Here is a 144,179-nt window from a genome sequence, read left to right as displayed (position 1 = left end):
TAGAATCATTTATTTAGCTGGCAGTATTCGCGCTAGCTGTGTTGCAGTAGTTCGAGTAACGAAGATTTTTGTGAGGTAAGTGATTCATGAAAGGTATAGGTTATTGTTAGTCATGGCCATTCTTCTGTAGGGATTTTTGAAAGTCAGATCGCGTTGCGCTAAAAATATTGTGTGTCTGGTAAGTGTTGATCAGAATAAGTAAAGAGAGTAATGTCTGAGTACGTTCACTTCTGCTCAACTGTTTGAAAGTGAAATAATGTAAGAGGTTTATCAGCACAGTCATTCATAAATTTTTCCAAGGGGACGTTTCACTATGTATGATGCTCGGTATCCTGGACGACATCTTCCAAGTGTCGGGACCGTTCGCCGGAAAGTTACGTTATTTAAGGAAACAGGAAGTGTTCAGCCACATGTGAAACGTCAAACACGACCTGCAACAAATGATGATGCCCATGTAGGTGTTTTAGCTGCTGTCGCGGCTAATTCGCACATAAGTAGCAGACAAATTGCGCGAGCATCGAGAATTTCAAAAACGTCGGCGTTGAGAATGCTACATCAACATCGATTGCACCCGTACCATATTTCTATGCACCAGGAATTGCATGGCGATGACTTTGAACCTCGTGTACATTTCTGCCACTGGGCACAAGAGAAATTACGGGACGATGACAGATTTTTTGCCTGCGTTCTGTTTAGCGACGAAGCGTCATTCAGCAACAGCGGTAACATAAACCGGCATAATATGCACTATTGTGCAACGGAAAATCCACGATGGCTGCGACAAGTGGAACATCAGCGACCTTGATGGGTTAAAGTATGGTGTGGCATTATGGGAGGAAGGATAATTGGCCCCCATTTTATCGATGGCAATAGAAATAGTGCAGTGTATGCTGATTTCCTACGTAATGTTCTACCGATGTTACTACAAGATGTTTCACTGCATGACAAAATGGTGATGTACTTTCAACATGATGGATGTCCAGAACATAGCTCGCGTGCGGTTGAAGCGGTACTGAGTAGCATATTTCACGACAGGTGGATTGGTCGTCGAAGCACCATACCATGGCCCGCACGTTCACCGGATCTGATGTCCCCGATTTCTTTTTGTGGGGAAAGTTGAAGGATATTTTCTATCGTGGTACACCGACAACGCCTGACAACATGCGTCAGCTCACTGTCAATGCATGTGAGAACATTACGGAAGGCGAACTACTCGCTGTTGAGAGGAATGTATTGCCAAATGCAGTGAGGTTGACAGACATAATTTTGAGTATTTATTGCATTAATGTGACATTTACAGGCAATCACACCCGAAATAAAATATTCAAACGTATCTACGTTCAGTACTTTAATTTAAAAAACCTACCTCTTACCAACTGTTCGTCAAAAATTGTGAGCCATATGTTTGTATTACAGCGCCCTCTATCACAAAGCGAAAAAAGTGGTCCAACTAAAACATTCATATTTATTTACGAACTACACGAATATTTAATAAAAGATGGGGGTTCCTATTTAAAAAACGCAGTTCATATCCGTTTGACCTACGTCAGCGCCATAGCGTGCCAGCCATAGCGCCATCTGGTTTGCCCCTTCAAGCTAGACAAGTTTCGTCCTTTGTAGTTTTTTCGTGAGATATTTGGCCCGGTCACGATCAATGGACCACCCTGTAGAAGCGAGTCGGCCATATTTATCTTGTGAGGATTGATCGGGTGATCTGTTTACCGTTGACTGTGATGTATCATGTTGATCGGACGTATGTATACAGTGTAACTGCACCTTTCATCTACCACACCACCTTACAACTAACATGCGTGATCTTGGCATCCAAGGCGTTTAATGGACGCCTCTGTTGTAGAAAGCACTATATTTCCCGCGCTGTCACCTGTTTCGTCGGTGGTACTGCGGTACGGAAATAACTGTGTTCAATGTGAAAGTGACTGAAGTAGTAGAAAGATGTGGGTATGTCTTACGTCGTCAGTTGGGTCGTAAGATATGGCGGAGGCAATGACTCCAGCCGTAAACCCGTCAAACTTCACGGGCGGTGGCGCCACAGCTTGATGTGCGATCTGTCGAACAGGGCCACCGCTCTATCGTTGACGTGGACTAGGCCAACACCTTCCCTATCTGGGTGAAGGGCCAGCGATTCTTAACTGTCTCCGAATGCCACTAATATACGTCGCAGTACACGCGCTACGTGTGTTAACATTGAGGAAGTGAGTCATTTGAAGAATGTCGAGGGTCCTCAGACGAACGTTGGAGTTCTGGACCCGAGTTTGTGGTAATGAACTACGGCAGTAAAGCAGTGTGCCGTATGCCGTGTTAAACTCTGCTCCGAGACATGTGATAGTACCACTAAGCTGTAGGAGCTCGACAGACGCTGGGTTATACCCGTCCCCTCTGTTCTTGGCGACCCATTTGGTGACACTGGGACAGCTGCCAGAAGCCACACCGTACGTGGCAATTCATTCTAGTGCGCTGGTTACATCGTCACAGTTGCGGAGCTCGAGAACCCGTGTTCTGCATATATTGTACAGCGAGATGTGACTCCACGTAAGATGAGTCCGGTGAGGTATTGACGGAGGCCACAGAAGAGCGGTGCCAGTGCCAGAGCGTACAGTAAGAACGGCAGGGGGCTGCCTTGACGCACCGGTCTGGAAATCTGGAAGGACTAAGTGACACAGCCATTAACGAGCACCTTGGCAGTTGCCCCTCGGAGGAGGTGCATCACGACATCTATGAATTGCTTTGGGTACTGCATGTTTTGAACGGACGTCAGGTACAAATGATCGACTCAATCGAAAGCTTGGCTGAAATCTAGTGATACCAGCGCTTCCGGGATGCGGCACATCGACATAGGGCTGTGCGGATGTTATCGATACCCCCTAGGGAAGCCTAATCTGGTGAGATGACTTAAGGCAGGGTCGCCGGCATGCGGTTTGCTAATAGTCTGGTGAATATCGTGATGTCGCATCTGACAAGTGTCAGTCGCTGGTAATCATGTATTCGAGCTCCTGCTGTCGGTTTGTGAAACGGTATAATCATTCCTTCTACAAAGGCTGCGGGGAGCGGCACCGCGGGGAACATAAGCTCCCGACAGATGTGCCTTTGCATGCTGTACTGTCATCTGTCGTTACAGTGTGGGTGGCAAGGAGGCTCATTACCGGCTTGGTGCAGTTTAAGCACTAACTCATCGATGTAGGATACAATGAGAGGCGGCCGACGCACAAACACCACCAACAATCCGGAGAAGCGAGTTGAGCGAGATTTATCTTCTACGGAGGCCGGTTGAGCAACACCCGTTGGCGATGAAGGGTGACGGGACATATAAAGGCCTCGTGATCAGAAGAGACTACTGGCCACACCTGCTCGTTGCTCACTGTTGCCGCGAGAGAACGGGAGACGTAAATTCTATGAGAGCGACTCCCGTGAAATGAGTGTATCCCGGTCGATTTCCTTGGATACGTTCCCTTGTACCCGCAAGGTGTAGATCGTGGTTGAGTGTCCCAAGTTCGGGGCACAATGAATGGCGTGGCTGCTGATCTTTAGTTGACTGGGTGCTACTGAAATCGCCCCCTAGCACCAAGTCGTCGTGCCTGCACTGAAAAAGTGGTGCTACTCCTTCCGCGAAGAAGAGCGACGGCTGCGACAGCTATTCGTTCCGGAAGCGGCGTACATGTGATGAACTGGACGCCTAGCATCGTAATGGCCATTCCTCTACCGTCGGGGAGATAGAGAACTTCGTCCGCTTCGAGACCCTCTTTGAGGACACCACTGTTAGTTGGCGAGGCGTGGGACACATGAGCCGTATAACCATACATACCCGGGAGATCGTGGACGAAGACCTCTTGGAGCAGCAAAAACTTTGTACGAGTCCGAATGGTGTTAACATTGATGGTAGCTAAGCGATAGATCTTTAGATCCTCTCTTGTAATGGGGTCCACCATCAGCGACGCCGTAATTATTGTGGCCTGTCATTTGCAAGCTGCGTCCGCACCATTATTCGCTCCTACTCGGGAAGGGCCGTGGTGTGGCCCCTCTCCTGGTCCACTACAGCGGGCGTAAAATCGTCTTCAATGTCATCTGCCCAAGGTCCGTAAGTTAACAGTGGCTACAGTAGGACACTTATGATATGAGTGACCAAGAATGAATGCACACTTGTTTCTGGCCGTGTACCGGCAGCCAGCGCTATGCTTGCGATCTGTTTGCCCAAAAGAGCGGAAACTTGTCTGCCGAAGTCAGGGAAAGCAAAAGGTGAGTGGGACCCTGCGTCATTCATGTTTTCCGTCTCGTCGGCCGTTCTGTGGAAGTAGTCCGCAGGAGGCAATCGTCTGAGAGTGTACGACGTCGCATCTTATGCCATGACGGTTGACCGTGTCACCCCTGCGCAGTTGAGGGGCAGGTCAGTTACCACAGGGGGTGGCGCCGTGTCACCTAATGGGATTTGTGTAACCCGATGTAGAATACACACCGAAGGTACATGACCCCCTTGGCCGCAACCAGAGGCTGTCCACTGTACATCACGAGTTCTGGACACTCACCTATGACTAGATAGGACGGCACGTTGTTTGTTAATTCAATTTTAACTCGTCGCACGCCTCTGAGGACCGGGTACGCCCGTGACGAAGGTATTCCATTTTTTGGTAGGAAAGCTGCGGTGACTACGTCCGGCGGCACTTCGAACGTCTGTTCCAAGACTCGTACCGTGCATAATCCTAGACCGGCATGGTCAAGGGTAAGAGCCCCGATATGACCAACGGACTGGTTGAACTTGAGTGCAGCCGGCCGAAGTGGCCGCGCGGTTCTGGCGCTGCAGTCTGGAACCGCGAGACCGCTACGGTCGCAGGTTCGAATCCTGCCTCGGGCATGGATGTGTGTGATATCCTTAGGTTAGTTAGGTTTAACTAGTTCTAAGTTCTAGAGGACTAATGACCTCAGCAGTTGAGTCCCATAGTGCTCAGAGCCATTTGAACTTGAGTGTGTTCGCACATTTGCTAACAACAGCGTGACGTAACTTGTCATCGACTATCTTGACATAGACGACGCTACTTGTGATGGGTAGGTGCATGCCGACGTTGTGCGATCGTGGTATTTGAACTTCCTCACGGATGAAATTTTTGATTGAAAATCCTCGTGGTCTTGCGTGGTCGGCTGGAAGCTTTCCTGTAGGAATGAGCCATAGCGACACAGTGTTAACGGACACGATTACTATCTGTAGCGTGGAAGTAAACCAACTACGTGCGCTCGCGATTCTGCGACGGGACGCAAACAAGATGCCCTCGCCGCTCTTACCCACACATTACTGATTTAGTGCCATTGGCCATTGTTCTCATTACTCGCGGCACTTCGCCGATTCAGCTAAGACTTCGAGCGTGGTGGGCATTCGCACTGAAGAGATCATTGGCCGTGCCGGCACGGTAGCTTAGCGTATTCTGTCAGAGGGTTAGCTTTCCTCTGTAATAAAAAAACTGAGTTCGTAGATCGACGACGAGTTAAAATGGATGTCTTACGACGTCCGCCCCGAGCAGATGCCACGAACTAAAACTAAGAAAAATTGAGATTTAAAAAAAAGTTGTCAGGTCTTCTGCTTAGTAAGCCCGGTACAAATTTTTAACTTTCCCCATTGATTTCAATCAATGTCCTATTGCAGACATTGTCTATAATTCCTTTGCCTCATAATGAATAGTGACTGCTGGTTGTCCAACTGCGAATACATTTAAAGGATTCCCCTAAGAGTCTGAGCTTGGAGTGCATCCGCACTGAAGATATCACTGGCCGTCCTCGCCTTAATTTCGTATGTGTGGTGTGTATCTGACATTTACGTATGTGTGAATTGAATTGGTCCAGACGTGTCTGGAACAACAGACAACATTTTGATCCATCGGCCATTATGAAATAAGATAGAAAGGAATTACAGACATCCGACAACAAGTAATGTTTTGTCCAGTCTTATGATGTATTTCTAAACAGTTCCGATGTTGGGAAAACTATCCTATACGTAAATCGATAACGTACTTAATTCGTTAGGCAATAAATTACAGGCTACTGGTATATTTTGTGATCAAGACATTTGATTGTGTAAATCCCAATATCCTTGTAAGTAAATTAGAATATTGCTGTGTGACCGAAAGTGGTGCAAATTGGTTCAGTTACGATATCTGTGACAGGAAGCGAAGGGCGTTATCAGGAAAGACACTTGAATGAATCTGTCAGGCATCATCCAACTGGGAACTCATCACATGTGGCACCCAACAAGATTTCATCTTAGGGCCCTTACTTTCTGGTGCGTATATCAGTGATCTTTTATCAGTAACATTACCAGATGCTAACTTTGTTTTGTTTGTAGTTTACAAACATCCCTATAAATAGCATATGAAGTGTAGTCTTAAATAGATCGGGTAGTGAAATTTTCATGGACAATAGTAAATGATTCCTGGTTACTTATTTGTCAATAAAATTAAAAAAAAAAAACACATTACATCGAATATAGAACTTGTAAGAGGTTTCCCAGCAGTGTATGCCTAAAATAGGATGACAAACAGATAAAAGAAGTGGACGCTGTTAAATTCTTGTGATTAAAGTTTGATAATAAATCCAGCTGGGAGGAGCACACCACAGAACTGTTGAAGCGCCTGAACAAATCTCTATTTGAACGTAAATGTTGTCAGACGTAGAGTATATAATATTTAAAAGCTGACATACTGTGCTTACTATCATGGTATTATTTTTTGGGTAAGTCATCAAACCACGCTGAAGTTTTCCGGATACAAAAACACATAAGAACAATTATTTGTGGTGGGAACTTAATAGCATCCTTCAGAGGACTGTCTAGGAAAAAGGGATATTTCCTACTGCTTTCCAATATACTTATTTCTTAATGTAATTTGTCGTTAAAATGTATATATTTTTGAAAACAGTAGTCCAGTTCATATAATCAACGCTAGAAGTAAGAATAATCTTTAAAAAGGTTTAAAGTTACTTACTTTAGGCCAAAACGGTGTCCATTACTTCGGAACACTCATGTTCGATATCTTGCAGGCAGCTTTAAAATGACTGACTATCAATAAAGTTCAGTTTAAGAGGAACCTAAGAGATTTATGGGTGGCCAACTTCTTCTATTCCAATGATGAACTTATTACTGGAAACAACTGATGTATATTTGTGTGTGTGTGTGTGTGTGTGTGTGTTACTAATAATATAAAATAGTGCGAATACTGATGCAATCTGACTTTTGTACAAATTCAGTGCATAATTGTAATCACTGTAAATAAGTGTTGCAAAATGATTCTTCTATTCTGCGTATATTACTTTATAAATGAAAATCTGTTTAGGAATTTTATGATACATTCCGCATCCATGACGATCATTCAACTTGTGATCTGTGGAAGGTACATTAGCATACTCCTTTTTCATCGTAGCTATTTATTGCGTATTCTTGTTCTTCCGACACGTTCTACACCCTGTAGAATCTCCTCACTATGGAACAATTGGGATATAATCTAATGTCATCAGAGAAAATTTTCTTCCGTTAGTCTTTTTGTTCCTGAGACAGGTATTTCGGAACAAATTTTGCACAAACGTCTGTCATATGTAATTCATCAAGCAAATTTTGTCACGCTGTCCCGTTCCTTATATTCAGCATGTCTAGGACGATCCTAATGTTTTTACGTCAGTTGATCCGCACAATTTCATTAATGTTTCGGACATCTGCTTTAGTTCTTGCACTCACTGGTCGACTGGGAAGTTCATCACCTTCAACCTCTTCTCAACCTTCTGAAAACCGTTTGTGCCATTCAAAAATCCGCACACCTGATGTATCATTACCTCTTTTAACATATAAAAACAATCCACTGGCGACTTTTTTAATTACATGAGGAATTTGGGGTTAATGTGCTGCTAGATTTTTAAGTTCACCATGTTGGCAGCATCGCTGTAGAACAAAATCCTCCACAAGTTCAGTCCAAAAGCAAACTAAGACAGAAAGACGAAACCAACGGTGGCTGCTCTTAAGCGTTAAGGTCAACTGCATTCCAATTTCAGCTTCTCACCAAGCGGTGGCACGATAGGGGGTGTGCAGTCTCCTTATTTAATTGCCACAACTCGTATGTCGGTGGCTAGAGCATCTCTTCAAGTTTTTAATTCACATTACAGGTGCACAACATGGCGAATGTAACTGTTGTGGTCAGATTCAATACGAGAGGAAGACGGCATGAGAACAAATTATTGAAGATTCTGCTACGTCAGCCGCCCTCCTTGGAAATTTTTTCATTGCGTCTCTCCTCTACTTGCGAGAAACAATTCGATGAGATAATACGCAGTAGATGATTTGTCTACGTATTCTGACACTCATGCAAATACGCAAAAGAGTGTATTACGTATCGAAACTTCGAGTGATGTTCTATCCAGTGATACGTGTCTATCTACATCTACATCTACATCTATACTCCGCGAGCCACCTTACGGTGTGTGGCGGAGGGTACTTATTGTACCACTATCTGATCCCCCCTTCCCTGTTCCATTCACGAATTGTGCGTGGGAAGAACGACTGCTTGTAAGTCTCCGTATTTGCTCTAATTTCTCGGATCTTTTCGTTGTGATCATTACGCGAGATATATGTGGGCGGTAGTAATATGTTGCCCATCTCTTCCCGGAATGTGCTCTCTCGTAATTTCGATAATAAACCTCTCCGCATTGCGCAACGCCTTTCTTGAAGTGTCCGCCACTGGAGCTTGTTCAGCATCTCCGTAACGCTCTCGCGCTGACTAAATGTCCCCATGACGAATCGCGCTGCTTTTCGCTGGATCATGTCTATCTCTTCTATTAATCCAACCTGGTAAGGGTCCCATACTGATGAGCAATACTCAAGAATCGGACGAACAAGCGTTTTGTAAGCTACTTCTTTCGTCGATGAGTCACATTTTCTTAGAATTCTTCCTATGAATCTCAACCTGGCGCCTGCTTTTCCCACTAATTGTTTTATGTGATCATTCCACTTCAGATCGCTCCGGATAGTAACTCCTAAGTATTTTACGGTCGTTACCGCTTCCAATTATTTACCACCTATGGCATAATCGTACTGGAATGGATTTCTGCCCCTATGTATGCGCATTATATTACATTTATCTACGTTTAGGGAAAGCTGCCAGCTGTCGCACCATGCATTAATCCTCTGCAGGTCCTCCTGGAGTACGTACGAGTCTTCTGATGTTGCTACTTTCTTGTAGACAACCGTGTCATCTGCAAATAGCCTCACGGAGCTACCGATGTTATCAACTAAGTCATTTATGTATATTGTAAACAATAAAGGTCCTATCACGCTTCCCTGCGGTACTCCCGAAATTACCTCTACATCTGCAGATTTGAACCGTTAAGAATGACATGTTGTGTTCTTTCTTCTAGGAAATCCTGAATCCAATCACAAACCTGGTCCGATATTCCGTAAGCTCGTATTTTTTTCACTAAACGTAAGTGCGGAACCGTATCAAATGCCTTCCTGAAGTCCAGTAATACGGCATCAATCTGCTCGCCAGTGTCTACGGCACTGTGAATTTCTTGGGCAAATAGGGCGAGCTGAGTTTCACATGATCTCTGTTTGCGGAATCCATGTTGGTTATGATGAAGGAGATTTGTATTATCTAAGAACGTCATAATACGAGAACACAGAACATGTTCCATTATTCTACAACAGATTGACGTAAGCGAAATAGGCCTATAATTATAGGCCTATCTGATTTATGACCCTTCTTGAAAATGGGAACGACCTGCGCTTTCTTCCAGTCGCTAGGTACTTTACGTTCTTCCAGCGATCTACGATAAATTGCTGATAGAAAGGGGGCAAGTTCTTTAGCATAATCACTGTAGAATCTTAAGGGTATCTCGTCTGGTCCGGATGCTTTTCCGCTACTAAGTGATAGCAGTTGTTTTTCAATTCCGATATCGTTTATTTCAATATTTTCCATTTTGGCGTCCGTGCGACGGCTGAAGTCAGGGACCGTGTTACGATTTTCCGCAGTGAAACAGTTTCGAAACACTGAATTCAGTATTTCTGCCTTTCTTCGGTCGTCCTCTGTTTCGGTGCCATCGTGGTCAACGAGTGACTGAATAGGGGATTTAGATCCGCTTACCGATTTTACATATGACCAAATCTTTTTAGGGTTCTTGTTTAGATTGTTTGCCAATGTTTTATGTTCGAATTCGTTGAATGCTTCTCTCATTGCTCTCTTTACGCTCTTTTTCGCTTAGTTCAGCTTTTCCTTATCAGCTATGATTCGACTACTCTTAAACCTATGATGAAGCTTTCTTTGTTTCCGTAGTACCTTTCGTACATGATTGTTATACCACGGTGGATCTTTCCCCTCGCTTTGGACCTTAGTCGGTACGAACTTATCTAAGGCGTACTGGACGATGTTTCTGAATTTTTTCCATTTTTGTTCCACATCCTCTTCCTCAGAAATGAACGTTTGATGGTGGTCACTCAGATATTCTGCGATTTGTGCCCTATCACTCTTGTTAAGCAAATATATTTTCCTTCCTTTCTTGGCATTTCTTATTACACTTGTAGTCATTGATGCAACCACTGACTTATGATCACTGATACCCTCTTCTACATTCACGGAGTCGAAAAGTTCCGGTCTATTTGTTGCTATGAGGTCTAAAACGTTAGCTTCACGAGTTGGTTCTCTAACTATCTGCTCGAAGTAATTCTCGGACAAGGCAGTCAGGATAATGTCACAAGAGTCTCTGTCCCTGGCTCCAGTTCTGATTGTGTGACTATCCCATTCTATACCTGGTAGATTGAAGTCTCCCCCTATTACAATAGTATGATCACGAAACTTCTTCACGACGTTCTGCAGGTTCTCTCTGAGGCGCTCAACTACTACGGTTGCTGATGCAGGTGGTCTATAGAAGCATCCGACTATCATATCTGACCCACCTTTGATACTTAACTTAACCCAGATTATTTCACATTCGCATTCGCTAATAACTTCACTGGATATTATTGAATTCTTTACTGCTATAAATACTCCTCCACCATTGGCGTTTATCCTATCCTTGCGGTATATATTCCATTCTGTGTCTAGGATTTCGTTACTGTTCACTTCCGGTTTTAACCAACTTTCCGTTCCTAATACTATATGCGCACTATTTCCTTCAATAAGAGATACTAATTCAGGAACCTTGCCCTGGATACTCCTGCAGTTTACCAATATTACGTTAACTTTTCCTGTTTTTGGTCTCTGAGGACGGACGTTCTTTATCAACGATGATAATGTCCTCTCTGGTAAGCCGTCAGGTATTTTATCGTTTCGCCCAAGGGGGGGTCCCTCTAACCTAAAAAACCCCCGTGTGCACGCCACACGTACTCTGCTACCCTAGTAGCTGCTTCCGGTGTGTAGTGCACGCCTGACCCGTCTAGGGGGGCCCTACAGTTCTCCACCCAATAACGGAGGTCTATGAATTTGCAACCATTATAGTCGCAGAGTCGTCTGAGCCTCTGGTTTAGACCCTCCACACGGCTCCAAACCAGAGGACCGCGATCGACTCTGGGCACTATGCTGCAGATATTAAGCTCAGCTTGCACTCCGCGTGCGATGCTGGTTGTCTTCACCAAATCAGCCAGCCGCCGGAAGGAACCAAGGATGGCCTCAGAACCCAAGCGGCAGGCGTCATTCGTTCCGACATGTGCTACTATCTGCAGCCGGTCACACCCAGTGCGTTCAATAGCTGCCGGAAGGGCCTCCTCCACATTACGGACGAGACCCCCCGGCAAGCACACCGAGTGCACACTGGCATTCTTCCCCGACCTACCCGCTATTTTCCTGAGGGGCTCCATAACCCGCCTATATGTCTGGTACTGTTGGCTAGCTCATGTTCTAAAAGTCGACGGTACCCGCGAACGACCCTAAAATGTTGAGAAATTATAATTTTAAACGGTGTTGGGGACACTAAAATATGTCACAACCTACTTTAAGGCGCCACAAGCAATAATGAAGCAAAGGGATGTATTTCCTAACTATGAAGAGTGACTAGAATTACAGAAACCCACCAACAAAAGTTCTTTTGTTAAACTGAATGTTTGCTGAGTTGGTCACACGTATGATAGTAAACACGACTCTAATTTTAGTCGCGCTGCTACTACTGGGCTCATCGTTATAAAAAGAGCTGTACCCAAAAGGACCTAAATTGTCCACTGCAAAGTGCTTAGGTATGTTGCGCTCCTTCAGGTATGCGGTTGTCCAGATTTGGCTGCGCACTCGGGGCGTGTGTCAGACCCTCATGTCGGGCTCGAAAAGGCTGTTCTGACCATTATGTCAGGGGGTAGCACCGCTAGAGCATCACCTTTCACTATGCCAGGCGAGACGTTCGACAGCAGTTTCCCGAGCTAGATAGGTTAGAGAGGGGCCATATGGTGGGGCTGCGAGAGGCTGGGTGCTTCTATCGTCATACTGCGCGACGCACCTTTCGTATGGACACAGGCAGTGCCCGTTGTTGCCGACAATAGATACACGAACGCATGCATGGACGACACATAGGATCTGGACCTCCGACATGCACCACAAGGAGGGAGACCAACAAATTGTCCGCCACGAGCGGGTGGATGCAACGCCATTCAGCCGGCTATCCTGCCTCGTTAGCAAGATTCAGTAAGTGCTAGTGTCACTGGCTGGCGGTTGCACTGCGAGGGCTCGCCGCACGCTGATAGTTAACGAAGCGTGCCGCTCACACCCTCGCAGCGACGAACATGCGGCCCTGCAGACTGGTAACGCCTTGGAGGCGGCAGCCACCGGGTCTGCGTCTGGAGGCGCAGTGGAGAGCGCTGCTAAGAGCCTTCTGTCTTCTCCCATCACACATCCCCCCGATCTGCGGCCTCTTGTTGCCTGTTCACCTTTAGTGTTTCTGTGACTCTGCATGGATGAGGACCTGCAACAGGTACCCCAGCTATTCGTCAACACCCATGGTCTTGCCCAGTTTCAACAGGACAGCTATCGTCCTAGTACCGCAGTCACCTACCGAGCGTGACTTGCGGATGTGGATAGTCTACTATGGCCAGCTGCATCGATTGATCTTTCACCGATCGAGAATGTGTGTCCCCCCCTCCCTCATGATGGATATGCGTGCTCAGGTGCAAGCGGTATAGGATGAAGTATCACAGGACTGCACAGAAACATGTATAGCTCCATGGCGTGAAGTCTGGACGCTTGCATTCACAACCAGGGGGCCCCACGCTATATTAACAAGGTAAATTTTGTGGCCGTGTTGCGAAATACACGTTCGTCCTTCGTAGTTGAAACTGTAATCGTTTCATACGTGTGGTACCCTATACGTGCCTGCCAACAATGATCGCAATGCGCCTTGTACTTCTGGGAGCAGCTCTTTGTATGACGGCGAGTGTTCTTCAGCCTTCAGCAGACGAAGTTTTCGTAAATTCAAAGACACCTTGACACTGTCGACATACTTGACGTAAGAAAATCTTTGGGACGTAGGTGAGGTGTGGATTACTATTGTCAAAGACCTTCTAAAACCAACTAGATTCGCCGAGCGAGCTGCATGCGGGATATACTGCACCTTCGGCTGGACGCCGTCGTGCTGGTAAGTGCCTGGCAAGCTGAAGTGTATTGTCGCTTGTAAGGACACAGATCGAACATTATACATTTATTGGTGCATACATCCAGCATCTGCTAGTTGTCAGTTTATTGTCTACGCATTGCAATGCACTTGAAGAAAAATAGTGAAGAGATGTGCAACGCATAATTAAGCGAATAAATTCGGGAAAGGAACTAGTATTTCCTTTCACAGTTACGTCGATATATTTAGATGGTACACATCAAGGAGTTTCAGCCCGAGCATTTTAAACTTCGGAAGGGGTACATAACTGACTTCATATTTTTTAAAGAGTAGCTGCTATTTTTGACAGTACTGGTGGACATGAGGCTCAGGAGGTTTCATTTTGTGATGCTGTAAACTAGTATAGACGTCGGTGAGAACAATACACACTCAGAAATCAGGATTCATATTATTATTATGTAAGCCACGAAACGTTAATAAAGTTGCGTATTAGATACCTGAAAAATCACGAGACGCAAAGTGATCAGTGGCGCCATTGAGTTAGTAGACTGTTCTGTCTGTCGCCACTGGCTCAGGTCCAGTATCGACTGTCCCTCTTGCGGCCCCATTGATAATATCTATGAGGAAGAACTGATATCTGTGGGTTGTGTCCTTAGAAGGTCCTTGCTTGCCGATGTATAAACGGCCCGAGGAGGAGGCGAGAAGTTTGGTGATTGGCGGTAGCGTCACGAAAAGAGGTGGTCACGAGGTCCGAGCAGCGTAAGCTTCGAGCTGCGCAAGGAGGGCCTGCGCAGAGCGAAGATACCGGAGTACTTCACCGGGGCCAGCGTGGATTATAAACAGCACTCCGACATCCCTTTGGTTGGTTGGCAACATTCGTGTGGGACGACCGCGCGTGGCCTGGCTGCCTCTGGCTTTGATCGGCGCCAATCAGCAACCGCAGTCACGCACCGTGGATCCATGGAACTGCTTGCTGATAAAGGGGAGTATCATTCTGTAATCCTCGTGGTGATTTGTGTCGTTGTCTACATGCCCTCCTTATTATTTTATGGTTTGTCCCCCACCCCTATAACTTTACTCGGTCGGCTCTTTGGTCGTAAATATAGGCCGTAGTATTGTACTAAGACGCTAGTTGTCGTTTGAAAATTTGTCCCGCTATTATATTGTATTTCCTTTCTAGTTTGTACCCGAACATTAATGTTCTAATGAAACAGCTGCTGATCGCACATACAGTCGGAACAATTGCACTAAGGCACAGGTTGCCATTAAACAAAAGCGGGACCTTGTGGTTAGATTTAGATGTTAACCGGTTCAGTTCTTTGATGTAAATGCAATTCTCAGTCATTAGTTATAATCTGAACAACCTGTTGTACTAAGCTTTTCGTTGTTGTGTTTGAAAGACCGACTCATTATTAGTGTATTTTAGCTGGATTTTGTGGTTCCGTCGAGTGAGTTCTCTTGTAATAGGTGTTCACAAATAATGTTTTAAGACGTTCCTTCAGAGCGGTCTTACTAACTGACAATCAGTTTATCTTTGAAAATATTGACAGCCAACTGTCATCAGGGCGTTAGTCAAAATAAAATTGTCAGAAGGGACTGGTAGGGATCCAGTCGCACTTTGGTAGCCGATTGATATTAAGATGTTGGTACCTTTGAATAAGTGTTATCATTGTCATATTCTTTCCTAACCCGTTTAACCGTCCAAGCACAGGTGCCCGTCTTAACACCGAACCTTTCGACATACAGCTTTCAAATTAAAAGTTACGTCATCTATTTTGAGTAATTGAATCATTCTCGTCATCAACGGCGCTTATATAGTTTCAAGTGCTACAGAAGGGAATTTAATGGGAGAAACTGTATCCAGCGCCGTCGTGCACACCGCTATTTCACCCGATAAATGGTGGGCCGCAGGTCTGGCTGTCTTGTGATCATTGTCATATTGTTTGCTGTTTTGCAATACGCCACTTCAGATTTCATTTGCAGAAGCCTATTCAACTTAAGGTTTAAGGTCAAAAGAATTTTGCAAATGTGTTCATTTTGTTAAAGAAAACTTTATGGCTAAATGCTTCGATTATCTGTGAAACATAGTTTACATATTGTTAAATAAACAGGTTGTGCGTAAAGAAAGTTATATTGGTGGGTCCTCCCTTCCACGTTTTCCTTAATTCCGTGAGTACCACGTATCTCAAAGTACATTTCACTTAAAAAGTTTCTATCACTAAACAACGACATGCTACAATTCGTGCTAATGCTAATACACTGAACCGCCAAGAAATTGGTAGAGGAATGCGTATTCAAATATACAGATATGTAAAAGGCAGAATACGGTCGGCAACAACTACATAAACAGCTAGTGTGTGGCACAGTTGTTAGATCGGTTACTGCTGCTAATATGGCAGGTTATCGAGATTTAAGTGAGTTTGAACGTGGTTTTATAATCGGCGCCCGAGCGGTGGAAAACAGCATCTCCGAGGTAGCTATGAAGTGGGCATATTCCTGTATGACCATTTCACGAGTGTACCGTGAATATCAGGAATCCGCTAAAACACCAAACCTCCAGCATCGCTGCGGCCGGAAAAAGATCCTGCAAGAACAGGGCCCACGACGACTGAAGAGTATTGTTCAACATGACAGAAGTGCAACCCTTCCACAAATTTCTGTAGATTTCAGTGCTGGGTCATAAAAAAGTGTCAGCGTGCAAACCATTTAACGAAACATCATCGATATGGGTTTTCGGAGTTGAAGGCTCACTCGCGCACCCTTGATGACTCCAGTACACAAAGCTTTACGCCTCGCCTGGGACCGTCAAGACCGAAATTGGACTGTTGATGACTGGAAACATGTTGCCTGGCTGGACGAGTCTCTTTTTCAAATTGTATCGAGCGGATGGATGTATACGGGTATGAATCCATGAACCCTGTGTGGTGTCACCGCCAGACATCACACTTGCTAGGTGGTAGCCTTTAAATCGGCCGCGGTCCGTTAGTATACGTCGGACCCGCGTGTCGCCACTATCAGTGATTGCAGACCGAGCGCCGCCACACGGCAGGTCTAGTCTAGAGAGACTCCGTAGCACTCGTCCCAGTTGTACAGCCGACTTTGCTATCGATGGTTCACTGACTACAGACGCTCTCATTTGCAGAGACGACAGTTTAGCATAGCCTTCAGCTACTTCATTTGCTACGACCTAGCAAGGCGCCATATTCAGTTACTATGTCTTTTGAACAGATAATATTGTGACTCATGTACCGTCAAGAGCGACGTTCATCATTAATGGATTAAAGTCAAGTATCAAACTACTTACGTCCTCTTTCTGAATTCTAATTCCTTGTCATGTTCGTCAAGTCAGTATAGTTCTTCCCTCCTCACGCCAGCCTGCGTGAGCTAAGACGCGTGCATTTCGGCCTCCTCTAGTAACACGGTGTCGGCTCTTCTGCCAACACTACACCCTGCATATGAGTAGGGGACTGTTCAAGCTAGTGGAGGCTCTGTAATGGTATGGGACGTTTGCAGCTGGACTGAAATAGGACCCATGATACATCTACATACGACTCTGTCAGGTGACACACCGAGCGAGGTGGCGCAGTGGTTAGCACACTGGACTCGCATTCGGGAGGACGACGGTTCAATCCCGTCTCCGGCCATCCTGATTTAGATTTTCCGTGATTTCCCTAAATCGCTTCTGGCAAATGCCGGGATGGTTCCTTTGAAAGGGCACGGCCGATTTCCTTCCCCATCCTTCCCACAGCCGAGCTTGCGCTCCGTCTCTAATGACCTCGTTGTCGACGGGACGTTAAACACTAATCTCCTCCTCCTCAGGTGACATGTACGTAAGCATTCTATCTGATCACCTGCATCCGTTCGTGTCCATTGTGCATTACGACAGACTTTGGCAATTCCACCAGGGCGATGCGGCACCCCACGCGTCCAGAATTGCTACAAAGTAGCTCCAGGAATACTATTCTGAATTTAAACACTGAGTTACACTTCCGCTGGCCGCAAAACTCCCCATACATGAACATTGAGCATATCTGGGATGCTTTGCAACGTGATGTCCAGAAGAGATCTCCTCACCCTCGTACTCATACGAATTTATGGACAGCCCTGCAGGTTTCATGGTGTCAGTTCCCCCCAGCACTACGTCATACATTAATTGAGTCCATGCTACGTCGCGTTATGGCACTTCTGCGTGTTTGCGGGGCCCCTACACGATATTAGACAGGTGTACCAGTTTCTTTGGCTATTCAATGTGTATCGATTGTGGTGAACTCTTTGGTTACGACCAGAGGATATGGTGGGGGGAAGTGGATGCTCTGTAGTGCGCGCTTGGTGAGTGACCGCTAGAGAAGAGAATGTTGGATGGAGTTCGTTGAGAGGGCGTAAGCTCTAGTGCGCTCCTAGTGGCAGTTGTGCACCTCCTACGGACTTCAGTGGTGAACGGATGGAACACGCCTGTATTCCCGTTGTATTTTGAAGCGCGTCGCGGTGAGCGGGTTCGCTGGCCTGGAACATGGCGGATGGAAATTTCTTCTGCACGCCTTAGAAGGAACCATGGCTGTTGTGCTCCGGCAGTACGATTGTGACTGCTCACCTGGATCGTGAACACTCTCTGGATCCGGCTTAATCCATCCACTTCTTGCGGAGTCTTCCATTGTCTATGGTGAGCTCTGATAAATTTCTTTGTGTGAACGAATTGAGTATAGCTGTCCGTGCTGTAATGAAATGGGTCCTGATACTTGTGAAGTAGTTAAAGTGTGCTGAGCACGGGCAAGTTTGGTGACTGAGATCGTCGCAGTAGTTAAATGATTACCAAATTTTGTGAGACACTGGTCGGAGCCGTCGATACATTTCAGTGGATAGTTTGAGTCTTACTTCATTGGCAAGACAGTTGAAAGTCCCAGTTGTTAAATTTTGTTCATTTATTGAAATCTGAACGGATTCCTATTAATCTGTGTGTGTTCATTTGTTCTGAGACTGGGCTAATTTGTTTTTCATGTATTCCAGTAATTTAATAATCGTGCTTATAAATATTAGAGCTTGAACTGACGGCTGATGACCAATACGTATGTCGTGGATTAATGGACCCTTGCTGCCGCAACATGTAATTATTCCCTCGCCTGATGTCAGTAGCTCCGCCCACTGATTCTGGGAGTGATGCCTGAGTCTGTTATTAATGAAATTCTTGAGACAACGTGCAGCCTTACTGATGTGTGAGTTTTAATTCTTTAAGTGGCTCAGACAGCACTTCATTTAATAGAATACTGTGTAAGCTTTTAAATAAAAAAAATCTTTGTTAGCATGTTGCTGTTTTACTTTGGTTGCAAGTAAACTGCCGCTCTACAATCTCTTTGGCTTGTTGTTATTGTTGATGTGGTTTTCAGTCCGAAGACTGGTTTGATGCAGCTCTCCATGCTACCCTATCCCCTGCAAGCCTCTTCCTCTCCGAGTCACTACCACAACCCAAATCCTTCTGAATCTGCTTGCTGTATTTACTGTATTCATCTCCTGGTCTTCGTCTATGATTTTTACCCCCCCCCCCCCCCCCGTTTCCCTCCATTACTAAACTGGTGAACTGGTGATCCCTTGATGCCTCAGAATGGCTCCTACCAACTGATCCCTTCTTCTAGTCAGGTTGTACCACAAGTTTCTCTTCTCCCCAATTGGCTTGTAGGTCAGTAATTTTCTGGGGTTTAAGGTTAACTGGGCTTTTCAAGATTTTAATGAGAAGTTACGACTGAGTTTTCTTCTGTAATGGCTTGTTGTTTAAATCCACTGTGGAAATGATAAATTAAAGATAGAATTAAAATTCTATTTACACTTGGGAAATTTTATCTGTGATAAATGTGTTTTAAGGTATTCTGTTTTTATTAGCTATTCTAGCTCCTCACCACTCTACCAACTAGCTCCTGGCTATCGCACCGTAACAAAAACATTACTTTCCATCCGAGTGAATGGTTTTCTTTTGCCTCTAATGGCACGTAACGTTCTCAAACCTAGGAAGTCCCTGGGTTCCTTGTATGCAATTGCAAGGGTTATTGCAGCTGTCGCAGTAGCTCATGCATAAAGTAACAAGTAAGTTTCACAAGCATTGGTCGATAAATGAATTCTATGGTCACTCCCAACCTCTAGGACATGTTGGATGGAGCTGTGGAAGTGAATGAAGTCATGCATACGTTGATAAGGTTGATCATGCATTAATGGTACCAACAGACTTTAGGGACTCTAGAAGGAAAGAAATACAAGCTATGTGCTCTCACAGATGTAATATTTGAACCGTGGATTCAATATGACTAAATTACATTTGTAAGGCGCATTCTAATGCTCCCTCTCGACAGGAACTTAGATCTTACGCTTTAGAACGGCTCAGAGACATGCATAATTGTAAGTCGAATGTGGATAATGGGAAAGCAGATATGACTGCAAATCTTTTGAAGTGTTATGAATTAGATAATCTCTGAAAATCAAGTGCACGGTAAAAGTAGGAAATGAAGATATACTTAACAAGAAGTGAAGTATATGTAAAACCTTTACAGAAAGAAGAGTGGCGGTTGAATAGGATGCCTGCTGTGTCATCGAGTAACAGATTACTTTGTGGTGGAGAGACCGGTAGGATAGATAATAAACTGTTGAGCCAGCAAAGACTAGAGTATTCATAACGGTATATAAAGAGAGTTGTGAGTAGCACCAGCGGAGAGATGAATAGAATAGCAAAAATGAGAAGTAGGATATGCGATTAGACCATTGCAGTGCTGGACCAAAAACAGGAGTTCATAAAACGATACATCCGATTAGTCAGTACCTTCAACTCCACGAAATCGGTGTTTGAGTCTATCCTGTTTTCTTGGGGTCACCAAATTGTTAACACCGGCATTTCATTGCTACACTGTACGTCTAATTCTCACCGTACTATAGGCGAAAGAGGAATCCACACTGTTTTGCGGAGATTCATCATGCAAAGCCCGTGGAACTGCTTTTGAAACTAAGTTTCTCGTGTCATGTGTTCTTACAGCACGACCTTCCTCCAAGTCCTCGTCTTGTACTGTCACACATCCACATTTTCAAGGATTGCTCTCACTCTCCACTCCTTTGTCGTGTTCCTTTATCTAATGATAGCTACTAACCAGATTGTATGAAGGTCGTAAGAGTCGTCTTTATTTATTTTCATGTAGCCTGAGGTGCTGTGAAGGAATTTTTGTAGTAGATACTTCAACTAATACAAGTACGTAGAGGAAGTTGGTTTCATGCAGACAGTAAGGTTAATGAAAAAGTAAGAACCACCATCACATATAGATTATTCAAGAGATCAGCGATATACATATGAGAAATCAGGTTTTTACTGGACAATTCACTCACTAACCAGACCGTTGAATCCATCTATCTGTTTCTGGCAGCAAAAGTCAAGAAGTAAGCTCGTGTGTTTACTGTGGTAAAATAGAAATGTTTCCGTAAGGACTCATTTTTATAATCAACATGTGAATAGCTAATCATGTCATTTTGTGCTAATGAAGGGTATTTCGAGGCGCGTTTGTGATAGTAGTAGTGTTCCAGCAATGGCGCAAATTACGGCGCCGTTAGCAAAGCACACAAATAGCATGAAATTCAGTGGATATTCGGTGCAGCGTATGTAATGTAAATGTTTCCAGTTGTGAAGCGATAGCGCATTCGTAGAGTGCTGAGCGTTTCCTGATGAGCATGTGATATATGTACACAGAGGAGCGCTTGGTCTTGTTTATCATTGTATGTCAATGGGCTAGTGGTCGGAATTCGCGAGTTGTATTTGTTATATTGCGAAACAACGGCAAGTATTACATTAATACTACTACAGCAGTTTTCACTTTTCAAAATTCAAGCCTAGGAAGCCATATTTGCCTCGGTGTTACGCGATCAGCGCTACAGATTACTGACCGAAGGGGCCCGGGTTTCATTTCCAGCCAGGCCGGAGGTTTTCTCCACTAGGGGACTGTGGGTTGTAGTGTCCTTACGTTCGTGTCGTCATAATTGACATTCCACTATTGAGATGAATGTCTGAGAACGAACCGAAAGCCTATAAATTATTTTAAAAAAATTCCTGAAGACGATGGTGCATGAGGTACAGACAAAGGTAAAGTTGACTTACTTTTCTTACAAAAAAGATCCAAATAACTCAGAGAAGCTGTAAAAGTGAGATACAAAGGAAAAGGGTAAAAGAAAAGAAACTAGAGCATTGGAGCAGTTGTGTGTTGTTACCACTGGGTACCATATAACTATGGCATCGACATGCTTTGTTTTGAAAGTTGAAAAGAAGTATTTACAATTGACCCATTTCCAAGAAACGCTGTGTAGAGCTCTAGAAACGTCCCTTGTGATGACTGAGGGGATTATTTCGTCTCCTCAGTGTATCACAGAATTACATTTGTAGAATTCATATGCGAAGACCTCTGTGGCCGGTCCACATTAAGGATATTATCAACTACGAGAAATTAATCCCCTACCGCGAATTACTTTGTGGTATGGTCCTGGAATAAGAGTAAACTAACTTTACGGCTAACAGTGCGCGTAGGTGGTTTCAGTATCTATCGTCCGTACCTGTGGGCCATTTAAGTACTATACCAGATAGTGACGAAGGCATGACGCTCCATACTCCTATACAGTATGGTGACTCACTACACCCTGACACCATCACCACCAGTTATAGCTCTTTTGATGGAGGTCTTGTCATTTTATAGACTCGACTTTCCTTCCACACGAATGTGAGACAAGAATCGCTGAGGGAACTGGTTCCACAATAGGCACATGTTTATTCTCTGGGATGCTTGGTATTGTCATCCGTCTACTGACAAGTATGATGCGGTCGCCGCGATATCCTCTCCAGTGCCAACCTCTTCATCTCACAAGGGGAAGGCCTCAGACACGGCCATCCAATTCGGTTCAAATTTAGCAGGTCGCTTGTGTACAACCTAAAACGAAGGAATCTAAGATATTTTTGGTCAACACTCCCACGTTTTTGAGAAAATCACCCCTAAAGGTTATGACGAGCAACCGACTCAAAATTGGTGGGATCGATAGATAATTGTAAATAGAACATTTTTCATCATCAGGTATGGGGTCCGAAAAACGCATGGTTTTCCAGAAATTGAGGTAAAACTTTTACAACTGCCGCTTCTGTACCCACATGGTTAATGATTTTCGCTGACAGCACAAAAAAAAACAAAAGAAAAATAGCGCAACGGCCAAGGTAACTGGCTGGGAATCGGAGAACTCGGGTTCGAATCTCTAAGAAATCTTGCGTATGTTCTTTTCGTTTGTATTTTTTCATATCTCAGTTGATAGGGATAGGAGGGTTAATAAGATAGGTAAATCAATAAGGAGTGATAAGGTAGGCGGCCGGCCAGAGTGGCCGAGCGGTTCTAGGCACTACAGTCCGGAACCGCGCGACCGCTACGGTCGCAGATTCGAATCCTGCCTCGGGCATGGATATGTGTGATGTCCTTAGGTTAGTTAGGTTAAAGTAGTTCTAAGTTCCAGGGGATTGATGACCTCAGCAGTTAAGTCCCATAGTGCTCAGAGCCATTTGAACCATTTTTTTTGATAAGGTAGGCAAGTAAATTTTTCAAACCTCTTGGGATAGTAAACAACTAAAGTGTTACTCCAGGTCACTTTACAATGGCTCTTCCAGTCACTGTTACGTATCCTCACTTTTCTTCGAACAACTAGATGGATGGTACTTGTCATTAACTTTCGAAACAAATATACTCACGGAACCAAGAACATCTAATGAATGCAGTCTTTCGACAGTTACACTGTTCTTTCCGAGGAGTCGCCGGAAAACAAACTTGGTTTACATTTAAAAATATGTAATTTTCGGGAATTAATTTTGACGCGTACCACGCATACGATATCATTGCCTGAAAAATCGGTGCTGAAAGTTGGTTATGAATTATTCTGTGAATAGTTATTGCATCCGTGCGGTTGTGCAACTCCCGCTAGGTTTCCAGAAGCACACTGCAATTCTTAAGCCTGGAAATAAAGTTTTTAACCTGGCGACAGAAATAAACATCACACGCCAAGAACACAGGTGTGCAGTTTGGCGGTATTACTTTTACTGTGCACGTCGGCTGACCCTCGCCATCTATAAACATTGTGTCATATTGTAGTATTAATTTGTCCACTCCAGGAATCCAATAGTAGACAAAACTTGTTACTTAAAAGTATGGTTTTAAAACAATCTCAAGAATTGTTCTGTAAATCGTATTCGTCAGTTTCCCGGATTTGGAGCAGGTAATGTAAACATTTTTCAACGAGTCGGTTAAACGATTGACCTCTTCTGTAACGCGAGGACCAAATTTAACGTCCGCAGCTCGTGGTCGTGCGGTAGCGTTCTCGCTTCCCACGCCCGGGTTCCCGGGTTCGATTCCCGGCGTGGTCAGGGATTTTCTCTGCCTCGTGATGACTGGGTGTTGTGTGCTGTCCTTAGGTTAGTTAGGTTTAAGTAGTTCTAAGTTCTAGGAGACTGATGACCATAGATGTTAAGTCCCATAGTGCTCAGAGCTATTTGAACCAATTGAACCAAATTTAACATTCGTTTCTTGTAAACACAGGAAAACCTTAGGCAACACTTTTCCAGAGGCTGTGATGGCATATTGCGCCGTGTACGAATGTGTTAGTTTGTTTTTACTACCAACTGCGACAAGGGTTCGTTTTTCTCCCTTACGCGATATCGTGCGTCGAATGTATACCCGATACTCGCATCCTGTTTGATCGGTGTTGATCACGTAATCACGATTAAAACCTGTCATAAGTGACGCCGTTTCCGTGCTGAAAAGAGCCACCACTTGCTGTATATCTTCTATATTTTGTACCTCCTTATGAGAGACGTATTTAGTGACGTGCCGTTGACGAGTTTTATACTCCGATTTGAAATTTCTTGCCCAAGGTAATGATGCAGCAAACATAAAATCCTTGTTGGCCGTATATTGAAGCGCTGCACCTGCAGCCCACTCTTCAAGTATTCTCGTTGTTACATGCTCGTTACAACAACGAGATTCGACAAATCGGTCATATGGTTCAAATGGCTGTGAGCACTATGGGACTTAACTTCTGAGGTTATCAGTCCCCTAGAACTTAGAACTACTTAAACCCAACTAACGTAAGGACATCACACACATCCATGCCCGAGGCAGGATTCAAAGCTGCGACCGCAGCGGTCGCGCAGTTCCAGACTGTAGCGCCTAGAACCGCTCGGCCACCATGGCCGTCCAAATCGGTCGTATGTCCACTTATTTATCGCCTGGCGTTTGGTATCTTGTCCCTCCTTTAATGACATCACTTTCTCACTATTTCAAGTCCTTCTTCCTTTCCAGGGCTGCTGTTAATCCATTCTTTTGCAGTGTTTGTAAGTTCCAATTTGGACGATTCCTGGCTAGCGCTACCACCTTCACTTTTGCTTCAAGGGATACAGCGCCGTAGTTCCATCGTTTAGTAACGGCTCGGAATACTCATCGGGAACAGATGAAGCACATATTACGAGTGACGTGGAGATTTCCAAAGTGTTATGATCATTTTGCGATTCACTAGTCGGGATGTCTTCTACTAAATCACCTTCTGCTTCGTCTTCATGGTATAGTATTTCAGTATCAACGAAAGTCATTTCGTTCGTCAGCTTCAAAAACAGCTCGACGACAGCCGCTCCTGTCAATCTGGAACGCCGAGAAACAGAATTGCCAGCTTCCGGTAGTGAATTGATAATGCATATGTCTTGAAACACTTTTACAAACCAAAACAAGGCGTCGGTAACTTCCCGCTTGCCATCGTCTGTGACAGGCTCCCAGATATGTATTACAGCGCTAGTCGAAGGGTGTACATCCTCCATTATTCAGTTTATGCACCTGAAAGATATGACATAACAAACAATAACTAGTTACCACAGCACAAACAGACGAGCTAATTACTACAAACTACATACAGTACTCGTCATATGTTACTTACGGAAGAACGCTGTGTTCATTCACAAAACGTATATCATTCGGCGCATTAACGATGGAATAGTCACTACCTGTATCCGCGAGGTTCGCGGCAGCCTAATGATGGAAAACAACTCTTTCCGATTGACTTATATAAGGATCGTGCTGGACATCTTCACTCTTCCAGGTTCACAACTATGATATGACGAAGAGGCAACCGGGACAACATAACTCTCCCCGCGTGCATTCTGTCACGTGCCTTGCTGTAAACAAGCGTCGCGCGGTTAGCTATCTGTGATCCCTCGTGAGGAATTCGCAGCACTCTTACTCGGAGTTGTTTTCATGTGACAAGGCTTAAAAGTTTAATACTTTACTAACTCATGGCGTTTGGGAAATTAGTTTGCATAACTTATTATTATCATTCGTTATTGATTTACTTACCTTATGAACCCTCCTATCCCTACCAATTGAGATATGGAAAAAACGAAAAGAATAACACCCTCTAGGTTCCTTAGAGATTCGAACCCTGGTATTCCGATTCCGAGCCAGTTACCTTGGCCGTTGCGCTACCGGCGCTGTCGGCGAAAAGCGTTTACCATGTGGGTACAGAAGCAGCAGTTGTAAAAGTTTCTTCCCTCGAGTTCTGGAAAAGTTCGCGTTTTTCGGACCCCCATACCTGATGATGAAATATGCTGTATTTACAATTATCTATCAATCCCTCCAATTTCGAGGCGATTGCTCGTCATAACATTTAGGGGTGATTTTCTCAAAATCGCGGGGGTGTTGACCCAAAATATCTTAGAGTCCTTCGTTTTAGGTTGTACACAAGCGACCTGCCAAATCTGAGCCGAATCGGTTGGCCGTGTCTGAGGCCTTCCCCTTGTCAGAGTAACACATGCAACATATCTCCTCAATCGTTTGCTGGATGTATTACAATCTCTGACATCCTCTACAGTTTTTTCGCCTCTACAACTCCCTCCAATGCAATGGAAGTCGTTCCCTGATGTTGTAACAGATGTCCCATCATCCTGTCCTTTCTCCGTGTCAGTGTTTTCCACATATTCCTTTCCTCTCCGATTCTGCGCAGAACCTTCTCATTCCGTACCTTATCAGTCCACCCAATTTTCGACATTTGCCTGTAGCGCCACATCTAAAATGATTATATTGTCTTCTGTTCCGGTTTTTCCACAGTCTATGTTTCACTACCGTACAATGCTGTTCTCTAGACGCGTATTCTTAGAACTGTTTCCTCAAATTAAGGCCTATGTTTGATACTAATAGACTTTTCTTGGCCAGGAATGCCTTTTTTGCCTGTGCTAATCTGCTTTTGATGTCTTCATTGCTTCGTCTGTTATTGGTTATTTTACTGCCTAGGTAGCAGAATTGCTTAACTTCATCTACTTCGTGACCATCAATCATGATGTTAAGTTTCTCGCTGTTTTCATTTCTGCTACTTCTCATTACTTTCCTCTTTCTTCGATTTACTCTCAATTCATATTCTGTGCTTATTAGTTTGTCATTCCATACAGCATATCATGTAATTCTTCTTCACTTTCACTCAGGAAAGCAACGTCGACAGGGACTCGTATCATTGGTATCATTTGAAGTAGAATTTCAAATCCAATCCTGATCCTTTCTTTTATTTCCATCATTGCTTCTTCGATGTACAGAGTGAACAGCAGGGGGGAAATTCTACATCTCTGTCTTACAAGCTTTTTAATCCAAGGGCGTCATTCCTGGTCGTCCATCTCATTTCTGCATGTTGGCTCTTGTACATTTTGTATATTACCCGTCTCTGCCTATAGCTTACCTATATTTTCCTCAGAATTTCGAAACTCTTGCACCAATTTACATTGTCGAACACTTTTTTCAGGACGACAAATCCTGTGAACGTGTCTTGATTTTTCTTTAGTCTTGACTCCATTGGCAGCCGCAAAGGCAGAATCACCTCTTTGTTGCCTTTATTGTTCGTAAAGCCAAATTGATCGTTATCTAGCACATCCTCATTTTCTTTGCCATTCATCTGTGTATTATTCTTGTCAGCTACTTGGATGCATGAGCTTCCAAGCTGACTTTGCGATCATTCACGCACTTTTCAGCTCTTGCAGTCTTCCGAATTGAATGGATGATATTTCTCCGAAAGTCAGACGGTGTGTCGCCAGACCCACACATTCTACATACCAACGTGAATAATTGCTTTGTTGCCATTTCCTCCAATCATTTTACAAATTCTGATGGAATGTTATCGATCCCTTCTGACTTATTTGATCTTAAGTCCTCCTAAGCTCTCTGAAATTCTGATTCTGGTAATGGATCCCCTACTTCTTCTAAATTCGCATTGTGTTTCTTCTTCTATCGCATCAGACATATCTTCCCCATCATAGAGGTCTTCAATGTATTCTTTTCGCCCATATTCTCTCTCCTCAGTATTTAACAGTGAAACTCCGGTTGCACTCTTTGTGTTATCACTGTTGTGTTCTGCCGACTCGTTTAATATAGGGTGTCTAGGAAACCTGCTTTTTCGGATCACTAGACAACAATTCAAGCAAATCGTATTAACGAAGTTTATCACACTAAGAAATGACAATACTTAATTTTACGTATTCAAAAAGCTGTCTCGCCAGCAAATGGCGACAAGCAAATAATGAATGTCGTTCAGTATATGTAATTCCAATACAAGCAAAACAATACAGTTCATAAGTCATTGCTTTAGAGTGCGTAGGACGGCTCGTCTTCAACTCGGGCTGCGGCCAGACGGCGCGGCGCTCAAGTCCTCTTCTCGTCAATGCTGCTGCTGTCTCAGTATCGTCCTAGAGAGGGGTCCGTCGCCGCATACTATTGGCTCACGTCGTCTCACAGCCCTCTCTGCTTAACCGTTGCTGGCCGACATGCCGGCGTTTGACGTTTCGCGGGAACAACCACCCTTTCTTTTAATGTCACCCAAGGTTCATTCGACAATGCTGTATGCTGAATCAGTCCTTCCTACAATCTTTTCTTTTTAGGTTTCTTCACATTTTTCATGCAGCCATTTGGCCTCATCATTCCTGCACTTCCTATTTGTTTCATTTATCAGAGACTTGTATTTCTGTATTCATGAATTTCCTTGAACGTTTTTGTATTTCCTTCTTCCATCGATCAACTAAAGCATTTGTTCTGTTACCCAAAGTTTCTAGGCAGTTACATTCTCTACAGCTATGTTTTTCTTTCCAACTGCTGTGATTACGATTTTTAGAGATGCCCATTCGTCTTCAATTGTACTGCCTACTTAATTATTCCTTATTTCTGTATTTGTAGAATTAGAGAACTTCCAGCGTGTCTCGTTATCCCTTAGTACTTTCGCGTCCCACTTCTTCGTGTATTGATTCTTGCTGACTAATCTCTTGAACTTAAGCCTACTCTTCATCATGAAATGATAATTAAATCAAGACCCGAAGCTGTCGACAGGCTCCCCGTGAGACCCACATTCCCAACTTAATGTCCACACACTCATTACTCTGGCGGTAGCCGATCTTACCGAGTCCCGTAAGAGTTCGGGCAATGCGTGTGCATCCAGCACAGAAGGAGGTCAATGGCTGGTTAGCCTTAACTATATGAAGATAGTATCTGTTCTTTTGGACATGTCCGAATGAACAGATACCATCTTATATATTCTTCATCACTACTATAGTTTGATTGAGTCTGTATCTGCTGTTGGATACACGTGCAAGGGATAAATCCGTTCAGTCGCACTATCCTCTGTGCCCTCGGTGGCTCAGATGGATAGAGCGTCTGCGCGGTAAGCAGGAGGTCCCGGGTTCGAGTCCCGGTCGGGGCACACGCTTTCAACTGTCCCCGCTGATGCATATCAACGCCTGTCGATAGCTTAGTGTCTTCATTCAATTATCATTTCATTCTAAGAGAGGTGCATCGTCAGCGATGGTATCTGTTCTTTAAATCATGTCTGAAAGAACAGATACCATCTTCATATACTCTTCATCATTACTAAATATTGATCTGAGTCTATATCCGCTGTTGGATACGCCGTACAATCCAGTATCTGATTTCGGAAAATCTGTCTGACCACGATGTAATGTAACTGACATCCTCCCTCATCGCCCTTTCTCTTCCAGGTACACTTCCTGCTCCTGTGATTCTTGAAAGGAGTATTCGCTATTTCTATTTGAAATTTATTGGAGGGCTCAATTAATCTTTCTCCTCTCTCATTCCTTGTCCCAAGCCCATATTCTCCTGTACCCATTCCCTACAACTGCATTCCAATCCTCCTTGACTAAAAGTTGTTCATCTGACTTGATGTGCTGTATTACCCTTTCAGTACCCTCATATAATTTCTTTATCTCTTCATCTTCAGCTTGCGACGTCGGAATGTGTAACTGAACTATCGTTGTCTGTGCTGATTCGCCGTCTATTCTGACAAGAACACCCCTATCACTGAACTGTTTACAGTAACACTCTCTCTGCCTTACCTTCCTATTCATGACGAATCTTACTCCCGTTATACCATTTTCTGCTGCTGTTGGTATTACCCTATACTCATCTTACCAGAAAACTTCGTCTTCTTTCCATTTCGCTTCACTGATTCCTACTATATCTAGATTCAGCCTTTGCATTTCCCTTTTCAGATTTTCTAGCTTACCTTTCAAGCTTCTGACATTCCGCGCCCCGACTCGTACAACATTATTCTTTCGTTGGTTACTCAATCTTTTTCTCCCTTTTGGCAATTCCCTTCCGGGGTTCCGAATGGGGGACTATTCTGAAATCTTTTACCAATGGAGAGATCATCATGACACTTTTCCAAATACAGGCAACATGTCCTGTTCATACACGTTACGTGTCTTTAATACAGTGGTTTCCATTGCCTTCTGCATCCTCATGCCTGTTGATGATTGCTAGTTCTTCCACCTTTAGTGCCCTGAATCTCTGTCCGCTCTTCCATCCTCTTTGACAAAGCCGTTGTCTCCCATATACAACAGGATTTCGTCATGACTAAGACCAGCTCTATACTACGTGGTTGTAGAACTCTGAGATGTAGCAGCCGGCCGCTGTGGCCGAGCTGTTCTAGGCTCTTCAGTTCGAAAACGAGCTGCTGCTACGGGCGCAGGTTCGAATCCTGCCTCGGGCATGGATGTGTGTGATGTCCTTAGGTTAGTTAGGTTTAAGTAGTTCTAAGTTCCAGGGGATTGATGACTTCAGCAGTTAAATCCCATAGTGCTCAGAGCCATTTGAAGCATTTATTTGATAAGGTAGGCAAGTAAATTTCTCAAACCTCTTGGGATAGTAAACAACTAAAATGTTACTCCAGGTCAGGTTATGTTTGCTAGATTTAAGATGTTCTCAGTCTAGGGGACTGATTACCTCAGATGTTAAGTCCCATAGTGCTTAGAGCCATTTTGAGATGGAGCATATGCGCATATTCCTGTCGTCCGCATTCTCCGTCATGATGTAGCCAGGAACATGGTGTAATTGTTCTAATCTGATTTACCGTTATTTACTTATGTCATTGATTGTAACAGTGTATGAATCAGGGAACGATCGTATCAGGCCAAGATTTCAGTCCTTCAGAAGACGACAGCCACACAAACTAGATAATTCATTAATACGAATTTTACAATCGCTCTTGTTATTTTCTTCCTGCAGAAAGTAAAGGGATAAGTTAGTATTCCAGAAATATTTAGTCTGCTTTTTATCTCTACTGTTTAACACTATTCTTGATAGTCACTAATTCTCACCTTGTGCAGAATTATTCACAAGTACCTCCAGGGTTTCAGAAGACGATTGTACGAAAACACGTATCAGGGTACACAGCTTCTCTCCAAGTTTCGATTCGTAATGTACACCATGGCGTTGTTGCAGAGCGTATCACTAGGGGCAGAAGTGACAGAACATGTAGACGAATTGTGTGATCTGTGTGGCCACATCGAATTATTTTGGGCATGCGTACAGGCATCCCGGAAAGCAGATTTCCGAAGTTGGATGTTGTGCCTTCCTGGGCAGCAGCAGCAGTGACTCCAGCGACACTGCGCGTGGTCTTCACACATATTCACGTCTGCCGCATCGCAAATATGGAAAGTTGCCCTATCCACGTATCTATGTCAATTTTTGTATTCTTATAGTTCTTACTGTTAGATGATCTGTTGACAGTCACCTGTGAAGAGTGAAAATAGATATTAGGATGACAGTAAATTTGTTTAACTCACTATTTCTCGGCCGTAGTACATCATAACAGCTTGGTGGAGGTATCCACTTTGCTCTCATGCGAAACAATACACATTTGGCATTGCTGACAGTGCAGAGAGTGGGGCCGAACGTGGCGTCAATCGAATGCTGCTGTCAGCAACCTCTAACGACCACGACCGTGATGACAGCGCAGAAGCACAGTTGCCAATACTGTGGAGGTAGCCGTGAACTCCTTCCAAGGAGCAGGTGATTTCATGTTCTGGGGGCGACTGTTTTTGTGATTCGGGGCTTCTCTGTCCCGTGGTCGAATGGCCTACCTCGTACTGCATTCCAGGATGTTGTTCAGGGTGTCACAGGCTCGTAGTGCACGCTGTCATACTGGCACGAGGCTGTTTTAGCACACAAATGGCAGAGTACTTACAAGCTCTGGACTACGTTCATTTAGGGCTTAAGGCACATACCGTAAACACTTCTGTAATGGCAAGTGTGGAAAGGCTTCTGTCTTTCCGCTAGAGCATTGCAGCGTTAGCCGTTGCTATATCGCGCCCGTATGGCTTTGCTTCGCAACGCCTGTCGGCCATGTTTTGCTTCACAATGCATAACACTGTTATCTGCCTGGAACTGGCTCTGTTGCAGCTCACTTCCACTCTGGCGTTCTCTCTGTGCCCTCCTGTTTACCAAGACCCGGTCTCTCAGGTCGACCGACTAGATTACCTTTTACTCAAGAGCTCCTGGAGACTGGCCCTTCTGGCCTTTTCTTAACAGTTCGTTTCCTTAACCTTATCACTTAATCTTACATATTTTGCAGTCTGGAACCGCGCGACCGCTACGGTCGCAGGTTCGAATCCTGCCTCGGGCTTGGATATGTGTGATGTCCTTTGGTTAGTTAAAGTAGTTCTAAGTTCTAGGGGACTGATGACCTTAGAAGTTAAGTCCCATAGTGCTCAGAGCCTTTTGAACCATATTTTACAGGGTGCTTTGTCCTGCTTCTTAACTCAAATATCATGGAACTTATATCATTACTAGGTTTCTTGCACAATAGCTTCTCTCTATTCGGAACTTACAAGCTAAAATGAGTCGAGCAAACTTAATACTACCCTCTTGTGCATTCATCTTCCTTTTGCTGCTTTCATCCACCAGAATCAACCGGAATCTGAATGACGACTGGGTCCGACCACAGTCTTGTGCTTCGTCTTCTACATACCAAAACGAGGACTGTACTCAGCAGAACATGTGCCACTGCTTCGGTTGGTATGACAAGTCAATGTTGTCTCTTTCCGGTACTGATTTCCCCGATGTATTTACATGCCATAATGTTTCCAGGGAGACTCGCCCCTCCTGCTGGTTCACAAACGTGTTTATAGACTGCATTAATTCTGGCCCTAGAGTTAGATTTAAGCTGGGTAGATTTGTGGCGGGTAGCACTTCCAACGGCTCCTCTGTTCGATACAGACAAGGCTGCAAAATTCTCAGGTGAGTTATCTTTGAAATCACGGTGGGTAGATGTAAAGTAGGCGCCATTATCTCACAAGCTTTTCCATTTAATAACAAACCTCTTCCATTTAATTCTAACCTCTCTGATGGGGTAAGCTACTTCTGCTCGTAAAATCTAGGTCCGCAGCTCGTGGTCTCGCGGTGGCGTTCTCATTTCCCGAGCACGGTGGGGTTCAGGGATTTTCACCTGCCTCGAGGTGACTGGGTGTTGTGTTGTCCTCGTCATATCATCATCACTCATGAAAGTTGCGAGATTGGACTGAGCAAAGGTTGGGACTTTGTACGGGCGCTGATAACCGCGCAGTTGAGCGCCCCAAAAACCATACATCATTATCATCATCGTCGTAACAACTAGCCACTGGTATCGCCTTGACAAAGGTAAGAGTACAATCAATGCACCTAAACTTCTTGATAGTACAATTCTGGCACCATCACTTCTTTATTGCATTGTCTTACCTACTTTTGCCACATTCGCAGTTTCACAGTGCACGTATCCAGCCCCTCTCTTATTACCATATTTGGACAGAATGTGATTTCTCCTCAGTAACAGGTTTGTAACATTGCTTTATTTCTGCATAACTTCCCATGTCTTTTGCAATTAATTATATTCGCTGCGATTTTAGCCTCACAAATTTCTTCAGTATCCCCCACTTGACGGGATATGCATGAACTGTGCAGCACATATAATGTTTTTTCCCTGCTACTGGTTTACAGACAGAAATGTAAATTTCCGCTCTATCATTTCTCGTCGATGCTGTGACTACCTTGAAATAAAAAAGCTTTTGTGATCGGGTTCTAAAACTAATTCCAGCTCCGACTGTAGGCCCTTCTGTACTTTCCTCATACCCTGTAAACATTGCGTTTCAGGCAACAAGCTTACAGCTAGCTGACTTCTTACAAACTGCCGAATAGCCTCCTGTAGTTCTGTTACCTTCAATCATGCTTCCCAACCACTATCTCCCAAGGACGGCAACCATTTTGTCGTTACTGCTTCCATATCTAAGAGTCATACTTCGGTTTTTAATTCCCTGATCTTCTTATTAACTGCTTCTTTTGTAACTCTGGCATATTACATTACTTCTTCAGTCAGCTGTCGAAGTAGTCGTGTGTTATTCAACACGTCCTTCTCTAAACTTGCAGTCTGCATAGTATGACAATCATTCACGGCTATGTTGTCCTTTACCCACTGCTTAACCTCTTCTACTGTGTCGTTCACCCTTTGAATGTCTTCCTGATCGGCAGTGCAACATATTGTTTTCATAAGCCGACCTCCAGTGTCAATCCAACTCCTCTTCCTTCACGTAGTAGAATAACGCTCAGTACCTGGGTCAACTCACTCCTTAATTTCTCATATGCTCCATGTATTCTAGCACATACCCCGGCACTCCTTTCAGTATCCGTTCCCTGACGCAATTTTCGAATGTTTCTCCCAATATTCTCTCATAGTTCCACATATCCCAAGCGCTGAATACCACCTGTATGACTGGCGAACGGCACCCCCCCCCCCCTTCCAGGTGCTGGTTCCGTACCATTTCCACCTGGACAAAGATCAGTAGTCCTATTATGAACCACATCATCTCTCCTTCTTTGTGCTCGCCTACGGGCAGGAATGCCTATTACTTTCCTTCGCCTTAAATTCATTGACGCTCTACGGCTCCTTATAATAATTACGTTAAATCTGTACCTTGGAAAATAAAAATGAAGTCCCATGCTTCTTTACCGTGCGTAGGGGAAAGATGCGAGAGACCCGCACCGCTTTACTAGGCAAGATCCTAGTGGAGGTGGTTTGCCATTGCCTTCCTCCGACCGTGATGGGGATGAATGATGATGATGACACAACAACACCCAGTCATCTCGAGGCAGGAAAAATCCCTGACCCCGCCGGGAATCGAACCCGAGACCCCGTGCTCCAGAAGCGTGAACGCTATCGCGAGACCACGAGCAGTGGACTAAATCTGTACCTTACCTAAAAACAATTTTAACTATCTCCTACAATTTAATCTATATGAGTTCCTTGTTACCGTTTCAGTCACATATTTTATTTTCTGATACGTTTCTCCACACTCGCCCTTTCTAGTCTGCATCTCCTATTCCTGGAATAACTTCTGGATTCACCTGAAAATGTTTCAACTGCCCTACAAGTGCAATTACAGTTCTGTTCGCAGTTGCATCTTGACATTTATTGATGACGTAGTCTCTGCCACTTGGTATATCCTCTAATATGTTGCAGATAACTTCTTTGTCTTTCCCATCGGCATAAACGAAGCTGATAGCATCACCCACTGACCAGCGTTATACTGTGGCATTCTTGCCATATGGTCCACTGTTCTTTCCTGCTTCTCCAGTGCTCGTGTATTTGCCCTCTGTACTCTATTCCAAATTTCCCTAATCATTCTGGCAAATTCCTTAACAGACTCTCCTGTCTTCCCTTTCTTCGTTTGGAACATATCGAACAGTGATGGCATTTTATTACATGTGCTGTTTTGAGTTACGGGCGGAGACAACATACTTCAGACAGACATCCCACTTACTGTGATGTGAGTCAACGTAATATCTAAGTATCTTCCCAGATGTCCTATGTGCTCTTTCAGTTCTTCCAGTGGATGGAGGGAACTCGTCCTTAATTTCTTCACATTCAATAACTTACATAGTTCCTTGAGTAGATCCGATATGAAGCTCGTTCTCTAGTCTGTTACCGTTGTTTCAGGCACTCCAAACTTCAGTTATCAATTATACACAAGTTCTTGTGCCACCGTTTGTGCCTGCTGTTTTGGCATCGAGACAATTTCATCTCGAAAAATGATCTGTTATAGTCTTTACGTACTTAGTCCCTGTAGTTGTTTTATTCAATGGACCTAAAACATCAATCCTCAGAAATTTGAATGGTACTAACGCTTCAGGTAACGTCTGCAGTTGTACTCTTGTTCGACACAAATCCGCTCTCTGTGGGCATTGTATGCAGTTCCGAACAAATTGGTTTACATCCGTCTGATTATTCCTGCACAATACCTTTCTGCTACTTTTCTGTTGATAGATCTGCAACCTCCGTGACCCGCTGATATGTGATCATGGGCTTCTTTTAGCACCCTATTCCTTAGCTTCGCTGGTACCACTGCCCACTATCGCAGCTTCATTTCTCTGCATGGGAACCTATTATGCGTACGAAACTGTCACTGTTTAAAATGCTGTTTATAATTGTCATACGTTCTCTGTGCAGTTTGCCATTTCTTATCCTCATTACCCCCTATATGTAATACTGCTATTTTTCTTCTTAAGCCATCCGCATATCTGTGCTTCTTCCCGGGTGATAATCTGTCCAACCCCTGTCAACACACATCTTGACATTTTCGCTTACTTCCCTCTTTAAAAAGCATCGAACGCCCTCTACTCAGCTTCTTGCAAAATAATTTCACTGACTGCAGCAATCTAATTCAGAGGTACATCCATTAATTTTCCTTAGTCTACCCTCTCATTGTTTCACGGTTTCCGTATTTCTCTTTATTAATTGCCTTAGTAGTTCTCTTACTGTCTGGCACTATTTCGTTTCGCATATCTTTGAATTAATGCTAACGCGCTGCTTCCTGGACTCGGGTAGGCGCGCCAGCCCTATATCGAATCCGACCGGCGGATTAATGACGAGGGGTGGAGCGCTGGCCAGCGTGGATGTGGTTTTTAGGCGGTTTTCCACATCCCACTATGTGAATACTGGACTGGACCCCACGTCCAGCCTCAGTTCCACGACTCGCCGACATTTGAGCACATTCGCTCTATTTCATGATTTACACTAGATCCAGACAGCTGGGGTACACTGATTCCATCCTGGGAGGTAAGGGGTGGCGGCAGGAAGGGCATCCAATTCAATTGGCTCTGAGCACTATGGGACTTAACTTCTGAGGTCATCAGTCCCGTAGAACTTAGAACTACTTAAACCTAACTAACCTAAGGACGTCACACACATCCATGCCCGAGGCAGGACTCGAACCTGCGACCGTAGCGGTCGCGCGGTTCCGGACTGTAGCGCCTAGAACCGCTCTGCCACCCCGGCCGGTGAAGGGCATCCGGTCATCCCTTCATATTAACCATATCATATCCGATTATCATCCTGCCGACCCAGCGAAAAGTGCAGGACAAAGGCAAAAGCAAAAGAAGAAGATGAAGAAGATCTCTGAATTAACCCTTCTTCAAATTCTCCAAATGTCATGGCTCCCTTAAGAGCTTCTCTATAACCTGCATAAGTTCTAGCTCCCCCTTTCAGTCTCAATTTTGCGACACTTAATAATGATTTATCAGACTAACCTTCCATCTCAACCAGGTTTGCAAGGTGTCACACTAAGACCTACCTTAACAGAAAAAGGAGAAATTAAATATGCAGCTGACAAATCTACAACCTCTTGTGGAGATCGCATTTCTACCAACGCACACAGTTCTGTATTATTCGCTGATAACTGTGCTACCTTTTCTAACAATATGCATACTGCTTCCAGCCCTGTCACAACTTGCATTTCTGGTTCTGTCGAAGCTTTGTCCTTGACAATACTCATTTCGAGAAGTAACATTCACAGGACAAGAAAACAAAATACATTATGAATCAGGAGCAACCTCGACTCACGGCATTGCCTAGCCATATGCCCCTAACGATTACATGCATAACATTTTACTTGAATTGATTCTGTACATGGTGCTGACTGGGCCTCATCGTTACACTGTGTACATCTAACAGGCACTAACCAATCGTTTCTTCCATTACCTCTAAGAGTAGACAACTTCGTTGGATCTCTTCTCGCAATGATATCTACTATACAAAATGTTCTCTCCTTGACCGGACTACCGTCAAAATTTCAGGACCCACCGTTCCATAAGCTGTAGGTTCAGATGCTACTCTAAAAATGTGACGTCAGTGATCTGACACATGTGTTAGATGACCCATGCATTGTCACCCATGGAGAGAGACAGTCAGGGTGACAGTGGATTTGTTTAATAAACTTTTTTTACTCCGGCTCTCAACCGTAGTGCATCAGGAACAGCTCGGTGGAGGCGTCGAGTTGCGAAAGTGTAGACGTCCGTCATTGCTGACAGCGCAAATTGGGGCCGAAGGAGGTGTTACTCGAATGTCGCTGTCAGTGACGTCTCTGAGTGCGACCGTGATGATAGCATGGCAGTGCAACTGGCGATACTGCGGTGGCAGCCAAGACCTGCCTCCAGCCGGTGGGCGGCTCCCTGCTCTGGCGACGGCTGCTTTCATGATTCAGGGCAGGCTGCCCTTTCCCGTGGTCGAACAGTGCATCACTTACTGCATTGTAGAGTGATGCTCCGGGTGTCACAGGCTCGTGGTGTATGCTGTGATACTGAAAAGGGTATATTTTAGTACACGAATGACTGAGTACTTACATACTCCAGGTTATGTTCGTTTAGGGCTTCAGGTCCATATTCTGAACACCTCCGTAATATTAAGAGAGGAGCTAGCGGATTGCTGTACAAGTACGCTTAACAGCTGTTAACATGTTTCTTACATCTCATTGACCTTCACTGAACACTCATTCATTAGACGAAATATTGACTCATCTGAAAAGGTGACGTGATATCGGTGAGACACTAAATTCGATTCAGCGAAGGCAAGCCTGTTTAGCTTGTTGTTATCAGAGAAGTCCTCTGTTAGCTCTACGGTCTCTAAGGCGAGCGTCTGTTAGCGGTTGCGAACAGTTTGCAGGGATCCAGGGAAAATTGTCTCATACTTGATGCCCTTTTGAATCAGACGTTTCCTGTAGGGGTCAACTGAGACGTTGCCTCCCTGAAGCGTCAAAATTTTTCCCAAGCCCAACCCTCTAAAGTGGCCTCTCACCCATGTTTTGTATGACCACTTTATTCACGTCTGACACAGCAAGGGTGAACGGCACTCCTGGCTGTCGCGACACTCGCACTGAAATCATCATGCGAGTGTCAAGATGCTATCTCTTGTGGCTTACGTATTCTCAGACATCCTGGGAGTAAATCGCTGATTCTTATGTGACTATCGGTGGCACAGTGTACTACATGTACAGCGTACCATGGCTATATTAGTGTTATGCTAGCGACACATCAAGAAACAATACACTGAGGTGAGAAAATTGATGGGATAGCGATATGCACATATACAGATGGCATGGCGGTAGTATCGCGTACACAAGGTATGAAAGAGCAGTGGATTGGTGGAGATGTTATTTGTAATCAGGTAATTCGTGTGAAAAAGAGTCCACCGCGATTATGGCCGTAAGGCTGGAAACAGATATTGAACGCGGAATGGTTGTTGGAGCTAGGTGCATGGGACAATCCATTTTGGAAACAGTGAATTCAATACTCCGAGATCCACAGTGTCAAGAGCTTGCCGAGAATACCACGTTTTAGGCATTACCTCTCACCACAGACAATGTAATGGCCGACGACCTTCACTTCACGGCCGAGAGCAGTTACGTTTGCTTAGAGTTGTCAGTGCCAACAGAAAAATAACAATGCGACAAATAACAGCAGAAATCAATATGAGACGTACGCCGGACGAAGCCTTAGCCCAGCGCGGCGAAATCTGGCGTTATTAGGCTATGGTAGCAGACGACCGACGCCAGTGTCTTTGATAACTGCATATCTCCTCCATTGCTTCGCCTGGGTTCAGCAGAATAACTATTGAATCCTAGACAATCGGAAAACCGCGGCCCAGTCTCCTTACAACAGATCCCCAGACCCCATGCAGCTACTTTCTGTATGTGTATATGAATTACACGTCATGGGTGTAGCGCATGTCATACAAATGGGTTTGGATTCTGTTTCCTAAATTGCTATGTAGTAGATGGAAAAGATCTGAGCCACCACGATAGCAGAACGTTCTCTTCAAGTCTCCATCTCCGGAAACGAGTGTCTTGTGATTCCATAGCCACACGAACTTCTCTATACAGCTGAAACTCTCATTTAAATAAAAATCTCATTAGTGCTGAAGACATTTTACTCCCTCTCGGCACTGAATGTAGTTAATGCGAATGTAGTATGATAGAGAAGTTCGTTCTTAAATGACTCGTTTAGAAATTTGAATAAAGATTAGATGGATGAAAAATGAGATAAAAATCCCAAATTACATGAACAACTAATATATTGTTCGGAAATTGAATACAACACCTCACGTTACATATACATATCTGACCTACCTTCACATAACCATCCGTATACAAAAGACAAAGAAAATCACCGTATGTTCGTGTTAACACACAGTCTTATTTGCTGAGTGGAAGAGCAACGAAATACATAACTTGAATGAGCGGATGACAGAATAAACGTGTTCTAACCAGGTTTTGAACCTCAATACTGTACATTTCCAGCTGTTAAACAGAACTGTAAAGTGTCTCGTGACAAGGAACCCAACATTCCGTAATAGGAAAACTCACTACAGTCACGTAAATTAAGCGCAAACAAGCAAGCAAACAGTAACAATCTCACCATGATCCAGAACGAAATCACATCATTGCACCCATTTCAAGTTTTTATTTATATGTTTATTTATATATTTTTTAAGTCATCTGTCTTCTGAATGGGTTGATGCGGCAAGCAACGAATTCCTCTCTTGCGCCAACCTCTTCATTCCAGAGGAGCAGTTGCACCATAAATCCTCAATTTTTTACTGGATTTATTCAAATCTCTGTCCTCTATAGTTTTTACCCTCTACAGTTCTCTCTACTATCATTATTCCCTGATTCTTTGACACATTTCCTATCACTCTGTCCGTTAATCTTGTCGGCGTTTTTCATGTGTGCCATTCTTCGTCGATACTGCGGAAATACCCTCATCCTTCATCAGTCCGGCTGATTTTCAACATTGTTGTGTAGCACGACATCACAAACGCATCAACCCTCTTCTGTTCCGGTTTTCCCAGTGTCCATGATACACTACAAGACAATGCTGTGTCCAAAGGTACAGCCTCAGAAATTTCTTTCCAAATAACTCATATGTTTCGTATCAGTTGACTTCTCTTGGCCAGGAACACCCTCCTAGCCTGTGCTTTCTATTTTTGATGTCCTCCTTGATTCCAAGGTAGCAGAATTCCTTAACTTCTCTACTTCGTTACCCACTAAAGCTGATGTTAAGATTCTCTCTGTTTTCATACCTGCTACTCCTCATTACTTCCACATTTTCTTCGTTTTACTCTCAGTCCGTATTCTGTACTCATTACACTGTTCATTCAGTTCAACAGATCCTGTAACTCTGCTTGACATTCGCTGAGGATAGCAATGTCTTCAGCGATTCCTTGTCACCCTTAATTTTCATCCCACTCTTGAGCCTCTCATTTACTTCCGTAATTGCTTCTTCGATGTATAATCTGAACAGTAAGGCTCAGAGGCCACATTCTGGTCTTACACCCTTTGTTGTCTGAGCACTTCGTTCTTGGTCGTCCGATCTTACTATTCTTTCTTGGTTCTTGTATATATTACATATAGCCCTTCAATCCCTGCAGCTTGCTCCAACTTTTCTCAGAAGTTTAACATATTGCACCATTTTACTCGTTGAATGTGGAACAGTTTTTCCAGGTCAACAAATGCTATGAACGTCTGTTGACGAAGAATCAGGCTTGCTTCCAGTATCAACCGCAGCTTCAGAGCTGCTCTCTTGTGCCATAACCTTTCGTAAAGCATAACTCATCGTCGTTTAACGGATACTCAGGTTTCTTTTACACTCTTTTGGATACCTTTCTTGTCAACACCTCAGATGCATGAGCTTTTGTGGTGATTAGCGATCGTTGTCGCACTTGCCTGACCTTACTATTCTCACTATTATCTGTATGACAGTTTTCCGAAAGTCTGATGGTACTTCGACATTGTCACAAATTCCATAAACCCGTCTCAATAGTCCTTTGGTTGCTATTTCTCCCAATTATGTTAGAAATTCCTATGTCATGCTATCCATTCGTTCTGATTTATTTGATCCAAATTCTTCGTCAGCCCTTTTAATTTCAGACTCTAATACCGGATCCCCTAGATCTTTCTAATCGACTCCATTTTCTTCTATCACCAGTGGCGCGCCGGCCAGAATGGCCGAGCGGTTCTAGGCGTTACAGTCTGGAACCGCGCGACCGCTACGGTCTCAGGTTCGAATCCTGCCTCGGGCATGGATGTGTGTGATGTCCTTAGGTTAGTTAGGTTTAAGTAGTTCTAAGTTCTAGGGGACTGATGACCTGAGATGTTAAGTCCTATAGTGCTCAGAGCCATTTGAGCCATTTTGAACCAGTGGCGCAGTGGTTAGCACACTGGACTTGTATTTGGGAGGACAATGGTTCACATCAGTGCCCTTCCATCCTGATTAAGGATTCCTGTGATATCTAGAAATTGCCGGGATGGTACCTCTGAAAGCGGACGGCAAATTTCGTTTCCCGTCCTTGAAGCATTTCGGGTTTGTGACCACGATGTGAACGGGACTTTAAATGCTAATTTTCCTTCCCCTTTGCTTCTGTTCTGTCATCAGACAAGTTGTCCCCTTCATAGAGGTCTTTATTGTACTCTTTCCAACTATCCGGTTTTTGCTCTACATTTAACAATGGAATTCCCGTTCCACTCTTAATGCTACCACCTACGCTTGTTTTGACTTTTCTAGGAAGATCATTTGTTTTCCGATTTCATCACATTTTTCCTGCAGCCATTTCGCCTTGGCTGCACTGGAAATCCAATTTATTTCATTTCTAAGTTATATATTTATAATATCACATTCCTGCCTTTTCCTTAACATTTTTCTGCTTCCTCCCTTCGTCGATTAATTGAAGCTTTTTTTTTTTTTTTTTTTGCTACCCATGGTCTCTTCCGAGTAACTTCCGTTGTACCATGGCTGTTTGCCCTACGCCTGTAATGCCTGTTCTAAAGACTTCTCTTCAACTAATCTGCCTACTGTGGTAATGCTTATCGCAGCACCCACATTCTTAGCGAATTTCAAACGCGTCTCACCTTTCCTCAGTATTTCATATCCCAACTTCCTTCCACACTGTCTCTTTCGCACGGTTCTTCGAAACTCCAGTCTATTCATCATCATTAGGAACTTACGATCTGAATCTGCATCTCCTTCTCGGTACGTCTATGACTTGCAGTCTAATACCAGATTCGAAATCTTTGTCTGATCATGACATAATCCATTTATAATCTTCCCGTGTCTCTGGGTCTTATCCTAGACTCTCCTCTTCTTGTGATTATTAAAGAGAGTATAAGCTATTAGCGTCTGAAATTTACTACAGAGTTAGTTTTTCTCCTCTCTCATTCCTACTGTCCATTCCTACTGTCTAGCACTTATTCCGTCGTAACCCCTTGTTCTATTCCTTCCCTTACAACCGTGTTCAGAGCTCCCAAAATTACGCTCTATACATTTTCTCTATATCTGCATATTCTTCTTGCGACATTAGTTTGTATACATGGAATATCGTTGTTGGTGTTTATTTTCTATCGAATCTAATGAGAACAACGCTGTCACTGAACTGCTCACGGTTATTCACTCCTTGCCCTACTTTTCTAATCATAAAAAGTACTACTACAGTTATATTATTTCCTGCTCCAGTTGGTATCAGCCTTTATTCGTTTGAGCGGAAGTCCTTGTGTTCTATCTATTTAACTTCATAACATCGACTATATCCAGAAAAAGCCTTTCTATTTCCTTTTTCAGATTTTCTTGTCTTACTACTGTGTTCCAACTTCTGGCATTCAACACCCAGTGCGTAGAATGTTACCCTTTCGTTGGTTGCTCAATATTTTTCTCAGTCACCTCCTCCTTGGCAGTCCACGCTCGGAGATCCGAATAGAGGGCTAGTCCGGAATCTTTTGCCAATGGTGAGGTCATCACAACACTTTTTAAAGGTCACTCGGCTGTGGAGACTCGTTATGTGCTTTAATTCAGTCATTTGCATTTCCTTCTGCATCCTCATGCCGTTGATCAGTGGTGATTCTTCCGCCTTTAAAGGCAATCTCCCTAAGTGCCTGCACTGTATCTGGCAAGATCGTTGGCAGAACGAGCGTGACTTTTTACGCTGGAAACCTTCTGCCGCCATAGCTGAAGATTTTTCTGCAAAATTTAAGGAGTGGCTGGGTTCGAAACTGGAAGCCTTGACTTTCTGAATATTTGTCAAAGATGATACCACGGTTTCAGACGGTTTTCTGTACTGAACGTAACTATACTTTGATTATACTTAACTGTACTTTACTTAATAGATCGACTGTCAGCACAGGACCAGGCGGCAGTAAATGTTTCGGTCCCAGGCCACGCTAACCAATTATGCCTGCAAAAGTTTCCTATTGGGTGACACATCCCAAAGTTCGGACGACTTGCTACGACCAGCCTCATCCCAAGATAAGCTATCCAGCAGACGGCAGGATGTCTACTGATTCTTTGAGACAGACAAGTACCAATTGATGGCCTTATGAATACAGGGCATAAAATGTGCCTGACATCAGATGAGTTTCATCAGTCACAAAGAAAATCAAAAACAAAAGTCTGAAACCGCACTTTGCTGTACATTGTGGTTTCCCGCAGAGTTAAAAAAAAGGTTCAAATGGCTCTGAACACTATGGGACTTAACTTCTGAGGTCATCAGTCCCCTACAACTTAGAACTACTTAAACCTAACAAACCTAAGGACATCACACACATCCATGCCCGAGACAGGATTCGAAACTGCGACCGGGGCGGTCGCGCGGTTTCAGACTGTAGCGCCTAGAAGCGCTCGGCCACTTCGGCCCACAGAGTTTAAAAGTGAATAAAAATAATAACACAGGCGGGGGTGTTGGTATATACTTAGCTTTTCCTAGTCATGATTGATGTAGATTGATTCTTATGTTTTGACATTAAACCTTGTCTTTTACATTATATGTGTTTGTAAGTTTGTAACAGTAATGTTGGTTTTTATTTTTCTGTGCCGGTTTGAACTTGGGCAAGAAAATGAGAATTCACAGTAAAAGAGAGTCGTGCTGTGGTTAAATATTCGCTGTTTAAAAAGAGAAGGCTGCCAAATAAATATATGACGATATGTGCTGTAACTGCCCTTCCTATTCCATTATCAAGAATTGGGTCCCTGCATTAAAAGCATTGCATTTCAACACTGAAGATGAATCGCGCCCTGGGAGGCTAACTCAAGCCACAATTACGGAGATCATGAATGCTATTCATTCCTTGATCCTATACTATCGATGAATAACTGTTAAAAATACAGTAGAGAGCATAGGCATGCCCCGAGAACGTGTGGGTCATATTATTCAAGAGATCTTGGACATGAGCAATCTCTCACCCAAATGGGTTCCCGAATTTGTCAGTGCGAAAGCGTGAATGAGTGGTTGCTTGACAGTCCGTTTTGGTCCAATTTCACTGTAATTCTGTGAGGTTTCTGGTTCGTCTTGTCACCACGTATGGGACGTGGATAAACACTAATAATCCAGAGGCAAAGGTCTAAAGAATGGAGACAAAGTAGTCTCTACGTCCAAAGAAGTCCAAAACAACAGAAGACAAGTTGTTCGCATCCGTCTTTTCGTATAAATAAGGAATCCCACTTATTGATTACTTACAACACGGCAAAATCTTCATGAAATATACCATATTGAATTTCTCGACAAACTGAAGCAACAATTGATCACCCAGCGTAAAGGCAAGCTGAGAATAGGAATCTTACTTCTACAATATAGTGCCCCTCCTCACAAGACTGCTATCATGCAGGAAAAGTTGCAAATCTTCACTATCAAATACACTGTTCCCATACCTCAACAAAGAGCTGAAGGAGAGACGTTTTATGAACACTGAGGAAGCCAGAAAGACTGCGAGTGCGTGGTTTTCAGCAAAATAGTATTTTAGACGGATTAAAGTAACTGGAACATAGATGCTATAAGTATGTTGAGCTCAAGGGGAATACAGTACTGGACCTTAAAATTTCTACACCACGAAGATGCCGTGCTACAGACGCGAAATTTAACAGACAGGAAGAAGATGCTGTGATATGAAAATGATTAGCTTTCCAGAGAATTCACACAAGGTTGGCGCCGGTGGCGACACCTTCAACGTGCTGACATAAGGAAAGCTTCCAACCAATTTCTCATACACAGACAGCAGTTGACCGGCGTTGCCTGGTGAAACGTTGTTGTGATGCCTCGTGTAAGGAGGAGAAATGCGTACCATTACGTTTCCGACTTTGATAAAGGTCGGATTGTAGCCTATCGCGATTGCGGTTTATCGAATCGCCACATTGTTGCTCGCGTTGGTCGAGATCCAATGATTGTTAGCAGAATATGGAATCGGTGGGTTCAGGAGGGTAATACGGAACGCCGTGCTGGATCCCAACGGCCTCTTATCACTAGCACTCGAGATGACAGGCATCTTATCCGCAAGGCTGTAACGGATCGTGCAGCCACGTCTCGATCTCTCAATCAACAGATGGGGACGTTTGCAAGGTAACAACCATCTACACGAACAGTTAGACGACGTTTGCAGCAGCATGGACTATTAGCTCGGAGACCATGGCTGCGGTTACCCTTGACGCTGCATCACAGACAGAAGCGCCTGCGATGGTGTACCTAACGACGAACCTGGGTGCACGAATAGCAAAACGCATTTTTTCGGATGAATCCAGGTTCTGTTTACAGCATCATAATGGTCGCATCCGTGTTTGGCGACATCGCGGTGAACGCACATTGGAGCGTGCATTCGTCATCACCATACTGGCGTATGACCCGGCGTGATGGTATGGGGTGCCTTTGGTTACATGTCTCGGTCATCTCTTGTTCGCATTGACGGCACTTTGAACAGTGGACGTTACTTTTCAGATGTGTTACGACCCGTGGCTCTAGCCTTCATTCGATCCCTGCGAAACCCTACATTTCAGCAGGATAATGCACGACCGCATGTTGCAGGTCCTGTACGGGCCTTTCTGGATACAGAAAATGTTCGACTGCTGCCCCGGCCACCAACTGAAAAGGCCTGGTCAATGGTGGCGGAGCAACTGGCTCGTCACAATACGCCAGTCACTACTCTTGATGAACTGTGGTATCGTGTTGAAGCTGCATTGGCAGCTGTACCTGTACACGCCATCCAATCTCTGTATGACTCAATGCCCAGGTGTATCAAAGGCGTTATTACGGGCAGAGGTGGTTGTTCTGGGTACTGATTTCTCAGGATCTATGCACGCAAATTGCCTGAAAATGTAATCACATGTCAGTTCTAGTATTATATATTTGGCCAATAAATAGCCGTTTGTCATCTGCATTTCTTCTTGGTGTAGCAATTTTAATGGCCAGTAGTGTATGTTGTGTAAATAAATATTTTCAAACCCAAAAGGTATTTTTTCTTTATAAAGCTAAGGACAAATCAGGACCTCCTCATAATTACTCTTTCATATCAGTATACACCTAAATATTATTTGGTATAAATCGAAAGTGGACAAAAGATCGAATCTCTTGCTATTCCTCAGTGGTGATGGTGCAGCTTTTAGGGACCGGAGTGTCCCCACGTCCGCGCAGGAGGCGACGTTACAGATCGCCGGCAGCTGTGACGGGCGCCCAGCGCCGCGGCGGGAATTCAATTTGGCGGCAGTGCAAACACAGGCGAGACGTGACCGGCAGGTGACCGGCGCCGCCCACGCCGCTCGCTGCCGCCGCCCCAGCCGCAGCCGCAGCCACCGCAGCCGCCGCTATCTCTGCCCTGCCGGGTCGTTAGGCTGCAAGATGGCCGCCTCCAGGCCAACGGGCGCCACTCGGCAGTCGAGAGAGCCCTCCCGCCGCTCACAGCAAAGTTAGCTGGGACCGTGTTTGCTTGTCTACACTTTGAGCGAATTTCCCAATCAAACGACACCTGAAACTGAATGTAGTCCAAGTATTGTCCCTGCTGTGGTCTTCAGTCCAAAGACTTCTTTTCTGCAGCTCTCCACGCTAGACTAACCGGTGAAAGCCTCTTCGTTTCCGAATAACTACTGCAACCTACATCCATTTGTACCTGCTTACTGTTTTCTAGATACGTATCGTCAACTGATCCTACTTTTACTCAAGCTGTGCCAAAAATATCTCTTTTTCCCAATTTCCATTGAGCCCCTCTAGTTAGTTATTCAATCAAAACACCTAATCTCCAACATTCTTCCGTAGAACCACAATTCAACTGCTTCTATGCTATTCTTATCTATCTACTAAACATCTATGATTCACTTTCGTAAGATGCTCCACTCCAAGCAAATAGCTTCAGAAAACACTTCCTAGCATTAAATTTATATTGATATCACAATATTTCTCTTTTCCAGGAACACTTTTCTAGTCATTGCCAGGTTGCATTTCATATACTCTTCAGCCATCGTCAGTTCTTTTGCTGCCCAAAAACCAAAACTCACCTACTACTTTGGGTGTATCATTTGTTATTCTAATATCTTCTGCAAGCACTTATTTAATTCGTCTACATTCCATTACCCTCTGGTGCACAGTAGTTTCTTTCAAAACTTTCCTGTAACTTATTTTTTTACTTTAAAATGCAGCTCCCAATAATCATTCAAGCCAAATAATTTATCATTGCATGATAACAAAGAGCTGTATTCATTACTCCCAATGAGTTCATTGCTATCTATCTCTGTTTCTACTTTTCTCTCAGTGCAGTGAGTCTTGTTTCTTCGGCAGAATTGGAGGCTTGTTGCTAGCTCATGAACGGGAGTTTAGCCTATGGGAACAGAAAAGCCATAAAGTTGTTTGGTGTTGAAAACCATTCTTTGAATACGGAAAGAGCAGGGGAAGGCAGTTGGCCATTTCCCCTCAGATAAACCACCAAAGACGATGTGTAGTGGTCAATTAAAGTACATAGTGCAGGAAGTGAAAATAATCCTTTTTAGACAAGAATGTGAAGGCCAGGTGAAAACACTGTCATTGTGTAAAGCTATAAAGCCCTGGTGCAACTTGAAGAAAAGTAGGTTCAAATAGTAAGGGGCTCCCTGGTTGGCTCATAGCAAATATTTAGATAGAAGGGTCAAGTTCCTGCAGATATGTGCATACAGGGTCTTTGGATGGCCATGTCTGAATATCCGTCAAGCAGTGTGAGAGATTTTCTGTCTTCTTCTGCACGCCACACATTATTTGTTAACCAAGACAAAATATGCATCAGTAGGAAATTGTTAAACTTGTTTATTAAACTATCGTTGGTCAGAACTCACAAGGTCTGCTGCAGTTGGCCAGCGAGGTTCCGACACTGGCTGAAACAGCTACGTTTCGGAGAGAATAGTTGAAATACACTTGCATCAGGCAGAACGAGGGGAGCTCTTTCCTTTGACACCATAGAATATACTTGCAGAGGGAGATGTCTCCAACTTCGAGCAGACTACGTAGGGCGAGCTGAACTTGGTGTTCTCAGCCACTGCTGCAGCCATCTTCAACCTTTGTACAGCTTATGAGTGGTAGGCAGGCCCCACCATTGCACCCACCAAGACGAGGGAAATGTGAAGATATTTAATTTGCATCGTGGTTTCATCTTGCAGTTCTATTTTTCGTATCCAGTTCGTTGCGTCCATCATTTAGTTAGGTAAGAGTGCTGGTGCCCATGTTTTCCTGGGAACTTTATTTAAATAGCCAACCTTTTCGTAGTAATTGTCCATATGCACGACATTGTTTCATATTGTGGCTTTACGTATCCACCCGCTGTTGCCAAGCTTATACTGCAGTTCGTATTTGCAGTCTCTTGTCCACCTCTGAAATGTTTATAGTCTTGATTCACAGGGTAAATAATTTTTATGTCTTACGCCAATAAACAAGATTGTTATACTGTCCACTTGTTTCCTTTCGTAATTTGATGGTTCCCTTTAGTAATATGGGCCGTATGAAGTGTGGTATCCATATTTTCAAACTTAAACTGGGTCACCCCTAGTAAATTTCACTTAATAAATGTTATTCGGTGCGCAACTTTGTTTCTTTCAAATTTGCATGGTTTTATGAGAAAGTTCCCCTTCCTGTGGGTCACTGGGAATTGGGTCTGTAGCATCATAGGTGTATGCTAAACAGCTCAGTTCCCACTTCACACCTTGTGTTACTTCTGTTGATGTTCATCTTACTGTCCCTTTTCAAAATGTTATTCATCCCGTTCAGTTGCATTCTCAGTTCTTTGAGCGTCTCTGACAGAGTTAACAGAATTACATTGTCATCAGCAAACCTCAAAGTTTTTATTTCTTCTCTCTGAAATTTAATTTCTTACCAAAATTTCTCCTTGTTTTTCTTCACAGCTCTAGACTGAAGTCAGGGATAGGTCAAAGCACTGGCTTACAACTTTTCCTAGTACTGCTTCTTTTTCGTGTCATTTGACTCTTATAATTGCAGTCTGGTTCATGTACTTGTATATACATCTTCGCTCCCAGTATTTTAGCTCTGCTACCTCTGGGATTTTAAAGCGTCTCGTCCAGCCAATACTGTCAAAAGCTTTCTCTAAATCTAAGAATGCTATAGGAGTAAAAGCCGTAGGTCATTATTGCTTAACATGTCTACATTTCACTGAAGCCCAAACTGATCGCCGGCCCTTGTGGCCGAGTGGTTCTAGGCGCTTCAGTGTGGAACCGCGTGACCGCTACGGTCACGGGTTCGAATCCTGCTTCGGGCATGGATGTGTGTGATGTCCTTAGGTTAGTTAGGTGTAAGTAGTTCTAAGTTCCACGGGACTGATGACCTCAGCAGTTAAGTCCCATTGTGCTTAGTGCCATTTGAAACATCTACTGTTGACAACAGTAAGAGCCACTTTACTCTTGTTTTTTACTGTCGATTTTTAAGAGTGACACACAGAACGGATAAACTTACTGATAAAGATTGCACCGATATTCTTTTCGGGTATGTGTCCCTCTACCCAATGAAAGAGCTCCACAGTGGCTCTGTGGCAAGCTGTTGCCGCAGTCATATCAAAGTACCTAAAGTACCTGGACATTGTAGATGATTGAAATTCTTTGCGCTTTGTTTTGATAAGTTGTGGTGACCTAATGTAAAGGTGTTTTATTGTCCTGGGGGTAGTTCCATAGAACACAGTGGTAACTGGAGCAACAAATCTAATGGTTCAAATGGCTCTGAGCACTATGTGACTTAACTTCTGAGGTCATCAGTCCCCTAGAACTTACAACCACTTAAACCTAACTAACCTAAGGACATCACACACATCCATGCCCGAGGCAGGATTCGAACCTGCGACTGTAGCGATCGCGCGGCTCCAGACTGTAGCGCCTAGAACCGCTCGGCCACCGCGGCCGGCCAACAAATCTAATAAATCACCCTTAAATTATTACTCTGTGACGAGCCGTTATATGACAATACTCAGAGAATATCCGTGAACAAACTCCGAAATTTTATCGGTAGGGCCGAGGGCTAACTCATGTGTTAAGCGATGCGGTAAATTTACGTTAGTGTGTTGGTTGGCTCGACTCTGTAATACGCGCCCCATGTTACCTGACCAAGGCATTACCGCACTGGGTATTCCTTGGTCGTTATCGGACACACGCGGTGACGTTGCAGTAAACAAGTGCAGCGGTAACTAAGGAAAACACATCACACAATAAGTGCTTTTAGGACTGTTGTGCATATAATATCAAGTAGTTCACCACGTTCTCGTGAAATATCAAGATAAAAACTCAAGATCAACGCCCGCACTCCCTCGTGAAATAATGTTTCGGTATCTTTGCTAACATAAATAAACATCACATAATCTCTCTCTCTCTTTCTTCCTTTATTTCTTTTTTTAAGTAACTTTAACGCGAATTCATATGAAACTACAGTAAACGTTATCGTATGACAAAAAGTTCTCAATGCAGAATAATAAATGTTACAAAATGTCTGAAGATAGCGTATAAAGTTTTCAAACTAGTATGCGTGAAAGAAAAAGAAATTAATTATTTGGCGCCTGAGGCGGAAATTCTCTACAGTTGTTCACAAACAAGTCCTTGCACACAATGCATATACATTATAAATAAACTGTTTCATAGTACAATACCGATCACGTTCCAGTTTTAGAACAATTGAGAAACATAGGTGCAGCGGTATCTAACTGCTAACGTTAGACAGGGTGCGCTGTGGTCAAACTGCACGCAACTAGAATGCAAATTACTCAGTGCTGATAAAAGGGGACACGAGAAAATGCAGAAAGCTATAGCTACTATCAGCTCAGTACGAGCTACGGAATGAAATATTTAGCACGAAATAGCTAAATATCCTTTCGACGGAACATCACACAAGGACTTACAAATAATATAACTAGTAACAGAGTTAACGATGTAATTTAGAAAATGATCTTGATCTTCACATAAAGACAAATATAAGTAGTTTAATACCAGAATTAACTATAAATAGGAAGTAATTAAGAAATTGAATTTTATCCTGGTGCTGTTGTAGTTTTCAGTACGAAGATTGGTTTTATTCACCTCTCCACGCTAGTCCAATTCGTGTTAGGCTGTTCATCTCTGCAAATTACTGCTACCTATGTCTATTTTAAATTGCTAACTGTAATCAGTTCTTGGTCTCCGCCTATAATTTCTACCTCCCTCGCTTCCCTTCGTTGCTAAAAGAACGTTTCCTTAATATCTTAGGTTGTACCTTATCAACCTATTCTCTCTTTTCTCTTCTCCCCAATTCAGATCAGTACCAAATCACTATCGAATGTTCAGCATTCTTCCGTAGCAACAGATTCAAAAAATATTCACTTTTTAGTCAGGGTTTGATTTCATAGAAACTGTTGTGCCCATCGACTGTGTTCATTTTATGTAGTAAAGGCTACGGAAATCAGTCACAAATGATCTTTATTGCATATCCAGATTTCGGTCATTGTGTGGCCATCTTCAGTGCAGTAAATGTAAGTTAAAATATTAAAAACACTTGTGTGTGCACATAGTCGATTCACTACACTGAAGATAGCTTCACAGAGACCGAAATACAGATATGAAAGAAACCTCGTTTGAGACTGACTGCTGTACTTGAGCTTCTCTTTTTGTCTGTACTGTTTATCGTCTTCTTCTCACTTCTGCACGAGGCTAAACGCCATAGTAATACCTTCAGAAGAGTCTACCTAACGGTTAAACGTATTCGATGTTAACAAATTTCTATTTTTAAGATACGTTTTTCTTGATAACTCCAGTCTACATTTTAAAATTCCGCCGGCCGGAGTGGCCGAGTGGTTCTAGGTGCTATAGTCTGGAACCGCGCGACCGCTACGGTCGCAGGTTCGAATCCTGTCTCGGTCATGGATGTGTGTGATGTCCTTAGGTTAGTTAGGTTTAAGTAGTTCTACTTTCTAGGGGACTGATGACATCAAAAGTTAAGTCCCATAGTGCTCAGAGCCATTTCAACCATTTTTTAAAATTACTGTACTTCCGCCATAGAAATCACTTTGCAGCCACGTAGCTTTATGCTTCTTTTAGTGGATCATTTTCTTATATGATTACCTCTGCATCGCCTGATTTTATTCGACTTCATTCTATGATAACACTCCAATAAAACGTATCGAAATGTTATTTGGCTTTCTTCTGCTCTTTCTGAAGTCAACAGTCTTTCGACAGGTTTAACTTTGTTCTTCATTTTTTCCTGTCATGTGCATATCTTTTCATCTTTACGTAACTGTGACATCCAGCGTCCTCTGCTCTATCCTTTAACATACTTTACTCCTTGCCCGCCACTAGTATTTTATTTTGTGCAGATCCTTCCAGCGAAAACTGAGCCATTGCCGGGTGCTGTACCGCATGCCAAACCAACCTATCCCTTCTTTTGGTAAGACCCTTCCACAGACCACTTTCCTCATCTGGTGTCTTTAGCACTTTCTCACCTCGCAATGTATCTGTCAACTTATTTTTTAATATCCTTCGACGTCGCCACATTTCCCATCCTTCCACTGTCTTCTTTTCCCGATTGCTGGTTGATCCACAAGTCACCTCCACACAATGCTTATCTTCAGATGTACATTTTGCAGAACATATTCCTGTTTCATTATTTGACCTCGGTAGCGCTGTTTTATTGAAGAAAGCTTTTATCACCTGCTCCCATCGACTTCTCTTACCTTCCTCGGTTAGACAATAGTACATAATCTTGCTTTGTATGTCTACGGCTACATCCACACCCGTACTAGTGCAGAATAAACGATTCATCGACGTGGTGCGCCGTCCTTCTTTGTATTAATACATTCAGGTGAGATTCCCAGAAAGAAGACTAATAGTCAAGAATCGGTTTTCCACACCACGTCTTCCGTGGTTGTACTAATTTCCTTAATGTTCTTCCAGTGAATTTCAGCCCGGCATTTGTTTCTTTTACGCTCTGATTTTTGAGGTCGTTTCAACTTCAGGTCGCTCTGTAGAATTACGGTGGTGTTGTCTGCACTAGTTTGTCTCCAGTAGGGTAATCGTACAATAGTGGAGTTCTTCGCATATCTACTCTCTCCGATGAAAGATACCCGAAGACACATTAATGGTTTTTAATAATGTATGTGTCCACTTCTAGCCTTTGTAACGGCCTGAACTCTGCTGGGGACGTTTTCAATGAGATGTCTGAATCTCTCTGGAGGAATGGCAGCCCATTCTTCACCAAGAAGAACTTTGGACGCTGGGGTTTGGAGTGTGGCCGCTGAGCCACATCATCCCAACATCCGTTGGGCTCAGGTGGGACTGTGGGCAGGCTAGTACATTTCAGGGATCTTATTGTCCACAAAGCATCTCTTCAGATTTTGCTCTATGACAGAGTGCATTGTTCTGCTGATAGAAACGACCATCGTCTCCGAAATGTTCTTCCACTGAACAAAGTACTCAGTGGTGTAAAATGCGTCCATATGTCTTCGCATTTAGAATTTTCTGTAGTGCCACACCCCGGCCATGCAGACCACCACCCCAAACAATAACACCACCTACTCTGCACATCATTGTTGGCACTACACTTGATGGCAGGTTACGTTCTTCAGGCATTCACCAAATGAAAACTCTACCCTCGTGCTACCACAGGCTGTAGCGTGATTCGTCTCTCCAAATAACTCGTTTCCAGTCATCCAGTGGCGTCGCTTCTTACACCACGTCCAACGTGGCTTAGGGTTGACTACAGGAATGTGGCTTATGAGGGGCCCCTCGTCTATTGTACGCAATTATTTTTAACCTCCTACGGATAGTCACTGTACTTGCTGGACTACTGGTAGCCCAATGGACCCCACGAATTGTTACCTCTGACTACGCCATGCCCTCTGCAGCGATCGACAGTTCCTGTCCGTCAGTACAAGAGGTCTGTCTAGTGTTGGTTAAACTGAGGTTGTTCTTTCGCGTTTCCACTCCGCAATCACATCACCAACAGTCGACTTGGGTGGGACTGAAATTTCCCTAAAGGATTTGCTACTCAGGTGACATCCAATGACCAGTCCATGTTCGAAGCCACTGAGCTTTCCTCAGCGACAGTCTATTGTTCCTGCTTTTATACTGACAGTCCGCTTTTTGTATTGGTGCATCCACCTCTCGTGACCTGTAGTGGTCAGTTCGGCAATACTTAAGGGTATCTGGTACTTTTAATGAAATACTGTCGGTGCAATACGTTACATTTAATTACGGTCAGAGTTAATTGCCAGCCCCTGAAACAATCGTTTATCCTCTGCAAGTCTACCTGAAAATCGCTACAGTCTTCTGGCTGAGCTGTGCTCACTCCGAACTATGCATTTCCTTGAACTAGGCTGTCTATCTGTGTTTGGTTTCCCGCCATTGTTGCGGTTATGCCGTCGTTCTTCCTCCTTCTACGTGTGGCAGCAGCGATGTGTATCGATATTTGCACCGTGTACCATATTTGGTCTTGTTCATATAGTTTCTGGCTATGTGCGGGCAGTCGGTCGGTTGGTGTGGAACAGGGAGGATATCCCCGTGCGCGCAGTCGGCTGGGTCCGCTGGCGGTCCCTGCGCAGTGTCGGAGCGTGTGTGGAGCTGTCCGATCACAACTGTCTTCGTGTCTCACCGACCCAGGACGCCAAATTTGAGTGGAGTCTTAAGTGCCCAAGCCACGTCCGTTCATGTTGTGTAGTTCGTTTGAGTGGTTCGCTGTTGGGGAGCTTTACCTGTGAGCAACACCGTGCAGTGGAATTAACTATATTGGTTCACTACAATTCAAGTGCACCAGCGAAATTTTCTGCCCTGTGGCCGTTAGTGTTCTGGTTATCTGCCCTGGCCACTGACGTAAATTCAGGCAGTGTTCTCTTTTGGTGGAGTTAACTATATGACCTTATTTCAAATTCAAGTGTACCAGCGGAATTTTCTGCCTTGTGGCCCTTAGTGTTCCGATTACCTGCCCTGGTCACTAACGTAATTTCAGGCAGTGTCTTTTCCTCACCTGTTCTCGCTGTCCAACACGGCGTGTAGTTTTGGCAGCTTTATTCATATTTCATTGTGGCTAATGACGTCCGTAACACTTTGGTGCCGGCCGGTGTGGTCGAGTGGTTCTAGGCGCTTCAGTCTGGAAGCGCGCGACCGCTACGGTCACAGGTTAGAATCCTTCCTCGGGCATGTATGTGTGTGATGTCTTTACGTTAGTTAGGTTTAAGTAGTTCTAAGTTCTAGGGGACTGGTGACCTCAGATATTAAGCCCCATAGTGCTCAGAGTCATTTGAACAGTTTGCTCTTTGAATTTTCATGTACCGAATGGTGGCTAGCAAGTCGTTTGTTCGGTCGGTCCGTGACTGTCTTTTGGTTGGGCTGCCGACGGATCAAGTGTAGTTGGGCCCACCACCTGTCTCACTTAAGTGAACGCTAATGTTTCGAGAGCAGGTCCCCCCGCCCCTCCCCTCTCCCCGTGGAGGCGTCTGAATGCCGTTGTCTACACTGTACTTTTCATGGGTGTTTAATGGTCTGTTGGTTATATCTTATAGCCAACGCTTTAAAGTAACAAAAAAATTGTGTTTTATGTAAATCAATGGCCTTAAGACCGTATAAGTAAGTTTAAATTCTGGCAAGTGGATATTTTGCTGAAAGTTACTGTTGTGCTATCTTTTGATTTAGTGCGCTGTCAGCCACTTAAAACTTAAAGGTTTAAGATTTTGAATTTTTGGAAAATCAATTATGGGCCTTCAGCTGCTTAAAACCTTATTCTTAAATTTAGTTATTGTTGTTGCGTTGCCTTTTCATTTAGTGTGCTTTCGGCCACTTAAATCTTAAAGGTTTAAGCTATTTTTTGAATTTTTGGAAAATCAGTTGTGGGCCTTCGGCCGCTTAAAGCATTATTCTTAATTTCCCCTTAAGCGAAAACATTGTGCCCTTCTGCCTTAAAGGAGTATGGTAATATATTTTAAAATTTTGAAATTTAATTGTGGCCTTCAGCCATTGGTATTGCACCTTGTTTATGTTTGTTCTATCCACTTTTGCCTTGAGGCTTTCAGCCTAGCTGTGATGTATACATATATATTTTAATTATTTTATTTGCAGTTTTAACTGTGTGTCTTCAGTCGCTTGAAGTTTATCTTGTTGATTTTTTTAAGGATTTCTGGTTTGGAGGCCTTCAGCCGTGAAAGAATTGGATTCTGAAACTCGTAGTTGTAAAGGTTCGGCTATGTGCCGTTTTGGTTTAAATGTGTTATTAAATTACAATAATTACAATTTTGAAGTGAAACTGACCACCATCTAATTTGGCCCTTTCCAAAACCCTAATCACCTATTCTGCCCTGCTGGTTTAGCGGGCGTACCACTGGCGTCGCTACTTTCTTATAGACAACTGCATTGTTTGCAAAAAGCCTAATAGAACTTCCGTCTTTTTCCTGTAGGACATATTTACATATAGTAAATAATGACGGCTCTGTCACACTTCCGACTTTGCTCATGAGACTACATTTGCATCTGTCCATTCTGTTTAATTGCTATCCTAAGTACGTTCTCCATTCCTTTCAATATATATTTATCTTCCTTAACGTCCGGCCAGAAAGGAAATGCCGTCTGTGAACTTTAACTTGCTTTTACTACTTTCGTTTCTTGAAACTGCAAATTGGACAACTTGTGATAAGCTGCAAATCACCATTACAATATTCTTAACACGATCTGGTCCCTCCACATTTATTACTCCCCTTAGTTTAGTAGATGTTTTAGATTATAAGGCGTAGTCAAATTAAAGAGAGACAGATAAAAAAAAAGTAAACTTTTAATTATTTCATAAGAAATCCCCATAACTATTAACATATTTATCCTACTGTTAGGCAAGACGCTCACTGCCTTCTTCGAAAAACGTTTGCTGTTGCCTACGGAACCACGGCCGTTCCCTACACCTCTTCGTGCTGAGGAAATCGATCGATATGAACGTCTTTCTTGTGGGTTCCAAAAACATGGAAACTGCGTGCAAGAGATCGTTATTGTATGGAGGTTTGCTTACTTTTTTTTCCACCTGTCATGTTTTCATATGACTGCCCATTGTACATCATAACATCACTAAAAGTTTTCTCACTTGATCTTCTGTCATTTCAGATTTTACAAACTACCATTGGGGGAAAACTTTCGTCGCATGCCTATTAGGGGCATGCAGGACGACAGTTGAGATGTTACAAGGGATTTGTCGAGCTTCTGTCTTCACGCATAAGCAAAATATGTAGGAAACGAGGAGCTATTACTAAATCTATTGCAAACCAAATGAATGTGGAGATCCTTCAGACACTTCTGTGATTGTGTGGAACTTGTCATTCTAATGGGAACAAGTGACATAATCCAACCATTCTGTATAGCTGGACATATTCACCTGTGAAGGACAGCAGTGGAAAGGTGTAATCAAGTTATCTGTTCTTCTAACACTGAAACACATTAAAGGGTCTGCAATGTCGTACTGATTTTTTGCAGGTCTAATACCCACACTGATAGCAAAGGTATATAGTAGGAACCATGGTGTGTATCCACCAATATTATAAAAATGGATGTATGTGTGTGTGTGTGTGTGTGTGTGTGTGTGTGTGTGTGTGTGTGTGTACGCTAATCAGCCAGAACATTTTGGCCACCGACCTACTATCCGTGTCCAGACGATAGCAGCGTCACCTGGCGAGGAATAACTGCTAGTCAGACACACGGACGGTGCACGAAGCATCAGTGATCGCGCTGTCCGTGAACAGAATGAGGATTCGCGCGATGTATCTGAGTTCGACCGAGGGCAGATTTTGATGGCCCAGAGGCTCGCCACAAACATTTCGGAAATTGAATGACTTGTCGGGTGTTCGAGGGGTGCTGTGACAAGTGTCTATAACACGAGGCGAGACCACGGTGATGACGTCACAGATTACAGATGTCAGACGCCGTAGGCTGGGCAGACTGGTAAAACGGGAAAGGTACCGAACTGTGTTGGAACTAATATCAGACTTTAATGATAGGCAGAGTAAATGTGTGTCTGAGCACAAGTGCACCGATCGATAGCTTCTAACGATGGACCTTCGCAGCCGACGACCCTTGCATGTTCCAATGTTAACACCACGACATCGGCAACGATGACTGAAATGAACACTTGTCCATCGCCATTGGACGTTGGTGCAGTGGCAAAGCGTTGCATGTTCTGATAAATACCGATACCTTTTTCATTATGCCGATGGGAGGGCGTGAATCCGTCATCTTCCAGGAAACAGCTCCTAGACACCTGTACCGCAGGACAGAGACAATCTGCCAGCGGCTCCATTATGCTCTGGGAACATTCACGTGGGCATCTATGGGTCCAGTGGAGCTCGAACAAGAAACCATGCCGACCAGCAGTAACGCACACTGGTTGCAGAACACGAATACTGTTTCCTGAGAATCATGTTTCTCAATAGCAGTGGCATTTTGAACAAGATAATGCGGTATGTCACAAGGTCATGAATGCGATGCAGTGGTTCGAGGGAAAGAGTGGCGAATTTCAGTTTATGTGCTAGCCCCCACAAATCGCCAGATCTAAACCTGTTCGAACACATCTGGGATGTGAACGTGGCGTCAGAGCTCATCACCCCCTCCCTCAGGAATTAGGTGACTTGTGTGTGCGGGTGAAGTGCCAACTCCCTCCACTGACCTACAAAAGCCTCGTTGCTTCCATGCCACTAAGTGTCGCCTCTGTTATTCATGCCGAAGGTGGAAATACCGGCTATTAGGCAGTTGGTCGTAACGTTGTGGCTCATCAGTGTATGTATGTTTCACATTTCGTCTTAAATCACTGGACAAAATTTCAAAGAACCTATTACACATATCTCTTACTGTCTGGCAACAATTGCTGTCGGGATAAGAACCACCTACCTATCACAGTTCAGGGACTATGGAGCCATAAACAATGAGATACGTGAGAAACTGGAAGATCATGCACGACGTTTAAATTTAACACTTCGGTGCTAATAATTCAAAAATGGTTCAAAAGGCTCTGAGCACTGTGGGACTTAACATCTGAGGTCGTCAGTCCCCTACAACTTAGCACTGCTTAAACCTAACCAACCTAAGGATATCACACACATGCATGCCCGAGACAGGATTCCAACCTACGACCGTAGCGGTCGCGCAGTTCCAGACTGTAGCGCCTAGAACCACTCGGCAACACCGGACGGTGCTAATAATTCAGTTCACAGTAAATTTTGCCAACAGAATCAACATATGGCGTTAAATGCATCTACGAAATTATATCATGGTGCCACACATAGTTCAATAGATATGACTCCATCAACACTGAGCTGCATGATAAAATGCCTCACAATGCACTAAGTTTTAGTATATTTATTCTTTACTTCCATGACAGTTCAACAGTCGAGTCAACTTAAGGGTATCCCTAACACCTCGCAGCACTTTTGACAGCTTTCAACTGCGAAGTGCATACTGCTGTAGGCGAAAAAAACAGCCGCCTATAGAGCTATGAGGTGGCGTTCCCATTCGGTAGAGACATTTACAAAATTGTGTTGTAAACTTGCGAAATAGCTCTACTTATATATTTATACGTAATGGATATTTCTCTGCACAGATGTTTCACGATTGCAGACGTGTTTTCACGAATACACGAAAATGTAATTTTTTCGATATTAAACTGCAAACACAGTTAATTTTATGTTTCTGTTTCTAATAAAAAATTGGCTAAATGAATACATTTTTCCATGCCGGACTTGTCAGGTAAACTGTTGTTAAAGGAAACGTGTTTCAAAAATGAGTCAATGACCTTATTGCACTTCAATAAATGTTTTCTATATCGATTGTATACATAGTTTTTATTAATTAATAAACATTATAGACACCCAACCGTTAGGAAAGTTCATTGAAGTACATGCCAGTATTTTACTTTCCCTACATTTATGCTTGTTATATACTAGATGTTGTGCAGTAATTCGCTGTAGCCTGCTTGTTTTTTGTTTTTTTTTTGTTTTTTTGTCATCAGTCTACTGACTGGTTTGATGTGGCCCGCCCGAATTCCGTTTCTGTGCTAACCTCTTCATCTCAGAGTAGCACTTGCAACCTACGTCCTCTGTTATTTGCTTGATGTATTCCAATCTGTCTTCCTCTACAGTTTTTGCCCTCTACAGCTGCCTCTAGTACCATGGAAATCATTCCCTCATGTCTTAGCAGATGTCCTATCATCCTGTCCCTTCTCCTTATCAGTGTTTTCCACATATTCGTTTCCTCTCCGATTCTGCATAGAACCTCCTCATTCCTTGCTTTATCAGTCCACCTAATTTTCAACATTCGTCTATAGCACCACAGCTCAAATGCTTCCATTCTCTTCTGTTCCGGTTTTCACTACCATACATTGCTGTACTCCAGACGTACATCCTCAGAAATTTATTCCTCAAATTAAGGCCGGTATTTGATATTAGAGGACTTCTCTTGGCCAGAAATGCCTTCTTTGCCATAGCGAGTCTGCTTTTGATGTCCACCTTGCTCCGTCCGTCATTGGTTATTTTACTGCCTAGGTATCAGAATTCCTTAACTTCGTTGACTTCGTGACCATCAATCCTGATGTTAAGTTTCTCGCTGTTCTCATTCCTACTACTTCTCATTACCTTCGTCTTAGCCGCCCGCGGTGGTCTCGCGGTTCTAGGCGCTCATCCCAGAACCGCGCGACTGCTACGGTCGCAGGTTCGAATCCTGCCTTGGGCATGGATGTGTGTGATGTCCTTAGGTTAGTTAGGTTTAAGTAGTTCTAAGTTCTAGGGGACTGATGACCTCGGATGTTAAGTCCCATAGTGCTCAGAGCCATTTGAACCATTTTGAACCTTCGTCTCTCTCCGATTCACTCTCAAACCATACTGTGTACTCATTAGACTGTTCATTCCGTTCAGCAGATCATTTAATTCTTCTTCAGTTTCACTCAGGATAGCAATGTCATCAGCGAATCGTATCATTGATATCCTTTCACCTTGTATTTCAATTCAACTCCTGAACCTTTCTTTTATTTCCATCATTGCTTCCTCGATGTACAGATTGAATAGTAGGGGCGAAAGGCTACAGCCTTGTCTTACACCCTTCTCAATACGAGCACTTCGTTCTTGATCGTCCACTCTTATTATTCCCTCTTGGTTGTTGCACATATTGTATATGACCCGTCTCTCCCTATAGCTTACGCCTACTTTTTTCAGAATCTCGAACAGCTTGCACTATTTTATACTGTCGAACGCTTTTTCCAGGTCGACAAATCCTATGAAAGTGTCTTGATTTTTCTTTAGCCTTGCTTCCATTATTAGCCGTAACGTCAGAATTGCCTCTCGCGTCCCTTTACTTTTCCTAAAGCCAAACTGATCATCACCTAGCGCATTCTCAATTTCCTTTTCCATTCTTCTGTATATTATTCTTGTAAGCAGCTTCGATGCATGAGCTGTTAAGCTGATTGTGCGATAATTCTAGCACTTGTCAGCTCTTGCTGTCTTCGGAATTGTGTGGATGATGCTTTTCCGAAAGTCAGATGGTATGTCGCCAGACTCATATATTCTACACACTAACGTGAATAGTCGTTTTGTTGCCACTTCCCCAATGATTTTAAATATTCTGATAGAATGTTATCTATCCCTTCTGCCTTATTTGACCGTAAGTCCTCCAAAGCTCTTTTAAATTCCGATTCTAATACTGGATCCCCTATCTCTTCTAAATCGACTCCTGTTTCTTCTTCTATCACATCAGACAAATCTTCACCCTCATAGAGGCTTTCAATGTATTCTTTCCACCTATCTGCTCTCTCCTCTGCATTTAACAGTGGAATTCCCGTTGCACTCTTAATGTTACCACCGTTGCTTTTAATGTCACCAAAGGTTGTTTTGACTTTCCTGAATGCTGAGTCTGTCCTTCCGACAATCATATCTTTTTCGATGTCTTCACATTTTTCCTGCAGCCATTTCGTCTTAGCTTCCCTGCACTTCCTATTTATGTCATTCCTCAGCGACTTGTACTTCTGTATTCCTGATTTTCCCGGAACATGTTTGTACTTCCTCCTTTCATCAATCAACTGAAGTATTTCTTCTGTTACCCATGGTTTCTTCGCAGCTACCTTCTTTGTATCTATGTTTTCCTTCCCAACTTCTGAGATGGCCCTTTTTAGAGATGTCCATTCCTCTTCAACGGTACTGCCTACTGCGCTATTTCTTATTGCTGTATCTATAGCGTCAGAGAACTTCAAACGTATCTCGTCATTCCTTAGTACTTCCGTATCCCACTTCGTTGCGTATTAACCCCCCCCTTGGCAGTCCCCTCCCGGAGATCCGAATGGGGGACTATTCTGGAATCTTTTGCCAATGGAGAGATCGTCATGACACTTCTTCAGTTACACGCCACATGTCCTGTGGATACACGTTACGTGTCTTTAATGCAGTGGTTTCCATTGCCTTCTGCATCCTCATGTCGTTAATCATTGCTGATTCTTCCGCCTTTAGGGGAAAGAGAGTGCCCTGAACGTCTATCCGCTCCTCCGCCCTCTTTGACAAGGCCGTTGGCAGAATGAGGCTGACTTCTTATGCCGGAAGTCTTCGGGCGCCAATGCTGATTATTTATCAAAATTTAGGCAGTGGCGGGGATCGAACCCGGGACCGAAGACGTTTTGATTATGAATCAAAGACGCTACCCCTAGACCACGGTGATTTTGTTACATGAGTACAACTCTTCGCTGCCTGTCTCATCGCTTACACAGCTGGAGTCACCTTCCTCAGGTCGATCAAGGGAGCACTGTTTGTGGATCACTCCATCTTATTTGGACAAGTTGTCATAACTGTTTAAAAATTTCTCTACTGTTTTAACATGTTATTGCATTCCCCACTTGTAATTCCGGCCTTCAGCCGTTAATTGTTTGTAACATTGCTTTTGGCTTTCAGCCGACATATAGTTTAAGTTCTGTATTGTGTCTTGATTAGGCCTTCAGGCGTCACTATAACTTGTTGCAGTTATTAAGATTGTTAAAAGGGTTTTTTGTATTTTTAACATGCAATTGCCCACCATATTGGTAATTCAGGCCTTCAGCCTTGTGTGTTTTTGAAATTGTTTCTGACCTTCAACTGACGAATAATTTTGAACTTTCTTTATCAGGCCTTCAGCCGTTGATTGTGTGTAACGTTGCTTGTGGCCTTCAGCCGACAATAACTTGCAATTCTTCTAATAAGGCTTTCAGCCGCCAGTATAGTAAAATATTTAAAAATGATTGTTGGGAGTTTTGTTTTTTAAAAATAAAGTGTATGTGCTTTCTGCGCAACCAACGGTAACTGATTAGGCACCGTCCACACCTTTCCCGCTTCCCCTAAGTACCACGTCTCAGTGGTATCAGAGCGTTGTTGCGATTGTAATATTCCCCATACAGTTACTGTTTGTTTGAATTGTAACATGATATTTGTCTTGATATCTTGGTATTTTAGGTGACTAATTCTAATGGTGGCTAGGCAGAGCCCCGGGATCGGCTTGTTGAGGAGGTACCATCTCATTTATGAGCTGGCGATAAGGCACCAGCCAATTGAGCGTTGTGTTCCGGGCTTAGGGGCCCGTTTGCGTGCTACCGTTCTTCAACCCAGCTGACGTCACGCCGGATGTTGTGGGTGAGACAGAAGAAGCTATAGGGTTTTGTTTAAAGCCATTAGGGACCTTGAGAAAACGATAGTCCATAGCTTCGAATAGTTCTTCAAGTTGGCCGTCTTGTTAGACTTAGCTCGGTACATTCTTCAGAGCAGGGATGTCGGGTTGGCTATGGGCATGTGTTCCATCTGCATGGTTGGGTCCGAACGAGTGTTTCGCTTAGGGGTTTCTCATGGCCATTGTTTTTCGCCTTCGTTAAGGAGCTGCCGGTCGATTTCATTTTGATATCTGATTGTCTGGAAATTGCTTGTGTTTAGGTTTATTCGGTTAACGAAAGGTGACAGCACTTTCTGGCCTGTCCACTATCGTTGGAAGACCCCTTAGATCCTTTCCCATTCATTTCTTTTTTCTTTCATAATTCAACATGCAAGTAGGTCATAATCTACATATTATCATTTTGTTTCTGTTATGGAATGACAGGCACGAATCAGTAATAGAGCTCACAGTACCTGCACGTTTGGGGAATTTCGTCAGTGAGGGGATGGATTTCTTTTCTTAGCTACGTTTCGATTGTCGTAAGTGGTGGCTGCATTCGGCCCAGACAGAGTAGCTAGGGGTCGCTTGAGTGAGGAGAATCAGGGACCTTCCCGGGAGGAAGCGAGGACAATATGTGAAAGCAACGAAGGACCGCACAGTCACACTCCGTCTTTGAAGATGCCGCCACGTTGTCCCAGCTCGGTATCTGCCAAACCGCTTTACAGTTCCCTTTCTGTGTTACCGGAAGTTTCCGTACGGCAGAGTGCTGAGCTTCGGAGCCCACTGTGCTTGGTACGTTGGAATTCGCAGAAACTGTCCTCTGGCTCCGCGGGATGCCCGCTGCCGTAGCGCCGCACATGGACCAGCAAATTTACATGTTCCGTCATCGTATCCCAAGCTTGAGTTGTCGAGCGTGCGGACTTGGACGGCCTGTGATTGATGGGCGGAATGTGACGACTGCCCACGTTCGGAGTTAGCTTTTGGTTTTGGCGGGATGCCTTCATATAGGCGCAGGGCGTTTTTTTCCTGTTTTTGTAGTGGGAGCAGAGAGGGTTTGTTTAGGGGTCATGATTCGTTACGGGTTTCTTTGCTACGTCAGGATTGGCAATTTTCGAGAACAGTCAGATGGGTGGGTGTCCTTGTTATGATGCGAAGGATAGAATATCAAGCCTCGCTTCTCGATGGTTGTAAAGGTCGTTTTATCTCTTAATTAACTTCCATTCTGATATTCTGTGTCAAGATCCGAGTTTTAATTTTGTTCCTACAGAAATAAATCTATTCGTTATAGCTTAGCAAATTGTCTTCTTAGTTCATGACCATAAGTTAATTTCCCTTCTCAGCTCACTTATTTTGGACGGGTTAACACATAATTTCTGTAGCAATTGTATTTATGAGAAATCAGCTCGGCTCCACAGTATGAGCGTGAATCCTCTTGAGGGTGATGGATATCAAAATTCTCCCCTTTTTAATATTCACAAATGTAAATCAATCTGCCCTAAATAGGACCCACCAAAGGCTAACTTCCACCCTAGTTTACCAGAAACGATAACACGAGTGAAAAAAGGCAGTCAAAGGCTGCACTTTTTGTACAGTACTCCCCTCTTAGGTAAAAGAAATATGTCAAACATTTTTACAGTCAATTCCATCCCGGAAGAACAATTCTGAAATATGTGCATAATCTTTGACTTCTGTAGTTTCGTCATTGGACTCGAAAACTCTATCTGATGAATCAGTGGAGGTTAATGGAATTCACATGGCGCTCGACGAGCTGACTGAGATGTATATGTTAACAGTTCGTAATTCCAGTCAAAAATGTTGTCTGTTACCAAAGCACCTTTGTCGGCAAGTCCACCGTCCCAGTGATAGGTGGTTTCCTTTCTATTTTGGCAATCAATTCATCTTCTCACGTACTTTCACCTGGGAGACCCACAAGACATGACTAGTATTTACCAGTAGTTTTTTTTATCCTTTTCGAGACGTCGGTCGGTGCCAGGTCGTCCTCTCACGTTTCTATTCCTATTTAAATAATTATTTTCATACGTTATCACTTTCGTCCTCTCTTTCGATCCAGACGATATTTGCCTTGATTAAATTGTCCTCACGATTAACTACATGAGGTATCAGGGTTAACAATAGATTTTATTTGAACTCAATTCTGATAGTGAGGAAACCTGTCATTATTTATATTTACAAAACCTTCTGCATCTTGTTGCTTCCTGCTCAAGGGCACCTCGAACTTCGTGAAGAAATGAAAAATTCCTACTGGGTAGGCGTGCTAGCGGCGATTCAGAAACAGAGCTGGCTGTTCCAGCGGGAGTAACACGAGTATAAGTTGGCCAGCCTAATCCGGGGCTCTGGAAGGACAATAGGGTTCTGCTGGACTGTCCGCCTCATGTTCACACAATAGAAAGCGGAAAGCTTCCGAATACGGAAAAGCGGAAACCTCTAAGTTCCTAACACGTCACAGGGGGTCTGGACGACTACGTGCTGAAATTTCCGTTTCACCTTGTTGCTGGATAGCACTCCGAAATTTTGATATATTACAATAGCTGCACCTGAGAAAATTTCCACTTAATTTTACCTGAGAAGAACGGCCTTAAAATCTCAGGAATCCATGTTACTTGCGGAGTACAGCCCGAAAATGGCTAGCAATATTATATAGAAACCCCAGAATATTTACATTGCCTTGAAAGCATGCATCCAGGACTGTCCCAGGTGCGAAAGCACGTTTACGATTGTCTTTCTATCATTTATATTGTAGGGGTGGGGGGGGGGGGGGAGTAGCGAACTCTATTTCAGTTTCCTCATTCGAGGGACAGTTAGGTTTCTTCGGTGTTCGGCCAAACAAAGTGCGACGAGAGCATCAGTGCTGGAGAGCAGCGAGAGGTGTTTCTGGAGAGACCCAAGGAGACTCTGCACTGGGCATTACTCTCACTACCGCCGCCACTTTGATAAGCAGATTTCGACTTCGACCTGATGCCAAGTCACCTGAGTTTGATCTGGAAGTCCTCGGAATTTGGATAAGTTTCTCGCGATCGCTTATGAGAATATGACTGCATTCCGCGGTCGCAGACGCAACAGCCTTACCTACGCTAGACAGCACTAGAACTTGCGGCAGCACAACGTTTGGCGACATCGCGCAGACTCGTTGCAGACAAAGTAATCGCGCATTGCAGTCTGTTAGACCGACGACAGGAATTTCACCTGTTTCAGGAGAGAGGGTAACATTTCTTTGTTAAGCTTCACGCCAGTGTTTGAATTCTTCTTTCTTCTCTGTCATTTTAAATTCGGGGGAAACTTTAGTTAAGGGCCACTCATGTATGACCTGTGGAACGATGAATAATTTATTTTGAGTTCTTGCAGATAATGTTGTTTCCTTCTCGTTTTCATAGTGACGTTATGTTCTCAGAACAAGTTCTTTTAATTTATTTATTTTTGAATGTTTTGAAGAAACTACGGTTGAGTTAGTTTACGAGCTCTGACGATAACTGATCATTAATTTCGCCAGTACTGTACAACAACATGCTGGTGGCGATCCTACTTTTTCCTTATAAATAATTTGATCTTTTGTTTCTTTTACAATGTTAAAGTTCAAGAAATATATTGTCTAAGTGTTATTCATGAAATAATAAATGCGTACCATTAATTTGGGAAAGTCCTCCAACCATAGACAATTAAGTGAGGCCGCCTGATGCAATTAGTGGTTAAATTAACATTTCCTGCAAGTGCCACAGTTATATTGATAGTCACTCTCAATGTTTCATGGGGACAGGCTATCGCTTTCTGATCTACGGCGGTAGTACTGGCAACTTATTTTGTCTGCCTGTACACTAATGTGTGCAGTGGGGATGTTCTCCGTAGATACGGCGAGGAAAGGAATATATGGAAAATACTGTCAAGATGAAGGAACCAGACGGTGCGACATACGTTAAGACATCACGGAATAGTTTCCACGACACTAGAGGAAGCTGTACAGCGCAAAACCTGTAGAGGAAGACTAAGGTTGTAACACATCCAACTAATAACTGAGGACATAGGTTGCAATTCTTACTCTGAGATGAAGGGGTTGGCAAAGGAGAGGAATTGGTGGTGGGCTGCGTCAAACCAGTGAAAGACTGACAACTACAATACGACGGTTGTCCCGAAAGTAAGTTCCAATCGGTCGCGAAATGGACACCACAGTGAAAACCTGATGAAGCTTCGCATAGATGTGATGGGTAGTGTCTGTAGTATGATTGTCGGTCGCATGAAGACGCTCTTTTCAGCTGTAAGCGCACTGTGAGCGAGTAAAGGTGCCTGGAACAACGATGCCTCCCGCCAAGTAGGAGGGCCTGCTGAGGGGCTTCGCCTCAGCGAATGCAGCCCACCTAACTCAACTGCCACGCACTTCCTTCTTCATGGAATTCTCAGCCGCACTGTGCAGGGGCAGTGAAGACGCTCCTTCTGCCTTTTCGATGGGAAGTGTTCGATCACTCACAACACAGCCCTAATTTGCTCTTCCTGAGTATCATCTCCGTTCACATGAAACGCTAGGTACGAAAACAACACTTGGGCGCAGGCTAGGCGCTAGAGACCTGTGTAGAAAATATCGGAAAGCACAGGCGACTGCCTTCTATGACTATGGTGTTGGATATTTGGTATAATGCTCCGACAGATGTCTAAGTCGGAGCAGCGTCTATGTAGAATAGTATCTGAAAAGTGTAGCTAACTCTTGCAAATAAAATGTTTCTGATTTCACTGTCATTTCCATTTAGCGACCGATCGGAACTTACTTTCTAGAAAACCCTCGTATACACAGTGAAAGGACAGTACACACCCAATCGTTTACGTAGTAAAATACGCGGAAATTGGCATCTGTACACACTTTTTCATACGTTTTTTTACAGTCACATTCTCATATTACTTTTCTACCTCAGATGGTAAGTACACTCCTGGAAATTGAAATAAGAACACCGTGAATTCATTGTCCCAGGAAGGGGAAACTTTATTGACACATTCCTGGGGTCAGATACATCACATGATCACACTGACAGAACCACAGGCACATAGACACAGGCAACAGAGCATGCACAATGTCGGCACTAGTACAGTGTATATCCACCTTTCGCAGCAATGCAGGCTGCTATTCTCCCATGGCGACGATCGTAGAGATGCTGGATGTAGTCCTGTGGAACGGCTTGCCATGCCATTTCCACCTGGCGCCCCAGTTGGACCAGCGTTCGTGCTGGACGTGCAGACCGCGTGAGACGACGCTTCATCCAGTCCCAAACATGCTCAATGGGGGAGAGATCCGGAGATCTTGCTGGCCAGGGTAGTTGACTTACACCTTCTAGAGCACGTTGGGTGGCACGGGATACATGCGGACGTGCATTGTCCTGTTGGAACAGCAAGTTCCCTTGCCGGTCTAGGAATGGTAGAACGATGGGTTCGATGACGGTTTGGATGTGCCGTGCACTATTCGGTGTCCCCTCGACGATCACCAGTGGTGTACGGCCAGTGTAGGAGATCGCTCCCCACACCATGATGCCGGGTGTTGGCCCTGTGTGCCTCGGTCGTATGCAGTCCTGATTGTGGCGCTCACCTGCACGGCGCAAAACACGCATACGACCATCATTGGCACCAAGGTAGAAGCGGCTCTCATCGCTGAAGACGACACGTCTCCATTCGTCCCTTCATTCACGCCTGTCGCGACACCACTGGAGGCGGGCTGCACGATGTTGGGGCGTGAGCGGAAGACGGCCTAACGGTGTGCGGGACCGTAGCCCAGCTTCATGGAGACGGTTGCGAATGGTCTTCGGCGATACCCCAGGATCAATAGTGTCCCTAATTTGCTGGGAAGTGGCGGTGCGGTCCCCTACGGCACTGCGTAGGATCCTACGGTCTTGGCGTGCATCCGTGCGTCGCTGCGGTCCGGTCCCAGGTCGACGGGCACGTGCACCTTCCGCCGACCACTGGCGACAACATCGATGTACTGTGAAGGCCTCACGCCCCACGTGTTGAGCAATTCGGCGGTACGTCCACCCGGCCTCCCGCATGCCCACTATACGCCCTCGCTCAAAGTCCGTCAACTGCACATACGGTTCACGTCCACGCTGTCGCGGCATGCTACCAGTGTTAAAGACTGCGATGGAGCTCCGTATGCCACGGCAAACTGGCTGACACTGACGGCGGCGATGCACAAATGCTGCGCAGCTAGCGCCATTCGACGGCCAACACCGCGGTTCCTGGTGTGTCCGCTGTGCCGTGCGTGTGATCATTGCTTGTACAGCCCTCTCGCAGTGTCCGGAGCAAGTATGGTGGGTCTGACACACCGGTGTCGATGTGTTCTTTTTTCCATTTCCAGGAGTGTATATCAGTTTCTCGTCAGAAAGCTCAGAAGCAAGGGGCTTGTGTCTAACGACACTTTGTAAGGGATCGCTTACAAAGATTGCGTCATCTTCACTATCACTGTTTCGATTCTTACTACACTGAGGGTCTGGGTTCAGTTCCACAACGACATCTGCCCAGTTATCACCACTATTGAAGCATTCGATTTCTTCGTTCACTGGAGAATCGTCCAATTCATTATTGGCAGCATCGCACAAGTGACTGAAGATGTTTATTGATTCATCGCCACCTTCTCCTCTGGCGTCCACATTTTGTAAAGACTGAAAACAAGAATTACTGAAGCATTTTCTAACTGTTTCGTTTCTCGCTTCATTCCACGCACTTTTAATCTAGCTGACAGCATCATCTGATATCACAGACTTAGCTAGGTCGTACACGGATGGGCGTTGTCCATTATCGCAACTAGGGAACGCCGAAGCTCTTTCGGTAGTTTAATTTAAAAGACCGGATCCCTCCTTGGTCAAGACGCTTAACACATGATGATGTGTTGGCGGGAAGTAATTTTACTTCCACATTTGATAACTTTTTGCTGCATTGACATGGTGCATTATCTTCGAAAAGTTGGATTTTAGGTTTCTGAATGCTCATTTCTGAATTTCAGTCATTCAGCCAAGAACGAAAAATATCACACATCATCCATGCATTTTTATCTGTATACCTAGAGACAGCAAGCAAGGAAATATCGTTGTTTTTGAAGCACCGTGGACGATTTGCTGTATGTATCACTAGTGGTTCTTCTTTTTCACAGCAGAGGTTAGCACGAAGACCGATGGTTAATCTTTGTTTCGCCATTTGGCCGTTTTTGCACTGATCATCCTTTACAGTCGGTGTTTTGTCTGGAATGTCAAATGGCTCTGAGCACTATGCGACTTAACTTCTGAGGTCATCAGTCGCCTAGAACTTAGAACAAATTAAACCTAACTAACCTAAGGACATCACACACATCCATGCCCCAGGCAGGATTCGAACCTGCGACCGTAGCGGTCGCTCGGTTCCAGACTGTAGCGCTTAGAACCGCACGGCCACTCCGGCCGGCTCTGGAATGCCTTTAAACACAGACCACTTTTATCCGTGCTGTAAATGTCACTATCACAATATCCACTTGTAATTACAGTAAGTCTCGGCTTCCAGTCAGAGAATGTATCTTGATTAACTTCTGAAATTTCTCCATAGACTGCTTGAAAAACAATATTCTGTCGAACACGAAATCGGTCCAGCCAGCCGTTGCTTGCATTGAAATGAGTAATTCCAAGATCAGAAGTAAATTTAATAACTTTTACTTAGGTCATCGGTCCACTAATTGGCAATCCTTTCGCACGTGCTCTGTTAAACCGCTCTAAAATAGCATTATGACGTCTTCAAATGGTTGTCGCCACCTTTTCCTTGAACTGTTCTTGCCGTTTTTTTCGCATTCGTTAAATTACCTTCCTCGATTTGCAATTATATTCTGCTTTTAACTTCTTCCCCAATTAAACTCACTGAAGTGAGATTCTCCTTTTTCACTCTCTCTAATAACAGAAATTCGCTTTTCAAGTCAAAGAACATCAAGTTTTCTTTTACTTCAAGAATACAATAAACAATAATAGAACTGAAAATTACAATACTGTATTACTCTAAGGTTTCTCGTCGACAATGTGACACAACATAATCTAAAATTTCAATATGATCTGTACTTCTAACGCCGGCCGAAGTGGCCGTGCGGTTAAAGGCGCTGCAGTCTGGAACCGCAAGACCGCTACGTCGCAGGTTCGAATCCTGCCTCGGGCATGGATGTTTGTGATGTCCTTAGGTTAGTTAGGTTTAACTAGTTCTAAGTTCTAGGGGACTAATGACCTCAGCAGTTGAGTCCCATAGTGCTCAGAGCCATTTGAACTTTTTTGTACTTCTAACAACAAACAGCTCTGATTTTTCCTCTGTAGTGAACAGTCATAGCTGCTTAAAGGAAGGAAATTGTTAGTTAAACAGTGGTCGTTGGTCGGCGAAAGGGGTGGTCATCTTAAAGGGGATAAAGATAGAATGGTCTTATGGAAGTTTATTTCACTTCCTCAGAAATATGGGCTGGTTGTATTTCCGAATACACTCGAATGCTGATTCCATTTTGGTGTTCGCTAATAGGTTAAATGTCTCATTCTCTATAGCTAATGTTCCTTTTTAAATGATGTAGACATCCTGATAAATTCGTTCTCTCATTTTTAGTCAAGTTTTAACAGAGAAGGTGTGTATTTTGTACAAGTTATCCTTTATACGTTTCCACTTGTTGGATGCTTGTATTCGGTCAGCAGCTATATAATCCATTTTTAACGGCAAGAAGATACATCGAACACCTACAGTTATTATTGATTTCTCATCGGCTTCCGGTGATGATGACTGCAACATTGGTATGGTTCTTTCGGATATCAGTCAGTGCAAAAAATTTCAAAGTCAAACTGTCCGATGGCTGTTCTTCTCTTGCAAAGTAGACTTTCTAATAGTCCTTCATCTAAAAATATGAATGGGATTTCTACAAATTGTTGTGGCGTTAACTATGTTTAATCTCCAATCGTTAGACAATATATCATGCACTGTCTTCATCTTTTTATTTGTGTTCATGAATAGGGCAGTTCCGATGGCAAATTATGCTCCAAGTTTCATCCTCAGCGATAAGCAACCTCTTTCACAGAATGAGATTTTCACTCTGCAGCGGAGTGTGCGCTCATATGAAACTTCCTGGCAGATTAAAACTGTGTGCCGGACCGACACTCGAACTTGGAACCTTTGCCTTTAGCGGGCAAGTGCCCTACCATCTGAAGTACCCAAAAACGACTCACGACCAGTCCTCACAGCTTCAGTTCTGTCAGTACCTACATCTGCACCTACGTGATGACTCTGCTATTCACAATTAAGTGTCTGGCAGAGGGCTGAATGAACCACCTTCAACCTGTCTCTACCATTCCACTCTCGTACGGCGCGCTGGAAAACGAGCACTTAATTTTTTCTGTGCGAGCCCTGATTTCTCTTATTTCATCGTGATGATCATTTCTCCCTGTGTAGGTAGGTGTCAACAGAAAGTTTTTGCAATCGGAGGAGAAAACTGGTGATTGAAATTTTATAAGAAGATCGCCTTTGTTGTAATGTTTGCCATTCCAGTTCACGTATCATATCTGTGGCACATCTCCCCTAATCCGCGATAATACAGAACGAACCGCCCTTATTTGAACTTTTTGATGTCATCGGTCAGACCCACCTGATGCGGAACCCACCCCGCACAGCAATACTCCAAAATAGGGCCGATAAATGGGGTGTAAGCAGTCTCTTTATAAAATCTGTTGCACCTTCTAAGTGTTCCGCCAATGAATCGCAGTCTTCGGTTTGCTCTACCCAACCTACACCACGCAAGTAACGAGCAGCCCTTAGCGGCTCGCCACATCAGTTTTTAAATCTTAAATATCTTTGTGACTAATGCCCTTTTGGCAAATTTATTATTTTATAAATGACATGTAAGTACTGTCAGTCTTTCACGACAATTCCGTACTTATAATTTTTAGTCATTCTGTGACCATGTCGTAGACCATTCTTTGGTGTAAATTCTGAGGAAGGCACTCCTAGCAGTGTCGAAACCCGGTTAATTCGTTAAAAATTAGTGACCGAGTGCTGTTTTCTTCTAATTGTTGTTGACATCAAATATAGACTTACGTGTTAAGAAGTTTTTTTCTGGAGGTATTTCTCTGGAGTTAAGCCATGTATGGAAGTGAAACGTGTACGATAAACTGTTCAGACAAAAAGACAACAGCAGCTTTCGAAAAGTGGTGCGACAGAAGAATACTGATGATTACATGGGTCGATCACGTAACCAATGAGCAAGTACTCAAAAAAACTAGGGAGACAAGAAATTTGTGGCACAACTCGCCCAAAAGATGGGATCTGTCGATAGGACACATTCAGATACATTCAGAGATCACGTAATTATTATTGGACGGGGAAATATGCAGAAGGGAGGGGGAGGGGCGGTAAAAATCGTAGATGGAGACCAAGAGATGAATACAGTATGCAGATTCAGTAGGATGTAATCTGGAGCTGTTATTCGGAGATGATGAGGCTCGCACTGGATAGAGTGGCATGGGGGGCTGCATCAGACCAGCCTTCGGACTGAAGACCACAGCCTCCCGTCATCACCCATTTTCCAATCTTTGTCATTAATTAAATAAAGTTTCACAATTACAATATGAAATGCTGACACATTACGTGGACTCATTGCACATGTTCACCTGAAGTTAGTCTGCCGCGCAGTACATGAGACGTCCTCTTTTAGTAGCTTTCAATAGCAGCAGCAGCAGTTTCCAGAGAGCAGTTGTCCGAGCGTTATTCATTGCCACAAGTAAGCCAAAAGAGATCTGTAAAAAATACATTTCAGATTTCAAGGGACTTCCTTTCATACGACATGCAATCAGTTACGGTTTCATCAGATTTCATGTTAGAGAAGGAAAGGAGTATGAAACAAACTGTTCCGATTTTTTAAGAGAAGTTAAATGGAATATGGTCGCTTTTATTAGGCGACTCGGTAGACTTTCGTGGAAATCACGGAGTTAGTTTAAATCATGTTTCGAATCGTTGTTTGTAATAGACGCAATTTCTCAAACAAGCTTTCAGACAACCCAAGGAAAGCAATTGCCAATGTAAAATCAGTAACAGAAAGTATGAGAAGAGCTAATAATAAAAAATTTTAAAGAAACTTCCATTGATCTTCATAATTTTTACGCGTTTTCCTGCGAAATCATCTTTGCCCATATGCATTAAAGGTTTACTAAAACTACGGTTATGATAACTTGAAATGGTGAGTGAATTTCCTAATATCTCAGCTATAGAGGACTACAGGTTAAACTTTAATTTTGATATTACTAATCTAAATTTATTTGGATGTGCTGCTGCGTATCTGCAACCTTTTAAGTTGGTGAATACATCATTAACTGTCGTTATCCTGGTTTTTATGTTTTAGGCCCTCTTTCCTTCAGAATGGCGTTAGAGTTTCCTGTGACTGCTTTGTTTACCAGAAATACTAACGTGTCCCTGTGCATCATTGATTACCCTCAGTCAGTGCTGTCGATGTCCATCTTTAGTTTCAGAGACATAATGTTCGATTAACACTTACTCATTTTGTCCGTTAGCTGTTACTTAAGGTCAATTAGAAAACGTAAGTGCAGATTACATTATACCTGTCCTCTGGCCACCCACAATAATAATGATACAGGAAGGAACACACATCGTTGTGAGAAAGATGCCACATATTACACTCCCGTTAGTCTGAGGATATATAATTTCCTAGAAGTCTTTCGCATTATACGAGTTATAGTCCACAAGTTTTATTTATATCGAAATGTCAAGTTGCGACCATGGAACTGAGTGAGGGTCTTTCTTTATATATTAAGCTTTCAGTGGCACAAATAACTCACAAAATTGATTACCTGGCGGAGACAACGTTAGTAATAGAGAGATTTTCCTCGCCCAGTTTCAAATGCTTATCGTTTTCTTAGATAGACGTATGTGTTCCACGTACTCTTGAACACTACACACTTCGCACAAGGCTGAGGGTTCATTTTGATTTTACATTCTTCTCGATGATGAAATCTGGCCACATAGCTTTCGTATTTGTTGATAGTATCTTTGCCAGGATAGTACCTTTTACCAAACCTGTGAGAAATTTGTGTGATGATATTTTTATTGGCACGAGCCGCTTAGGACCACGTTAGATTAATATTTGGAAGACTTTTGTTGAGCACTGTTTCAGTATGTCGTCTGTTAAGTAGCCAGTTTACAAGTAATATATGTAGAAATATCTGTCAGTTTTGAGTTCTGGTTCTACATAAATCGGTGGGTCTTAAATTTGGAGGATATTTCTGTAAGGATTTCTGCGTCTTCCCTGAGTATATTACTTGCATGATTTACAAATATTATCGTGATATGTTGATGCAGGTATCTCAACCAGAATCCGCCGTTGATAACTGGGAGAGATGTATGGATAAAGGGATTTTTGAAGAAACTGAACCTCAAGACATGCCATACCATCAAGGTAATTATTTGTCTCGCACGTTTTAAGGTGCAGCTACATGATTGAGCTTGGATAACACACGAATTTTTTGTGATAAACTATATGCTTTGTTTCTACACCCGTGGTCTAAGGGTGCCTACGCAATAGCTCAGAGTGTTCGTTCACAGGACTGGCGGCCCCATACAGTAAAAAAAAAAAAAAAAAAAAAATTAACGTGAATGAGTGTCATGTGACGTCTGCGTAGACCAAATGCCGAGAACATTGTCGACAAAATTGAGAGAAAAATAAATAAATAAATAAAAGGGGATAGCATCTTTAATTAGTAATCAAAACGTCCTAGGTCCCGGTTTAGAGCCTTGCCAATGCTTAAGTTTTAATTAAAAGTTCTAGAGGGCGTAGGAGTGGATAGAGAGTTCAGAGAATTCTCTTGGCCTTTGGTGGGAAAACGTACCAAAAAGGAGGAAGAATCTGCAATGAACAACCAGCATGCAGATGAGGAAGGCAACGGAAACCACCGTATTAAAGTCATATAATGTGTATCCACAGACATGTGGCCTCTATTTGAAAAAGTGTGATGATGATTTCTGCGCTGGCAAAATGTTCCAGGCTAGTAGCCCAGTCGGGTCTTCGCGAGGTGACTGCCATGTGGTAGGTGAGCAAGAGGAAAAGACTGAATAACCGACGAAATTCTACTAATCTGAGCGTGGAATCTCAGAAGTTTGAACAAGGTAGGGACGCAAGAAAATCTGAAAAGGGAAAGGCAAATGCAGCCTAGATACATTGGGTGTCAGTGTGGTAAAATGGAACACGGATTTTCGGTCAGATAGTATAGCTTAATGTAGTAGTAGTAGCAGTAGCTTCATTCATCTGTTTTTTTAGAAGGATATAGGACATATCAAAGTAATTACAAGCTTGGACCAATTTAAAATTAGCTAATTCGTTTACACATAAATTTACAGACTTCTAATTAGACAATCATTAGATTTACTCCTGGTATACAATAAGTTTTTGCAAATAACTTATTAAATGATGTCATGCCACACTGTTCACTCGTATCTCACTATCAGTCACTACACGTAGTATACACACATTGTTTCATAACACTTCATTCACTACACACACAAAAACACACACACTCTGGTGATCTCAGGGCCATTTTTTGTACCACAACGTCCCATTTGATATCCTGAAAAACTGTGTCAGCATCCCTTTATAATGAATGAGATGTTGAACTAAGAAGGAGGAGAAGGTGTTAGTATTGCGCAGAACTGTTTGTGCAGTAATTACCAATGTTACTTTTGATGTGTACAACTGACTTGTAAATGTATTCACATGGAGTAGTTAAAATTCCCAGTGTTTTGAACAGATCTTTACAACGAGCTCGACTGCCATTTTTGGTTATGATTCTTACGGCTCTTTTCTGGAGTTTGAAAATTGTGTTCCTATTTTGTGCTTTTGTTCCCCAAAAAGGAATTCCGTAGCAAAGAATTGAGTGTACATATGAATAGTATGTAACTAAAAGACATTGCATGTTACACACTGATGACATTCTGTTTGTAAGTACCTTTGTGTGTTCACACCACTTCAACTGTGAACGAATGTTCATTCCTAGAAATGTTGCATTTGTTGCACAGTCTATAGAGGTGCCAATTTAACATTGTCATTTTTCCTCTTCAGACTGAAATGCATGTGCACTGGTTTTCTTTATGTTCAATGTCACTTTCTTGCTTATTGACCAATTGTAAACTTCCTTGAGAGCTTCATTTGCTTTCTCTGGAAGGAGTTATCTTGTTTTCTCAGTAACAATAATATTGTTGACATCAGCAAAGAGAATTTCTTCACAATGAGTAACACTACTAGTAAAGTCATTGATGTATATCAGGAATAGTATTGGTCCTAATATGCTACCTTATGCAACTCCTATATTAATGTATTTCGGTTGTGATAAGTGTTTTACTAAATGTTTAGATCTATTTGAAGTAAGTGTTATCTCTACTACTTGTACCCTATCTGCCAGGTATGATAGAAAACAGTCATTAGCTACCCCTCTTATTCCTAATGCATTTAATTTATGTAATAGAATCTTGTGGTCAGTTGTATAAAAGGCCTTAGAAAGATCCAAAAATATGCCTGTGACGACACACTCATCTCTGTCAAGTGCATCAAGTACAACCTTTGTGAATTATATGATGGCCGACTCTGATTTTTTGCCACTTCGGAAACCAAACTGTGATTTACTTAAAAGATTGCACTAATTCAGGTAATTCATTAATCTGTCTTTCATAATTCCTCCTATTATTTTTGAGAACGGTGACAGCAGTAAATGGGCTGGTAATTTGCTATGTCTCGTGCATTGCCAATCATAAGCAAAGGTACATCTACAGTCTGTTTTAACAGCTCTGGAAATGACCTTGATGTGGAGGATTCGTTTATTATATTTGTTAAGGGGCCTTGTATAACCTTTATCCATTGTTTCAGTGTGCACATTGGTACTTCATCTAAACCTACTGACTTCTTATTTTTAGTTTTTGAACACATTTATTGACATCATTCTCTGTGGTTGGAAGTAACATCATTGTATTTAGTGCAACATTATTTACAGGCGTTATGTTTGTTTTGGGGAATATTTGCTGTAACTACTCTGCAATACTTGAGATACGCTCATTTACATAGTTTGCTAAGTATTGTGGATCATGTATTACCTTATACCCTCCCTTAGCAGTATGTTATTCTGCTTTTGTTTGCCTCCCCCCGTTTCCATTTTTTATAACATCCCAGACTGCTTTACTTTTATTCTCTGCATTAGTTCTTATTTTGTTATTAAATGACTTTTTTGCAGCAATCAGCTGCTTTCTATAGATCTTTTTATATCTATGACATAAATTTATGAATTATGGGTCATTGTGACGACTGTTTTTCATGGAACTTAGGTATTTAAGTGTTTGGAAGGACTTCCTGCAGATAGCCATTTGGTTTTGTGAGATGTTGATACAGACATGTATACTTTTGGAAATGCCTTTTCAAAGTTGAATTTAAATAATGTGGAGAATTTTGAGAATTTCATATTCACATTGGTTTCCTTGTACACTTCATCCCAGCTTTTCTTGTTAGTTCCTCGTTTGTAGTCTTGTAGTTTAGGGAATGATTCGATGCCTGATTTTACTGTTGTTATTTGACAGAGATGGTCTGATAGTTCAAAATCTTTTACAGCAACATCACATTTCTCCCTGTCCGTATTTGTGGCCACATGGTCAATTACTGATGCAGTCACTGTAGTAACCCTTGTTGCACTGTTGACTAATAGGGACATGCCAAAACTTTGAAGGATATTTATGAGGGTGCTGCTGTATTCATTTATGATGTTAATGTTGATGATAATGTCCCCACACATAATTATGTTGACCTTTGTACTTGAGAATTTATCTAGAACTTTTGAAAAAAGTGTTCACAGTGCCACTGGTAGATCTATGCACACATAAAATGATTAATTTCTTGGTGGTGTCAAGCCCTGTTAATTCAATAGCTGATATTTCAAAATGTTTGTTTTCACTTTCTGTACTGCAGTCTTGTCTTTATTTGAACTGTATTCCTTTTCTGATATAAATGCATGACCATCCACCCCTTGAAGCAGTTCTGCAGTAAGAGTTTGCCCTTTCATATGATGCTAACACTACATGTTGGATTTCTGCGTCTCTAAACCAGTGCTCAGTAACACAAATTACCGTGCAGTTCAAGAATTGGAGCTCAACTTCTAATAGTTATATTTTATTTTTTAATGATTGCATGTTTTGCTGGAGGATTGATAAGTCTCTGAAATGCCCCGTGTTACTCTTTTATTTTGTTTGCTTTTCTTTGTGGCATCTGGTATGTGTGATAACTGTAGTGTTAAAATCTGTCTTGGGAGTGATTGTTTTATTTTTTAATGTGCTGGAATATTCTTTAGGCAGGAGAACCTGTTGTCTGGATTTATCCTAAAAAAGACTTAATTTTTCTACCCATGACAATAGGTATTTGACCATGTGTGGCCCACGATCCACCCCCTATACTTTCATGAATAAGCTGTACCATTCTTCCCTTCCCATTCCTGTTTAGGTGAAGGACATGGCTAGTCAAACTACTTCAATGGATAGTCCCGACGGGAACCAGAGAAACACGAGCAAAATTGGCTGCCCTCAGAGCCATCCCTAACCCAACATTGATTCGCCTCACAGCTCCATCAAGGTGTGGCCTATCATGATGCTGGAACATATCAACAAAGTGTACGTTGGTGCCATGAATCAGGGAAGCTATCTTGTCCAGGTCACCATCTGTGTCACATGCCCCATCATTGTCGAAACTGTTTCCCACCTCACCCACCATCACTACGTTATTCTTTTGTAAAGTCCTTACATAAAGCCTCTAAGTCCTCTATCACATGACTTAGCCCTGCATTTAGCTTGAAGATACGGGTGGCCTGGTACGATGTCCCTAAACTTTCCTGTAACTGAGGGCCTACGCCTCGCCCATGGCTACTACCTAGTAGCAGCACTTTCTTCTTCCTAACACTTTGTACACTCCTAGGCTTCTTGGCCTCGGTTGAGGTGTGCTGCACATTTTCTGCTCCTCAGGCTCTTCTTCACTAAACTCTGGCCGTGGTAGATACCTGTTTCTGGTGTCGATGATAAAACTGTCAGATCGCGTTCTCTTTCTTCCTGTCCTCCTACCTAATGCTAGTTACCAACCACCCTCCTCCCCAGTATCTCCCTTGATCTTTACCATTTCCTTCCTTGTTCCCTCCAACTGCGACTGAAGGGCACAGATTTCCCTTTTTTGTTGTCCAGTCAAAATGTTCCTACTGCATGTTCTACAGTTCCAGTAGAGAGCCTCTCCAGTTATCCCAAGATTCTCCCCACTGCTTGCCCCCGCAGTGAAAATAATTCCTACAACATTGGCAACAAATCCCTCTACTCAATACCCTATAACAGCTCTCACATTTCTCACTCATGGTCAGTTTCCAGAGAATAATTAAGTTTACAAAAACGTTTTAAATTTACCAAGGACGCGAGATTGGCTGTATGTACAAAAAACGACACAAAGGTCTTATGTGCGGTTGTTGTTGTTTTCTTACTGATTCAGAGAATGAATTAGTAATTACTTTGCTCTTATCAAGTGTGTTTGGTCATGTTTTTAAACATTTATAACTTGGAAAACGTAGGCCTAGATCGCTTCTGTCTAACTAGTAAACAATACGAAATGTGTTAGTTAAATAGGATGTGGAAACCTTTAATTACACTTTTATCGCGACAGTAGACACTGATTATACTAGTAGCTGTCTTTTTTTAACGAATTTTGCACTATCAAGAAAACCTGAATTGCATTTTTTGTGTTTGTCACACTAAATTTCTTGCTATATAGTGATTATTGAGACTCTAGATAACACGAAGTTTTTTCAAGAATAAGCTCTGCTGGGACGCTAATACTCAGTTTCGTGACAAGAACGGACACTACAGCAAGTATACGAAACAAAGAAAATTTAAATTTGACACCATTTCCTCTTAAATAAGTTGTCTTAGCGGACGAAGAAAATACCTGTGATCTCACCTGGCGCCCATCTGGAATATCAACAGCAGCGAAAAATGGTATGACCGGAATAGGATTCGTTATGAATAGGAAAGTAAGTTAGAGAGTGAGTTATCAGAATCGACAGCAAACCAGCAACGGCATCCACAATTGAGGTATACATGCTGACGTCGCTAGACGAAGATGAAGAGAAAGTATATGAGGATGATGACAGGGTAATTCAGTACATAAACGGAGATGTAAACGTAGTGTGACTAGGGCCTCCCTTCGGGTAGACCATTCGCCGGGTGCAAGTCTTTCGATTTGACGCCACTTCGGCGACTTGCGCGTCGATGGGGGTGAAATGATGACGATTAGGGCAACACAACACCCAGACCGTGAGCGGAGAAAATCTCCGACCCAGCCGGGAATCGAATTGACATTCTGTCGCGCTGACCACTCAGCTACCGGGGGCGGACATAAACATAGATGAAAATCTAATAGTCATGGACGATTGGAATGCGGTTGTAGTGAAGGGAGTAGAAAAAAGATTTATAGGAGAATATGAGCTTGGTACTAGGATTGAGAGAGCAAAAGGGTTGATCGAATTCTGCTCAAGCATCGTAAGAGGAGGAGGTACACTTGGAAAAGGTCAGGAGTTACGGAAATATTTCAGTCAGATTACATCATGGTCAGGCAGAGATTCCGAAATCAGATAATGAATTATATGGTATACCCAGAAGCAGATGTACGCTCAAATCACAATTTAGCAGTGACGAAGAGTAGGCTAAAGTTTAACAGACAACCCAGGAAGAATCAATGTGCAATGAATTAGTATACAGAAGTACTAAGGAATGAAGAGGTACGCTTGAAGTTCTGTGAGACTCTAGTAGGGAACGGCTTATTAAGCAGTTCAGTAGGTACAATTCATAGATACAATGATGGTAACTGCGGAGAAACCGTGGATAATAGAAGAAATGCTTCAGTTGATCGATGATAGATGGAAGTTTCAAAATGTTCAGGGAAATTCAGGAATAAAATAATACCAAACTCTTAGAAATGAAATAAACAGGAAATGCATGGAAGTTAAGACGAAATGGCTGCATGAAAAATGTGAAAAAATCTAAAAAGAAATTACTGTCCGAAGGATTGACGAAGCATATGGAAAAGTCAAAACAATATTCGATGAAATGAAAATCAAGGATGGTAAATTGAGAGTGTGATGGGAATTTCACTGTTAAATGCAGAGGAGAGAGCGAACAGATGGAAGGAGTACATTGAGGCTTCTATAAGGGCGAAGACTTGTTGATGACATGTTAGAAGGGAAAGAGGAGTCAATATATAAAAGATGGGGGATACAGTATTAGAATCACAATTTAAAAGATCATTAGAGAACATAAAATCGAATAAAGCAGAAGGGGTAGACAACATTTCATCAGAATTTTTAAAATCATTGGTGAAGATGGCAATAAAAAGTCTATTCACGTTGATGTATAGAATGTATGTCTGGCGATATACCGTCTGAATTCCGAAACAACGTCATCCACGTAGTTCCGGAGACTGCCGACTATTGCGAGAGTTATCGCACCATCAGCTTAACAGTTCATGTATCCAAGTTGCTTACAATAATAATATACAGAGGGACACAAAAGAATGTTGAGAATGTATTAGATGACGATCAGGTTGGCTTTAGGAAATGTAAATATGCCAGTGAGGTAATTCTGACTTTGCTGCTGATAATGGAAGCAAGAGTAGAGAAAAATCAAGACACCTTCATATAATTTGTCGACCTGGAAAAAGCGTTTAAGAATGCCAAATGATGCAAGATATTCGAAATTCTGGCGAATATATGGATAACCTATAGGGTAAGTTGTGTAATATACAATATGTACAATAGCTAAGAGGGAATAATAAGAGTCGAAGACTAAGAAAGAACTTCTCGGATTATAAAGTGTGTAAAGCGGGGACGTAGTCTTTCTCCAATACTGTCCAATCTGTACATCGAAGAAGCAATGACAGAATTAAAAGAAAGGTTCAATGCTGGAATTAAAATTCAAGGTGGAAGGATATTAATGATAAGATTCGCTGATGACATTGCTATTCTCAGCGAAAGTGAAGATTTACATGATTTTCTGAATCGAATGAACAGTCCAATGTGTAGAGAATGTGAATTGAGAGTAAATCGAAGTAAGACGAAAGTCACGAAAAGTGGCAGAAATGAGAACAGCGAGTAACTTGTATTTGGTGATCACGAAGTAGATGAAGTTAAGGAACTCTGTTATATAGGCAGCAAAATAAACAACGACGAATGGAGCAAAGAATACAAAAAAGGGGATTAGCATAGGCAAAATGAGCATTCGTGGCCAAGAGAAATCTACTAGTATCAAATACAGGCCTTAATTTGAGGAAGACATTTCATCAAATATACGTTTGGAGCACAGCATGGATTTTTGGATAACCGGAAAAGGAGAGAGTATCGCAGAATTTGAATTGTGTTGCTACAGAAAGCCGGCCGGAGTGGCCGAGCGGTTTAAGGCGCTACAGTCTGGAACCGCACGACCGCTACGGTCGCAGGTTCGAATCCTGCCTCGAGCATGGATGCGTGTGATGTCCTTAGGTTAGTTAGGTTTAACTAGTTCTAAGTTCTAGGGGACTTATGACCACAGCAGTTGAGTCCCATAGTGCTCAGAGCCATTTGAACCATTTTGCTACAGAAAAATGTTAAAAATTAGGTGGACGGATAAGATAAGGAACGAGGGCCCCAGTCCTGCTGCTGTTGATATTACCGTATACTCATCTGACCAGAAATCCTTGTCTTCTTTATGCTTCACTTCACTGACCCCTACTACATCTAGATTGAGATTTTGCATTTCCCTTTTCAGATTTTCTGTTTTCCCCTACCACGTTCAAGCTTCTGTTATTCCACGCTCCGACTCGTATAAAGTTATGCTTTCGTTGATTATTCAATCTTTTTCTCTTCCGGAGATCCGAATGGGGGACTATTCAGGAATCTTTTGCCAATGGAGAGATCACCATGACACTACTTAAATTACAGGCCACATGTCCTGTGGATACACGTTACGTGTCTGTAATGCAGTGGTTTCCATTGCATTCTGCATCCTCATGCCGTTGATTATTGTTGATTCTTCCGCTTTTAGGGCAGTTTCTCACCCATAGAACAAGAGAGTGCCCTGACCTTTGTCCACCCCTCGGCCCTCTTTGACATGGCCGTTGGCAGAATGAGGGTGACTTCTTGTGGCGGAAGTCTTCGGCCGGCAATGGTGATTATTATTCGAAATTTAAGCAGCGGCGGGATTTGAACCCGAAACCGAAGACGATTTTCATTATGAATCAAAGACACTACCCCTAGGCAACGGGTGCAGCTCCTCGTGAGCGCTAAAAGAAATCCGTTAATCTGTTAAATTCTTTTTATCCGGTATGTCAGTGAAATCGAAAGGCCGTAAGTTCAACTAAATACCTAGAAATTATAACTGGGAACAACTTAAAATGGAAAGAACACACAGAAAACGTTGAGTAAGGCGAACCAAAGGCTGCGTTTTATTGTCAGAACAGTTAAAGATGCAAGACATCGACTGAAGGGACTATCTATACGAAGTTTGTCCGTTCTCTTTCGGGATACTGCTAAGCTATGTGGGATCCTTATCAGTTCAAAGAAGAGGAGCGCGTTTTGTACTATCGAGAAATAGAGGAGAGAATGTCACGGACATGATACAGTATTTGCGGTAGACAGTATTAGAACAAGAGCGTTTCTCGTTGCAGCGGAATCTTCTCAAGAAATTTCAGTCACTAACGTCCTCCTCCGAATGCGAAAATATTTTGTTGATGTCGACTTACATAGGGAGAAACGGTCATCATAGAAAAATAAGGGAAGTCAGAGCTCCCACGGAAAGACACATGTACTTGTTTTTCAGCGCGCTGTTCGGCAGTGCAATAATAGAGAATTATTGTGAAAGTGGTTTGAGGAACCTTCTGCCAGGCACTTAAATCTGATCTGCAGTGTAGCCATGTAGATGTAATATAGATGCGGATGTAGATGCTTGATGCTGGGAGAACCTTAGTACGATAACCCCAAGCAGACATGTCGGAGCACGTCTCAGTCTGCTTTCTGTCGGAACAGACGCTTTTGGTGTTTGTGAGAAGTTGGCGTTTCCTGAGGATGTATTAGTGCAATCTCTGATTCAGCCCAGTAGGAAGGTTTGGGTGTAGAAGGAGAGATACCAACTGGCAGAAGGCAATTCCGCTACATCATCCGAATACCGAAAGATAGTGAGTGGATCAGTCGAGAGCTGACTCGTCTTCTGAATCGAGAAGCTGCAGTGAGAATGGGAATTTTTGCGAGCAGTTAGTAGCGAGTGGACAGAGTCACAAAAATTTAGGTAACCTTCTTCTTTCTAGTTATACCGTCTGTGATTCAAACATCTGTCGTATCTGTTACTACACGTTTTTATTCAGTGCTACAGTAGCTGCAACCTCCTGATCTAGAAGCTGGCAAAAAATCTGTACGATGATTTAGAAAAGCTTTCTAAATTTCTACAGCAGCGTTTCACGAGAAAACGGTCGCCATTCTGCTAAGGCTTTCCGTTTATGATAAGTAAGCATCGTTCTTATACTTTGTACGGGCTATAGCGATCTATTACGACAGTAATAGCGCGTCATTGAAATATCAGTACAACAGTTATCTGTATACGCTGTAACTGTTCGTTTGCACATTTTTATATGGTTTTTTCATTTTCGAAATTACCAGTTTTGACTGTGTTACGATAATTTTAAAATGCGTCCCGGCCCGAAACTAGTGATCTAGAGAATAAACAGGAGGTGCTGACCAATTATTCCATCATGCTGGAATTTCATTAAAATATTCCTTCGATGTCTGGTTACAAAGATTGGAAGTATGCTCGACAAATGTTCATATTTACATCTTGTACGCAGTCTCTTTTACAGACGCAGAGAACTTTCAAATAAACCTAATAGTTATCTTGTAAAAGGGATATTCTGTATAAAAATAAATAAATAAATTATATACCGAAATGTCAGCTAGCAGGGCTGCCGTGGGCAAATAACGAGTGTGCGGCCGCAGATGGTGGGTTCATATGGAATTTCTGACTCCATAGAACCGTGTTCGCCGAATAAAAACATTTTTATTGATTAGATGCGCAACGGGTAACTTGGATTTACGGAAGCTGAATGGTCGTGGTAACGTGTTGATTTCCCTAAAAAGCATCGCTGTAAATCAATTTTCATTCCATTTTTAACTTGTTGAAGTACAAATCACACCACTGGATGGGATTAAACATGTGGATGTGAATTAAGTTACGGCTCATACCTGTTATCAAGAAAAGATGGTATTCGTTATTAAACAGGGTTGCAGTTTATTTATGGTAAGAGCACAAGACTGGCAGGGATGTTCATAAAGAGGGAACAAAATAGTTTTCGGTCACAAGACACTTGATGTACGAACAATGATAATACAGATATACTTAAATGGTCCCTTAACAAAGATAATAAACAATACGCTGGATTTCGAAACCTGCTATAGACATGGTTTCCCTCGGATGTGCACAGATCTGAAGTGGGTGGAAATTGGGTAATGACAATAATTCATATATACTCTCATACGTAATCAGCGTCAGATTGTAGGTGTGGAAAAACTACTACAATTCACCCCATCAGTGTATATGAAGTGATAACACTAGCATATTTCTAGACCTGTACCATGTTGACAAAAGTGCGTTAAAACCTATAAATAAAAAAATATAAATAATTGTCTCGCTGGTAGTCGATCAAAACGCAACGAAATAGATCACAGCGTTAATTTATTGGTACAAAGTGACCGGCAAGTGGCATGAACTGTCCAACAAGGCTATGTTCAACACTGAAAAGAAACACCTGACACTCGGGAAATATTCAAACAAAGGGCTCGCCAAATGATGAAATTAGTCAATTTAGAATGACTTCAGCCATATTACCACATGGCTCACAAACAGACAATCGACCAAGGTCTAAAGTACCTCCTAAAATGTCCAGAAATAACGAATATTCCGGGAGAGTAATCTCCATAGCTCTCATGAACAAATATAAGTATCAGTCAGGAATTAAATGAAACAAGGGAGAGTAAATACGACGAGCTATTGAACACGGTTGTATTTCTTCATGGACTATGTTTAAACAAAGGCAATAACATAATATAATCTTGAAGTACGGTATGCTATCGACTTACACTTCTATCTGTAACAGGCTGAAATCCACTTCACGTTGACATGTAACGAGTCGCTACCCAGCTCCAATATAGAACTACAGGTGCTAGGGATCCATCACCTGATACTCACGGACTACGTGGTTCGATAGCTCCTGGCATTTATTCTCCCCTGTTTTATTGAATTCCTAAATGTAAGCCGGATCTATCATGAATCTCGCAGGTTGCCTCCTCCTGGAAACTGAAGAGCAAATGAAATCGTCACATAATAGTAACAGTCGTTTGGATCTGACGGAGAAGATATGCGTTTTGTCTGCCCTGAGTTTACCCCTGTACGCTGCAACCAAACCTGTGTTAGGTTGGTGAAGATCAAACATTTAGTGGACAGCCCTCTGGTTCCTCGCAGCACTTTCAGTCTGGACTCTTCAAATCATTCAGTCAGAAAAATTGATTAAATGGGTCCATCATGATAAATAAATACATATTCTCACTTATACATCCTTCACAGAAAGAGAGTGACATTTGGTTTCGTCAACACCTTCGATAATTCCAAAAGACAGCTCGTGGGAAACAGCACTGACTATGTCGTTTCAATTAATATCTCATTCGTCTTCACTACTGTTAATTTTACGTGTTCATCTCGTTTCATATCGTTTACTATCATTACCTGCAAATATGTAATCTTACGACAAGCTCAGAAAGTTTACCACCGGACTTGTAATCACATTTCAACTGGTTCTATCTGTATGTTTTTGCTGTCACTGTTTATTTAACACCAAGAAATGACAGATATTAAACCTTAAGTATTCTAAATATTCTCATGATCATTTAGTAACAATTTTTTACTGCAGACAACAGATTCGTCGCAAACAATTTGCAAAAACTGTTGACTTTTTTTACATAGATCATTAATACAAATCAACTAAACGTTGGTAATCGTCCTTAGGAGACCTCTCCTGTTGCAACCATTTTCGTTGAACAGTTGGCATCGTGTACAGCCTACTGAGTTCTATCAGCTCTCACGCTTCGAAACAAACATGTACATTGAGGAGCCAAAGAAACTGGAACACCTGCCTAATATCGTGTAGGACCCCGCGAGCACGCAGAAGTGCCACAACACGGCGTGACATGAACTCGACTATTGTCTGAAGCAGTGCTGAAGGGAAATGTCACCATGAATGCTGCAAGGGCTATCCATAAAACCGTAAGAGTATGAGGAGGTGGAGATCTCTTCTGAACAGCACGTTACAAGGCAGCCCATATATACTCTATAATATTCATGTCCGGAGGTTTGGTGACCAGCGGAAATGTTTAAACTCAGAAGAGTGTTCTTGCAGTCCCTCTGTAGCAATTCTTTACGTGTGAGATACCGCATTGCCCTGCTGGAATTGCCCAAGTCCGTCAGAATGCGCAATGGACATGAATAGATGCAGGTGATCAGACAGGATGCTTACGTGGTGCCACCTGTCAGAGTGAATCTAGACGTATCAGGGGTCCCACATCACTCCAACTGCACGCGCCCCACACCATTACAGAGACTCCACCAGCTCAACAGTCCCCTGCTGACATGCAGGGTTCATGGATTCATGAGGTTGCCTCCGTATCCGTACACGTCCGTCGGCTCGATACAATTTAAAACGAGACTCGTCCGACCAGGCAACATGTTGCCAATCATTAACAGTCCAATGTCGGTGTTGAGGGGCCCAGGCAAGGCGTAAGGCTTTGTGTCGAGCAGTCATCAAGGGTACACGAGTGGGCCTTCTGCTACGGAGGCCTATATCGAAGATATTTCGTTCAATGTTTCGCACACTGACACTTCTTGATAGCCCAGCACTGAAATCTGCAGCAATTGGCGGAAGGGCTCCACATCTGTCACGCTGAACGATTTTCTTCAGTCGTTGTTGGTCCCGTTCTTGCAGGATCTTTTTCCAGCAGCAGCACAGTCGGAGATTCGATGTTTTACAGGATTTCTGATATGGGTTGTTCACTCCTGAAATGGTCTTACAGGAAAATCCCCACTTCATCGATGTGACGCTGTGTCCCATAGCTCGCGCGCAGACTATAACGCCACATGCAAAGTCACATAAATCTTGATAACCTGCCATTGCAGCAGCAGTAACCCATCTAACAACTGCGCCAGACACTTGTCGTCTTTGATGGGCATTACCGATATCAGCGCCGTATACTCCCTGTTTACATGTCTCTGTACTTCACTGCCAGTGGCCTTGCCGCAGTGGTAACACCGGTTTCCGTCAGATCACCGAAGTTAAGCGCTGTCGGGCTGGGGTAGCTCTTTGATGTGTGACCATCTGGTCTGCCGATCGCTGTTGGCCATCAGGGAGCACTCACCCCTTGAGAAGCAAACTGAGGAGCTACTTGATTGAGAAGTAGCGGATCCGGTCTCGGATCTGGAACCGTGCGACCGCAACGGTCGCAGGTTCGAATCCTGCCTCGGACATGGATGTGTGAGATGTCCTTAGGTTAGTTAGGTTTAAGTAGTTCTATGTTGTAGGGGACTGATGACCTCAGCGGTTAAGACCCGTAGTGCTCAGAGCCATTTGAGCCGGTCTCTGACATAAGGCCGCGAGAGCAGTGTGCTGACCACATGCCCCTCCATATCCGCATCTGGTGACGCCTGTGGGCTGAGCATGACCCGGCAGCCGATCGGTACCACTGGGTCCGCCAGCGCATGTGGACGGAGTTTAGGTTTTTTTACGTTTTTACGTATTTGAATGCGCATGTCTATACCTGCTTCCTTGGCGCTACAATGTATATGTAAATATTCCCCGTATGAACGTTCATTTGGTCGACAATATGGAATAACGTGTTTTGTGGGTCTAATAAAACTTAACCTACATTTTTAACCCCATCTTCTGCTTGGAAGAGCTCAGGCGTGTAAAACGCCACCTGTACTTCACACGTACTGTTTTATCGTGAATTCGCAGTTCTTTTGCATCCGAATACGTCGTTATGTTTCATCTTGGAATATACTCCATCATCTTTTAACAGCATCTTGTATTCCCACATCTATGACTTCTTCACATGTAATGAATTTGGGGAAATAAGAAGGTACCAAAAGACTGGCTAAGAGCCAAAGTAAAATATGTCTTTAAAAATGTCGATAAAAATAAATGCAGTAACTATCAAAGTATAAGCCTCCTGGATGCAGCTTATAAATTATATGCAAAAAACCTGAATTCAGGACCTAAAAATATCACGGAAAAGCTAATACCTGAAGATGAATCAAGATTTAGGAAAGGACAATCAACTATCGGCAATGTTTATACACTGCAACAGGTTATAGAAAAGAGACGAGAATTCAGTAGGGAAACACATTTGCTTTTGTGGATTTTTAGAAAGCCTTCGATAATGTAAATAGAGGGATACTGTGGAATATCTTACCTAAACGACGTTATCTTTCTCCCTTCATAAATGTTAATAATAGTACATACAAATACACTGAAATTATTATAAATGTGGGAAATATAGCAATAAAGCGAATGAAGACAAACAAAGTGGTAAGACAAGGACGCTGTATTTCTCCAACGCTCTTCAATGTATATAAATGTGAAGTTATCAGAAAATGGAAGATTTTAAGCATAAATAGAGACCTTTTAGATTGTGACACTAGACTAAATATAATTTTATTTGCAGACGACCTAACTCTGATTATAGTGATGATGATGATGCTTCGTTGTGCGGCTCTCAACTGCGCTTTCATCAGCGCCCGTACGAAGTCCCAATCTTTTCACATGCCAATGTTTTACGCAATCCAATGGAGCCACAATCACGAATGATGATCATGATGATAATGACAACACAAATACGCAGTCCCCGGGCAGAGAAATTCGCATACCCGTCCGAGAATCAAACCCGAGACCCCGTGATCCAAAGGCAGCAGCGCTAGCCACTAGACCACGAGCTGCAGACTCAGATTATAGAGATTGAAGATCATGATCTTCAGATAGGAATCCATAAGTTGCAGCAGATTGTCTCCAATTACAATCGAACATTGTGAAAAAAAAATGCAGAATAAAGCCAAGAAAAGAAATCCAGCTGAGGTTTTATGAAACGACTTAAGGACCAACCATTACTTACTATAGTGAAGCATGGGCAATAACAAGACACCAAGGAAGTAGAATTACGATCAAGAAATGAGATTTCTAAGAAGAGTGGAAGTATGTACAAGGAAATATTGAGAAAGATATACGGGATACAAGGAAAGATTTTGGATACATAATCTAAACGAACAAAAGGAAAATAAGAGAAACTGGAAGGAACATGTAGACCGCATGAGTGGAGAAAGGTAACCGACGAAGTCTCTCATTTACAAATGCAATGGAAGAAGAACTGTAGGAAACCCGTACAAGAGATGGAGTACAGTAATAGGTAATTTTCCTAGTATATGAAGTGAATAAGAAGAAGAAGATCTTGTAACAGACGGCAAGCCATTCCGAGAAGAAGGACCCAATTGCTAAGACATACTGTATTGCCAACATCACATATCTCTAAAAACAAAAAATGCTTTTCGCGCCATTGTAGTAACCTTTATATAGCTAAAGGAGTGTGACGATGTCCGTTTATTAGTTTAGAAATGAGTACCATGGCGGTAGATACATATGTCTCTTCTGGGAAACGTTTCTTACTTTGGTATGCTGCTTTACATTCCGCTACCAAACACGAAGCACATTTGTGATACCTATTACGAGAGACTGCACAGCCCCTGTCCCAGCGATAGCCGCTACGCTAGGTGGCTCGTGCTTGTTTCGTACCGTATTTAACGGTTAAATACTAATTGTAAGAGGTGGCAGAAAGCAACCAGTCGAGGATTTATAGTCTCGATTAGAAAAAAAGAAATGCGTCTCTAAGCAGGTCTGTATCAAAATCAGAAGTAAAGCAGGTCTGTATCAAAATCAGAAGTAATGTGACTGCAACGTTGGTCCATAAATTTACTTAAGTTTACCAAGCATTTATCGCAGGACTTTCAACAAAGAACTGTAACATGTGTTCCCTCCGAAACGACTGGACGACTATTAACATGCTATTTTCTTCCCCTAAAGTGATATTATTTTTGTACAGAATGACATGATATCCTTCGATATATGCTAACAAGTTAATGAGTGTATTCTATATTTTACGGGAAGATAATCTATGTGTTATCCATGCCAGAGGTAACTCGCCAGTACAAAGGTCCTGAAACGTGCAGCACATATTTATAAGCAAACTCGCAGATGCAAATAGTTCGAGAATTGTAGGACATTTGCAACTGTTTCATTTCCCGGACGTAGTAAAATAGTGCGATGGGACGTGATTTGTGTTGGTACAGTACGACAGAATTGAAAAGGGTGTGCACGAATTCCGTTCAGATCATATCCCAGCGATTTAAATGTAGATTCACAATTCGCACGGATTATCTGACTCATTGCAGCCTAGTGCGAAATATTTCATCAGTGTTCGAGTCTGTTACTTTGCACACTGCCTGTCAGAAAAGAAGTGGTTCACATTTATTGCCCACGTAGATTCAGCTGTACCTCTGTGATAAGAAGACAAAGCTTTGGACAACATCAAACAGTCTCAGAAAACGATATTGACTTGTGGATATTCACTAAACATTAATCATATTTAATAACGCGGACCAACAATTAAGCACAGAAAAATCATTAAACAAGACAGCGAAAAGCATGTACTATGGTGCATTGGGTGCAGCTTTTTTTTAGTGGGTAGAGGAAAACATGAGCAAAATACGAGGGTAGACCAGAGCGGAAATATCACAGTGGTACCAGATGTGAGATTGGCACATCCTCATGAACCTTATCTACCTCTTCATCTTTTGGTTGCGACATCAGTGTGTATATTTGAACTAACGTTGTCGGTGTTGGATAGCTGCCGATTCTGATGAGAACAACTCAATCACTGAACTGTTCATAGTAACTCATTCTCTACTTTACCTTCCCATTCGTATTGACGTATCGAATACTACTATCATTTTCTGCTCCTGTTAATATTAACCTATACTTATGTGACCAGAAATCCTTTTCTTTTTTCCACTTCACGTCACTGACCATTTACATCGAGCCTTAGCAATTTTAATTTCAGATTTTCTAACTTCCCTACCGCGTTCAGATTCTTGTCATTTCACGCCATGACTCATAGGACGTTATTCTTTCTATGGTTATTCAATCATTTTCTCATGGTCACCTCCCTCATTGCCCTCTACTCCCGGAGATCCGAATGGGGGACTAGTCCGGAATCTTTTGCCACTGGAGAGATTATCAGGATACTTTTCAATTACAAGACACATGGCTTGTGGGTACACATTACGTGTCTTTTATACAGTGGTTCCCATTGTCTCCTGCATTCTCATGCAGTTCATCGTTGCTGATTCTTCCGCCTTTAGGAGCAGTTACGCACTCCAAAGATAAGATAGTGCCCTCAACTTCTGTCCGCTCCTCCGCTTTCTCTGGCAAGACGCTTGGCTTAATGAGGGTGACTTATTACGACTAAAGTCTTCGGCCGCCATTGCTGGTGATTTTGTTCCAAAATTTAAGCTGTGGCGGGGTTCGAACCTGAGATCGAGGACGTTTTGATTACTAATCAAGGACGATATCCCCTCTTTCTTTCTTTCTTGAAAGGGGGGGGGGGGGAGTTTTGGAGCATGACTGCAGACAGAGTAGGGTTCCGCACCCGAGTCCTGGCCACTGTGTCGCCAAGATCACGAGTCTGGAAGAGGGATCGTCCCTAGACCACGAGTTGAGTTGCAGCTATTGTAGCAACGTCAGGATTCCGGAAAGATCATTTATCTTACACTTCCTTATAATAGAATGGTGTTGGTTGAAGTTGAAGGAAAGGAAGGAAGAAAATGTGTGTGTGTGTGTGTGTGTGTGTGTGTGTGTGTGTGTGTGTGTGTGTGTGTGTATATGTGTGTGTGTGTGTGTGTATGCTTACGGACGCTGAACAGTGGGGTAATAGGGGCCAGAATTTGTCACACATTGTGAGACGGAAACTCACTCCCATTCACTCACACAATCATTCGATGGAAGAGTAGCGCTTGATGTCGCGCCTATGACGAGATCATTACAGACGGAGCGTAAACTACGGAAGGATGTGTCAGTTTTGACTCTGTCAGTTGCTTTGCGTTTTTTTAAAGGTGAGACATGTGGACCATGTCTCTTTGCCTTACTTTAAAAGGCTTTCTATTGTCCAGCAGTTTTCTATGATCTACTTTATGTCGCTCGACTTACGGCGGCTACGAAGCTTGCCTCACAAGTGTGGTTTGCTCGTACAAGCGTGCACATTGTCGGTATATGCGGTCGGGCATATGTACTTTGTATGTTTGCATAGGCCTGCGTGACTGAAAATCGATTAAGCATCAATCAGTTTTAACAGTCCCAATACTTGCGCAAAATTTCTCTATGGACAGTCTAACGTGCTTGTACAATTTGTTTGATCATGCATGTTCGTCGATCTCTTACTTAAGTGCAAAAGAATGCAATCAAAATTATTGTTGTTTCACATAAAAGATGATATACATTAGGGTTACTAGTGATGATTACCGCGTTTTACTTCCTTATTACTTCAGTAATACTTGCTCTAAATGATCCCACTGGCTTCTAAATTTCTGACACGGTCTGTACCATGTCTAGAGCTTTCGAAAAGTGTATCCTTTGGCACGAATTTTACTTTTACCTGCTATGTTCACGACGGATGTACTTTGGTGTTAAATGCTGGGGAACTAAACGCTAAAAAAAAGAAGTCATTTGCGTGGCTGCAGAATAATAGCTTCTTTATACGATCAGTGAGAAGTTACCACAAATCAAATTTGTTCCAGGCGGTCTAGAGATTTAAGTACACGTCTGACAACATCAAGGACACAAAATTATTTTTTAACTAGCAAAACGTGACTCGTCGCACCTGAGACGCCTACTAAACCCGCTGGGCAGAACAGGTAATAGGATTGTGGATAGGGCCAAGGGTTTAGCTCAGTTTCTGCTTCTAATTGTCATTTATTGTAATTTAATAACCTTTACAACCAAAACCGCACATAGTCGAATCTTTACCGAATGGAACTCTTTCACGGCTGAAGGCCTCCAGCAAGAAATCTTAACAAGATAAATATCCAATTAAGATAGCGATAAAATAATTAAAAAAACATACGAAAAGTGCAATACAAATGGCTGAGGGCCACAATTAAATTACAAAACTTCGGAATATGTTACCATAGACCTTTAAAGGCAGAAGGCCAGCATGTTTAACAACAAGAAATCTTAAAAATCTACAAGATAAAAATCCGCTTAAGATAGCAATAAAATAATTTAAAGAAGCAAAATATGCAAGGTGCAATACGAATGGCTGAGGGCCACAATTAAACTTCAGAATTTTAAAATATATTACCACAATCTTTAAGGGCAGAAGGCCACAGTGTTTAAGCTTCAAAGATAAATTTAAAAATTAATTTTGCAAAATTTTAAGAAAACAAACAATTAACCATAAGCCTAAAATTTAAAATAGGTGACAACAGATAATTAAACACCGGTGGCACTCAGAAGGCCTCCAGGGCCTCGTTCACTTAGGTGAGATAAGTGGTGAGCCCAACTATACCGCTACTTGAACCGTCGGACCCTAACCAGGGACAGCCACAGACCGACCGACACAACTACTTGCTCCCCGTTAATCAGTACATGAGAACTCAAAACGGAAATGTTACAAACTTGATAATCCACAACGGAGTATGTATTAGCTGTCAAAATTACACTCAACTTTGACGTCCTGGGTCGGTGACCACGAAGTTCGTAGCGATCGGACAACACACACGCTGCGATACTGCACAGGGCCCGGCAGCGGACCCAGGCGACTGCACGGAGATGTCCTCCCTGGTCGGCACCAACCGACCGACTGCCTGCTGATCCGTCCGCGACTGCTGCTCCGTCACGACTGCACTGCTGGTGCGTCTCCGACTGACTTTCAGACACACGACGGCGGAAATACTGTCTCGGACCCAACCATGCAGAGGAAACACGCCCACTGGCTAAACGACATCCCTGCACCAGGAAAAGACCGACCTAAGTCCGACAAGATGGTAATTGTAGGTGCCCAGAAGCGCTCAGAGAACCAGTTACACGTCGCCCGAAGAGACTACCGACCTCTCAGAGGCAGTACGCCACCAACATTTAAAATAGCTTGTCAAAGGAAATAACGCGAACTACACACACAACCTGACAAACACTTGCACGAAGACCTGAACGATACCCAACAGTAACTAAGCACACACGAGGAGAAATCGGGAGTCGATGCGAGCCATGTCGACGCAAGCCTGACTGCTACTCCAACCCGACTGTACTAGTGACGCATTGCAACTCTGCGACTGGCAGGTCCGGACTGCACCCCAGACGCGATTCAACTGACTGGCAGACCCCAACTCGCAATCCGAACTCCAGACGCGAACTCGCCATCCTAACTGTGACCAACTACATTACAACAGACAACGAACGGGAAGTAAAAGCAGCCGAGCAAAGATCCTACGAGAGAGGATATATCAATACGCGCTGCTAGCGCCGCTCACGATCAAGCAAAACCAGCAACTCAGTGGCAGTACTAATTTAAATTAACGAAGTGAGGTGGAAGTACTTTTAAAACAGGGTGTAAAATGCATGATGGCGGGCACATGATCCACGCACGGCTCGGCACCTTCAGTAGCAAGTATGATAGCATTACGAGATGTCAAGAAATGCACTCATGAGCCCTAATATTGTTTAGGACCTCCATCTGCCCGGCGTAGTGCACCAACGCGACGTGGCAAAGACTTAACAACTCGATGGAAGTTCCCTGCAGAAGTACTGAACCATGTTGCCTCTAGAGCAGTCCATAATTGCAAAAGAGATGGCGCAGCAGGATTTTGTGCACGAACTGACCTCTCGATTATGTCCCATAAATGTTTTACGAGATTCACATCGGGCGATCTGGGTACCAAATCATCCACTCGAACTGTCACGAATGTTCTTCGAAACAATCGTGAAGTCCATAAATAGCCTCCAAGAAGCAGTTCGAGAGCAGGGCCCATTCCGTTCCATGTAAACACACCCCATACAACTGTCAATACAACTATCAAGTCACCATCAGCTTGCGGACTGCCTCATTGACAAGTTGGTTCCATGGCTTCGTGAGGTCTGCGCCATTCTGTAACCCAACCATCAGTTACCTGCTGAAATCTAAACTCATCGGACCAGGGCACGGTTTTCCTGTCGTCTAGGGTCCAACTGATATCGCCACGAGCCCAGGAGAAGCGCTGCGGGCGACGTCATGCTGTTAGCAAAAGCACTCGCGTTGGTCGTCTGCTGGCATAGCCCATTAACGTCAAATTTCGCCGTAACGGATACGTTCGTCGTACGTTCCACATTGATTTCCGCAGTTATGTCGGCAGCGTTGCTTGTCTGTTACCAATGACAACCCCACGCAAACGCCCCTCCTCTTGTTCGTTAAGTGAAGGTCTTCGGCCACGGTGTTGTCCGAGGTGAAAAGTAATTCCCGAAATTTGGTATTTCAGGTACACGCTTGACACTGTGGGTCTCGGAACACGAAATTCCCTAACGATTTTCAAAATTGAATATCCCATGCATCTAGCACCGACTACTGTCTCGTGTTCTCGTCGTGGGGCCATAACCATGTCGGAAAGCTTTCCACGTGAATCACCTGAGTGAAATAACAGCTTCGCCCATGCATTGCTCTTTTATATCTTGTGTACGCCGTCTGCATATATGCGTATCGCTATACCAAGACTTTTGTTACCTTAGGGTATCGTTGTATGGTCGATGCTACACTAAATATTCCTGAACGTTCTGCTTTTATTGTCTCACACATACCTTTATTTTGCGTGTAAAGGGGATAGTATTGGCGGCAAAATTTTGTCATGAATTTGTACTGAAAATGTTATCACGCAGTTTAGCGAAGCGTTCCTAACGACTGGAAGAAAGCGCAGGTTACTCCCGTTTTCAAGAAGGGTCGTCGAACAGATACACGGATCTACACAGCAACATCTCTGACGGCCTGATGTGGAATCTTGGAACTTTTCATGTTTAAGTATTGTGACATTTCTGGAGACGGAGAACTTCCGTCGTAGGAATCAGCAAGGTTTCCTGACACAACGAGCTCGCCCTGTACCCCCACAGGACCAAGAAAGAAGTAGACACCGGCGTCCAGGCTCATGCCAGGCTCATGACTTCCTGGAAGTGTTCGATACACTGCCACCTAGTGTACAAACTGCGAGAGTACGGAATATCGGACCAGCTGTGTGCCTCGATTCAAGAGTTTTATGCAGAATACGTCACGTCATTCTTAACCGAGAGGAATCTTCAGACGGGGAAGTACTTCGGGCCTACTGCAATGGAGTTTTGTGGCACAATTGCTTTTTTTAAAATATAATTGTATAAATAACTTAGCGGTTAACGACGGAAGTCCCATGGGGCTTTCCGTGGATGATGTTGTTGTATACAGAGAAGTCGCAGCGCTAGAAAATTATAGTGGAATGCAGAAAGACTTGCTGAGGATCGATGCTTGGTGCAGGAACTGATAATAGACCCTTAACATAACTAAATCCCACGTACTGCGCATAAAAAGACAGGAAGAACCATCATTCGATTGCAGAATTGTCAATGGGAGGAGTCACATTCATAAAACGTCTAGAAGCACGCATGCTTAACATGTAAGGCAAATGCCAGCTTGAGACTAATAGTAAGAATCCACAGGAAATTTAGTACCTATAAAGGAGGTAGATTATAGAGTCCTCATTCGACCAATAATTGAATGTTTGTCGTCAGTCTGGGATGAGTACCAAATAGAACTGAGGGAAGAAACAGAGAAGATCCAGAGAAGAGTAGCGCGTTTCGTTACAGGTTCACTTAGTTTATGCGGAAGCGTCGAGAGAAGTTCGGCCAATACGTGTTACAAACGCTGCATCACGAGGTGTTATATTATTACGACAGCAAACTTTTCTAGAGCAGTCAAAATGGTTTATATGTCTCTGAGCACTATGGGACTTAACATCTGAGGTCATCAGTCCCCTAGAACTGAGAACTACTTAAACCTAACTAACTTAAGGACATCACACAAATCCATGCCCGAGGCAAGATTCGAACCTGCGACCGTAGCGGTCGCGCGGTTCCAGACTGAAGTGCCTAGAACCGCTGGGCCACACCCGCCGGCGCCAAGAACAGTCAGTAAATAAATAGCTTCGTCCTAGGTATATCTTATGAAAATACCATGAAGATAAATTTGGAGATATTCGAGCCCACACGGAGGTTTACCAGGAATCGTCCTATGCGTGAACCTTTTGCAACTGGAAAAGTAACGAACAAGGAAGTGACAGTGCTACACGAAGTAACCTCCACCTCACACCGTAAGGTGGCTTGCCGAGTGTAGCTGTAGAGGCAAACCTAGACGTAATACTGTACTTACTATCTCCACTGTGCCCTTGTTTTCTGCTGTTTAGTGAGAAACCCACAACATGCGTTCAGAGCATCCACGTGACTAGAACCTGTCAATACAAGAACATTTTCCGTACACTTTTAGAATTGGAGGACACCTTCTTAAATCAATAGTACTTTGTTATTTTGTACCTTTCTACCGTTCGTGATGTGCTGAAGTATTACACAGATACCATTTTTCAGCAAAACGGTGAATTAACTCCCTGTGGTCCTGAGTTCTGGGCGCCTTATGGTAAATTTCCTGGACGCAAGATCTGTAGTGCAAGTCTCCATAAGTTCCTGATTTTCTTCTAGTTTCTTCAAACTTAATGTCCTTAGAAACCCCGTATTCATCATTCAAACTCATAATAGCCATAGCACCAAATTCTCATTTTGGCTAATACATCAGCCGACATCCTTTATCGAAATTTTCCGTTCTATTAAGGCTGCTACTAACTCGGAGAATCAGTATTTTGCTTTCCTGTTGTCCAGTACGCCGTCATCATTTATAACTCGCCTGCTTACGAAAGAGATAAAGGAAATCTATAATCGGGACAATATTTCATTTATTTCTTATTGTGAGACAGGAGACGAATTAGTGTCATTTGGATTTCACTGTGTCGTAAAAGTCGTCAGACTTCCAAAAGAAGTAAAGGAAAAACTTCAACGTGGTGCAGCAAAACATAGCCATCGGAGCGTTGCAGACTGCAGCACTGCTAACGATGCATGTTACGTGAAACAAGCCACTGTGTCTCATTGCTCGCGCACTGCACTAACGCGCCACAGGGAGTAGCCCTCTAAAGGAGTAGCCCTCTAAATAATTCCTCTGCAAAGCCAGCCACGTCGTCGGGGCTGGAAACGAGTTGGGCCCCTTAAAGAACGCGATGCCCCCCGGCGTGATCCCAGGGCGGGCGGGCAGATGTACCGCAGCCGTTTGCGGGCAGCGGGGAGCGGGTCATATCTCACCCTCATTAACCTGCTTTCTCTCTTGTGGCGCTACTCTTCCGACCAAACCGCCGTCTGCGACCTTTCTCTTTGGTGGCTGTTTTAAAGAGGCAGCGGGCGAAGAAAAGACCGAAAAGGGGGGCAGACTTTTTGTTGGAAGGCACCATTGTCTCTGACAGCGGGCGCTGGAATCTTTCATCCCAGCGAGCCACTGCTTTCCTCGTTTACTAATAAGACCGCGCCTCACTTAGGGTTTTGTCTCCGCTGCAGATATCGAGTTCACCGCCCGCTACGGTTTTCATTCTCATCAAACTACAGTCAGAGTTACTGTAGGTATTGAAAGAAAAGAGAAAAAGATAATTTTTTCCGGATTCCAGTGTAATGAGTGTTACAGTACAGTTCGTTAGGTCACCTCTGTGTGCCACGTCTGTTAAAGTGATTCGTTTACGTGACCATTTCGACTTCCTATCCTCACACATTGTGACATCCGTTTATTTGCATGAGTTCATTGGTTCCAGTTGTGAATCACTGACATTTTAATCGTAGTAAACCATTATTTTGCCCCGAACGAAGTGGTGAAGCGGTTAGCAGACTGGACTTGCGTTCGGGACCACCATTGTCCAGTTACCCGCCCCATCAACTAGATTTATGTTTTTTATTTCCGTAAGTCGCTCCAGGCAAATGATATGATGGTTGCTGATTGGTAAACTATAATTTTGTTTTCTAAGTTTCTGCTCGTTGTGAAATATACAGTTTTTCCTCTGTCAACATTTAAAACAAGATAGCGATCTTATGTACCACTATGTAATCTTACAAAGACAAGTTGGATATTTCCAAAGTTAAGGTAACAGATAAGTTAATCTCCTGGAATGTCTGCCAGATCATTAATACAGGATATGGAGAACAAGGCTTCTATCAAACATTTCTGACACAGACCTAGGTTACTGTTGTATTTGCCTGGTGACTCCATCGTAGGTTAAAATTCATCCGCAAATGTAACTTTCAGTCTAACCAACAAATAAAACCTCTGAAAATACTCATAATGACAGACGTTGTTTTCTGAGTATGTTATAAAGAGTAGCCCGTTTTATTGTAGCACAGTGTTAGCAGCGTCACCAGAGCTGGAAATTCAGAACTAAATTCACGTTAACAACGGCATTCGACAAGACACTACGATTCATTGGGCAGAGGATGAATTTTTCAAGTTTTTCGGTGGATAGCGCTCAAAGTCTGTGTTGATCTACAGTGACATTGCTGGTAATGCGCTACAAGTAATTCTGTCATGAATCATAGAACTGTATATAAAAGCTAGACCTGAAAAATCTAAATTTACTTGCAAACTTTATTGAAGAGCCGTTTATAACGTGCTTGTGGAGAGAGACGGATGTGTTGTATATAGGAATCCCGCATACTCTGTTCGCTAGACGAGCAATCAAACAACTTGTATTAATGAGTTTTATTACAATTACACAAATGAAAATACTTAACTTTGATAGATGTGTCGCAAGCAAACAGCGACATACAAAATCAACTGAACGGCATTGACTGCTGATCTCTTAACTGCTATGTAGAGATTGCTAATTACAGAGGCTACGATGCGTCGGCTAACGAAGTGGCTAACGCTGAAGCTGCTATCGAAGGCCGGCTGGTGTGGCCGAGCGGTTCTAGGTGCTTCAGTCTGGAACCGCGCTGCTGCTACGGTCGCAGGTTCGAATCCTGCCTCGGGCATGGATGTGTGTGATGTCCTTAGGTTAGTTAGGTTTAAGTTGTTCTAAGTTCTAGGGGAATGATGACCTTAGATGTTAAGTCCCATAGTGCTCAGAGCCACTTGAACCTTTTGCTATCGAAGTGGGTCGTCACCAGTCGTGTGCGGCGCTTATGTCCTCTTCACCTAGCGGCCACTGTTGTCGCGTTGTCGTTCTGGAGGGAGGTCGATTAGCGTGCGATTGGCTGATCTCACAGCCGTCTCCTCTCCTTCATTCCCTACTGGCGTGCCGGCGCTGACTTTACGCCGCAAAGTTCCTCCCCCCCCCTCCCTCCTCCACCATCAAGGTGACGGACCGTCGTCGTATATGGAGCACAAAACGAGGGGGGGGGGGGGGGAGGCAGGAGCTCTGACGGACCGGAAGCTGTGGCTTCAGGGTACCATCCGGCCTTCATTCTGGTGGAAACGTCCCACGAAAACGCCCACCTGATGCCCATACCGTGACGCAGAAGGTGTCGGCCTCTGCTGCGTGAGGCGTCCAAACAAACTGCCTCGGTAGGACGAGAGGAGGCGGGGGAAACGAAGGTTTCGTCTCCATGGAGCCGTCCCGCGGTGTCGTGATGGCACCCCCGGGCGGCTGCTGACCTCGCGATCCGTGAATTTGATTGTGATGTCGCCGCCGATATCCGTCTGGGCCTGAAATGAGATACACTTGTCTCGTACCCACCGTCTGCTGCCGCTAAAAACTCTGGGAAACACAATATCATGCGGGACGAAGCGATACTTGCGGCCTTCCTTCGGTGCCGGGTGCTGAGGAAGGTGGAATAGTGTCCGGTGGCGGGGGCGTGAAGCAGCTCCACCGGCAATGATCCATTTCGTGGATACGAACGACAGGAAGCGAGAACAGTTGCAATGCTTGATCCCTGGTGTGTGCAGTGCGAAGTTTGGTCATCCGCTGCTTGAAGGTTCTGACAAAACGTTCCGCTTCCCCGTTGCACTGGGAATGGAATGGTGCACTTGTTAGCTGCTGTACGCCATTGCGTTCACAGAATGTTTCATATCAATTTGACGTGAACTAAGGGCCGTTGTCCGACACTTTGACTTCAGGCAAACCTTCGAGGCAAAAAACAGAGGACAACGCATGAACTGTGCTGTGTGACATTGCCGAGTTCATAGACACTGCAAAAGGAAACTTTATATAAGTGTATACTAAAGTCTTCCATTATAAACCAACGAATATTCCAAAAACGACCCGCAAAGTCTATGTGCGTACATTGCTATGGTGATTGCGATTTAGGCTAAGCATACAATTTTTGTGCTGGAACGGACAGAGTTTCCGCACATGCGTGACACTGTGACGCCATATGTTCTATTTAGGTGTCCACACCCTGGCAAGTACAGTGTCGACGCGCTAACTGTTTCGTACGCACAATCCCCAGTGTGCTTGGTGAAGTAACTGCAACACTTCTTTTTGCAAAGCTTTGGGGATCAACACACGCAACTGTCCACTGTCATTTTGAACAAGAAGCACACCTTAATGTATAGCGAGGCTATGCCGACGTGCGAAGTTTTGGCGCGCTAGAGTTCTTTATGCTATGCAATGAACGAGGCCAAGATGTGCGAATGTAGTTGGGCAAAATCAAATCTGAATCAGCTTCCGTGGACTGTGCAATTTTTATATAGTTCATAGGAAATGACTGAAGCAATTCAGAATCCTGAGCGTCGATGTGACAACAAGATGCAGCAGAAGCCTCAAAGTCTGTAACATGGCCAATCGGAAAAATGTGAAAGTGTGTCTGCATTGCCAGGTTGAGCTGTCGGACCATACATAATCCCTTATTGAGATAACAAAACATCTTTGCAATTTTTGGGCAATTCGTACAGGAACCGGCTTCATCAGCTGAAACAAGAACTGCAGAGGATTGTAATCCGTTACTAAGTAGAATTTTCTCCCATACAAATAGTGGTGGAATTTGGTGGCACCGTTCACAACAGCCAATGCCTCTTTCTCTATTTGTGAATAGTTACAATGAGTTTTGGACAACACTTTTGATACGAAAGGAATAGGCATTTCTTTATCACCAATTCTGTGCGAAAGCACTGCATCAATTCCGTAAGAGGAAGCGTCAACTTGGAACACAATCGTGTCTCAGGATCAAAGTGAACCAAGCATCGATCACTGAGCAAAGCATCGTTAAGTTTTTGAAACGTTGCCTCGCACTCATGTGTTCAAACAAAGGGGACGCTCGTGCGACGCAATGGAGCTGCGATTTGTGCAGCATTCGGCATGAATAGAATATAATACTTCATTTTCTCTAAGACTAACTGCAATTCTGTGACATTGTGAGGAACTGGCACGTCACGTATAGCTAACAAATGTGACCCAAGAGTACGTACACCTTCACTGTTTATGACATGACCAAGATACTGCAAATGAGATTTTAAAAAATCACACTTGTCCACTCTACACTTTAGTCCTGCATCAGATAGCACACGAAACAAAGCACGCAAATTTGCAATGTGTTCTGCAGGTGTACAACCTGTTACGACAATATCGTCCAAATAGTTTGAACAGTTTGGTACTTGAGCAGTCAGCTGTTTCAAATACCGTTGATAAATGGCGGGTGCGGAAGCACTGCTAATAGGCAAACGCAGATATTTATACAAGCCCAAATGAATGTTCACAACATGCACGGTTTGAGATTCTTCATCTAGTGGTATTTGAAGATATGCTCCGCGCCGATCGATTTTCGAAGTAGCGACAAGTGCCTAATGTGTCCATGAGATCCTTTGGGCGAGGCAGTGGATAAGTATCAATCACAGATTGTGGGTTGACTGTAGACGTAAAGTTAACACAGAGGGGAATGCGACCTGAAGGTTTGGGAAACAAAACCATTAGATTGTCCCACTGATTAGCTAGATGGGCGCAATAGCTCCGCTATGTTGCAATTCTTTAAGTTCAGCAGGGACTTTGTCACATTGTCCCGTAATGCAAGGGGAACAGTTCTGGCCCGGCAAAATTTCTGCTGAGCGTTGTTTTTCATAGTAACATGTGCAACAACATTGTTAATCTTGCCTAAACCTTCTGGAAAGAGTTCCAGGAATCCGTTCAGCAAGCAAGCAACACTGTTTTTGGCACTGAATGCACTCACTGACAACACATTGTCCTGAATTTGATAGCCAAACAAATCAAACGAGTGAAGGCCAAATATTTTCTCACTATCGCACGGTTGTAGCGTAGTGAAAGTCACAGTTCGAATATGCGCGCGATACATGGGAGGCAAAGTACATTTTCCAAGAATGTGATTGCTTAGTTCATTATAAGCTGTCAGGCACATGCCACTTTTAGATAGATGTGGGGAGCCTAACATTTCATATGTGCACGCTGGCCGGAGTGGCCGAGCGGTTCTGGGCGCTACAGTCTGGAACCGCGCGACTGCTACGGTCGCAGGTTCGAATCCTGCCTCGGGCATGGATGTGTGTGATGTCCTTAGGTTCGTTAGGTTTAAGTAGTTCTAAGTTCTAGGGGACTGATGACCTCAGAAGATAAGTCCCATAGTGCTCAGAGCCATTTGAACCATTTCATATGTGCTGCGATTCAGCAATGTAACAGAGACACACGTGCCCAGCTGAAATTTGACATGTTTTCCACTAAGATACCAATAAACAAAATTTTTGTAGAACTGGCGTAGCACTTAAGAAATTGTTTACTTGCTAGGTTTGCTAATGCCAGCATCAGGCTTTGAATGCACTGAATTCATAGCGTGGGGCCTTGTGACAAGATTTTTGTGAGTGGGCAGAATTCTTATGTTTGTTCCATTGTAAAAATATTGATTGTAATTGACCTTTCTTGCCACATTTATAACATTGTGCTTGTCTGTACGGGCAGTCTTGGTGTGTGTGCCGTGAATATCACCAAGGGCATGACTTAATTCTATTCACTGATGTAGTCATCTGTTTAGAGAACTGTTTACGTGGCTTGGTGCAGGTGTGCTGTTGCTGCTTACTGTGCTAGTCGTGAGCAAGGGACGACTAAACCCATCAAATTTATTGGCCGCTATGGCACCTGAATCATACTGATCTAAAATTTGCACTACGTGATGAAATGATGGATCTGACTGTTTGAAAATATGCTCTCTAAGTTTGACATAACTTACGTTGTACACAATCGCATCGCACAACATAACGTCGGAATATAAAGCACCACAAGCACTTTTGAATTTGCATTTGCTCGTCATATCCTGCAAATCTCTTACCCACTATAAGTTTGTACTAACCTTTCCTTGCCACGAAAGAATTGGTACCTAGCAGCCACCAAATTCACTTATTGGTCATAACAGGTAGTTAGCGTGTATACAACCTGATTGTAGGAAAGTTCACTTGGAGTGGCGTTAGTTAACAATTTCTGAATGAGGCGAAAGACTGCAGTTCCTACCATAGACAAAAAGTAATGTAGTTTCACAGTACTTGATACGCGGTGAGCAATGATGTGGGCTTCATACTATTGCAACCACTCCAGCCATTACTCTTCTTTACCGATAAACTGGCGAAAGTTGATCGTTGGGAAAGTATTGAGCAAGTATGACATGGAAGTTAACTTCGGACTCACTAGGAAGATAAAATAATGTTTAAAGTTAGCAAAAGATATACGATATCCTTTGGCTAGTCCGGGTGATTATAAAATTCACTGCAGTTGTGGGAAGGTTTACACTGGTACCACGAAGTGTAGTGTTAACACCCGTCTGGTTGAACTCAAGAGAAACTGCAGCCTGAGGCATACGGATATATCGGCCGTAGGGGAACACGTTTACCAAGAGGGTGATTCTGTTATACAACTCAGCGATACGAGCACCATATCGAAAACGTCACATAATCATGCACAAATGTATAGAGAGCCACTTGAGATTTACAGAAATCGTAATAATTTTAACAGAAAAGAGGAATGTGATGAATTAGATAAAATTTCTATGTCAACATAAAAGACGATCGATTACTTTCAGTCGAGAATGTTGGTACCATCAGCCATACTCTTGTAGCCGTCGTCACGTGATAGACTGCGGTGTCCTCTACACTGCCCAGATATATAGCACTCCCTAGAATTCTGGTTACTGTTCGCCTCTTTACCTGTGAAAACGTCTCCCGCGGTCGGAGAGGAAACGTTAGCAGAAAGTTTTATACATCGATACCTCTGAAGACGTTTCCAGCGGTCAGAGAGGAAACGTTAGGAGAAAGTTTTATACATCGATCACAGCCTATCAGTTCGGAAGTTTTAAATGATGTGGCGAGAATAAGGTAATCACTGCGCCTCGTTCCCCATCGCTTGAATTGCCGGTAGACATAAGTGAGAGATGTCCACCGTTGCAATCGCTGACATTTACTGATAGCCTTTAAAGTGATTATAATTTGTTACATCTGACATTAAATAGGCAAAATGCGTCGTGCATTAAACTTATATATTAAACGTCTTAATAAAACAATGTTTCGATCGATAGGTTTATGCCATTCAGTAAAATGCCGCGCATATCATTTGGGGAAGCGTGATTTACGTCGTGATCAATTGAGTGCCGGAAATTTAAGAGTGAGTTATTTGGTAAGACAAAATGATCACTGTCACGAATAAAATATTTACAGAACTGCTTTGGAACATGGTTGATAAACTTATTGGAAAGACATATCTGGTGAACGTAATACACTGAAGATCCAGAGAAACTGGTACGTATGCCCAGTATCGTGTAGAGTCCCCGGGAGCACGCAGAAGTACCGCACCACGACGTGGCATGGACTCGATTAATGTCTGAAGAAGTGCTGGAGGGAATGAAACCATGAATACTGCAGGGCTGTCTATAAATCCATAAGAGTACGAGGGGTTGGAAATCTCTTCTGAACAGTATGTTGCAAGACATCCGAGATATGATCAATAATGTTGGTGTCTGATAAGTTGGGTGGCAGCGGAAGTGTTTAAACTCAGGTTCCTGCAGCTACTCCGTAGCTGTTCTGGACGTGTGGAGAGTCGCATAGTCCTGCTGCACTTGCCCAAGTCCGTCGGAATGCACAATGGTCGCTGTATGTACAGCAGTGAATGGGCGTTGCCTGGCGTGAGCGGACTAGAGCCATTGGAAACTGTTACACACTGAAGTGACAGAAGTCATGGGATAGCGATATGCACATGTGGAAATGACGGTAGTTTCACGTACACAGCGTATATAAGGGCAGTGCATTACCGGAGCTCACATGTGTACTGAGGTGATTCATGTGAAAAGATTTCCAACGTGATTATGGCCGGACGAAGGTAATTAACCGACTTCGAAAGTGTATGCATGGGTCATTTCATCTCGGATATCATTAGCAATTCAATATTCCGAAATGCGTAGTGCCAAGGGTGTGACGAGAATACCAGGTTTCGGGCAACGCGAGCAGCGGCGTTTGCGTACAGTCGTCATTCCTAATAAACAAGTAGCACTGTGTGAAATAACAGCAGAAATAAATGTGGGACGTATGATGAACGTATCCTTTAGGATACTGCGGCAAATTCTGGCGTTAATGGGCTGTGGCAGCAGACGGCCGGCGCGAGTGCCTCTGATAACACAATATCGCCTGCAGCGCCTCTCCTGGGCTCTTGAGAATATCAGTTGGACCCTAGACAACCGGAAAACGGTGGCATGGTTAGATGAGTACTGTTTTCAGTTAGTAAGGGCTGATGTTAGAGTTCGAGTGTGGCGCAGACCCACGAAGCCATAGAGCCAAGTTGTCAAGAAGCCACTGTGCATGCAAGTGGTGGCTCCATAAGGGCGTGGTCTTGTGTTTACAAGGAACGGTCTGGGTCTTCTGCTATAGCTGCTGATTGGAGACCATCTAAAGACATTCACGGATTCCATGTTTCAAGACAACGATGCAATTTTTGTGGATGACTGGGCCACTAGTTGTTCACGATTGGTTTGAAGAATATTCCGGACAAATCGAGCGAATGTTTTGGCCACCTGACATCAATCTCAGATCACTTGAGAATAATCTCATGGAACATTTATGTGACATAACCGAGAGGTCAGTCTTTGCACAAAATCCAGCACAGGCAACACTTTCGCAGTTATGGACGGCTATGGAGGCAGCATGGCTCATTATTTCTACAGATCACTTCCAACGACTTGTTGGGCTGCTGCATTACGCCCGGGAAAAGGAGGTCCCAAACAGTATTAGGATGTAACCCATTATGTTTGTCTCCTTATTGTAGTGTTTCAGTGCTCCTGCTATGACAGAAACACTTTGTACATTGGACATATGTATTTGGCTAGCTGTGTTAGCATTCCCTCCTTAACCGGTACTGTGATGTGCTTCCTCTTAAATTGGAATTTTCGGACAGCTATCTGTGAATAGAACACATTAAGTTGGCTCCCTACAGTATATTATACTACTGTATACAATACAGATTTCGTTCTGCTGGTGCGTGATTGAGCGCACAGTCCGTTTCTTACATATTTCCCTACATTGTGATCAATGGTACCGTAGGAGTGGATGTGGCACTGCATATGTTCGTTAAGAGAATAACAACAGTTGTCACCGGTTTCTAATACTGAACTGTTTCAGCCTAGTCTGCGGTATTTTGTATGTGTTTATATATGATGAGGAAGACTGATGTTCAAATATGAAGATAAAAGTTATGGGAGAATGCAGCGGATAAGGGCCATGGACTACAAGGGAAGCTGAAGTTCTTTTGATCGATCTAATATGTATAAATTCACATTCTGCTGAAGTTGCTTTCACTGACTTATTCTTTACTGTGTTTTCAAACCATAATTTTTTATTTATTTACATTGTATTTGGTGTGAGGCTTGATTAAAAAACTGATTGTCATTTCAGTCGATTTGGTTAGAGTTTGTTTTAAATATTAGAATTTTAAACAGAGTGCATACTGAACGTTGTTTGGTTCAACTTGTTTATGGTTGTTTTATTATGGCACCCAATTCATTCAAATTTTATTGGATTTACGTTGTATTAACAATTCATTGCAGTACTTAATTACGAATTCAGTTATTTGGGCAGGTTGTTAGTTCAAGTGCATCTGTATTTCCTGCCCAAGGGGTTAATAATGTATAAACGTCGATCTTTTAACCTAAGCTCAGTCAATCTATCCCATCCTTTCATCCCAAAGGGCCTATTGTACGTAACAAGAGAAGCGCTACTATATCTCAAACATTGGTTGATGTTAAGGAAACTAAGATCTCTTGCGGCCATTGTCTGGTTTTCCCTCGTGGCTGAAGGTCCAGCAATCTCTTGGACACACTCCGAGCCAGCACAGTGCTGGTAAGTATCTTCCAGCTTTATGGGCAGACTTAATCCCTAGGATGACCTGTAGTTAATCTACTGGAGTGTTACAGAAAGCTACGGTAAGCCGCAGGACCACCCCCCTTTGAAGAAGGCAAGAAGGCAACACAGTACCGATAATAATAAAGCGGATGCATAGAGGATATCCGCATAGCTGATTATAAACTTAATGGCCGCTTTGTCGCAGTTACAACCACCTTAAAAGGTAGTTTATCAATGACAGTGCTTAAACATGCAGTACTGTGTATGCTCTTTTTACTTATGTGAAATTTATATTTTCTTAAAGTGCCTGCATTACAGTTATAAATGTTGTTTCTAAGTGTGAAATTATCTAGTCGGTCCTTGTATTCGCCTTAAACAATAATACTCCGTCACACAACTGGTTTGCAGCTCCGGGGATATAGGTTCATCATATGTTGGACGTGCAGTCCTCAATTGTGCGTAGAAAGCCTCAAGAAGCTTTCTTGTCACATGTCTGAAATACTGCAATACCTCTATCAGGTTATCAATAGCACCACAACCAGCTGTCCCATGTTCATTATAGTCCTTGACTAAATACAGAAAATTGTCAGTCACCATGATCCAGAAAACTATGACTCTGGGCAACACTTGAAGTTCATTCATGTTTTCTCTGTTTGATCTTTGCAATAACCAAGACAAGCTGCAACACATAAACTGCCGAATCTAATACTGTATTAGCGATTACCCACACTTTATGTATAAGACTGTCTCTTTTTTAATTCTTAGCACATGAAAAGATTGAGATGAGGGTGTCAAGGAACAAAATTTTAATGAGATCACATGATTGAGACATATATGCATGTAGCTTTTGGGGTTTAGAAAGTTTAAAGTATGCTTAATATTTATTATATCACATATTTATTACATGACTGTGTTCATATTTTTTCACACACGTAAACCCTCTAGGTAAGTAATACTTCTTTCTTTTCGAACTTCCATTTATTTAAATGGGTATAATTGTGAAAGGTGCATCTTGATATTTTTGACTAGTGCAGACTAAGTTTTGTTTCATGTGTTCGTATGAAGATAAAGCGAGTTTAGGGAAATGGTGACCAGAACTTTCTATCATTGTACTATATAATCTTTATGAACTGAATCCCGAGTGCAAAGGCTACTAATGACTCCGTTGTGTAGGCCACTGAGTGACAATATGAGATTTCGTTTTTGCACCCTGATATTTAAAAACATTTACATGACGTAAACTTTTGTTTCAAATGGGAGCTATGTAAGGAACACTAACTCTCTCCAGACAATGAAACACAAAACAAACCTCATCTATCTTCGCTCCGCCTCCCCCGTTCGCCCCCTCCCAACCAGCGGAAGGCACAATTGCATTCGCGGGAGTGACCTCTCGCTTGTTGCAGGTCCACAGTTCACTGATTGTGCACAGTGGACGACCCAAAACTGTGACCAGGGATCTTTAAATGACATGATACTACAGTAGTGGCATTTACAGGTTGTTAGAGACATAAAGGTAAACTAAATACTACTTTGGAATACTTTTACAGTAAGTGTAGTTTTGGCAAATATATCTCTAGCATTGGATTGTAGCGTTACTCCTGAAACACTGAAGCTTGGTTAATCAAAATTTCGGACGCGAGTAGAGCAAATTTTCGCAGAACACCATGAAGTTTAGTTGTACTCCTCTTGGGAGACATTCTCGCTGTTACGACTTATACGCAAAACTTTGTGCGTAGCTGGTCGGTCGCAGCAGAGTGTGTTTGTGTGCGTGGCTTCGCCAGACTTATTGCTGTTAGACTTCCCTTTCAGTCTGACAATATGAGCGTAAGGACAAAACAGCACCCAGTCCCTGAACAAAGACAATCCCCGACCTGGCCGGGTATCGAACCCGGGCCCCTTCACTTGGCAAACCACCGCGCTGATAGCACACCTACCGAGGCGCACGTCTACTAGTGACATGTACTAAAGTACTCCGGTAGAGTCAGCTCGATAACGTTCCTTTAGTCTTGATTAATCGTAATAACGAACACCAAAGCTACTGACTTGTCGTAAGTGTGAATAGAATTTACATGTTAGTATTTTTAAACGTAGACTGTGTCTGATGTGAATCTTCAGGTTTTTGCGGCGAAAAGACTGTTCCATTAAGTTTCGGGTGTGCAGCCGCAAGAAATCTCCTTCTTCTTCTAATATTTCGGCTGAACGTTATACAGCCGAAATATCAGAAGGAGATTTCTTGCGGCTGCACAACCGAAACTTAATGGAATAGACTGTCTTTATTTAAAAAATTCATTGTACGTTATTAATAAATTTTATTCTAGCTAACTACCAGGTGTGGTCGAAAATGGTTTATATAAGTGCTAATATAAACAATTATAGTGAACTTTAATTGAAGTCCTCACCTAAGGTAAGCTAAAGTTCGACGTTGTGGCCCTAGATGGTCAATCGGGTACGGCCGACAGTCACGTTGCTCTCTGCCAATGACGTCATCGGATGCGATATCGAGAGGCCTGTGGTCAGCAAACTTGTCTGCCTGCCATTGTCGGGTTTCTTGAACTTGCAACCACTACTCTTTGGTCGAGTTGCTTCTCAGTTGGCATCACGAGTGCTGAGTGCATTTTGTTCAGTTCCCACCTACTGGAAAACGAAGCCGATCCCCAGCATAACAGTCAGCCGCACTGACTACTCAGCTACCGAGATGGACGCAATCCTTACCTACCCATTTCATTGACTATTCATGCTAGAATCAAGTGTGTTAGTTCCCTGACTACAATTTGACACATTTACGTGCACTATTTGTATCAAATGTAAGCAGCGAAAATTAGTTAAGTTGGGTGGCATATCAGAGCGACGGGAAAAAACGCAACACCAAATAATAATATTAATGTACACTAATAAAATTCTGGCACTACATTTGTCTAGGTATTATATTTAACCCTTTATTTGGCAAATATAGAAGTTGTAGAGAAAAAAAATGAACTTCTTTATCCTTATTATATAGACTTAGAATAACGATAATGAATGTGTTAATTGTAATATATATTCATTATATTTATTTATTTATTTATTTAACTTGGCAAGATTAGGGGCATCAGGCCCTCTCTTACATCTAACCAGGCATTCTACTTATTTAAATTCGTATGTTTTAGTAGGCGTGTTAAACTACATCTAGTACAAAAAATGAAATAAACAATTAGAAAGGCACACCTGGGAAAATACATACATGTAGAGTTTATATTCGTAGATCATAAGTACTGTTATAATTAGACATTATTGAAGAGACAGATTTTAGATAGGAGTGCTAGCAGCAGGGAGTATGAGGGAGACTCATGGTGAAGGGATGAGAAGAATAGAGAGACATGATGAAACATAATTAAGGAAATATAAAGGAAAAGAATATTGCGTGGCTAATAGAGATAGATGAAGAGGAGGGCATCTCAGGAGCAAGATAGGAGACGCTAGCTTTGCTATTTGACAGATGAGAGGATTGGCCTTGTACATTAATTTTGTGGAGAACGTTATAAGGATGATAGTAGGAAATGCTTCAAATTCTTCTTAAAAGCAGCAGGAGATTGAATTTTGCGCAAGGTAAGGGGCAGTTTGTGCCAGAGGCGGACAGCGGCAACTGAGAAGGAGTTTGCAAAAGTTTTTGTTTTGTGAGTGGGCACAGTTAAAATACCAAATAAGACTGACCTCGTGTTTCTATTATGGTGGCATGACAGGTTTTTGATCTCTGAAGCAAGGTACTGGGGTGCTTGCGCGACGAGGAGTCGGTGAAGTAGACATAGAGTGTGGGAGTCACGCAATTTGTCCGGCCGCAGCCACCCTAGCTCGGAGTATGAAGCACTAACATGATCATATCGGCGAATGTTGCAGGTGTAACGCACACAGGCATTCATGGTTAGTTCTAGCCGTTTTTTGTTTTCACTACTCATGCCTTGTTGAATCACATCACAATAGTGGAGGTTCGGTAGAACGAGTGCTTGCACGAGCTGGCGTTTCAAGTCCTGTGGAAATATGTTCCGAAACTTTTTGAGAGCATAGAGACAAGCAGACGTCTTTCGGCACACTGCGACTGTATTCTCCTCCCAGTTGAGATGCTCATCCAAAGCTACACCCAAGTTCTTAACTGTTTTCTGATATGGTATTGGAGTACCGTCGAGCAGCATAGGAGGTAGCCGTTCGCGGAAATCTGAACTTATTAATTTCTGATGGGCTATTAAGATTACTTGCGTCTTTTTTGCATTTAGTTTAAGCCCCAGGTTTTTCGCCCATGTCACTACTGAAGACAGATTATCATTCATCTGAGCGATTGCAGTGTTTACATCTTCAGGTCTGACGCTTAGGTAGAGCTGGAGGTCGTCGGCATAGAAATGATATTTACAGGAGGACAGAACCGACGAAATATCGTTGACATATAAAGAAAACAAAAGTGGTCCTAAGACTGATCCTTGTGGCACTCCCGAGGAAACATGTTTCCAGGAAGATTTTTCATTTAAGCAGACAACACATTGCTGTCTGTCTTTTAAGTAGCTTTCAAACCATCTCATTACACTATCTGAGAAATTAAGCTGTTGCATTTTTCTGAGAAATATGTCAAAGTTAAGTGTCAAAAGCTTTGCTGAAGTCCAGAAGCGTCAGTATTGTTGCCTTTCGATTCTCGATGGCATATTTCAGGTCATCAGTTACTTTAATTAGAGCAGTGTTTATGCTGTGATGTTTACGGAAACCGGATTGAACTTTGTCATATAGGCTGAATTCATGCAAGTGTTCAGTGATTTGGTCATGAACAATATATTCAAGTGCTTTGGAAACAGCAGGCAGTATGCTAATTGGTCGGTAATCACTAGGCAGTTGCGGGTTTTCTATCTTAGGGATGGGTCGAATTATGCTTCTTTTCCACGCAGTGGGGTGTATTCCGTTCATGAGGGAAAAATTAAATATGTCAGTTAAGACAGGTACTAAGATATCGGCAACATTCTTAACCATGGTTATACCGATACTGTCGTTGCCTATTGCATCAGAAGAGATTCTCATTATTGCTTTTCTTGACGTATTGTTTTAGATGGAAGGTGTCGTTGATAGTTATCCTGTTTGGGGATTCTTGTGGACGGTAATTATCAGCCGTGCGGGTATTCAGATGTGCAGAGAAGAATTCATTTAATTCGTTAGCTGACACATGAAAAGTAGTTTCCGATTTTGCCTTTCCGACCCCCAAGCTACGGAGATTCTTCCACGGAGTCGTGGGCGTCAGAACGCTGCATATAAGGGAGCGAGCGTGCCTGATTTTAGCATTACGAATGCATTGTTTCACTCTGTTCCGTAGCTTTCTAAATTCTTCAAAACGCTCGGGTTTCGGATCTGCCTTGAAACGCCTGTGGGCAGCATCCCTTTTAGTCATCATTTGACGTAATTCAGCTGTCAGCCATGGAGAATGAGATTTCCTTACACGGATTGTGCGTGCAGGTGCATGTTTGTCATAGAGGGCAGTAAGTTTATCACCAAGTTCATTAATTTTGCCGTCGATTGTAGGTTCTCTGATTATTTGATGCCATGAGATTTCTGATTTCTGTTAGAGCGTCAAGATCAATACGTTTCATGTTCCTACAAGTTACGTAACGCGATTTGATCCTTGGGGGCTGCACAGAGTAAGCCAGGAATATTACATCATGTGCTGAGAGGCCAGGGGCCTATGTTTGACCAACATCTCTTACGTTGTCAGTCTGTTTCGTTGCGATTACGTCTATAAGAGTATGACTGTGCGCCGTATGATGTGTACGTTTTAATGGTCGAATGTTCATGCTATTGAACTAAACAGTCTTCTTAGGTTTATTGCGGAGGGAGTGTCTCTTAGCAGGTCTATGTTCAAGTCACCCATTACGATGACATGTTCGTATTGACACTGAAGTGAATATAATTCCGACTGGAAGGAACTGATTGAGCTTATTTTTGGTGGCTTGTACACGAGGCCAGTCAAGAACTTCCGACTTTGTATATTTATTTCAATGGACATGAATTCAGCCTCTTTTTCTTCAGCAGGGTTTGACGTACATAAGACTTTCGCTTTGAGATCTGTTCGTATATAAGCGCCGACCCTGCCACCTCGCTTTTTTGATCTATCTGCCCTAAGAAATGTGTACCCTGGGAGATGAATAGATGCAGAGATTATGTGTGGTTTTAACCACGTTTCGGATAAGAGGATTACGTGGTAGTTAATTGGTTGAAGAGGAGGCTAAGTTCTTCGTAATGTGCAGGTAAAGACTGGATGTTGCAGTGAGCTGCTAAAAGCTCTGACGCGTTCCGCTGAGCAGCCTGGAGTTGGGTGGCAGACTGGTTGTCCCTTTGTTAGGCACTACCTGCCGCGAGGGGCACTGGCCGGTGCTTCCGCCAGGTGACATAACACAGGGGTGTCCGAAGTTTTGCGCGCCCTGTTTATGACTCCGCGAGTGCCGAAAGAAAGGCGACTGCAAGAGATTTCCTGAGGTTGCAGGAGTATAGAAAATGGATTAGTGGTATTCAGTGCAAGGAGAATATGTCCAAAACCGTGACGGCTGTGTGTCACTGTGTATCCTATGTCGTAAGAGGAGAAATGTAATTAGCTATTTGAAACAACTTAGAATGGAAATAAGGGAAAGCCGATGCTGCCAGCTGAGAGAAGTAAGCTTAATAATTAATACATTATCGTAGGAAGCTAGAATTAAATCGAAATTTACTAAAGTGATACTCGTATCGATTATTGTTGGAAGCTACAATTAGATTGAAATTTGCTAAAGTGATACTGATACTGTTTTTTGTTATGAACAATTTAAACCGAAGAGATGGGTGTTTAATGAACTAAAAGAGAGACTAATAATTGCAGTAGAACTATTACAGAATGGAAGAGAATAAACTGAGAAAATGAAAAAAGTATTAGCAGTAACTAAAATTAAGTAATGGTTAGAGCTACAAATACAAAAAAATAGTAAAAAGTTAATGCAGTTACACAAAGAATTAGTTGAAGGTACAAATATGGGTATAATTAAAAAGTTAATACAATTACAAGACCATATCTAAGTATAGGGCTGTTACAATTTGCAAATGGTGTTAAGTTTGCACTTTTGGCTCGAGTAGCTTCACTTAATACTGTTCAGTTCTTTCATGTTTGTGACTGTCTTCTTTCCAGCTGCTGTCTTAATGATTACTATGCCATCCTGAGCCCACACATTCTGAAGACCGAAATGGGATATGGCACTGTTTAAAATCTTTAGCCGTTCGTTTGTCAGATCTTCCCTTATTGTAAGCCCCTTATTGTAAGCCCTGTCCTTGCTAACTTCTTCTTCTGGGTAAAGATTTCAGTCCTTTTTCGGTATGAGACAAATTTAATTATTATTGGACGAGGTTTGGTAGCACCTGGTAGTTTTCGTCGCACCCGATGGCTCCTGTCAATGTCTGCCTTAGTCACTTCAACGCCAAATTTTTCACGCGCAACCTGCATAAGCAGGTTGTCTGTGTCTTCTTCCTTATTTTCTGCTACTCCAAACAGTCGTAGACTATTTCGCCTTTGGTACTGTTCGGGCTCGTCTGTTGCGGCAGATAGTTTCACTTCCAACTCTCGTGCCTTTTTCTCGTATTCAGACACAGACTTTTTTAGTGCTGTAATTTCGGCAGTATTGCCTCAACAATTTCACGCATTTTGGCCAATACTGCTGCCGTTACTGTATCTGATATAGTGCCTGCTATCAGATCGCGATCGTTTTTATCGCGAAGCGCAGCGTTTACCTCAGAGCGGACCAGCTCCGCTATACCGGGAGCCGCTGCCGCACCTTCCGCCAAGAGCAGGCCCGCCGCACCTGCTGCTCCCCCGCTGCTGGACGCGCTGCTGTTGACTCTACTGTTTACCATTTTCTCGAAGATATTGGTGGAGCATAGAAAAAAAATTTGCACTACTGCACAAAACACTGTTGTTTACACAATTTCCACTGGTACTAGACAACACCACCTGCGAGAACACCTTCGAATTCAACTATATTTCGCGAGCCGAACTTAACACGTGTTACACTGCAGCCGCCATGACACGATCTATATAGAAAATGTTGGTTCAGAGGAACATTGCCAAACAGTGAAACTGATATATCAATATTTGAAGGGAATCTACTTTCTGCTTCACTTACGTTCATTTGTGATAAATGTGTCCTCAACCAACTTATTGTCTTCATATATGAGAATATCTGTCTCATGATACACACTACAACTGGATCAAAGATTACCACTGATGGATAATATCACATATCAATTACATTTTGAATGAAAAGCTTTGAATCAATTTCTTCCAAGCACAAAACACAGAACTGTATTGCAGTTAGAACACTCGAATGTTGAGTAGCCACCAGGTTTTTCTGCTTTCTTTTTGTTTGTACCCATCAAAGCATTAGCAATCTCTACTCGAAATGATTTTAATGATATTTTTATATCACAATTGTCAAGCAACCACGCATTGACGACACACAGGTCCAACAACCAGCCAAAAATTCTCAGGTACCAGCGTTTTGACTTGGGAGACACTCTGTACAGTTTGTTAAACATTCCCACAAGGTCTATCCTGACCATATGATTATTGTAGAAACTGACAGTATTCGGACATGGCACACCTGTCTTTCGTTTTTGAGCAGTATTCCAAAGTGTCACGCCTTCACTGGTTCTATTCCACAAAATGAACTTGCTTAACACATTACCTTGTTATCTGTCCACCTAACTGGAATGATTCCTGAAGTTTCATCAAACCTATAATCATAGCTTCAGTAGTGACTTCTCTGGTTCGTCTTGGCAATCTTTTACAAGATTCTTACATACTGTTCCCACAAAAACTATGTTAATTTTATTCTTCAGGAAAACGAACAGTTCAAATATAGAGCAGAAGTTGTCAAAATACGCTCTTGAGGTGAGTGGCTGAGCTATTGTCTTACATAGCAGAATGACTCGTACAACTTTGCCACCATTTCCAATTTCTTCTCGTCTTCTTATAAGTCCGCAAACATACCTTCACTAGTATGTGGAATATAATCGTACGTAATTCCTGACACTCCTGCTCCTACATAAATCTTGAAGCCCCATTTGTGAGGTTTGTTCTGAATATACTGGTACCTCTATGCGGAACAATAATTTAATCAACTGAGTATTCATTTTCTGCATAAAGATTTCGACACTTGCTTACTACAGTATCCAGGGCATGTATAATTTTCACCCACTGGCAGAATTCTCATTATTCAAGAAGTGAAGGTAAGTGAGGAGTTTCTGAATTCTTTTCAAACTGATAACACTGTAGATACTTTCTACACTCATGCTCATAAATTAAGGATAATGCTGATACGTGGTGAAATAATGCTCTTGTGGGCGGTTTGCGCGTCTAAATCACCTCGGGGTATGACATGCGGTGCATCTGACCTGCGGTCGTCGCACAGTGGCTCTGGCAGCAGTCCACATACGCAGAGGTGTGTTGGTGCATGCCAGAGTATGGTGCAGCGAGTAAGTGTGCAGACATTTTCAGACGTTCTAATGGTGACTGTATGTTGAAAATGGCTCAAAGAACACCTATTGATGACGTTATGAGGGGTAGAATACTAGGGCGACTGGAGGCTGGTCAAACACAGCATGACGTAGCATTGGCGATCCGCGTGCCACAAAGTGTGATCTCAAGATTATGGAAACGATTCCAGCAGACAGGAAACGTGTCCAGGTGCTACAGTACGGGACATCCACAGTGTACAACACCACAAGAAGACCTATATCTCACCATCAGTGCGCGCAGACGGACACGGAGTACTGCAGGTAGCCTTGCACGGGACCTTACCGCAGCCACTGGAACAGTTGCCTCCATCTACAGACGACTGATGGTTTATTCCCCCATAGACCTGCAAGGTGCATTCCACTAACCCCTGGTCACAGGAGAGCCCGTAAATCCTGGTGTCAAGAGCACAGTACATGGTCATCGAAGCAGTGGTCCCAGGATATGTCCACGGACGAGTCCATGTATAGTCTGAACAGCGATTCTCTCCGGGTTATCATCTGGCGTGAACCAGGAACCAGATACCAACCCCTTAATGTCCTTGAAATGAACCTGTATGTAGGTCGTGGTTTGATGGTTTGGGGTGAGATTATGATTGGTGCATGTCTTTGACAGGTCAGATGTATCGGGACGTCGTTTAGCACCAGTATGTCCGCCTCTTCAGCGGTGTAGTGGGTTCCACCTTCCTCCTTTTGGATGATAACGCACGGTACCACCAAGCTGCCATCTTGGAGGAGTACCTTGAAACAGAAAATATCATGCGAATGGAGTGGCCTGCCTGTTCTCCAGACCTAAACCCCATAGAGCACGTCTCTGATGCTCTCGGCCGACGTATCGCTGGACGTCTTCAAACCCCTACGACACTTCAGGAGATCCAACAGGCACTTGTGATAAATGAGAGGCTATACCCCAGTAGCTGCTCGACCACTTGATCCAGAGTATGCCAACCCGTTATTCGGCCCGCTTACATGTGCATTTGAACTGACTTGCTGGGAGTGCTCTATTCTTGGTGGAGGTGGGGGGTCTCCGTATGCCACTTATATCACATTGGTGATGTGGCATTGCTTCGTCTGTTGTCACTTCATCATCTTCATAATCAGTTTCTGCTACGATTATCAACTGATTATTTCGCGAAATTTGAGGCTGGTAATCCGGATCTTCATCAGAATTTTCCGCTAGAATAACTAGTTCCGAACTTTAGAACTGTCGCGGTCAGAAAGCAAAGGTTCCAGAGGAGGAAATGTAGTGGCCTTAGACTACCTTTTCCCATAAAACCTCAGTGGATTCATCTTCGTTTTAGCTGCAGACAAACGAATCTATCAGCCGTGATGCTATTTTTCAATTACTTTTACAGGCAATGTTGCTCTAAAGCAACGTGTACAATTTGTATCGTTCAGATTTGCTTATACACCACAAATAATACCTCATATTACAATGGCAGACATTTTACTACAAATAAACTTCAGATTCACTTACCATTTCAAAGTTCTGCCATGTAAGTCATTTAAGAATTTCCAACACTACACAGCTTAGTCACATCCAACCGTTACATGCTCTCAAACAAACTATTTCTGCCCGCTTCTCTGCCAACAATTAGAACAACAACATGCTGAAACGTGTTCAGTGAGTGTTAACAGACAGCAACACTGACAAGAAGTGGGCCGTATTCGGTAAAGTTGTCCATAAGGCCGTAAAAAAGAACACGTTGCTTGAGAGCAACATTCCTGAATAAACGGTTAAGTTATTAACACTGCAAGAGCACACGTTAATGTAAGCGAGAGATAAGCTATTGAAAATGTGAAATGCTGGTACATTAAGAACCTCTGTAACCTTCAGACTGCTAAAATCAAGAACGCAAACGTCCATTGACTGTGCTGCACAGGTGGCAAATCTCAGTTTGTGGGATGGTGTTCCATGCCTGTTGGACTTGGATGGACAATAAAGGGACGGTTCATTCTGTTTGTGGACGACGCTGGAGTTGTCGTACGATGACGTACCATATGTTCTCCATTAGAGGCAAATCTAGTGATCGAGCAGGCCAATGCAACACGTCGAAACTTTGTAGGGCATGTTAGGTTACAACAGCGGTATGTGGCGACAGTTATCCTGTTGAGAATCACCCCCTAGAATGTTCTTCATGAATGGTAGGTCACCAAGTCGAATCATCAGACTGAAATGTAACTGTGCAATGTGTCTCTACCGTTCCTCTCTCAAACAGCGCCTGGGGTAAAGAAGTATAAAATTTACCGTGCGCTCTACGATTTCCCTTATTTTATTTGTTGTTGTTGTGGTCTTCAGCCCTGAGACTGGTTTGGTGCAGCTCTCCACGCTACTCTATCCTGTGCAAGCTACTTCATCTCCCAGTACGTACTGCAGCCTACATCCTTCTGAATCTACTTAGTGTATTCATCTCTTGGTCTCCCTCTACGATTTTTACCCTCCACACTGCCCTCCAATACTAAATTTGTGATCCCTTGATGCCTCAGAACATGTCCTACCAACCGATCCCTTCTTCTGGTCAAGTTGTGCCACAAACTCCTCTTCTCCCCAATCCTATACATTACCTCCTCGTTAGTTATGTGATCTACCCATCTAATCTTCAGCATTCTTCTGTAGCACCACGTTTCGATAGCTTCTATTCTCTTCTTGTCCAAACTAGTTATCGTCCATGTTTCACTTCCATACACGGCTACACTCCATACATATACTTTCAGAAACGACTTCCTAACACTTAAATCTATACTCGATGTTAACAAATTTCTGTTCTTCAGAAACGCTTTCCTTGCCATTGCCAGTCTACATTTTATATCCTTTCTACTTCGACCATCATCAGTTATTTTGCTCCCCAAATAGCAAAACACTGTCCATTCCGTTCAACTGCTCTTCCAAGTCCTTTGCTGTATCTGATAGAATTACAATGTCATCGGCGACCCTTAAAGTTTTTATTTCTTCTCCGTGGATTTTAATACCTACTCCATATTTTTCTTTTGTTTCCTTTACTGCTTGCTCAATATACAGATTGAACAACATCGGGGGGAGGCTACAACCCTGTCTCACTCCCTTCCCAACCACTGCTTCCCTTTCATGTCCCTCGACTCTTATAACTGCCATCTGGTTTCCGTACAAATTGTAAATAGCCTTTCGCTCCCTGTATTTTACTCCTGCCACCTTCAGAATTTGAAAGAGAGTACTCCAGTCAACATTGTCAAAAGCTTTCTCTAAGTCTACAAATGCTAGAAACGTAGGTTTGCCTTTTCTTAATCTAGCTTCTAAAATAAGTCGTAGGGTCAGTATTGCCTCACGTGTTCCCATATTTCTACGGAATCCAAACTGACCTTCCCCAAGGTCGGCTTCTACCAGTTTTTCCATTCGTCTGTAAAGAATTCGCGTTAGTATTTTGCAGCCGTGACTTATTAAACTGATAGTTCGGTAATTTTCCCCGTGTAGGTGGGCACAAAAAAAATACCTCGTTTCAGAGAGTTCCGGAACCTGTACAGAAAATTGGAATAGAGATCAACATAAACTTCATTTCCGCCCTTTTTATTGCTCATGAAAACCACACATTGCAAGTTGTACCACCATACAGTGAGACCTTCAGAGGTGGTGGTCCAGATTGCTGTACACACCGGTACCTCTAATACCCAGTACCATGTCCTCATGCACTGATGCATGCCTGTATTCGTCGTGGCATACTATCCATAAGTTCATTAAGGCACTGCTGGTACAGATTGACCCACTGCTCAACGACGATTCGGCGTAGATCCCTCAGAGTAGTTGGTGGGTCGTCGTCCATAAACAGCCCTTTTCTATCTATCCTAGGCATGTTCGATAGTGTTCATGTCTAGAGAACATGCTGACCACTCTAGTCGAACGATGTTGTTTTCCTGAAGGAGGTTTAGCGATTGTCTTTCTCCACTGGACTGTTCACGAATAGAAGAGGGGTGAGAAATTGAGAACGGTGCCTGAATAACCCACCGCCACACGCCTTAAGATGGTTTGGGGAATATAGATATGGATACATATACAGCGAACAGGCTCGTAATGACAGTTTGGTGCAATTACTAGATGCTGCATTTATTTTGCTGGTATCAGGGAAATGCAGAATCGTCGTGCCTTGGTGTTGACGAGAGCTGCCTCTGCAGGACTCCGTCTGTGCCGTATGCCGGCCACTGTACACGGCTGCCAGCCTGTTTATGAGGGAGCAGCAAGTTGGCAGGAACAGCGGCGGCCGGTAGCTGCTACCGCTTTAATATGCGTCTAACCGCAGCAGCTCCACTGTGCTCCAGGCTACGGTCTACTATGCGCTGCCTGACCAAAGTTCACTCTCAAAGTACCTGTACGGAAGCTGTGAACTCCCGTTGAAAGTACATAATGAAGTGCAAAAATAAATGACTTTTGAAGCTTTCAGTTCATCGTTAGACATTGCATTACCAAGACAATCGCTGGTTTGATGTTATGCCTGTGAATACTTCAAGTAACGATGCGTTCAGTTCGCTTTAAATACTGGCATTCAGCCTTTCTCATTAGTCCTCCTCTCTCGTCGTCGAGAGGTAATACGTACATGACTTGAATAACCATCTGGATGTGCAATACTTTTAAAAAAAGTCTTCCAAAATAGAAAATTACAAGAATAGCCGACATAATTCTCGCCTCTAATATGTTTTGCCACTTTGTGATTTTTTGGTAGATTCAACAAAACTAATTGAATTTGAGCAAGAAACCGACAGTTTATCGCTATTGCGATTATTCATTTCCTGACTGATCCACTTTTAAGTGACAAATCACGTCAGAAGTAGGCGCGTGTCCTGTAACTTTAAGCCTACAAGAATAACGTGAGCCATTTAAGCCAGTTTGGCATTTTTTTCATGAATAACACAGAATGCAAAGATAAGTCATAGCTGCCGAAACATATCAGGGTAACAAAAAGCAACAGAAAAATTGCTGCTTCTCAGAAAGTCATATTAAAAATATCAGGCAGAAAAATTTCTGTAGATATTTCATATGCATTCCATTCGCAGTCTATGACACAAGTGCGAAACAGAACAATTTCTGAACTCAGAGTTTCACAGTGACGATTTTGGAAGTGTTACAAATTACTTAGCTGTTCTTTTAGAGTACTCTCACCTTTAACAAACACACTCATCTCTCTCAGCTATTTGAGAATGACTTCCGGCGTCCCTCGAGTAGACAGTCAAGTGTGTCAGTCTGTTGTAAATTCTGTTGTGTTTCCGACTTTGTCACATTGGATGATCACGGTACAGGGCTGAAAATTATGTTATTTGTCTTTCAGACAAAGCTAATAATTATTGTTGTTGGCCGGCCGCTGGTGGCCGAGCGGTTCTGGCGCTACAGTCTGGAACCGCGCGACCGCTACGGTCGCAGGTTCGAATCCTGCCTCGGGCATGGATGTGTGTGTTGTCCTTAGGTTAGTTAGGTTTAAGTAGTTCTAAGTTCTAGGGGACTTATGACCTCAGCAGTTGAGTCCCATAGTGCTCAGAGCCATTTGGACCATTTTTTATTGTTGTTGACCCCAAAACTTAGTTCTCTCTCTCACTCACATTAATCTGTAAAAGGGATCGTGGCCCTGAGAGAACCTTTATCTTGATATGGGACTAGTGTGGGATGGATTCTGCCTAGACACTTGGTGGATGCTTGCTATGAGGTGAATGAGATATCCGTTGTGGACCAAGAATAGCAAATAAACAGTGATTGTTTTCAGTGTCACAGCAGCTGCAAAGAATCTTTTTTCCCCAAGTAAGCGATAGATGACAATAAGTACAGAGAAAATGGGATGCTGAGACATAATATTCCAAAGAAAGCAACGATAATGATGAAAATCGAGAAGGTATCTTTACCGTTGTTGGACAGGGAAAGGACCTCCGGGGTCGTCATCCAACCAAATTGTTTAGCAACCAAGGAATATTACCATTATTCCAGAATGAGGTATTCAGTCTGCAGCGGAGTGTGCGCTGATATGAAACTTCCTGGCAGATTAAAACTGTGTGCCCGACCGAGGCTCGAACTCGGGACCTTTGCCATTCGCGGGCAAGTGCTCTACCATCTGAGCTACCGTAGCACGACGCACGCCCGGCACTCACAGCTGTACTTCTGCCAGTACCTCGTCTCCTACCTTCCAAACTTTACAGAAGCTCTCCTGCGAACCTTGCAGAACTAGCACTCCTGAAAGAAAGGATATTGCGGAGACAACAAATATAATGTAAAAGGGAGAGTGCCTTACGGGCAATATTCTGTAACCAGAATTATGTCCCTCCTATAGGTATTTGGACGTGTATCTGAGTGCAAAATAAAAATTTTATTTGCACATTAATAAATTTTTAGATTAGGATCATATGCGAATCACCAATGCTGTTCATTAAAAAGATATTTTAATGTAATGTTTTAATTAAATACTTTTAAACATAAATGAAGTGTAAGACACAGAGTGTTCAATCGATCGATAAACGTTACATTTATACGGTTTAGGAGAGTGACATTGCCAGAATAAACCCTCATGCTTTTCATGACAGTCAGACCCTGCGCAACATTAGGTCTACGTTCGATGTCACATGGTATTCAGGGTTTCGTACATTATTCTCTAAATCAGTCGAGGTTCTGTGGAAGGCGGGGTAATCCTACCTTATTGTGGAGACTCTGCAGTTATACTCATTTTACTACCACATACGTTGAAACGAAAGACAATTTTCTTTTGTAGTTGCATGTCTTAACAAAGTTTTCAGTCATAGAAATGGGTGAGGATATTGGTTATGATTCGTTTCTGATCACCAATTGTATGAAATATGGTTCTTTCGAAAGTTGAATTACATGAGCACATTTCACAATTACCTGCCTTTGGTTTTTCTCCAGTGATGCGTTATGCGCTTTGTACTGAATTAATGGAACTTATCAAGTCATCTCTTTCACCCATAGTATCTGCCCTTTCTTATAGGTAACGAAGCCTATCCTTACTTTCCCAAAAGAAAGCGATTTCATAAAACCTCTTTCTTAAACAAGAAAACCCTTGAGCATCATAAAAAGCCCTTGGCACTTGTAGTCAATCAAGTTGCGAGAGCGCACTTTGCACTGTCTCATTCTCTGCTGATGTGCGAGCAGAAATCCAAGCACACTATATGCAGTGGAATTTAGGGTTTCGTGCGTTATTCCTCCCGAATGGCTATAACAATGAATGAAACATGAAACGGTATTCGTACATCAAAAATCTCACCCTGCCTGCATTTGTCAAATAAGCAAGTGCTTACTGAAAACGTGCTGTCACTGTCTTATTGACATATGAATGAATGACGTTTAGGTGAACTTAATTGTGTCAGTGTACATGATTTCATGCAATCTAGTCATTAACATGAAACATCAAAATTAATTAATGACTCGCAGCAACGGGAAAAAGTTGTGATTGGGATCTTAACCCATAGTACAGAGTGTGAGGCACTATAATTCTACATGAAAGGTTCATTATTAAATCGGTGTACGACATTAATTTTCTTTTGCGACAATGAACCTGCACTTCAGAGTAGAATTTTCTACCTACACTTTGCTTACGAATTACGTTAAAGTCAGATTAGGTTTGTGGGATTAAAGGGATCAGACTGCGACGGTCATCGGTCTAAAGTCAGATTAATTTATGAATATTATTACCAGAGAGGTCAAGTAGCATATAAAAGAACGTGATATTCTGCTTTGTCGATCCGAGGCAAATTGTAACTGGCGCCCATCCGAGGACGCAAAAATTTTATTTTTAGCATATTGTATGTACTCTACTGTGTGCAGTTTTGTTTTCATTGGAACCACAGTAACTGAGGCTTCAGTAGAGAATAATGAAAAAGTCAAGTCACAGCATCCCAAGGGAAGGACGTCTTCGTCGGCGGAGCAGCCAAACACAAGTGACTATTTATACTTTTTTTTCTGGCTTACTTGGATCAGGTCCTCAACTAAAGTAATTCACAATTCTGTGCCGCAGTTTGCAAATTAGTTTGGAAGCCATTTACTGCTGCAATTATTATTTTTAACTGGGGAGAGACCAGATTTACGCGTCGTCTCAACAATTAGCCAAGACGTTGCGAATTGCCATGCCTCTGGCATGAATGTGTGTGATGTCCTTAGGTTAGTTCGGTTTAAGTGGTTCTAAGTTCTAGAGGACTGATGACCTGAGATGTTAAGTCCCATAACGCTCAGAACCATTTTTGAGCAAACGCGGCAGTCACCAGAATTCCGATTGCTGCCAATCTAGTTACAGGTATTGCCTTCGCATCTTTCTCTAATTTCACTACCGTCCACGCTCCCTCTATGTGAAGTTTGAGTTGGAGCCTGCCGAAGTCTGGCTAAAGCGTGAAGTCTGTAAGAGTCTACAAACGTCTGCTAAGAAGTTGATAAATCGCTTTTAGTCTGAAGTTAAATCTGAACTGAACACCGCGCTCTCAATGATATCCACGTCATCTCAGGCTAAAGAGCTTTGTCCACCAAAGACAAGATTTTTTCCTAGCTTCCACCAATAGTATTTGTAGTTTTACCTCTACTATGGATTGTAAAAATAGCTTTCAATTCGATGTCCGGTGTGTAGAAAAATATTGAAATGACACTGTTTCTCACGACTTCTCGAGACGCTTCTTTCTGCCAGTTGGTGGCAAAGCTTCTCTCATCCCACGGTAGCAGCGCCCGCATGTCGATCTACACACGGACATCCTACAGAACGTTTCACTTGTTGTCAGTTCAGGTACTTACGGAAACAGTCCGCCTCTTTCCCTTATGCTTCTAATTCCAATGGATATAAAACAAAGCTTGAAAAACAGGCCACGTTTTCCTAAGGGTGCAACATAGCAAAAGTAGGTCGTCCCTCTGCAGGCAACATTCGCTACAGTGTTGTCTCAGTGGAAGGCCAGTCTGCCAGTACTGTGCCCTAGCTAGCGAAATGTGGCCTTCTACGTCGGGGCCAACGAGATATACGAGCCCTGCAACGAACTTGTGACGTCGCACTAGTCGCAATGTCCACCACACTTCGCGGACGCTCGGCTCCGTGCAGGGACCACGGGAAATCGATACGTGATTGAAAAGGTTCCCATAAAAAGGTTTTAATTTTGTCGTGTGCTATAGAGAACTTCCAGGCAATTAAAGACGCAGTCAAGGATTATTAAACTCATGTGAAAAACAGCCAAGAGCCAAAGAAACTGGTACATCTGCCTAATATCGTGTAGGGCCCCCGCGATTACACAGAGCTACCGCAGCACAACGGGGCATGGATTCGACTAATGTGTGAAGTAGTGCTGGAGGGAACTGACACAGTGAAACCCGTAGGGCTGTCCATAAATCCGTAAGAGTACGAGGGGATGGAGGTCTCTTCTGAACAGCACGTTGCAAGACATCCCGGATAAGATCAATAATATTCGTGTCTGGGGTGTTTGGTGGCCAGTGGAAGCGTTTAAACTCAGGTGAGTGTTCCTGGAGCTACTCTGTAGCAACTTTGGACGTGTGGGGTGTCGCATTCTCCTGCTGGAATTGCCAAAGTCCGTCGGAATGTACAATGGACATCAGTGGATGCAAGTGATCAGACAGGATGCTTACGTACGTGTCACCTGTCAGAGTCGTACCTAGAGGTGTCAGTGGTCCCATATCACTGCAACTGCACGCGCCTCACACCATTACAGAGCCACCACCAGCTTGAATAGTCCCCTGCTGACATGCAGGATCCACGTATTCATGAGGTTGCCTCTATACCCGTACACATTCATCGGCTCGATACAATTTTAAACGAGACGCATCCGACCAGGCAACCTGTTTCCAGTCATCAACAGTCCATTGTTGTTGTTGACGGGTCCAGGCGAGGCCTACGGCTTTGTGTCGTGCAGTCATCAAGGGTACACGAGTGGGCCTTCGGTTCCATATCGATGACGTTTCGTTCAATGGTTCGCACGCTGCCACTTGATGGCCCAGCATTGAAATCTGCAGCAGTTTGGTGAAGGGCTGGATTTCTGTCACGTTGAACGATTCTCTTCAGTCGTCGTTGGTATCGTTCTTGCAGGATCTTTTACCGGCCGCGGCGATGTCGGACATTTGATGTTTTACCGGATTCCTGATACTCACGGTACACTAGTAAGATGGTCGTACGGGGAAATCCCCACTTCATCGCTACCTTGGAGATGCTGTGTCCCATCACTCGTGCGCCGACTTAAGCATTACGTTGAAACTCGTTTAATCTTGGTAATCTACCATTTTAGCAGCAGTACCCCTATCTACAACTGCACCAGACCCTTGTTGTCTTATAGGGGCGTTGCCGACCGCAGCGCCGTATTCTGCCTGTTTATATACCTCAGTATTTGAATACGCTTGCCTATACCAGTTTCTTTGGCGCTTCGGTTTAGTTGCTCGCTCCCGCTGGAAACGGAAGCTGGCACTCGTAAGACCTGCAGTGGAAATGGAAGTGAGTGTTTGGCGACTTTGGCCGGGAGGCCCCTTGCGGGACTGGTCCGGCAGCCGTGGTGCAGGTCTTATTACATTCGACGCCACATTGGGCAACCTGCGCGCCGGATGAGGATGAAGTGATGATGAAGACAGCACAACACCCAGCCCCTGAGCGGAGAAATTCAGTCGTGTGAAGTTAGCACCCCTTGTTCGAGAAATATACATTTTTTTCACAGTTCTTGATAGATGTAGCATAGTTCTAGATTTCTTTGTACAAAATTTCAATAGTTCTGCAGAATTTAGCGACGAAAACAACAATACTCGAAAAAATTTTCGTATCGAAAATGTTCTTTGGCACTTTCCGCAAAATGTAAATAAGTACAAGAGTTCTGAGCACAGTTCTGAACAGAGCCCCAAGAGTTCTTTCGAAAATACAAGTAACATTTTTTTGTGCAGCTAATAGTTTACGAGATAATTGCATTTTAATGAGAAAATCTTTTCACTTACTGTGAAGTTGGCACCATTTTTTTCAGAAATATATATTTTCTTCAGAGTTTTTGATAGATATGGCATAGTTCTAGAGTTCTTTGTACAAAATTTCAATAGTTCTGCAGAATTTAGCGAAGAAAACAACTACACTCCTGGAAATGGAAAAAAGAACACATTGACACCGGTGTGTCAGACCCACCATACTTGCTCCGGACACTGCGAGAGGGCTGTACAAGCAATGATCACACGCACGGCACAGCGGACACACCAGGAACAGCGGTGTTGGCCGTCGAATGGCGCTAGCTGCGCAGCATTTGTGCACCGCCGCCGTCAGTGTCAGCCAGTTTGCCGTGGCATACGGAGCTCCATCGCAGTCTTTAACACTGGTAGCATGCCGCGACAGCGTGGACGTGAACCGTATGTGCAGTTGACGGACTTTGAGCGAGGGCGTATAGTGGGCATGCGGGAGGCCGGGTGGACGTACCGCCGAATTGCTCAACACGTGGGGCGTGAGGTCCCCACAGTACATCGATGTTGTCGCCAGTGGTCGGCGGAAGGTGCACGTGCCTGTCGACCTGGGACCGGACCGCAGCGACGCACGGATGCACGCCAAGACCGTAGGATCCTACGCAGTGCCGTAGGGGACCGCACCGCCACTTCCCAGCAAATTAGGGATACTGTTGCTCCTGGAGTATCGGCGAGGACCATTCGCAACCGTCTCCATGAAGCAGGGCTACGGTCCCGCACACCGTTAGGCCGTCTTCCGCTCACGCCCCAACATCGTGCAGCCCGCCTCCAGTGGTGTCGCGACAGGCGTGAATGGAGGGACGAATGGAGACGTGTCGTCTTCAGCGATGAGAGTCGCTTCTGCCTTGGTGCCAATGATGGTCGTATGCGTGTTTGGCGCCGTGCAGGTGAGCGCCACAATCAGGACTGCATACGACCGAGGCACACAGGGCCAACACCCGGCATCATGGTGTGGGGAGCGATCTCCTACACTGGCCGTACACCACTGGTGATCGTCGAGGGGACACTGAATAGCGCACGGTACATCCAAACCGTCATCGAACCCATCGTTCTACCATTCCTAGACCGGCAAGGGAACTTGCTGTTCCAACAGGACAATGCACGTCCGCATGTATCCCGTGCCACCCAACGTGCTCTAGAAGGTGTAAGTCAACTACCCTGGCCAGCAAGATCTCCGGATCTGTCCCCCATTGAGCATGTTTGGGACTGGATGAAGCGTCGTCTCATGCGGTCTGCACGTCCAGCACGAACGCTGGTCCAACTGAGGCGCCAGGTGGAAATGGCATGGCAAGCCGTTCCACAGGACTACATCCAGCATCTCTACGATCGTCTCCATGGGAGATTAGCAGCCTGCATTGCTGCGAAGGGTGGATATACACTGTACTAGTGCCGACATTGTGCGTGCTCTGTTGCCTGTGTCTGTGTGCCTGTGGTTCTGTCAGTGTGATCATGTGATGTATCTGACCCCAGGAATGTGTCAATAAAGTTTCCCCTTCCTGGGACAATGAATTCACGGTGTTCTTATTTCAATTTCCAGGAGTGTATATTCGAAAAATTTTTCGTACCGAAAACATTTTTTGTCAATTTTCGCAAAAATTAAACTTGTACAACAGTTCTGAGGACAGTTCTGAACAGAACCCCAAGAGCTCTATCGATAATCCCAACAACATTTTTCTATGGCGATAATGGTTTGAGATAAATTCATTTAATATGGGACACACTTTCTTTACGGATAATATAAATATATTCGTACAACAGTTCTGATGACAGTTCTGGACACCACGTGAAGAGTTCTATCGAAAATCCTACTGAAATTTATTTTGCAGGTAATAGTTTAAGAGGTAATTGCAACTTAATTAAGAATTCCATCAGAGCTCCTACTGTGAAGCTGGCACCCTTTTTTTCAGAAATATATATTTTTTTCAGAGCTCTTGATAGATAAGTCATAGTTCTAGAGTTCTTTGTACAAAATTTCAATAGTTCTGCAGACTTTAGCGACGAAAACGATATTCGAAAAAATTTTCGTATCGAAAACATTCTTCGTCTATTTTCGCAAACTGTGAATAAGTACAACAGTTCTGAGCACAGTTCTGAACAGAACTCCAAGAGTTCTATCGAAAACCCAAGAAACATTTTTTTCTGCAGCTAATAGTTTACGAGATAATTGCAATTTAAGGAGAAAATCTTTTCACTTACTGTGAAGTTGGCACCCTTTTTTTCACAAATGTATACTTTTTTCAGATTTCTTGATAGATATGCCATAGTTATAGAGTTCTTTGTACAAAATTTCAATAGTTCTGCAGAATTTAGCGACGAAAACAATATTCGGAAAAATTTTCGTATCGAAAACATTCTTCGTCAATTTTCGCAAATTGTAAATAAGTACAACAGTTCTGAGTACAGTTCTGAACAGAACTCCAAGAGTTCTATCGAAAACCCATGTAACATTTTTTTGTGCAGCTAATAGTTTACGAGATAATTGCAATTTAAAGAGAAAAACTTTTCACTTACTGTGAAGTTGGCACCCTTTTTTTCAGAGATATATATTTTTTTCAGAGTTCTTGATAGATATGCCATAGTCCTAGAGTTCTTTGTACAAAATTGGAATAGTCCTGCAGAATTTAGCGAGAAAAACAACAATGCTCGAAAAATTTTTCTTATCGAATACATTCTTTGTCAATTTTCGCAAAAAGTAAATTCGTGCAACAGTTCTGAACAGAACACCAAGAGCTCTATCGAAAATCCTAATACTATCTTTTTGTTGCGATGGTAGTTTATACGGTAACTGCTTTGATGTTAGACCCACTTTCTCCACAGAAAAAGTAAATTCGTTCATCAGTTTTGATGAACATTTCTGGTTAACAACCCAAGACTTCTATCGATAATCATAATAACATTTTTTGTGGTTATAATAGTTTGTATGGTAATTGATTCATTGTGGGGCACTCTTACTAAAAAAAAAAAATTAAAAATTATGTCTGTTCGTATGCTCTGATGCCAGCTCTGGATAGCATTGTAAGAGTTCTATCGAAAATACTAGTAACATATTCTGTGCAGGTAATTGTTTACGTAGTAACTGCCTTTATTAAGGAATGCTTATGAGCATTTCCCGTGAAGTTTGAACCCCTTTTACGATAAATATAAATTTTTTTCACAGTTCTTGATTTATATGCAATAGTTCTAGATTTCCCTGCTCAAAACACGAATAGTTCTACAGAATTTCGGGAAGAAAACATTAACTCGGCAAAATTTTGGTATGGTAAAAAATTATTTGTCAGTTTGAAAAAAATAAATTTGTATAACAGTTCTGTTGGCAGTTCTGGATAGCACCGGAAGAGTTGCATTGAAAATGATAAGAACATTTTTGTGGTGATAATAGTTTATACAATAATTGTATTAATCTGATACTCACTTTATCTAATATAGCAAAATTCGTAGAATAGTTCTGATGACAGTTCTGAATATCACCCACAGAGTTCTACCAAAAACTATAATAACATTATTTGTGACGATGACATTATTTGACATATTTAATGTGGGACTCACTTTTGTCATGTAAAAGTAATAAATTCGTACAAAAGATCTGATGGCATTTCTTAATACGACCCTAAGAGTTCTACCGACAACTGTAATAACATTTTTTGTGGGGATAACAGTTAATGAGATAATAGCATTTTCGAGAGACCCACTTGGTCTACATTATAATAAATTGGCACAACCCTTTTGCTGACAGTCCTGGATAGCACCGAAAGAGTTCTTTTAAAAACCCTCATAACATTTTTATGGTGCCAGTAGATTATGAAATAGATTGTGTGTTCACTCTGCAGTGGGTGTGCGCCGATGTGAAACTTACTGGCAGATAAAAACTGTGTGCCGGACCGGGTCTCTAACCCCAGGCTGTGACGAAAGAATATCGTCACAATATCCTTTCGTCCAGGAGTGCTTCTTCTGCAATTTTCGTAGGGCAACTTCTACGAAATTGGGAACGCAGGAGTTAAAGTACTGCTGGAAGTACAGCTATGAGTACGATCGTAAATTCTCACTTTTATTTTGGAAAACCGAAAATCGAAAACCCGGATGTATATTCTACTAAATACAAAAAGTCTAAATGTTCAGCACTATACAAATGCCAGTACACCTTCTTAAGACTGACTGTAGTAACTGTAGGTGGAAGCGTGGGATGTGCACGCTTAGATGATTCAAGGAGAGAAGGCTCGTCAGTGCAAAACAAACAGATGGCTGAGAGAGCAGATACATTCACACGCGCCACTAACCAGATGGTGTCACACCTGTCGAGAATCGCACCAGAGGTACAATGAGCTGTGGTGGAGTGCTGTTGGCGTGGTTACTATGCAACTTACTTGATGGGCATCAATACACCGTTATATTAATGTACAATACTTGAGAAACAATGTCATTCACACACTCCGAGTTCCTTATCACTCAGTACTAGACTAAATTACCGGCCTAGTGATAAGCAGCCTATGTACCTCACCGACTACACATCTTCGTGTTATAAGAAAAAAAGAGAAAAATACCAAGGGACACAAAATATGAATCCGGATAAACCGGAAATCCGGATTACTGAGGACCAAATAAACGAGGTTCTTATTTACAAGTTTCGAACTTCTTATTAACTTTAATACTGTATCCCCTCAACATTATAACACCTCTATCAGTCATGTATTGAATTAGGATTTGAATGTACTACTTAGTTCGTTTGTACGATATATTCAGTAAATATACTTACATTTCTATACATTGTAAAGACTTTTAACTCTTGCTGTAGTGTAACTCATCAAACTTCCACACTTCCTTTCTAACTAGAACAAATGTTTGCAACAATATTAACGAGAGCAATTTCAAATTTATTCGTTACACACAGCACATGCTTTTATGTATCCTAGCGGCTGGTGATGTTGCCACATAACTGTCATCCATAAGGGTCCTGGGCATATTTTTAGCTGTTAGTGGGTCCTGGATGTCATGAGAGCCCAAAACAATTACTGTTTTACGTAATAAAATTCATTTGGTTCTTCCTGATTCAAAAAGTATACACTTCATGTGTGCCTTTCATTGTTGTATGATTCAGTATCGACGCTAATGCTCTCTTGATGAGATATGAGCCGATTGCTCGTTTTTATCCACTGTGCCCTTTCATATTTCATTTCAGCGATTAATTTATTTGTTTATCACCGTAGTAAGTAGTACAAAGCTAATCCAGAATGTAAACTGCACTTAAATTCTGTTTGAACTGTTTAATAGTCAGTGTCCGCTGTCTGAACGTCAAATTTCAGATCAATATACTGCGCGTGGTTGCGTTATTTTATAGAAATTTTATTATTGTAAGTGGGAAGTACTAGATAGTGTTGAAGAAATGCAAAGCATATTGTTCGAAGAGCATAATATTATTCGAAATTTACCTGTACCAATAGGTGCAGCCAAGCAGCATTTGTGATGCTGTAATTACCTCATAGATAACGATACTTGTCTATTGTAGTTTTGTATTCCAATCAGAATTTTGAGAGCATCAAAGCCTCATTTCAACGTGAGAGAGGGGTAAAATCAATAGATGATATTGAACTGAAAGCCTTCATGAGTCTCTTGTTTTTAATTGTTGTTAACAAAAGTAACAAATAAAGCCTGGAAGATCTGTGTGGAACTGATGGTGATGGCATTGAAAAATTTCACCTCGCAAATGAACATAAAACGTTTCAAATTTATTCTGGAGAGCTTTAGATTTTGCAGTCACGCTATTCGTGATGAAAGGATTCAATTAGACAAGCTAACAGCTATTCGGGAAATATTTACTGTGTTTGTACGCAACAACCACAAATCTTACACCCTTGGAGAAAATGTTACAGTAGACAAGAAGCTGGAAGGATTCTGTGGAAGGTACAGTTTTCGCCAATATGTATCAATCAAAACAAACGAGTATGGATTCTTAAGTTTGGATTCTTAAGTATTTTACCTGTACAATTTGGAAATATACGCTGTGTTGCAACCAGAAGGATTTACCAACTGAGCAATAAACATTTTGATGTTGTTCTGTGACTGTGTAAACCTATATATCAGTTAGGTCGAAATGTGAAAGCGGACAACTGGTTTACTAGTACTGGAATGATAATAGAGCTATGAAGGGAGAATTTTTCTTTTGTTGGCATGATGAAGAAAAACAAGCGTGGAGATTTCTCTAGAGTTTGCTATCAGTAAAAGAAGGGATGCCCACATTTCCTTTTTTGGCTTCCACAAGACTGAACTCTAGTTTCCTCCGTACCTAGAAAGGGGACGTGTGTGATCCAGGCATCACGTTTGCACGAAGATAATTCGATAGATGCTGACATTGTAGATAAACGGGAGCCATCCACCGTAAATTTTAAAATGCGTTAAGCGTGGTATTTTCACAGCGGATAAGCCGAATGCTTTGTACAACGCTGCAAGAAATGTGCGCCGCTGGTCAATGGTTGTATTTTTGTAATGATCAGTACCGTTGGAATCTATGCACAAGTGATTTATTGTGGCAACAGTAAGAATTGTATCAGAAGGAAAGGGTTCCTGAATCAGCTATGTTATGCAATGTTGTTTTCTTCGCTAAATTCTGCATAACTATTGAAATTTTGTACAGAGAACTCTATAACTATGACTTATCTATCAAAAACTCTGAAAAAAATATATATTTCTGAAAAAAAGGGTGCCAACCAGCTTCACATTAGGAGCTCTTATGGGGTTCTTAATTAAGTTGCAATTACCTCTTAAACTATTACCTGCACTAAAAAATTCTACTAGGAATTTCGATAGAACTCTTCACGTGGTGTCCAGAACTGTCATCAGAACTGTTGTACGAATATATTTATATTTTCTGTAGAGAAAGTGTGTCCCACATTAAATCAATTTATCACAAACTATTATCGCCATAGAAAAATGTTATTAGGATTTTCGATAGAGCTCTTGGGGTTCTGTTCAGAACTGTCCTCAGAACTGTTGTACAAGTTTAATTTTTGCGAAAATTGACAAAAAATGTTTTCGATAGAAACATTTTTTCGAGTATTGTTGTTTTCTTCGCTAAATTCTGCAGAACTATTGAAATTTTGTACAAAGAACTCTAGAACTATGGCATACCTGTCAAGAACTGTGAAAGAAATATACTTCTGAAAAAAAAGGGTGCCAACTTCACAGTAAGTGAAAAGATTTTCTTCTTAAATTGCAATTATCTCGTAAGCTGTTAGCTGCACAAAAAAATGTTACATGGGTTTTCGATAGAACTCTTGGAGTTCTGTTCAGAACTGTGCTCAGAACTCTTGTACTTATTTACATTTTGCGGAAATCGTCAGAGAATATTTCCGATACGAAAATTTTTTCAAGTATTGTTGTTTTCTTCGTTACATTTTGCAGAACTATTGAAATTTTTTGGAAAGAACTCTAGAACTATGGCACATCTAACAAGAACTGCGAAAAAAATGTATATTTCTCGAAAAAGGGGTGCTAACTTCACACGACTGAGAAAATCCATTACCCAGCCGGCAATCGGTCCCGGGCACGTGGACTGCAATCCGTCACGCTGACCACTCAGCTATCGGGGCGGACAGACCTACAGTGTCACTTGTTGGGACGTACGCGCCACGGCTTGTCTTTCTAGTGGGCCTCGTTCTCCATACTGTGGCGCCACAACTGAACATTGCCGTGCATCTCCCACGCCCCTCTTTTTGTGTCCTAAGACTGAGCGTGACTCCCTGCTTTGACTGCTCACCGAAAGCTGTTTCACTGCGTAAGCCCACATCGTTAATTAGAGAAGAAGTAGGGGATCTGACCTTACAATCACTCCTATTACTCTGTTATTGAATTCCCTTAATAAATCAGAGAAAGATTCGATCGATCTGAACATGATCTGCAGAATTTTTAATTGGTTTTGCACACCAGAAAGAGAGAAAAATGAGGAGATGCAGGACAGGGAAAGCGTGACGCTTCCCAGCGTCGTGAGATTGTTTCTTTCTCCTAAATGAAACTGGGGCGTAATCTCCATGAAATAGCCATGTTAAAATTATCGCCTGTCAGTATACCGGAAAGGGTACAGAAATTGGTGAGATAAAGCAGATGCAGTTCGATTTATCTTAAATGATTCGGGAACTAGCTAGCAGTAGATAAACTCGCTTCTGAACAAGAGAAAATAACATGTAATCAATTCGAGTCACAGAGTTTACTTCTTGGACGTCGTATAAGTACAAAGAAATTTCTCAGCTCGCAGATGCGAAGCCCCAAGAAGCGATTATTAAGAATTATACAGAATTAGTGGAGGAACGTAATCTCCCTGGCTTGATAGATATAGAGTTGCTTAAGATAACTGAGGACGGAGGTTACAAGTACTACTCAAAGATGAAGAGGTTGGCTTAGCAGAGGAATTCGTAGAGAGCCGCATCAGACCAGTCAGAAGACTGATGACTCAAAAAATAAATAAATAAATAAGCCAAAATAAAAAAGACTGAAAAACGAAACCGAGACTTATCGCTGCGGAGAAACACCATTAGCGAGCAATTCAATAGGGTGAATAAGGAGTTAGCCGAAGTAAAAGATATTAGATGACATCCGGACAAGAGTACATCGAGAATTGGGGGTTCAAAAATGCAACAGTTTTGTCTATATATGTAATGATTTTGTTTATAAAGCGTCAGTCTTCGTGCAGTCGCGTGAGAAACAGCATTGGACCGCTCACACAGAATATGCCACGACATTATAGGAGAAGAAGGCGTACCCAACCTACAATATATAAAGCAATAGATAATATTGCTATTACTACCGATAACTATGTAGGTGCACAAGTATTCTTGCATGGTCCTTCAGTGTTATGTGGAGGTATTTTTCACTTTACGCAAGAAAAATTATTGTGGAATAGGTAGTTTCAAGTCTTTCTGCCTGGTAAAAGTGTTCATTCTACGGTTTTTCATGGAGGGTCTTCGTGGAACAACGCTAGTCTCATGGTCTGAGGCTCAGAGTATAGCATTCATCAAGGATTTATCCAGGGGGTGTGGTGATTTGGGCAAATGTCTATATATAACAGGCAATATTTTGACTGCATCATCGGCCAGCTCCTTAGCGGTTGGAAACTTGAAATTTGCAGAAACTATACGTCTCATACTTTTGGCGTCGTTTAAAAAGGGGGTGAAACAGGGGATGAAGGGTATTTTAGAAAAAAAAAAGTCACTATTAAGGCAAGACCTACGAAAATTGGTGTCTGATTTTTCTGTCAGAAACAAATAAATACGTATTTCAACATTTTTGAAAATTTAGGCCTGTAGGAGTGAAATAGTGGGTGAAAGCTTTCTTTGAAAATATGTCATTATTAATGAACTAAAGTATTAAAAAACGTGTTTCGGTGTTTTTGGAAATTGAATCGCTATGGGGAAGAAATGGGGCATGAAAGTGTTTATGAAAATGTTTCACTGTGCAAGCATTTTTGAAGCCAAATCTATGAAAATTTGTATTTGGCTTCTCTTTTAGAAATAAGACATATGGAGGTCACTGTTATTGGAAATTCAGCCCCTGATGCCGTGAAGCAGGGGAGTGTAACTACTATGAAAATATTTCATTACGAAAGCATTTTTAAAACTAAATCTTTGAACACTGGCATTTGGCTTCTTGGTTGCAGATGAAGATGCCTATTTCACTGGTTACGGAAATTAAACCCCTAAGGGGCTGAAATAGGGTCAGACTCATCATAGCCCAGCACAAACCGTTAAGGATATAAACTTGAAGTTTTGAAAGGATATGGACCTTACACTTAGCCATCATTTACGAAGGGACTGTCCGAAATTCCATTCCTAAGGGGGTGAAATAGCGGATGAAAGGCTTTCTGAAAGTATGTCGCTCTTAAGGGGATGCTGAAATTAGAATTACGAAAACTGGTATTTTGTTTCTCAGTCAGAAAATTAAAATTACGTGTTTCAGCATTTTTGGAAGTTCAACCATTAAGAGAGTAAAATAATGGGTGAATGTTTTTTGCCAATAAATGTTTACTAATAGACTACTAAAGGATTTTTAAGCTTACGTCTATGACAACTGGTATTTGACTTTTTGGTTGCATATAAAAAAATATCGTGTTTTAGTGTTTCTGGAAATTCAGCCCCAAAGAAAATGCAGAAGGGGATGAAAATTTTTGAGGAAGTTTTTCATTACATTAAAACAATTTAAAGTTGTAATTGTGACAATCGGTATTTTTGGTTAGATGTAAAGGAATATTTGTTACGGAATGAAAGTTGCTATGGAAATACCTCCACTAGAACGCAAAAGGTAAGATTAGCAGAAACTTTGTATTCCAGCTACGAGAATCGCTTTTTGGTGAGAAGTACATTCGACGACTACGCATCTATGGCCTTAATTAGCGTGGAGAGCTTAGAGCATGATGCAATTTTTAAATAGTTTACAAATTCTATTAAATAAAAACAAGAAAAAGCCTCTGTAGGTCATACAGTCTACGCGAGCAAAGCCGCAGCCGCTAAGCTATTAAAGGAATAAAAATAAGAAACGAACACCTTCTAAGTTCTCCATTTCTGTGAAAATGTGCTAACCAATAACGCCTCCCCTCCCCCTCCCCCAAACATATTAATTCACGGTTTAGTTGTGAAATAAGTTAGTTTTAAATGAATGTGGGATTATTTGCGAGTCGGGATGGCGGTCTAGGAGGATTGTATGGTGCCATGCGATATAAATCAAACGGATTGATGTATGCTAAGCGCCAACATTACCATTTAGGTGCTATGCTGTGTATTCACTAGTAAGCGAACTGGCATGAAGGAGAAGATAAGGAAGTTGTGCACATAAGAGGCTAGCATAGGTGATACCTGAAGACAGCAGTTTGACCTGGGAGGACTTCGACCTCTGGTGTGTGTGCAGTTGTGTGTGGTAGCAATCCCAGATTTGGATGCGAATTCAAGTGCACTCCTCACACGAATGCAGTTGTAAACGAAATGGAGCTGAGTGGCATCAGTGAAGCGACAATCCAGCTAGCCAGTAGTCAGCATTGTTTGTGTTGCATTATACATAGACACCTACGTTAGC

General features: G+C 42.9%; 1 non-coding gene across 1 annotated transcript; it reads left to right on the top strand.

The window, feature by feature from the left end:
* The first annotated feature begins 29,241 nt into the window (after positions 1-29,241).
* Positions 29,242-29,316, top strand: Trnat-ggu. The gene has a single exon. It is a non-coding gene; the product is annotated as a tRNA-Thr (tRNA).
* The last annotated feature ends 114,863 nt before the right edge of the window (positions 29,317-144,179 follow it).

The sequence above is a fragment of the Schistocerca americana genome, chromosome 4, assembly GCF_021461395.2.
Source record: "Schistocerca americana isolate TAMUIC-IGC-003095 chromosome 4, iqSchAmer2.1, whole genome shotgun sequence".
NCBI lineage: Eukaryota > Metazoa > Arthropoda > Insecta > Orthoptera > Acrididae > Schistocerca > Schistocerca americana.
This window is presented reverse-complemented; position numbering and strand designations above follow the sequence as displayed.